Source organism: Lycorma delicatula, chromosome 1 (genome assembly GCF_047948215.1).
Source record: "Lycorma delicatula isolate Av1 chromosome 1, ASM4794821v1, whole genome shotgun sequence".
Lineage (NCBI taxonomy): Eukaryota > Metazoa > Arthropoda > Insecta > Hemiptera > Fulgoridae > Lycorma > Lycorma delicatula.
The window spans coordinates 8,814,529-8,958,707 of NC_134455.1; the positions used below are offsets into that span (position 1 = coordinate 8,814,529).

At 30.9% G+C, this 144,179-nt stretch overlaps 1 protein-coding gene and 1 non-coding gene across 9 annotated transcripts; one reads left to right on the top strand and one right to left on the bottom strand.

The window, feature by feature from the left end:
* Positions 1-10,279: 10,279 nt before the first annotated feature.
* Hacd2 (3-hydroxyacyl-CoA dehydratase 2) lies at positions 10,280-86,532 on the bottom strand. 8 transcript variants are annotated; one of them, XM_075365699.1, is made up of 12 exons: positions 86,383-86,532; positions 85,004-85,123; positions 75,734-75,850; positions 65,990-66,106; positions 58,478-58,616; positions 52,285-52,389; positions 46,548-46,675; positions 38,047-38,159; positions 36,124-36,249; positions 18,753-18,871; positions 16,278-16,385; positions 10,280-12,763 (listed from the first exon to the last, which is right to left on the bottom strand). In XM_075365699.1, the coding sequence occupies exons 2-11, from the start codon at positions 85,085-85,087 to the stop codon at positions 16,303-16,305; spliced, it is 1,131 nt and encodes a 376-aa protein (XP_075221814.1). In that variant the 5' UTR covers positions 85,088-85,123; positions 86,383-86,532; the 3' UTR covers positions 10,280-12,763; positions 16,278-16,302. The 8 variants fall into 8 exon arrangements, with proteins under 8 accessions (XP_075221814.1, XP_075222210.1, XP_075222129.1 ...); XM_075366095.1 differs by lacking the exon at positions 10,280-12,763 and having other exon boundaries at positions 15,826-16,385; positions 52,285-52,386; XM_075366014.1 differs by lacking the exons at positions 10,280-12,763; positions 86,383-86,532 and adding an exon at positions 86,206-86,224 and having other exon boundaries at positions 15,826-16,385.
* Positions 86,533-103,825: 17,293 nt separating this feature from the next.
* LOC142318572 (U2 spliceosomal RNA) lies at positions 103,826-104,018 on the top strand. The gene has a single exon (XR_012754961.1). It is a non-coding gene; the product is annotated as a U2 spliceosomal RNA (small nuclear RNA).
* Positions 104,019-144,179: the final 40,161 nt, after the last annotated feature.

The following is a 144,179-nucleotide window of genomic DNA, read 5'->3' on the forward strand; positions in this document are numbered from 1 at the left end:
TTTACAGATTACTTTGACTCCTACACCATATAAACTACTGCAAATACGATTAGTTCATATCGACAGTGCTTTTTTGAAAAACAAATATTTGTGTCAATCGTAGATAGTATTTTTATTTATCGAAGTAGCCGATAAATAATTAAATTAGTTTACATATCGCAGAATCCTTGAAACAATTATTTCTAATAACGGTACCGAATTTAATAATAGTATAATTAAAGAGCCGATGCAGATATACAAAATTAAAATACAGTTTACTAGCATACAACATCCACCGACTAATGGAATATGTGAAAGATTTCATTCTACACAAATAGAACATATTACACTTTTTAATAACCAACCAGAATTTATAAAGAAGATTATTAAGTTACCAGTTACATATCAAAAATTAATTCATTCCATTATCAAAAATTAACACGGTTTGTTTTTTTTTATGAGCATACTAACCCAAATTCATTATAGAAGCAGATTAGTAGTAGGTAATAAACGATTATGTTAATAATAAAGAAAAAGATGAAAAATTAAATGAACGTGTAAAGGAAACTAATGAAAAATCAAAATTAAAAATTCAAAAAATAAAGAAGATTTACTGGAAATATCATCAGATGTTTATATTAAGACTGTCCATAAACAAAGTAAAACTAAAAATAAATACGATAAAGTCAGTTCAGTAAATAAACAATGAAAAACAACAGAAATAGAAGCCAGTTATAATACAAAAGTAAAATACATTTATCAAAAATTAATTGACGTCGAAAGATTAAACAGATATAAAAGAAAACACTTTCTACTACAGAAACTAATCCTTATTTAAATTTTACTGCAAACCTACCTGTTCATAAAAGGAATTCATCCTGGAGCAACTAAAATGAAAAACTATTAATTTGGAAATAGTCCCGATAGAATTAGGTTCTGGCAAATTGGAAGCCTCTTACCATACATTTATTCATTATTATAGTTTAGATAAAGTATTTATTCGAATCGTTTTAATAATCATACGATCGTATAATGTAAGTAAAAATGAAGATTTTGTGACTGATTATAGTCATAATTCTAGAGATGATAGTAATTATTTTAAATTTATTAATCAAACGAAAATATTAACAAATGAAAAGTTAGAAGAAATAGTCTTGTTAAGTAATAAAGTAAAAAATAAAAGAGGAATTATTAAGGGCCTCGGTTCTGGTGTTATATTCTTTACTAGTAATTTGGATGCACATGGAGAGAAATAGGAAAAATTCTTAGAACAAAATAAAATTAAAAGGTATTGTAAATCAGATTAATGAACAAATATTATAAACGGGTTTCATAAAACAGTTAATATAAATGAAGATAATTTTAAGAAATTACGCACTAAGATATTAATATGAATAAAAATAATAAAGATTTTTTTTTTTAAATTAGAAAAATTAAGAGATTTCTTTAACGTGATAAATATTTTTTATAATATTATTTTAAGTTTAATTCAAGTTATTGGGAATTCTATGACATTGTTTAAATTAGGAATGCTGCAGCACAGCGATATTATAAAGTTATTTAACAAAATAGAAAAGGTTTCCGCATTACGTTAATCGACTGTCATTGGAACCAAGATTAGAAACTATAAGAGAATTCGAAAGTTTATTCAAAGTTAGTTGTAAGATTAATTCTGAGGATGTAGCGTATTTTCTTAAGATGCCAATTGTAGAACAATTAGATTGTATTTTGTATAAAATGATTTCTGTTCCGACTAGAAAACAATCACAATATATGACAATTATACCGAAAGTAGAAATTTATTACGACAAAAATTAAAAATGCGGCAATAAAACACTTCAAGGAATACACCTTATTAGTCTTACAAAACATTTTTGGATAATAATGAATTAAATTCTGATGATGCTCAACACAGAATTTTCTGTAAAAATAAAAACATTATATTTAGATAAATGAAATTTAATATTGGAAGGACAGGTAGAAGGGAAAAATTGTGTAGGCAGGCCACGTTTGGAGTATGTAAAACAAATTGTTGGGGATGTAGGATGTAGAGGGTATACTGAAATGAAACGACTAGCACTAGATAGGGAATCTTGGAGAACTGCATCAAACCAGTCAAATGACTGAAGACAAAAAAAAAAAAAAATGAAATTTAAATAATTTGTCATCTGTTAGAAAACAAACGATTGTTAAAATCAAGTATCTTTCTGAATTTTATTATCGTATTTAATTTTAGTAATTATTATTGGTTGTGTTATGTATCGTAAAATATTTAAACAAAGACAATCTAAGCCGGCTAATCAGCAGCCCCCGGAAGTTTTATTTGAGGAAGGAGGAGTTAGAATTAGTAGTTAGTGTACCTAACCATTATTACTAGGAAGTATTCCATGAATAGCAGTTATTCAAAGAAATATTTCGTTGAAGCCTTTGTTTTTTTATATAATTTTTCTTTAGTCATAGACTCGCTTCGTTAGAATGAAAATCTAACATTGCATTAAAGTTTTTAACTCGCTCTGTTAGCATGTACATCTAACATTACTTACAACAAAGTGTTGAACTTGGTTGGTTGGAGGGTTTCAATTAACCACACACCTCAGGAATGGTCGGTCTGAGGTTGTTCAAGACTACACATTTAATGGAACAGTTATACTGATAAGTTTCTGACTGCTAATTGTTGATGAGACTATAAATAAAAGTATTAAAATAAATCTATTTATCATGAAAATATTATCTGAAAAAACAACTTAAAATAGCTAAAGAAAACTTTATAAACTAAAATTAAGGGAATTCTAATAAAATTTTAATATATATATATTATATTTAATAAATTTAAATAAAGACAATCCTGTCAAAGATAGAATTCTTTTGTAAATTTATAAAGACAATTATATTTTCAAATTTACCTTATTTTATGTCCAGTATCCAAAATATAAAATAATTATTAACCTCTATCCACTGTTAACTAATTGTGTTTATTTTCAATATTTCTCCAAATTATGTTCTCATGTATTCTACTTTCAAAATTGTATAATGAATATGAATGTTTATTTTTTAATTTTACTTTTTGAATGGTTGCTATGAAACAGAAATTGTTGTAAATAGTTTTAATTTTTAACTTTATATACTTTTTTAATTTAACGGCGGCGGGGGACCAGGAAGTGGCCTCCATTGTCTGTCGTTCGGATCCCCGAGTTATGAAGGATGGTCACAGTAAGGCGGTGTGCTTCTCAGGACTTTCGGAATAGTCGACCGACCTTTACGTCCTTCAGTCGAGTACTTCGGTCGACGGGTTAGGGAGAGTTATCTTGTGCACCTGTCGGGGTCAACGCCAAATGATATCGTCAGGGAACGACCGGTAGGCCCGCCGACGACTACAGTGGTGGTTAAAGTAGAGGGGAAAACCTACGCCGATCTCCACCGCTCAGTGAAAGGAGCTGTGTCGCCAGGTGAAATTGTGGTCCTCTCCGCACGTAAGGGGCAGGAAGAGGACCTTCATATGCGGTTGCGGGCCGATAGCGGTGCGGCTGAACGAATTAGTAAGGATATTTTCGCAGAGATCGAGGCCACCATTACGGTCCTAATTTAACGGACAGGGAGGGTCGGCAGGAGGGTTCACGTCCTTGTCAAGGACATGGATATTTTAATTACTCAGGATGAGTTCGTGACGGAACTTTGAAAGTTCGGAAACTTAGAAACTTCGATAGGGGGAGTCGGTGTCGACCTTTCTTTCCGCTGCTGAAAGGCGAGCCGTAGAATCAATTCTTGTACTGGGCCAGACCGTAGTGGCCATTGTCTTACCTGCGGTGAGGCCGGTCACCTGCGGAAGAACTACCGGCGGGGGGCTCGATGTCTTTCCTGCAGTTTGCATGAGCATGTACCCGGGGTCCGGGATGTACGACTTCACCTGGACCATAATGTGCGGCGTCTGCTTAGCGCTGTTGGGTGTCTGTGGGGCACAACCCCATCTATGAGGAGTTTGAAGCTCCGGGGCTCCACCATCAATGATTGGCCGGGGACTCCTTCGCAGCACCTTCGGCGAGAGAATGTAAGACCGTAGTCCCGGTAGGGGATCCTTATTAGAGGCAGAGCGTAAAGACCGGAATCTCGGTGAGCGATCCCATTGAGGTAGCTTGGGGCGATGGCATCCCCCGAAGCTGAGTTTATGCTTGGCTGTGGACCCTGCTCCGGGAGGAGGGGAAAATACAGAAAAAAATAATAAAAATGCATGCTATTAACAAATATACACGAACCTTTTGCAACGTTTTGGTAGAAAAATCGAGCTGGATGAATTCATAACTTATTTTACCTAAAAAAAGGTAGATGATTAGGTGATACCCAATTTCACAATTTATTTGTTTTTTTCTAATATCATTAACAGATTTTATATTAAAGCAGGAAATTTAATTGAGATGTTTTCTTATGGGAGAATCACGCAACATGATGTTAATTTTAAGGTTTCTGAGGCTCAAACAGGCAAAATGGATAAAAATATTCAAACAATAACTTTTGTTTTACTTATTACCATTACATTTTAGAAAAACGTTTACACAAGCGAATTTCTTTGAGAAGTCAAAATTAAAAAAAAATTTGAGATACTTGAATCTCAGAAGTTTTTTTTGCAAAATTCACTAATTCAATATTTTGCAATTTGTAAAATTATGAAATTATTTTTATATAATTAGTTATCATCCTTAAGTAGACATCAAATAACTATGTAGTTTTATTTTATAGTTTTTGCTGAAGGCTCCACAAACATATCCTCAATAAAAACAACATGCTCAATGTCATAGATCAAAACGTCCCTAAAAAACAGTTGTATTTTTTTTAATGTGACAGCAAAAAAAAATTTCATTCTGTTCATTTAATCATTCCACAGATATCAATATTTACATATTTTTTCAAAAAAACCTTTTGAACTCCCACATTCATTTGATACATAATACCTGGAGCAATTTCAGTTCCTCTATGTACTTTTTTCCGATCAGTTGTTATAACTTGTACTAATAACATTATCAATTAGAATTTTGATTTAAAGATGGTACCTACAAATATTACTCGCCAAAACATAACCTACAGGAATTATGTGCTAATGGGTATTCAAACAACCAAAATGAGCTGAGAATATTGACTTTCACTAACATACGCACTGAATATGACAAGGATTCTTCCTAAATAACAGGAGTAAAACCCAAAAATTAATAAGAATGAGCTGAACATGACACTTCCCAGTAACAGGAGATAGCAAATACAATGGTAATGTTCTGTGGGTACATTCAGCAAATTGATTAACACTGGAAAAGGAAAGAAACTGTAGACCGAAGCATCAAATGAAGAGGATAATATAGAATAATGTAAAATTAATCATAGGATAAAGATAATGCTGCTGAACAAAAGGACATCACACCAATACATGGAAGATATGACTGATGTATTAGAGCAGCTCTAGTTGATGAGGATGTTGCAGAAGTGAGATCAGATGAGAAAAGAGGATAATGATAATGTTGGTATAACATTATGAAAGTTGTATTTTTGTGATATTCAATTAGATTCAATGAATATTCAAAAATGTTTAATTACGTGATAAAAACAGATAATATTTTATTTAACATCCCTAAACGGTTTCCAATTTAAACGTTAAAAGTAAACTTTTACTTACTAGTTAAATCTTTAACGCTTCCAGCATAATTTAATATATTAAAGGGATTTTAATGTAATGATTAAAAAGAACTATTTCCCCAATGAATGACTGTAACTGAAAAATTTTTTCAATAAAGGCTTAGTTCCTTGTAGTTGTTTTTCATATCTTTTTTTTTTGGAAGTTATTAGTAAAAGGGTAAAATAACTCCAAAATAGTAAACCATACAAGGTGTAAACGTAATATTAATCATATAATAAAAATTTATTAAAACAAGCCAAGAAGGCAAAATAAAACCCAAAACCCAAAATACCACAGACGAAGTTGATAAAATATAAAAGTTAAAGTAATAGAATAAAGAAAGTATAAAAACTTACCTAACTCCGGTTTGTGCAAAAATCCCCTCGCCGGATAGTAAAATTAAACACATAGAACCAAAAAATCAAATCGAAAACAAAGGTTAAAATTATTAAAAAAAACTCTCCTTTCAGAAAAACATATATGAGTATATATACACACTTATAGTAAACAACCAATTACAGGAAATGACAGTTTGTAAATAATTCCAAATTATTTTGAGAGTTTAGTTGTTAAAGCAATAGGTTATATAATATCCAGAATAGAAATAATTTAAAAAAAAAATTGCAAGCCATACTGATGAAACTGTAACATTAAATATTTAATTTATTTTAAAACTAAATTACAACTTTAGGAATTTTATATGACTGAAATATGTAGGTTTATGTTTTTCCTGTTTCATTTTTCCATAGATAAAAACTTAGAATGAAGCCATGAGTGCAAATTAAGAAATAGGAACAACGCTTTTTATTATTAGCTTACCTAATAGAATAAAAAACAGATTCAGGTACCACCTAACACTTTGCCATGGAGGTCAGAGATGTGTGGTAGAGCATTTTTTTGACCTTTCATCTGAAAGGTTCTGGGTTTGAGTGGTCAAGCACGGCATTTTTCATATGCTTCAAAATTCATCTTCCATTAGTTAACTATAATTGGTTTGCTTAGTAAAAATAAAGAAACATGGATAACTTAAATTTTAAATCAAGTTCTGAGACACATTTCTGATTGGTTTTAAATTAATAGTCAATTTTTCACTCAAAAGTTGTTTACTTTATTGAATTAAAATGTAATTAAAAGTTAAGTAAATATAACAAAATTATTACAATTAGGAATCTGGAATGTAAAATATTTTATATGTAAAAGATATTTTTGCTAAATAATGAGGTGTATTTTAATAGTATTAATTGTAAATATAATGAAAAAATTTAAAAACACAGATTCAACTTTTTTACCTTAATAATAATCATCTATAGTCATGAAAGACATTAACGGATGAATTTATAAAACAAGTCTTATCAATTTAAATATGAGTAATTATAATTTATAATTATCAGAAATAATCTAATAAAATTTATATTTATAAACATAAATTTATTGTAATCCAGATTGTCAATACATTCACAAACTTTTGAAATAAAAATTTCTCTTCATTCTACTTCTCGACTATTATTCTTCTACTTGATAGTATATTTTGTCAAAGTACATCAGTAAAGACAAAAAAAAAAAAAAAAAAAAAACACATCAAACTGTGTTACTGCTGACTAATATAATAATATTTAATATAATATATATTAAATATAATATTTAAATTTCTAACCTGATAAGTAGTATGAGTAATTTACAAAATTTTCAAGGAAAACTTGGAATAGAAATTCTTGATACACTGTCATAAAGTAGTGTCATTCAACTGGTAGCTTGTCAGCCAATATCTCATGTATACTAAGGTATCTCTCTATCTTATAAGCAAAGTAATTAAGATTATAAAATATAATATGTAAAATAAATTTTTTTTGCAATGTAACTGCAAGAAAAATGTACACTGTTTATTTCACAAGTTGAAATAGCAGATGATTCAAAAGTCATGCATCCTAGAATTTTAAGATGTATTTCTCAATAACAGGAATATGTGAAAAAATTGTTATGCTACGGGTAGCTATGAACCTTTTTAAACGTTCTTTGGTTTCAAAAGTTCTTTCAGTTAAATTGTCAGCTGTACATATTTTGTGAAGCATTGGATGTGTAAAAATGTAAAGCAAGTTTTTCACAAAAACAATTGGTTTATAATTTCAGAAAAGTATTCAGAATGAATACTTATATAGACTTAGTCGTTATTTCGGAATACGTTTCTGTATACTTTATGCTGAATAAATTGAGTATAAAACTCAACTGAGTTCATCATACGCTTGATTGCTATTGAATTAGTAATAGGGTAATGTGCAGTCAGGTTATCCTTCAGTGCTAAGTTCAAGTGTTTGATAACATTAAAACCCAACTGCCAGTCTCCTAAAAAACTTTGTAAATTATCTTCTCAATAGTCAGAATTCCTAAAACAACAGTTTCAAGAACTAAATAAAATTCTAAACATTTGTACAATTACTCCAAGAGGTCTTAAACATTTATCAAATGTGTATAAGATATTACATAATGTTCCTTTCATTGACAAAGCAAGGTTCCACATAAACATCTTCACTAAGAAACAAGAATAACCAAATTTTGAGTAGAGAAAATCCATTCAAAAGGGTACTTTAAGAATTACCTTTACATAATGAAAGGATCTGATGTTTGGAGTGTCAATTTGCAGAAAAAATTAGACACTAAATTATTGTTTTAGCATCTTGTTATCAAGATAAGACAAAAATTTAACATGGTTTCACAAGTTCTTTTAGTTAAATAGTCAGCCATACATATTTTGTGAAGGATTAGTTGTGTAAAACTGTAAAGCAAGTTTTCCATATCGCTTTCTCCATACCCCCCAACTCTTTTTTACTGTATGCTATGGAAAAATACTGTTTGTACTAACACTCCTCATACCAACAAAAATATTTAATTCAAAAATTTACACGAGTTACATTATACAAGATAATATAAATATGATTATAAGAGTGAAAGCTTATGTGTAGATTTGTGATGTACATTTCCACCAATGTAAAACTCTGTTCTAAAAATAAAAAATTAAAATGCTAAATTACATATAAGATTTTGTTAGTTTTGGGTTGCATAATTTTTGGACCATGGATTATTTTTAAAGATATGCAAGTAAAGTTCAACTCTGTCATTTAATGGATATATGTATGAAGTGTGGCTAAAATAAACTGGACTGATCGATCTACAGACAAACAGTGCAGGTGAGAAGGTTAAATGACACATGGACGAGTCACTTGACATCCCCTTTCTCCATTCCTGCCGCTGAGTCGATTATGAACCCCATACTCAGGCCAGTGCCTTCGTTCATATTGGACCTTGCATCTGCAGCCCATTGGAAAAATGTTAAGAATTTCAAAAGAGTAACGTATTAATGTGAAATTTCTTGTGGAACTTGGAAAATCCACCACAGAAACTCATTCTTTGTTAAAAAGTTTATGGTGATGGATGTTTATCACAAACTCAGGTATTTCGTGGTTTACCCAAAGAGGGACGAGAAGAGATTGAAGATGACCAATGTCCAGGTCAACCATGTCTTTTGATATCCATGGGTTATGTATGTAAATTGGGTACCTAAAATACTGTTAATCAGCAATACTAGATTGAGGTCCTAACTGCTCTCCATGAACAAGTAAGAAGAAAGCAACCTCCATTGCATTATCTGTCGAAGAGGTTTTAGGCCAAGCATGGGATCCCTGTGTTGGAACATCCACTCTATTTACTGAACCTTGCCATGTGTGACTTTTTTCTATTCCCAAAGGTGAAATTAGCACTGAAAGGAACAAGATTTGTGACAGTTGAAGCTAAGCGAGACAAAGCGATGGAAACCATGAAAATGCTTTGCTGCACTGCTTCAACTAATGGAAAATTTGCATGGAGTGGTGTAGGAATTGTGGAAGAGGGAATTATTAAAGGAGATAATGTTAAAATTGTGAAGAATAAAAAATAAAGGTTTTTATAATATTAATCTATTTTTTTAAGTCACCTCATATATCTTTATGCAAAAATTCACTGGAATTTAAAAATTAATCAACATTAGTCAGACAGCAACTAAAATTTTTTACTAATAATTAACTTGTATTTGACTTCATTCATCAATATATAACAGAGTTTTGGTTAGTAAACTGGAAAATTTGCATTACAGAACGTATGGAAATTCATAAAGTCTACATTATATTGTAATTGTAATCTGGTACAATTCTGTTATCAAACTGTAGTATATAACTTAAGATTTAATCTAATAATGAAATATAAAATTATTAAATAAATAAATAATGATAGATACAAAAAAAACTTTGGTATTTTGTATATATTAATAACATTATTTTAATATAAAAATAAATGTGGTAAACAAACCAGGAACTGTATAAACTGAAATTCATAATTAAAAATAAACACACGATGAGGTGATGATTAGTATAAATAATGACAATATTAATTAATATGCAAGACATTTTTAAGCTCTGGTTACTGAAAAAAGTCAACAAATATCTTTAAGCTATGATGAAAGAAAATCTCTAAAACAAAAAGACGAGACAAAACTGATTTCTTTTCTTCTTACTTTTTAAAATTTTATTTTTGTGAAAAAATAATAAATATTGTAATTGGTAATAATATATATTTTTTTTTTTTTAGATGTTAAAAGTGATTAGATGAATTAAATATTTAAGAAATTGTATATATTATGATAAAACAGTATATATAAAAGACTGAAAGAAGACTTACTCAGGTAAGCAGTTTTAGATTTCTAACACTTACACATTTATTGTTTTAAAAAATGAATTAGTAATAAATACATTTAAAAACAACAAATTTCTACAAAAATACGATAGCAAAAGCTGGACAATGTAAAAGAGCCTAGAAGAGAGGAGAGACTCTTGAAATATTACAGAAGCATGTTTAGTTATAGTTGACAAACCTTAAAAAGAAACTTTGAGAAAAAACAAATTCCTGGAAAAGAGGGGCAAGTTTGGTAGCCATATTTTTAGGCACTCAAAATTAAAAGGAACGGCAAAGATCAGTTTCAATGAAGCAGATACTGAGAATGTTGGACGTAGATTATCATATAATGACATATAAAAATTAATCATTTAAATTCAGTAATAATAATGTAGAAAATCATAAAAGTGAAATAAATTATCATATAATGTAGGTTTATAAATTAATTAGAACTATTCCTTAGAGATGACAAATTATTTACACACCAAAAATAGAAAAATTATTAGTAAACTTTACATTTTTTAAAAATTCAATTTCTTAATTACTTTAATGATTTATCTTAAATATGAAATTGTTTGTTGCTTCCAATTATCATAATAATATCTTAAGTTTTGGTATAATGTGATAAACAATCATACAAACATGTAGAAAATTATTACAATGATATACAAGTAAATTTATATATAACTTTTGTTTGCTACTGTAAAAGTAAACAAATAGAGATGCATTGAGATTAAACAAAAATTTATTAAAAATAATTTTATAGACATTTAAAAAATTATATTCTTATTTATATTCAGAATGACCCAGAAATTTGTGGCTGTGGGATGAAAAAATGGAAAAGAGGTTTGTATGCAAGGCAGGGAGTCAAGACAAGGTATCCACTTACAAACAGAATTTAATAAGAGAAAATAATTTTAAAATTCAACTGTTTCAAACAACTGCAGCTGTCAATATTTTTGTCCAGTTAAACAGTAATTATTAAGTTAAGTTTGTGGCTGAAATTTGCAAACAGCAATTAGAACATCTGATTTATGATCTGCATAAATCAGAAACAAACTGACTTTTTATGGATACTTCTGGGATAATTACTACTGGACTGCAAGAAATCAAATAGGGCTTTGCTGTTCTTTGTAATATTGATATTTGATTCTGCAGTACCGATGAAGATCAAATGAAGGTATGACTTGTTTTTATGTGGTGTGATTTCAATGAAATGAAGGCAAAATAAGACACTGAAATAAGAAGCATTACTTAGGTACAAAATACAACGAAAGTGACATTTACTGTACACAACATGGTTTTTTTTTATAGAAACGTCATGACATAAGCAAGCAAATATTTCTTATAGTAAAGAAATGTACTAGTACCAAATATAATTTTATGAATCATATATTTTTATGTTTGAATTAAGTAAATACTACATGATAGCAAAAAATAATAGTAAAAGCCTTGAAATTAGAAAATACTGTTTTTAAATTTGTAATTCACAGCCTGTAATTAACACGTAGGAAAATCTAAAAACAGTTATTGGCTAAAATTGTACTTGGAATTATAGGCTGGCTAAAATTGTATTTGGAATTATAGGCCTAGTACATTTATTTATACATAAAAAGGTAAAAACTGATGCTCATTTCATACAATTTTTGTTTGGGAGACAAAAAATTGTATGGTGTGCATCAGAGACCAGCATTACATACATATATAATGAAAGGTAACTAATGAAAGACATTGTTTTTAATGAAAGACATATACTTTTATTTATTTGTAATGTTGGTTATCTAAATTATAATTAATTTCTAATCTTCCTTTATTCCACCAAAAACTGATGATGGTGATGGTGATGGTGATGGTGATGATGATGATGATGATGGTGATGGTGATGGTGATGGTGGTGGTTGTGGTGGTGGTGGTGGTGATGATGATGATGATGATATGATGATGATATAATAATAATAATAATAATAATAATAATAATAATAATAATAATTTACTTCAACTATAATTACTAATAATCACAATAAACTCATAAATCTGTAAATATAATTTAACATAAAAATTATTCTTTGGTTCCTTAAGTATGTTTTAATTTTATAAATAAATACCAGTGGAATTTTTGAAGCAATAAACACAATGAATCTGCAATTTTTTTTACATTTCACATTTTTGTGAATTCAGATATTTTCTTTTTTAAATTATTACTTTTTTATTTTATTTTTTAAATTATTACTTTTTTATAATTCATTGTTACTGCAACTGTGTTCCAGCTCAATTGTTCACATCTTTTACGTTTTACAATACAATCATAACATTTTGTTCATAAAATAAAGGAATACCACCATAGCTTTAGATCAGCTTCAATAAAAATAGTTTTGCTATACTATTTCATTCAGTTCTGCAGTATCAGTTTATAATTACATTCATCAGAGTCTAAAAAAAAAAAAAAAATCAGTAATACTTTCATTTCATATTGAGTTGTTTAACCGCATGATTCTACAATTTCCTTAACTTTACAGCTAGAAATAGGAGCAATCTGCACGGCCATAAAAGAAATTTTTCTCCCTTGGAGTATATGAATCTTCAACCTTTGAGAACTTCCACCGTTGTATTTTGTACAACAGGTTTGATTTTTTTTGTTTGTTTTAAACACAAAAGTGAATTTTTTTAATCTTTTTTTTTTTATTCTTAAGTTGTTCTTTGTGCATGATATGTTGATACCAGATTTAATAAAAAAAATAATATTTTCTGAGAAACTGGAATTTAATTAGAGACAAGTCAGAATGTTGTAAAAATACAACATGCGAGTACCAATGTTAAACTAGTATGTATAAGCACAACCAATGATGTCATACGTGTCACTAACTTCAGCTATATGTTTACAACTTGCACATTTATTTATTAGTCTGTAATCTTGCATGCATTTATATTTTTTGTTAACATTTGATCAAGACTCAAGAGTTTTTAAACATTGTGAAGTACATGTATTCGTATAATATCAACTGTTGAATGGTATCTCTGAGGAAAGACTTTTCAAGAAAAAGTCATTAAGTAAAATAGTACTTTGAGAGATTATTTGCATAATCAAAACTTGTTTTTTTATTTTCTAATATCTTAATGTACAATTATACCTGTTATTTTTTAAATGATTACAGATCTATCATAAAGGATGAGGACATTTACTGTATACTGCAGGAATAATCAGTCAAAGAAAATACTGAACAAGATATTTCTGGACCTGGAATGTTACAGGAACTTGGCAAACCTGAAAGTGATGACAATTTGAGTGAAAAGAAATTGAGCAAAGTGATCATGATTACAAAAAGGTGAAAAGAATGATGAAATTTATATAAGTGATACTGATTTAGTTTATATTTGGTAAAGATGAAATGACTTTTTGGAAAATTATTCTACTGATGAAGCCGTTTAAAATTAAATAAAAGAATATCATAAAGATTCTTCTGGGTCTGAGGAAAAAAGCTAAAACTGTAAATACTCTGCTTGAATCTTTCACTAAATTTATTAATTATACGATAGAACTAACATGTATATTCAAAAAATTCGAGAAAGATACTCTAATGAAAGGGGATGTACAACTACAAGATGTGCTATACTTGAAATCTTATTTCACACAGCGTAAAAAAAAGGGATATTTTGTTAATGTAAGGGAACTACAGGGTTAGTGATCGGTATGGCATCCTATTACTAAGAGCTACCATGAGCTATTCATGATTTTTATTTCTTTTAATATTTGTTAGATTTGAAGTTCATCCTGCTTGTGATCAGATGACAAACTGATAAGTTTGTGACAGTTAGGAAAATATCTGAATTTTTTGTGGCAAATATTAAAAATTATTATAATATCAGTGAATTCGTTACTATAGATGAATTGTAACATGGCTTTTGTGGGCATTACTTATGAATTCAATACGTGCCAAGCTATACCCAGTGCTGAACAGTGCCAGCCCGTACCCACTGGCAACTAAGCTCCTCATTTTTCGGCTGTACGTACTGCCGATTCTAACATATGCTTACCCGGCATGGGGGCAGTGTTGAGCTCCTCGCTTCAAAAGAAGATCGAGGCCGTCCAAAACATCGCGTTGCGGACGATCTTTGGAGCTCCGTGGTTCGTCAGGAACGCCACTCTCCGATCTGATGCGAGATTTCAATCCGTGTCCGAGGTGGGGGTGGCGCAGGCGCGCAGACTGTTCGGGAGAGCGGCTGTGTCCGAACACAGTCATCTTCGGGACATCTGCCGAGAGGACCCAACTCCGACAGTTGTAAGGAAGCGGCCTCACGCCGTACTGGACGAACCACCGTGATGGTGCGGTGCGGTAGCCGAAAATCGACAAACCAGGCTTAGGGGCCTCCATATCGCATGAGCCATAAACGGAATAGTGCGTCAGACGCGTTTCCGGGGTCGCGAGTGAAAAGTTTTCGCGAGTTATATAGTTTGAAGACGTCAAACACGGTAAGTCGCGCATAAAACAAAAACGCGGTCTAAATTAAAAAAAAAAAAACTTACAGTAAGACAAAATATCCCAGCAATTGCGACTCCTCCGGAAAAGGGGACGCATTGCTCCCTCCTTATAGCTAGTGCCCCGTTGTGGCGTATTCCTGCTAGCCTATTAAAGAGTTAGCACCGAAAGGACTTCAGTGGACGGTCTGAAGGGGAATTACGTCGGGAGGACAGGCTTTATAAGCCTAGCCTTCCGCGGTCGGCCCATGAAATGGGTTCGATAACGCTGGTTTAACAACGGATTGGAATGCAATTAAATCCGTCTTAAATTCACTAAAATAATAATAGACAAAACTTGAAAAATTAGATCCGAGATTAAAAAATAACCCTTTTAAAAACAAGCCCGATTAGAATGATCCAGCAGCAAGGGACTCTGTCCAGGTTCTGCGATAAAGTAGGGAGTAATAGACTCCTGCCAACTTTGCATTCCATTCCATTCCATATAATGCGCAAGTAGTTGTGTTAAATCTTCTGTATGAGTTCCGAAAGGTTAACTGTATAACCTACAAAAATTGAACATAAGATGGTGTTCACAGAATTGCACAGACAACTGATTAAAAGTAGACAACTTGTAAAAATGTAGATATTATAAAAGAAAAGCATGAAAACAGATGTAAACGGTTTAATGTCTGATTTAATGATATCAAAATATATGGCTTCAAACCAAAATACGAGTATCACAAAAATATCTTATTTCATCCCATAAGAAGAAAAAAAATAACTTGTAGACGAAAAAGTTACTGTGATCCATAATCATTTGTTTGACTACTACAGAATAATATTACTTTAAAGTAGAAAATAACAATAGAAAGCTTTATTTTAATGTTAAAATGAGTACTAGATTTGACACTAAAAGATACTTATTTTTATTTACAGAAAAATATTGTCAACTTCATTAAGAAATTATAATTTACAATATATATAAATTAAGAAATTATAATTAACTATATATATATATATATATATATATATATATATATATAAAAATTGCTGCAGTCACAATTCTAGCCAAAACTATGGTTCAATAAGCATTGTAACCGTAAAATAATATAATCATCATATGAATTTATTCAGAATATTCCAGGAGGATTTTAATTAAAATATTTTATTTCAGTTTTAAAAAATCAAAATATCATCTATTTAGTTTTCTATTGTTAAATATATTATTTAACGAATAAAAATCTACTAAATTAAAAAAAAAATTAATAATGCAGAAAAAATAAATGTCAAAAGATAATGTACAAACAAATTGTCATGATATACACATTTAAACAAAATTTGTATATGATAGAATAATGTATATAAAAAGAATTAACATCTTCAATTCATATACTATGTAAATACATTTTGAATAATAAACATTCTCAAGTCACTTTTTAATTCAATTACAATGTTATGACTACTGTTTGGAAAATGTTCTTTTGTTACCTATCCTCAAATTAACCACAAACTTTCAGTCAAATTTATTTCTCCAGGAAGATGGACCTAATTTCTTGATTCTTGCACGATACATATGTTTCATCATTGTATACATACCTATTAAAACAAGCAAAACAATTTTATAAAAATAATATACAGAAAAATATTTCATAACGATAAACAAAATTGACATATTTTTAAGAAACGTATTAAAGTGTTTTGGAATAAAGTTTAAAATCTTTTTAACTAGTCAAAAAATTATTAAAACTCCAAAGACTATTTGAAGTAAGAAATTTTTCAAGATTATGATAACTCTTTTGCTTCATTATTCAATTCTATATGTTCAGCTACCAAACATGCTCGCTTTTAAGAGAAGAGTAGTAATGGCATTTTGTAACTTTCAAGAGTGTTATAAGCAGCATGCTAGTATCATAATGCTTGTAATTACAAATTAAATTTCAAAAATTTTTTAATTTATCACGAATGAGAAGTTAGTATAAACAGCATAGCTGTAACAATTAAAATATTACTATTGGATTTTCTTCCATTATTCTTCATGTATGAAATTCCAGATCTCTCACTAAAATTCTTCTACCAGGTACTGGATTCCTTAATTATGTTCTGTTTGACATATATTTATCAACTAATCAATATATTTGCCTTCCAATTTTGTGAGGATGGAATGCTGAGCTGTGGACTTATGTTACAATTACAAAAAAGTAGGCAGAAAATCATTTATACCCAGAGACATCTCTGGCACAATCAGAACCTATTTAGGGTAACAGAAATATGTATTCATACATCTACTTGGCTAAAAAATTATTTATATAATGTAGCTATGAAAATATTCAACGTCAATCTCATTAATTTGAATTACATAATAATAACTGGGGAAAAAAAAACCAGGAAAGTTATATAAAGACAACAAAAAATCTTATTTTATATTTGTTTTTCAACAAATAAATTTTCTGAGCACCATATCATGGAATAATTTAAAACTTCAAGATTTATCTTCCTTTACAGTTCACAAGAAACAGTTTGTTTCTTCACAAGATTCTGTCACAAATTTCTCTCTTTTTCCTATTTATCTTAACGATTTCTTCATTTTCATTTTTTGTATTGATAAAATACACTTGATTTTTAACATTTTTTCGCATCATCATGTTTTAATGCTATTTTTTCTTTTTGTTTAACCGATTCAATGTTTTTCAACTCTAAATACTTTCAAGAATTCTTTCTATTTCTTAAATCTATATTTAACATTAGCACACTTCTTTAATAAAACCTCCTTGCTTATGCCAGTCTGTTTAAATTGTTTACTTCATTTCATTCATACTTTATGATTTTACTACCTAAATTAGAAAATTTAGCAGCAATAGGTACCTTGTGAACTACTTTCTTAATATTTAATTCCTAATTATCTATTGTAACATTACACACTTGGTTTAGTCAATAGATATTTATTTTCAAACTCCTAGCGATAAATCAATGACTTTTAATATTTCTTCTAACTCATTTTTATTTTTTCCCTGGTTAGTTTCAAACTTTCAAAATTACTCTTCACCTTGTATTATTACTATATATAAGTTCAGTTTTCTAAAAGTTTTTAACATTTCAGTCTATTCTATGTTATCAAATGTTATAGAATTTTTAGAATTATAAATGCCGACTATGTAATTCTATTCTTCTTAAGCCTGTCTTTTAAAATTACTCTGACGGCCAAAGTGGCCTCTCTTGCGCCACTTTCTTTTTGAAACCAAATTAATCTTTATATAACATACCTTCCACCAAATTAGGAAGGAGGAAGTTATTAGGTGCTGCTGCAGGATTATATTACAAATAATAACACATTTAACAGCATTAATTTGTTTTGCTCTAGGTTTTGTTTGACTTTTGATGCAAGCAAAATGTTTAACCGCGTATGAGCTAACAAATAATAGAATTGTAAACTACAAACATTAGCCTTACCAAGTGCTTCAAATTTCTGTATGATCTTATAATTAAACAGAATACAAAATAAGCAACGCAATCAAAACATTAAAATTTATTAGTATATTAACATTCATATAATTACCGACCTGTTTCATACAGATTAAAAAAAATAGAAGTAAATGACTGGAAGAATTATAACTATGGGGCTGCCTCAACCAACATGTTGGCTATCCATACTGCAATTCACATAAAGCAATATAGTGAATGCACTACTCTGTCAATCCATCTAATTTTTAATGTATCTCTTTCTTAAAGAACAGAAAAGGCTGTATTAGTTCACTTAAATTACAGAAACAAATAAAAAATATTCATAGATTTTAAGCACCAGAAATATTTTTACTTGAGAAATGCTTTACTAGAACACACTATATCCTTGACTCTGGAACAAATCTACAAATCTTAAGACTATTAATCTAATTTCAGCTGTTATGTTTTAATAATAATACTTCAATAACAACTGGATTTTAAAAAGTTAAAAAAAAAATTACATACCTGGAAAAAATAACAACAACAGATACAATTTCATCACAGTTGGGCAGTGAAAAGAAACGTTCCACGAATTCGGCAATGAAACTGAGAACTTATTTGTCTCTTCAAAATATGGAATATTTCTATAAATGAAAGATGATAAAAGTTATTGTAAATGTGATACATATGAAAAAAGGAAAACCAACAATACTAATTAGCAAAGGCTATGGATAACTAAATTCAATGTCTTGGAAAAATAGAAAGATTAAAATCACTCAAATTTTTATTATTATACTGTCCATAAAAATATTTTTATAATGTTCATAAAAATGTTTAATACGAAAGAGATTTTATTTTTTATAAATTATAAAATGTTAAAACAATAAAAGTAATAATTAACCGTTTATCCACTATCAGTACTTTGTTAATAGATAGCCATAAGAACTACAATAAAAGTTAGAATTTTGGAAATTCTTCCACTTAAAAAGCACTTATCTTATTTTTTTGTTGTATTACTGTAATAATAAAGTATATATACACATGTAGAACAAATGTGAAAAAATGACTTTAATTTGAACAAAAAGTAATATTAAACAATTCCAAAATAACTCAAAGAATGACTGTTAAAAAAATCCACGACACTTTTTTTATGAAAAACCTATACCATAATTAACCACAAATCCAAACTGTATTATATATTTATGCAAAACACTCTAGAGCACAGTATAATAAAATAATACAATAAGTGTAGTTTCTCTTTGGATAAAACATTAAATGTAAACTACCAATGAATTACTACATCATATGGTGTAAAAAACGTTTATTTTTGTTTTGTTTTTAAACAAGCAAAGAAACTGATACAAAATATCAATGTTTGGTGAATAATTTAACAACCACTCATACAAACTGATATTTTAATGCAAATAAAATTAGATAAGTAGAGGTGTACAAATAAAAGAATCCTTTTTGCATTAAATGAAATTATCTGTTTATAACCATCATAAATAACAAAATATCAAATGCATCTTAACAAAATAAAATTAAAAATATTATAAGATAGTGAATGTCTTACAGGATGTTGACTGAAATTATTACAATTAAAAATTTAAAAAATCAACAACAGATTACATAAAAGTAATTACAAAATTTTAATCTTCTACCATTCAATACAAAAATCCCTATTACTTTAAATTCTACACTAATATCTTCAATTCCGCAGAACCCAATATACTAAAATAATTACATGATTCTTGAGAATATAACATTTAAAAAAATTATAATTACAATTATCTTATTTGTATAATAATTACCAATACTAATAATGGGCTGTGATAAATAATCAAAGCTGGAGTAAATTATATTACTGATCATTCTTAGCAGATATGGATTCTGTGAGGAATCCTTACTTCGACTTACACATACTACCTGTGTTAATTTCAAAAAATCCTGAAAAAGAGTACATATAAAATTAACTAAATGTAATATTTTTCAGTTTGAAATGTGTAATTTTACACCTTGAATTATTTTAAGTATGAACTTTAAACTCATGCAAGCAGGTCTCTCTTCCTAAAAACTAACATATAACATCAATAAATTGACCTGTTCTTGGTATTACATCTATGTGCCTTCCTAAGCATCCCATGTAAACCTGGTAACTGGTCTACAGCAATGAAGCAATGGTCTTGTGAGTTTAAGGAAGGCCATTCAAATTTTCACAATGAACAGAGAAGTGGTAGGCTTAATGTCTGAACTGAAGATCTTACTGAACATGTGTATGCAAAACTAGAGAAAATTGTCGCTTACAATTAGCAATCCTTTTCTAAAATTTCCAGAAGTTTCAAAGACAAGATTGTTGAGAATTGTAACTAACACTCTAGACTATCATAAACTGTGTGCATGATGAGTGCCGAAAATGTTGAAAAGTACTCACAAAGATCACAGAATGGCATTTGTACATGCTTTTCTTAACCGTTTTAACCACAAGAGACAAATTTTTTTTTCCCATATTGTCACTAGTGATGAAACATGGATTTTTTACATCAATGCTGAGATGAAACAACACTCCATGCAGTGGCATCATTCCAATTCACTTAAACTGAAAAAAATTCAAACAAGCCCAGTATCGAAGAAAAATCATGGCAACTTATATTCTGGAACCAAAAGGGTATGCTTTTGACTGATTTCATGGAACCTGGAACATCTATCACACCACAAGTCTATTGTGAAACACTTTCTAAACTGTATCATGCTGTTCAAAAATTCCTGGGATCACGAATTTTCTTCACGATAATGTACACACAAGTCTGCATGCATAACAGAAACAATTCAATTCAGATTTCTGATCATCCCCTTACAGTACTGATTTTGCAACCGGTGACTATCATCTCTTCCAACACCTCAAAAACTGGCTTGTGTCTCATTGATTTGAGGAAAGTGAAAAGTTGAAAGTTTTGGTGTAAAAGTAGCTACAATCCAGGCAAGCAGGATTTTATGCAGTGGGTTTGAAGAAGCTTGTTTCACGATATAGAAAGTGTTTGGAAAGAAAACGTGATTATTAAAAAATTAAGTAAATATTTAAAATTGTTTTATAAGTATTTAAATTTTTCATTTTTTCAACCGTTCTCAGTTTTTTATCAAACAGCCCTTACTTTTGAACTATACCTTGTATAATGTGGTATCCTATGCAATTAATAAATAACAGTGGTTCCTAGATGTTCATTACAGAACCCCACATACATCTCACTGTTTTCAATGTAATATGTTTTTTTTTAGTCTAATACTTGTACTGATTTCAACATACTGACTTGTTACCACACGACATAATGAATATTTAATTTAGGGATAAAATCAAGGTTCTACATGGAGGCATTAGTCATGCTTTACCTTCAATTCATCATGAACTTCAGGCTATACAGTGGAGAATTCCTTAAAATATTCTCTGCAATGGCTTTCTTTAAAACTTTGACTCCAAAAAACATGGGAGATCAAGTCAAATTTTTTGAACTGTTATTAAAAATTGGACTACTATTTTTAATATGGATGATTCCACTGTGGAACTGCTGCAGTCCCTAATATCTAATGATCTCATTATGGATATTTTTGGTGATGTTTCAACATTAGATTAGAATGAGAGCATAACACAAATGTATGATTCTGAACCCAAAAATGAAGCTTTTGATTATTAACAAGCAAACCATCAATCTCATTCCAGGTGAACCAAAAAATTTCCTTGATATGACCACACAGAAAATAATGTTGATTACTAATAGTTTCTACCAGAGTTTCTGCATAATTTAAACATCAGAGGCCTGTCATCTCACACCCTAACATTAACACCTAGATAATAATTATAATATTTAGGAACACAGAAGAATGTTTGTTGAAAGGTTTTACTGGTATGGCAAGTTGCCAAAGGGTTTTTCTGTCTTGTTATTCTCATGCCCTTAGATAGTGTTAAAAATTCTTCTCGTTAAACCTCATTAAACCATACTCATTCATTAAACCTACTTTAAATCGCCTTTAAGTTTCCTAGTAAACTTGCCTTTTGCATGACCATTAACAAGGCACAAGGCCAAACTTAAAAAAAAATTGGCCTGTATTTGAAACAGCCTGTTTCCAGTCATAATACTTTGATATGTCCCGAGTCAAAACCTGCTCAAAATTTTAAAACATATATACACTATAATTAAATAGTTTACAGAGGTGTTGGAATCTTAATGCAAAAATAAATTTTAAAACACCAAAAAATTAACCAGTTTTGAAATTTTTACAATGGGTACCATAGTCTAAACGAAAACAAAACAATATCTTCATTCAACTACTGTAAAACCAGATTCTGCAGCTTCACATAAAGCATCGATTAAAATATATAAATTACACTCATCCAGTGATCTTGAAATGAAACTAGATTATTACAGAAATCATAATTATATAAAGCTTTATCTTCAATAATGAGAATTGACTTCATCCCGAAAAGGACAACATAATTCATAATTATATTCATGTACATGTACTCTATTTTAGTAGTAAAGAATATATATAGTATTAATTTTTCAAACTTTAAATATATTTGTTTTACAAACAAAACACAATTGTGTTAGTTAGTTAGTTTATTGTTAGTTAAATTGTAAACCCTAACCCTTTAGTTAGTTTTATTGTAAACCCTTTAATAAAAAACAACTTATGACTACAATGAATTCACCACATTATAATTTAAAATAATCTAGTAATATCCCTAAGTACTATATTTATATTGCCATAGACCAAACATAATTGTCAAATTTCTTAGATAAAGTTGGAAATGAAATGACCGATGTACTATTGAAAAGATTGTAATATCTAAAAATTTTAAATATTATCTTTTTAACTTCACTATTAATGTACATGTGGGCACACAACAAATGCATCACAGTTCAAAAGTGAATTAGGAATGCAGGTAAGTAAAGGAAACACACTTCATTTCTTCTAAAGAAGTAAAGAAAACTTTAGACCAGAATTATAAATGGAATATGATATTCTGCAGCAACTTCTAGGCACTGGTTGATACTTAAACAGAAAAATCATCGATGAATAGGGAACCAAACAAGCTATACCAAACATTTATCAGTACTATATATCACCACTAAAGGGTAATATTCAGAACCTGTCCTGGGAAATGTTCCATTTGGTACAATAATTTTAGAAAATTAGAAAACTGTAATTAGAATTTAGAAGTAACATAATTTTACAAACATGATACAATCAATTACTAGTTCTATAATAGTTTGAGAAATCTTTAATGATTAGTCAGCTTTTTATTTTTATACCTTCTTTTCTTCAGTGGATTCAAGGCAGGTTAAGTCAACTTTATTTCTTTATGCTGTAACAACAAGGTGCTAGTGCAGTACAACTGGGATTTTATGTAGAATCTTTGTGACTAGTAAATGTTTAAGTGAAAGTTCCAGTGATAAAGAAGAATTTAAGAATTTTTCCCAAATCCAACTCTTCTAAAGTTTACTACCCTTTCCAACAAATAAAAATGATGCCTTAACTAGCTAAGTGATAACTTGTCTTTCCAGCTTCTATCCTATTTCCTTAAATGGAGAAAAGGTAGTAGCTGGAATATATCAGGTAATCACTTAATATTATTTTCTACTAAAGTTTAATTATAAGTTTGAAAGAATGATAAAGATGGGAGTGTATATTATTATAAAGCTCTCCCTGATTTTATTTAAACTAAGATTTATTAGTAGTAGGAATAACTTAAATTGCAAGGAAAAATGCAAGTTAATTTATTTTGATCTGGTCGTACCAAAATGATATTGTTGCCTTAAAAACAGCTAAGCAAATGTAACCAATCAATTCTTAACTACCATTAAGCAAATTGTTTATTAAAATAATTAAGTAAATTATAGCAACACAGACTTTCTGAAATAAAAATAACTTTAACCTAATTAAATTAAAGGGTGAGGTTTCAAATATTGGTCATTTTTTTATTTTGATGCACAAGTGCCACACTTATATTTGGATTCAGGTTTGAATCATTGACTATCAATCAACTAATCACTGTTGAGTAATGTAATAATGCTGGTATTATTTTATGATATACAGGCTGATATTTAAGTATGCAAACACCTTTATACTGCATGTCTGAGAGCTATTTGGAGGCAGAAAGAAATGGGGTTCAAAATAGTTTTAAAAAATCTGCATTATGGTGGGTGGGTTTTTAGTTTTTGTTTGCCATCTTGGATCAAACTTAATTTTTTTAAATAGGAAGGTGGACATGTGACACATGACTTTGATTTTACAAGAAAAACAATGGTGAAATCCGTTTTTCTGATAAAGCCTTCGTTACTGAGTTTTTAGCATTCAAAGTTGAAATGATGGAAAAATAAATAAAAACAATAAAACAAGGTAAAATGTGCTGTTTGAACAATTTTATTGCAATTTACATTCATAATGCATACAATAACAAACTTTAAACAGTGCTATAATATTGATAATAAACAATAACTAATAATTAATAACACACCAAATTACAGCAGCTTATTCAACTATTATTTTCAAAATAAAAATTAACTTCCAGTGTTAATATCAGCTGATATTTGTTACTTATCAACAAATCAGCTGGAAGTACTTAACTAAATTTGTAATACATTTTTTAAGTAAATCAGCTGTTAATTTACAACAATGCAGTTTGTATTACGTTAAAACAATGCAACTTATTAACTTCTCATTTCACCTTTTTACTTCAATATATTTGTAATGATAAAATTTGATAGTGCTAGTAAAAATTAAGCTGTAGGCCTAGTGGTGCAAATTTGTTTTTTGGTGAAAATTTTATTATTAGTTCTCTCATCCATTTATTTAGTTGAATTAAATATTAAATCCTCAAATAACAATGTAATCTTTAATTAAAACTGAAAGAATAACTCTGTTGATGATGTACGGGTACGGTAACAAGGGTTTAGCCTTTACAAGAGGTATGAAATTTATTTAATAATAAATTTCCAAACAGAGAAGGAATAAGTAAATCTACTGTGATTAAGACAGTACACCGATTTGGTACTGTAAGAAACTGTCCTAGTACTGGTAGACCAACAACTGTCACAACTGATGCAAAGTCATTAGAGGTATGGCCTTATTAGAAGACCCTCATTCATCGATTCAGAAAGCTGTTGTCCAAAATGACATCAGTTATTTTCAATCCAAAAAATTCTTAAAACAAATAAATTTCACCCATATAAGCTACACCTGGTGCAAGAACGTTTGGAAGATGATTTTGATCGCAGAGTTGAGTATTGTAATATTATAATGCAAAAATTAAACATAGACAAAAATTTTTCCAATTCATAATATTTACTGATGAAGCAACTTTTATGTTAAATGACCATGAGAATAAACAAAACTGTCAATAATGGAGCGATAATAATCCCAGATGGATGTTGGAAGATCATACACAGCAACCTCAGAAAGTGAATGTTTGGATGGGAATCGTTGATCATTATATTGTAGGGCCTTTTATTTCAGAAGAAAATCATACAGGAGATGCTTACTGCAACTTGTTAGCCCATAGGATTTTACCAAATATCTGCGAAAATGTTGGACAAGAATTAAATAATAACGAATGGCTTCAGCAAGATGGGACAACAACTCATTGTTTAAAATGAACTAATTTTAAACCCTCAATTTTAAATGAACCATTTCCAGTTGCTGGATAGGTTATAGAGGAATCATAGAATGGCCTGCCAGGTCTGCAGGCCTTTCTCCTCTTGATTGCTTTTTTTGGGAGTACCTTCATCATAATGTTTACAAAACAAAACCTGCAAACATTGATGAATTGACAACAAGAACAATTGATGAATCTGCTTGTCTACCACCAGGCATGATACAGTATTAAGTTATAAATGGATATTACTTGAGGTTAGCACACTGCCAAGCTGTAGAGGGGAAGCAATTTGAACATTTATTGTAGAATGGTAAGCTTCTAAAATTTTTTCATTAGTAATCTAATTTACGATAGAATAGATTTATTTAACATTTTTAAATAAATATTGTTAATATCTAAAGTAAATAATATCAGTTGATAAATGTTTAATTTGTTGTATTGTTAATTATTATCGATATTATGGCACTGTTTAAAGTCCGTTTTATGCATTTTGAATGTAAAATGCAATAAAATTGTTCAAGCAATTTATACAATTTACCTTGTTTTTATTTTTAATACGATTTTTCTGCCGTTTGAATGCTTTGAATGCTTATAATTTGATAATGAAGGCATTAACTGAAAAACAGGTTTCACTGTTGTTTTTCTTGTAAAATCGAAATCATGTGTCATTTGTCCAGCTTCCATTTACAGAAATTAAGTTTGATTCAATATGGTGCATCCAAGATGGCAGACAAAAATTAAAAACCCAACATAATGCAAATTTTTTTAACTGTATAGAGCCGCATTTCTTTTTCTGCCTCCAAATACCTCTCAGATATGTAGTATAAATAAAGCTGTTTCCATATTAAATAACACCCGTTTTATGTATATATATATATATATATTCATTAACATATTGACCACTGTATTAATAGAATTTAAATTTTATGAATGTATTATGAAGTATAAACCACCAAACAACACAGTAATTACTTAAGTTAAACTTATCATATTAATTTCCAAGAATCAGTTTTCACAGGATCCTGCATCTTCAGTCGGCTATTAAATTCTATTATATACAATTCTTTTAAACATTTATTATTTAAAATCGTTTTCTGTTTTAAAAATCTTGAATATGAGAACATATGCAAATTTTGCTGTCCAGTACTTGAATGACAATCTTTAAAATGTAGTATTTTCCTTTGTTCTATTGTCGACTATTAGATTGTAATTTTATTATGTTCTTAATTAAATCATCATCATCTTTGAATGTGATCTGGTGGTTCATCATTTTATATTTTTGTTTATATTTATAAATTTAATATTTTTTGAGTATATTAATTTTTTTATCATTATTACACATTTCTAAAATCTCTATAAATTATTTTTGCAATCAGTAAATACTATGTTTATATTCTAACAAATGGCCAGCTACATTATACGTACTTTTTTATGTTTTTGTGTACTGTGTAATGTTCTGTAATTTCTTTTAAATGATCTATTGGTTTTCAATATAAATATTATTACATTTGTTGCACTTAAATTTGTATATTCTTCTTAATTCCACTAATATTTTTATTATTGTTATTTTTAAATATTTATTATGTGATTGTTTGGTTTATAGGCTTTTTTATATTTATTTTTATCTATAAAAATAACAAAATAATTTTTTCTATTATTTTATTTGTATTTTTGGTATAAACTATTATTAATCTTTGTGCTATTTTTTGTTGTTGCATTTAAGTATAATTAACTTAGTAATTTTATTCTGCTTTTTAAAAATTCTTCTATAATTTCACCATCAAAACCATTAATTATTATTACTGTTTGTTTTCTTTAATATATTTCTTTTTTGAGTTCATTTTTATTGGTTTTTGTAAAATGAATAGTTCTAAATATATTTTTATATAAAATAATATTTTCTGACCATGGTGATTAGAATTAAAAAGCACTGTAATATTATTTGTTGCGGGTGTTCTATAAATTGAAGTTTCTATTATATTGTTTATTTCGATTTCGATATCTAGAAAATATATTTTCCTGTTATTTTCTATTTAATATGTAAATTTTAAATTCTTATTATAATTAAGTTTATTTAAAATGATCAAGTGTTCATTATTTATAGTTGAGTTATATATGACTAAAATATTATCTACATATCTTATCCACAATAATATTTGATATTTGGTGTATATTTATTTTATATGACATCAACTATATTATTTTCAAATTCTTTAGATAAATATTTCATCGTACAGTCAATTTGTATTTTTATTTGAAAATCCTTACCTACCGATTGATGTTTTTTCCATATGTTAGGGGTGATGAAGGAAGCCTAACTCCAGATTTTTAACATCCCCTACCATAGATTTTTGAAAAACTCAAAACGTTTTTGAAATGCGTTTTTCTCTGAATCTATGCATTTTAGAGAAAAGTTTTTCAAACAAAAAAAAATGTAGAGGACATTCTCCTCTACAATTAATGTCTTTAAAGTTATGCCTTATAATTTGAAATTGAAATACTAGGTGGTGTTAAATTTGTAAAAAACGTGTTTTTTTTGTTTTTTCACCGGAAAAAATTGTTTATCGTCTGTATTGCATTTGGAAAAGTTGTTAATCTCAAAAAACAGACAACTTTTATTTAAACAATTTTCTTGTACGACTTACCGTTTTGGAGCTGTAGCTTGTGAAAGTGTGAAAATGTTGCGAATTAAGCACGTGTTCAAAACCGGTCTATTTGCTGAACAATGCCGATCTCCCCGGCTACAGTAACAGTAGGATCGTTGCGTTGCCATTGTACCGCTATAACTCTGGAATGCTAAGTCGTACAAGAAAATAGTTTGAATAAAAGTTGTCTGTTTTTTTTGTTGAGATTAACAGATGCAATACAGACGAAAAACAATTTTTTCTGGAGAAAAAACAAAAAAAAACACGTTTTTTACAAATTCAGCGCCACCTAGTATTTCAATTTCAAATTATACGGCATAACTTCAAAGACATTAATTGTAGAGGAGAATGTCCTCTACATTTTTTGTTTGAAAACTTTTCTCTAAAATGCATTTCAAAAACGTTTTGAGTTTTTCAAAAATCTATGGGAGGGGATGTTAAAAATCTGGAGTTAAGCTTCCCTCATCACCCCTAACATATGGAAAAAACATCAATCGGAAGGTAAGGATTTTCAAATACAGCCTATTTTGATTTCAATATCAAGAAAATATATTTTCCTGTTATTTTCTATTTAATATGTAAATTTTAAATTCTTATTATAATTAAGTTTATTTAAAATGATCAAGTGTTCATTATTTATAGTTGGGTTATGTATGACTAAAATATTATCTACATATCTTATCCACAATAATATTTGGTGTATATTTATTTAATATGACATCAACTATATTATTTTCAAATTCTTTTTCTTTAGATAAATATTTCAGACATAATAGCAGATACAGGTGATCCCATTGGTAAGCATTCTGTTTGTAAATAATAATTATTCTCACACTCAAAGTAATTTTGAAAACAAATATTTCTTAAAACAGAGATTAATGCATTGGTGTATTCTGGGTTTCATTTAATCTGGTTTTTATTATTTCTATTGTCTAGTCAAATGCAGTATTACAGTATGGAAAAAACATTAGCTTAACATAAATATGTTTAGGAATATAATTGTATGTATTAAAAAATGTCTTATATTGAAATATAAAAGAAACTTCATATAGTAGGAAAATGATCGAATAAAAGCTAAGCTTTACAAAATGTGTTTTGATTTAATTTTCTGCATAGAGTTGAAGATGGAACTGTCCATAGCGTTCCATGTATACTTGCTCCTAAATAATCTTTTTTGTAAAAAAAGAGTATGATCACTAATTTTACAAATAAATTCAGGAAAAATTTCTGTTTTGAAAAAGCATAGTTGTATGTGTGAACAATGTTCAATACAAATATTAAATAAATCATGAAAAATACTTGATGGGATGTGTTTTATATATATATATCTATGTATAACAAATGAAGCACAAAAATCTCCAAACTACTACATCAGTTTCACTGAAATTTATATATGCATGTTATAATTTGATGAGAATTGGTTGAGCTTGATGATCAGTCAAGAACACTTGACTGATCAGGATTAGCTGTTGGACCACTTCTGAAGTCTGAAAATTTTTAGAGTAGTTACTGTGAAACTTTGAAGCGCTCCAATAAAAAAAACAAGAGTGCTAATTGAAAAACTGTTTTGGGCATATGGTTACATTTTTCTTTAGGATTCTTAAACACAATTCGTACATCCAAAATCATTCTTGCTTTATAAAATGTCTTCAAAGGTGTGGAATATGTTGAAAAATCCTATTTTAAAAATTAGAGGTAGCGTCACCACCTATTTGTCAAGTTAACATACTTGCCTAAGGGGATGTTAGCGATGCTCCTCAATTATTATAATTTCTCAATCTGTTTATTTTTTTATCAAAACTTTTAAATTAAATCTCTTATACATATGTAAACTGCAGATCCTAATTCTTTAAGTATTTCTAAATGTAGTGTATATAATTTATTATTAATAACCTTTTCTTTACAGACTTGTTTAATCTCTTGTTTTATTTTGAATTTTTCACATAATTCTTTTCTTTTTCATTACGTGCGTAATTGTTTTTGCTTTTTATACTTATAATCACATACTTAGTGGTTATTTTGTATTCCAAACATGTTTTATTAAATCTAATGTTGTATATTAAGTTTAATAGTTTTAAATGTAATTTATAGAATCTGAATAGTTTTTTTTTTGGTTAGCATTTGTAATAATTTTTTGAAATTCAGTAATTCATTAATATATTGACCACTGAGTTAATAAAACTTAATATTACATATAAACAAAAAAGTAACACAAAGATTAATAAAAGTTTATACCAAAAATACAATTATACAAAAAAAATAATAGAAAAAGTTATTAATATATATGATAAAAATAAATAAAAAAAGGATACAATCCAAATAAACACATTTAAAAAAAAAACAAAAACATTAGAGAGGATTAAGAGGAATGTATAAAATTAAGTGCAACAAATGTTATATATCTATATTGGTAAAACCATTAGATCATTTAAAAAAGATTACAGAATATTACACAGCACGTAAAAACAAAAAAGGTACATCTAATATAGCTGACCATTTGTTAGAATACAAAAATAGTATTACTGATTGCAAAAATAATTTGAGATTTTATTATTTCATAATAATGACAAAAGAAAAATATTATATTTATAAATATAAACAAAAATATAAAATGATTCACCAGATCGCATCTGAAGATAATTTAATTAAAAACATAATAAAATTACAATCTAGTAGTTGGCAATAATGACAATATCCTGATGGGGAGTCTTACTCCCTTAAGACTTCGGATGTTGGTGTTCCCATGGCCCTAGCCTATGCAGCTTTTCTTCCCACTACACACCTAGCTGCAGAACCTTCTACACCACACACATACACTATACCACAAACACTTCACAAATTACAACATATACCCTTACACAGAGCAATACAACATCTTACACTTACTCTCATTGCCTCCTGTGGATTCGAGGATCCACTCAAATGGGTGGTATGGAGAATCTAGGTCCATACTGTCCCCTGCTGGCCCTTTACACTCCTCTCTACATTCTTTAAATTTTTTACGTTTATTTAAATTAAATTTTTTTATGGTTTAGCTGTGATATTAGTTTACGTTTTTGATTTTTTAATATCTTAGTTTTTTTTGTTATATATTTGTTGGGGATGATAACATGAAAGCATTTTTCACCCTCCAAAAAAACGAAGACAATAGAACAAAGGAAAATACATTTTAAAGATTAAATTATTCTAGTACTAGATAGCAAAATTTGCAAATATGTTCATAATACTATTAAAATTTAAAAAACAGAGAATATCTAAAATAACAAATCTTTAAAATATATAAAGTAATTATAGAATTCAATACCTACTAAAGATATGGGATCCCGCGAAAAACAATTTTTAGAAATGATGCAACTTATCTAATTACACTGTTTTGATAGTTTATATTTCATATAATATTAAATAAATACATATATTTATAATTTTATATAATTAATATATTTATATACAAAAGAAAACATTTCCTAATTTTTAGTTTTTATAAAACACACTGAACAGCAACAGATAGCTGCACTGTTGGCTAATTTTTTTGGGGTAACCTGTAAATTTACCAAAGGTAATAATGAAGTCAATTTTTTATAGGTTGGTTGAAATATATACATGATGTGTATGTATGTTTGACAATTCTCAACTAATCGAACATTTTGTTTAAAAAATAAAATTTATCTATGAAATTGAGAGTAATCGGATGCTAAATATTTGGACTCAAAATTACTTTAATGGGTAATCACTTTTTACATAAAAAGCATGTAAACAGAACAAAATAATAATTTTTTCTGAATTATCATAAAGTGACAGCCTTACAGAAAGGAATCAATAAAAAATTAAAAACAGCAAAAGAATCTTATTTCAAAGACAAGAAAGAACAGATGAAAGATGGATCATCTAAAATTTTTAAGAATAAACTAAATCTATTCAGAGAAGTCAAACATATACTAATAAAAAAATAATAGTAATTTAGGTAATGCAAGGGAGGCACAAGAAAAATAAACACTGGAATAAAGGAGCAGCAACTCATTAATAGTACAGAACCACAGAAACTGGTAGAGCCCAAAATTGGATGGAAACTTGTAGTAGCAAACATTTGTTAGAAATCAAAGTTTTAAAAGACATTCATAATATCAGGAATTAGATATCTGCAAAACTTATTTTATTAAAAATTATACAGAGAATTTATTATTAAATAATGATAGGGGATAAGTCTTTTAGAATTAAAAAACTTTATAAAAGTTTCATTAAATATTTAAATGTTACAAATTGTTAAAAGTAGAAGCCATATTCAATTCATCCCTATACAAAATTTAATATAAGTAGGCTACAATGGACAAAAAAAGAATGTTGCTGAAGAGATTAGAAGTTTATTAATGCTGAAAGAAATGACAAAATATAATATTTCAAATGTTTTGTTACACTATTACAAAACTAGTGTGTCATCTGGTCAGAGCAATGAGTTAAGATCTAGGATTATTCCTAACTCAACAATAAATACAAATTTTCAACCAATTCACCCTCTAACTGCTTTCCGTTGACACATCACCATTCTTTGGTACTAACATCATAAGCTGACATCAAGATAACAACAGGTTTACACTGCCTATAGAAAATTTTTTTTGAACATTTTTTTTTTTTTTTTTTTTTTTACCAGTATTCTACTGGTAATTTATTGTGAAAATACAATTCATATATCACTATGTAATAAAAATAATTATATAATGTCAAAAGAAATATAAAAGTATAGTCAGTATTTTCTTAATATTTTTGGCTTGTTTATATAGTGTAATGGGTAATCTGTACAAAAAAATCAATCCCATTTTACTTCGATTTTTATAATGAATGTTAATATTTCTAGATGGTAAAGATTCTAATTGATCTTGTTTTGATGTGATGACGACTGCAATGAATGAGAGCAAACATGTAAGATCATACATGTCAAACATGTCATAATACATACAAACATACATACATGTCAAACATTGACATCATTAATTGTACCTGCATTTATTTTTTTTTTACTTAACTTCCTTATAAAAATTACCATACAAATTTAATAATAAATAATAATACAAGGTGTCTATTTAATAAAACTGAATGATAGTACTTATGGTTTGTCAATCAAAAGAAGACATGCAGGTTTGACTCATGTCAACAGACTCATGACTTACAGACTTTAAGACTATCAATATATTTTAATTTAGTACCTATTCTTAAGGGCTTATGTTTGCTAATTGTGTTTAATAGTTTTTAGATTCTAAAATAATGTTTCATAAATGACTGTTGAAGAAATACATTACATCAAATAACTAAAACATAAATTCTAAATAAATAAAACATAAATCATCATGCAAATTATTAGAGTTTATTGATATATTTTTAAATGCTTAATCAGGAAACAATTTAAAAATTGGAAATTACAAGTGCCAAGAAATAACACAAAAACTGTTTTGCAGAAAACCATTGTTCTCTGTAAATCTACTTGACTTGTTACTAACTGTTTAAATGAGTTTTTAATAAAAATAATGTAAAACAGAAAAACAGGCTTCAATTACATATATTATCTTTTATCTGTTATATTAGTTTGTTTCTGTTTTTAACTTATTTTTATGTGAATACAAGTCACTAGTTTTTATGTACACTTATTTGATTTTATGTGAATAAAATTAAAAAGAAATATTCAGACTTAATTTTTACTAAAAGTTTTTGAGATCTAGTTCTTGCTTTAAAATTTACATACGTAAAACGCAGGAACTTAGTAAACCTAGCAACAGCGTAGGTGATGGTTATGCTCATTTACAAGTGGAGCTCAAAGAATGAATGGAAGAAAATAAGCCTAAATGTAAACAAAAATCTTTGATTTGAGAATGAGTGTCGACTTTCTAGCAACAAAACTTTTTGAGGAAATCTATTAGGTAATAAGAATATAACATTGAAGCGGGACCTTTCTTCAAGAAAAGCAAACAGTAATCTTTCGGTGTTTTGTAATGAGTACTGGTAATTGTATGTACGTATGCAAGTAGCTGTGTGTATATATATATATATATAAAATGATACATAGTATGCGTGATTTTTGATTTTATTATTAATGTAAGTACTGACATATTACAGTGTTCCTGGTTTTCAGACCAGAATAACTCTTGATGACATCCTCCACAAATTACAATCTTCAAAATCATCAACTTTGTAATTGATAACACAGTTATCCAACTCAATTTATTTCCCTTCCATGGCAATGAAAATGAATTAAGTAAAATATTTGTGGCAACACATTTCTGGATAAAAATGATAATTTGTGCATTAGATTGCACATACATCAAAATCAAAAAGTAGTAAAAGCACATGGAGATGAATACTTAAATCAAAAGGGATACTCCAGCATTAATGTGCAAGGTACTTATTACACTCAAAAAAAGTTTACCAGCATCAGTGCTTTGTGGTCTGAAAGTATACACAAGACCCCAAAAAAAGAGGCAAAACACAATGAAAGGCATAATCTCACAGTAATATGGTGCAGAAGTTTTGGTGGTGACTCAGGTTACATAATATTACTTTAGTTAATAACCCCATTTAACCTTACTGCAGTGAAAAACTTAAATTTAACACCGTGAAGAGAAACAATAGTTATACACTTTACATACTTTAGGCCAATTTGCAAAATGTGGTATTATCTTTCATTGTAAGGAGTGGGGAAAGCTTCCTTTTCCACTTGTTTTCACAGGTTTGTTATTGGTTTTCTTCAAATCAACCTTGATGTTATAGAACCTCATCAGTTGTACTTTACTGCTAACAGCTACAAGATATTCTTCCGTCAATTTATCCCAGGCTTCTTTTTTTGCCTTCAAAATAAATTCCTTGTAATACAAACAGTTTTTCATCATTAAACCAAATAGCACTTGGACAAGCTTCTCATTTGCAATATCGTTTTCACTTGACATTGTCAATAAATAAAGTATAAGACGTCATAAAACAAAAATTTAACCTATACAATAATGAACATAATATAAGTTAAGGCCTGTAAAATTAAACTGAAAAGGTGAACACGTCACAATTTGAGTGTGGTGATCCTCTCTATTAAGTACTGAAAATACTGCAAAATTACAGAAAGCATCAACTAGAGTTTCGCTAATACTACTAGACCTAATTAGATTTTTCAACATTTTAAAACTAATTAGTAAATGACTAGCCTAACAGAACCAATTTTTTATTTACTTGACTTAATGGTGACCTCCTTTTTTAGTTATAAAAAAACATTGACTTCACCAAATGGCCATTACAAAAGAATAAATAAATAAATAGTTATTACAAAGAGGCCTTTTTTAAGTTTTTCAAATTTCAATATATGGTTACTTCTTAATGGAAGGCCATAATCCAAACTGTGTTTTACCACTGGATTTCTTATTAAATTGTACTAGAAAATGAGGATCAATGAACTCCTTGTCATTTAAAAAAAAATGTGTTTATTATGGTAGGGTATAAATTTAAATATTTTTTAATAGAATTTATTTATTATGATTGAATTTAAAATTTTTACGTTACACCTCAAAATATTTAGGCCATTTCAAACTTTTTAAGATATTTTGTATTATTCTATACAGTATAAATTACACACCTCAGTATGATGATACCTTCACATAATATTCCGAGCGGATACAACGGTATCCAGATAGAATATCTTAACCACGTAAGAACATAACTACCTTTCACTTTGAAATGTTGAGCAATATAATATGGATATCTGAAAAAATTTACAAATAGATAAAATGAATCAACATAAAATATTGAACTTATTAATCCTCAAACCATCAACATAGCAATTAATTAATTAATATTATATTAATCCTCCATTTTAATAATATTCTAACAAAAATATAATTTTTGTTAGAAATGGGATGTGTTTTTAAGTAAAATCCATCTTGAAGTTACTGCTGACTACGAAAACAAAAAAGGATCATTTATGTATTATGTTTTGGTATGAAAATATTCAGCTATAGAGCATTTACTTGGCATCAGCTATGCCAGGAACTTACAATAACTACAAGAGATGATCCTGCTAACTGCAAGGTTTGTGCTGGATACATATTTATTAACAAAAATGGACAGTGCTGTTGAATTTCACAAGCAACTTTGTGAAATTTAGGGGCCAAATGTTATCAGTGATAGTAATATTAAGACAATGGTATAACTTGTTAACAGAAGGATGAACAAAGCAGTCACTCAGCAGTTGATGACACATGAGTTAGTGTGAAAGAAGTGAAAGCAAAGGTTTGTGACATTAGGCAATTCACAGTTTCAAAACTGTCAATTCAATCTCCTAATATTTCATACTAAGTATTTATCATTATTGTAACAGAGAAACTTCATTACAAAAAACCAGGTGTGATGTAGGTGATGAAAGTGTTAAAGAAAGCAGAAATGTCTGCTTTAATTTAATTTTAGATTTGTATAATGACTTAGGAATAACCAAGGAAGTTCATGTAAAGCTGTAATTAATCCATTTTTAGACAAGACTTGATGCTGTATTCATGCTCTTTCACAGTGTGTGATTATCATTTATGACATTGTATCAGTGTTATTTTAAAAATTTTAGTTCATCATTATTCCTGTTTTTTATAATATGTCAAAAATAATATTTTTCTAATGTAAAACTTAATTCCCACCAGTTATAATAATATACTTTAACAGATGGTAAAATGAACTGTAATTGAATTATGTGTCTTATCATAATTGATGTAATGATATCGCTTTTTTCTTAAGTCTACCTACATTTAATATAGCATTTAATTGAAAAAAAAATGTATTGATTGCACTGTCTGATAACAGTTTTTATAATCCCTTGTGAAAGAAAAATGTAATCTACACAAATAACATTTTTTTAATTCAAATCCATTCAATTTCAGTAAAACAAACATGCTGGAACATAATTTTCTTTTATACAGAAATGTTTTTATAAACACAATTATACCTTTATATGTGTTTTCTAAAAAGCTAATGTTAGGGTTAAAAACAAAGTAATTGAAAATACTTATCGGTAAAACGTAGTTTGAAATAAAAGTAGTTAAAAATAAATAAAGTAATTAATAAAAAAGAAATGAATATGCAATTAGGACATATAAAAACATTCATAATTTAAATAATTATATTTTTTAACATTTTTAAGAGATTGTGAAATTATAGGTTTGGTGAAATATATTTGTGTAAGTGAAATCCAAAACTTGGAAATTAAATAAATATGTTTAAAGGAAATTGTGATTTTATTAACCAAGAAATAACTGTGTACGTTTCTACATAAAATATTTCAGAAATCTGAATTTATTTTCAGTCAGGAATTAACAGAATTAAAAATAACTATAAATTGCTAGGATTTATTTTCCAGTATTAATACTGAAAATTTTAAGTAGTTAACAAGCTATCTAAGCAAATTCTATTGCTTAAAGATTAAAATGTTTTTTAGGGTTATAAAGAATTCTACATAAGTTATTTATAAAAGTGCAACAGAATCTAGTATAATAAATAATATAAAAGAGATAATTACCTGACAATTTCAATAATTGACCACGTCAGGAATAAATAAAATACAACTGGTTTTGTTTGCATACGTGGTTCGGCATCAATCATAGCAAATAATATAATTGCACGTCCTCCAACCTGAATCAAGAGAAATTCTACAATCAATTAATAATAATATATTATGTACATAATATTTTACTGAAAATGAATTTAAAATACAGTGTTCCATGAAGAAACAGAGAAACTTTCAGGACATATTATAAACATAGGTCTGGAAACATTTTGTTTTAGAGTTGTGCCTAATGAAAGCTTTCGCCTGGATTGCAGGTCTTCTGATAAAAAGAAGCCCTATTGTAATTTTTGGGACACAAATTAAAGAGGTACGTTAGTGGTTTATTAACTAATTTGAGCTGGGAAATAGGATAAAACAGATCCCAGAACAATTTATTTCATTTTTGGTCCTTTTTTTTATTAAAATTTGATCTTTGTTTTTAAATAACTCCAGCGGTTTTTATAACAAAAACTTTGTTTTTTGTAACAAAGCTATTTTATTACAAATCTAAAAAAACTGTTGGAGTACATGATTGCATCCACAGAAAACCCCGACTAAAAATTCTAAGGCACCTCAGACTACATCCCAAATTAATAAAGATGATAAAATTGACCATCATAATCACTAAGTCAAAACTGAAATTCAGCGGTGAACTCTCGGAGCCATTTGAGATCTAAACCGGACTACGCCATGGTAATGGACTCTCATTGTTACTATTAAACTGTGCTCTGGAAATGGTAATGAGGGAATGGTTCAAAAAATGCTCCCTAAAAATAAAAATAGGCCAAAAAACAAAACAAACTTCCTTGGTTTTGCCGAAGACTTGACACTGCTTGCAAGTGACAAACGTATATGTTTGAATGACAAACAAATGTTTGATGAAGTTAAAACACAGGTATTAGAACTTCAAAACATTAAAAATAAAATTGGCTACAAAATATCATTTGAAAAGACAGAAATTATGCCCCAAAAACCAATACAATTAAAAGAAGTAAACATAAACGGTAATAAAGTCAAAATACCACATATGCAGCAGAAATGCTCTTCCACCTGAACAAACAATCAAAGACTGACAGACTCCAGAAAATCGAAAGAATTGGAAGAAACTGCAACAACAAAAAGTACCAGAAAGATGGGCAGTGGTGGATCGTGCCCAACAAATCACGTACAAAGAAGAAGCCATCACTGACAGATACAATGTGTAAGGTAAGACTACCATTCTTTGGACACATCATGAGGATGTAAGATTTGAGACTTCTGAAACAGTTGGTACAGTACAATCTTGACTTTAAAAACACAAAGACAGGATACAAAAGAACCAGAGACATAAGGGAGAATTTAAAGGAAGTTGGCCACAGAAGACACCACAGATAAGATAAAATTGAACAAAAAAATCAAGAATAAAAACACTAACTTCACACTCACAAAATTAATATTTTCAACAACAGAAAGGACATGGAGATTGGAATGTGCGAAAAAGTACTGGGAGGATACAAAGGCCTGAATAGTCCCTTCGAAGCAACTTGGATAATGGACTGACTAAACTGATCCTACAAGATCATAAAAGATGAAAAAAAAAAGAAATATAAATTTTATATAAATATAATATACAGCTATCCCTCAATTATAAAGTAATGTGATAGAAATGTTCAAAAGAGAACCAACGAACAATTAAATATTTACACAGACCTTTCACAAAATGTTTATTCTTTATTATAGTAATTTTGTCTCAAAGTTGTACTTTTGATTTGTAAAATAAAATGTTAAACAGATCTTATTTTTCTTTTTGGATCAATCTTTCTACTTGATATAATTATGTAAGTAAGTAACAATTTTTTGAGGTTAAACCTAATTAATATTATAATGATTAAAATTTTATCACTTGCATTGTGAATTGTTAATATAACACTAAAATAAATAAAAAAAATTATAATATTAAACTGATAGTAGAGATATATAGTGTAATCAAGTTAAAAATTGTATAAATCAACTTTTAATAACACTGTGCAATGTATATGTTGAAAGTGTCAGTGTTATTCATTTATTTTTTCTGTTTTTATAATATACAAGCTCAACCCGCCATGCTTCGCTGTGGCACATTGTGGTTGCATGGATGAGAAATGAGAAACAAAACAAAGCATAGGTTTCATAGAAGTTTAATTTTGCAATACTTGTGGATATACAATATTTTTTGTTTTTCCACTGTCTGCGTAGATATAAAGGCTATCTGGTTTGCCGACTCGGGAGCACGCAACATACACAGTTGCCCATGTGAGAAGCAATCCGCATCTAAATCTAAACCACACAATTCTAAAGATTGACCTTGAGCTTTATTGATTGCGATTGCAAATGCCAATCGAATTGAGAATTGCAATCTTTTAAATTAAAATGGTGTATCGGTCGGGATTATGGGTATTCGAGGAATGAGGACATCTTCACCTTTGAAAGGCCCTGTTAAAATCGTTGCTTCCACTGCGTTATTCATCAATTTCTTAACTGCAAGTCGCATGCCGTTGCAGAGTTTTGGCTGATTAATATTCCGCAACAGGATAATTGTCATTTTTTGATCGAACCGTTGCTAGAATCAATCTAATGAGGAATGTTTTCCCCGTTCCTCCTGGCGCATCCAAGAAGAAGGTCCCCCCAACTCCGTCATTTATCATTTGCATTATGCGATCATAAATGGCTTTCTGTTCACGCGTTAATTTGGGAATGTTTGATTGGACATATGACTGAAGATCACTGATGTTGTAACTCTGTTCACGGCGTAAAACCACATCAAATGAAGCAATCGCAGCTCGGGTGGGTGCTGGCATTCCCAATTGACTAAGAACTTTATTTGCAATAGCTAAGCACTTGTCTTCAATATTTATCAATGCTTCTTTGTAAATGCCTTCTGTAAATTCCATGGTCATAGTGGTATTTTCTAGGCATACTCTATGCAAAATATCCTCAGCCATATGCGATCGATATCTTTCCCATAACTCTGTGGGAGATGAAGGGAAGCAAGCGGTCAATATAATTGTGAATAATGCGCGAATTTGGTTTGGATGTGTAGTGTTGCACGCGTCATTAATACATATATCCCACTGTTGGTCGTTTTCTAATAAATTCAGAGCTTGGTGAAAGGCGCAGCTCAATCACGACACGATCACACAAAAGTACCTCGATTTAAGTGAATATTTAGTTCAGATTGTATAATAATCTGAATCAGATGCAAGTGGATACGTTTTTTTTTTTTTTTTTTGTTAATAAACAATGTAATTGGGAACAGGTATTTTGTTTCACATGTGACTGCAGTTGTCGTTAGCTAGTATGGTGAGTGTTCCCCTCGCTTCCGGCAGATGGCGCGGTCATTGGTACCGTGCCATCTGCCGGAAGAAAAACTCTATCATATATTTAAAATACCGGTATATACTTGATTTTTTTTTAGATAATTGAGGTGCAGGGCTTATTTGGGAGCAGGGGGTACTCAAATAAATATGGTAACTATTAACTACTTAAAAAAAAAAATCATCTCTATGATAACTGGAGGCAAGGATATCATTTTTTAAGGCCTATTATCATAAAAATATCCTAAAACTAGTTGCAATTTTATGAGAATAAAAATGAAGCTGAAGTAACCTGTTAACTGTGTATTTTATATAATTGTCTGTTAAAGTTACAGAGCTCAGAATTACAAAATACCAAAGAAATTATAGATCATGTTTTCCTTTAAATATAAACACCATTCATGCCATTAAAATGAGTTCTCAACAAAATAAGTAAATGAAATATGTTTCTATATAATTCAAGGTTAAAAAAATTATAACATCTGGAACTCAGGTGCCTATTTTCATAAACCAAACTAACTTACTAACTTTGGATTAAAGAAAAATTATTTGAGAGACGATCTGATTCTTCTGCATTATCTGATTATCTGCTACAGTAATTTTGGTTTCAGATAAATTAGATGCATTATCAATTATTGTTCTAGAACAGCATTTCTCAACCTGGAGGTTGCAAAATTAGCCTACAACTTTACACATAAACAATAATCAAATCATTTATTATAAACATTTTACTTATATTTATAAATACACGTGTAAAGAGAAATAAATTAATGAAGTGTTTGCGTTTATTTTCATTTAAAGGTTTCTCCTTACATGGATCTATGTTAAAAAAACATAAAAGCAAATTGTTTTCCAGTGATAAAATACAATTCCTATATTTAGTTTTTACTGCAACCATAGATAAAAAACCCTTTTCACAGAGGTAAGACGTTATGAAAGGGATTAAATATTTTCAAAGCTTCTGTGACTAAATTTCCATATTCACTTTGATGAGCAAGCCAAAACATATCTAAATCTTCAGATGTGAATTAGTTTTAATATTTTATTGGCAGAGAATTTTGATGAATTGATCATAAATCACTGCTAACTTACCAGCTGCAACAAGGTTTTCACTAAATGGTTTTAGTACCCAACTCTTTGAGAAATCATTTTTATCTTCCAGGTTACTCCGCCAACTGATTTTGTAGATCACACAAATGTATCTTCATACTATCCAAATTGTGGTAAATAATAATGTCTTCTTCATCCAAATCTTTCTCAATACAATTGGAAGTGAGTGGAAACATCAAAATTTTTGCTTTGAAGGTGAATAATCCAGATATCAAGCTTCTTAATGAAAGCATGAACTTTGTCTGTCATTAATAAAATGTTTTTATTACGCCCTTGTAAATTCACATTCAAAGTCGTTTAAATGCAAAAATACGTGAGTTAAGTAAACCAACAGCAAAATATATTCATTATTTTGTAAAAAAATTGAGAATGGCATTTGATTATTTTGGAATAATATTATTGCTTCATCTTGCAATTCCAAAGACCAGGTTAACACTTTCCCCTGTGATAACCATCTGACTTCTACATGGAAAAAAGATTTTTATCGCAAAGTTTAGCAAACAATTATTACAGCTTTACAAAAACTTTGTTAAAAATTTCTGGCATATTTTTTGTGGCAAGAGCATGTTTGTGAAGGAAGTGGTGCATTCATTCTGCCTTTGGTATAAGACCGACTTGGATGAGGCAACATTCAAGTCTGAGTGCAGGGTTTTATTCAAAACTGATAGATAGAGGTCTGAATATTTCTATTTGGTCAGTATATCAAAAAGGGAATTCTTAGTGTTCTTTTAATTTCTATTTTGATTTTTTTTTTTTTTTTTGAAGGTGGTGACAAGGACCCCACTATGAGCTCCTCTAATAGGCCTTTAACTCTCCTGCTAGCTACTGGAAAGGATTTTGAGAAGATATTGTATCTTCGTAGTACTGATACACTGAATTCTAGAAAGTTGTTGATGGATGATTAGTAATGGGTTTTATCCAGGGAGGGACATGGAAAATGCTATTCTTAAGGTTATGAAGATTATTTCTTCTAGTGAGTCTGATTATGTCTTAGGTATTTTTTTGAAACATCAGGGGCTTTTAATAATTTCAAGTGGCCCTCTGCCCTGTTTCAGCTGCAAGAGTGAGATTGTATGCAGAATGAGTTGAACGTGTTATATAGTTATTTCAGCAATTGAGACGTAGTTCTTTGAGACTGCAAAAAAATGCTTTCTACAGGTAGTAATATTTTAGGACGACTGCTCTGGGTTATTGAATTCAATTCTTTGATGTGGAAGAGGATATCCAGTGGATGCCGTGTTATTGGGTATGCAGACTTTTGCTGGTTAAAGGAGATTCGAGGAATGAGATTGAATTCAGAACAGCACAGGCTTGCAAGATACTCCAGAGTTTGCAACATAAGATGGTGTTTAGCCCAGAGAAAACAATGGTGTTGTTGCTCAAGTGCAGACTAGCTGTTTCACAATGACCTCATGCATCAATGGTCATTGAATTAGGTAAGTGTTATCTTTGATGAGAATCTCCAGTCAAGGAACACTTTCAGTATGCTGCCAAAAAGGCTTTTTCTGCTTTCTTCAGTGTTCAGAAAGCAGTTCATCCTAACTGGGGTCTCTGGTGTGAACACACATCAGGACCATGTGTGTTCTATATAAGAGTGCATGCGAAGCTATAATGCTGTTTGCTGCATCTCTCTGGGCACATCGAATGAGGTATAAATGTTATACACATATTTTGTTGACAGCCCAGCATCTCCTATTGTTATCTGTGATTGGAGCCTGTAGGACTATCTCTCGACAAGCGGTCTTTGTTATTTCTGGTATTAAGTCCAGGTAACCTTATGACTGAGTGACAATTACATTCCGAACTTAAGAAGGACTGTCAACCTACTTCTGGGCACATAAAAGAAGTAGATGACCAAAGTTTCCAATTATGGCAGGTCAGTGGCTGAATTGTCCAATGGCTGTTACATGGATGGTATTTTTCCTGATGTGAGAAGTATGCAGGTAGATTTCCCCCAACTGGCATATTACACAGTTTCTTTCTGAATATTGTGCTTTTTTAGACAGGTTGGCCAGATCTGTTTGATTAATTCAGGCTTGTGTCAAGCATGTAGGGCCACTAATGATGTGCACCATATCTTTTATGTCTGTCTGTTCCAGGTACAAAGCTGAACATACCAAAGTAGCTAAAGTTTGTGAGGACCAATTCTGGTTTTGATACGCAAGTTAATTGGAAGACCAAAGAGGAATGGAACATAGTTACTGGCTTCCTTAAATTTTTAACCCTATGGAGGATGGCTGAAGGGGTCTGATGCTGTTATAGATATATAGATACAATAGCAACCCAGGTGACTAGGAGCCCGCCTGGGTGCTTACTTTGCCAGGTGTTTTTGCATAAAGCTCTAGTTAGCTGAGATATTCACTGTTAGGGTGAGATGGATATGCAAAGAACTCCGAGATAGAGCGAGCTGTGGTGTATGAAGGTGTAGGCATTGATATTGCTCCTGAAAGCGAGGACCAGAGCAGATGGAGATATAGTATGTTTTCATTAGAGGCTTATTAAATCTGTGAATCTGTTTCTTGATTTTTAAGTAAATCAAGAGGACTTTTGAGTAAATTGAATTGAAAGACCAAATTGTCATTGTTGTGATAAACACTTGTTTTGTTAGTGTGAGGATAGTATTTTTGCTATCCTCATACAGGATTCAAATCAAGATAAAGATTCAGTCAAGTAATGATCTGAGTCCATAGTCTAACTGAAGTTAGATATAGGGAGGAGAGAGTTTTTGTGTAAAAACTTTGGTGTTAGAGGAAGCTGCACGGATCGTGCTTCCATGAATTGGTTAATTTGATAGTTGAAGGTTGTAAGTTATGGTAGTTGGTCGTGGTTAGAAGGGACCACATGAAGGCAATAGTAGGTTGTATAAATACACTGATAGAAGTGTCTGCTAAGGCATTTACATTGGTGGCATCCTGACAGAGACCAAACTGATGAATATGTCGTGTTGTCAAGTTTAGAGGGTCTAAAAGACCTCTGGTAAAGCTCATTAGGGCTACAAACAGAGGAGGTGGTGGCGACTGGGATCATCACAAGGCAGGTCTTCGCCTATGAGGGTCAGGATTTCATTACACATTGTTGTCCTTTTACCAATATCAATTCACTGGATGTAGACCATTCACTTAGTTTTTTCACAAATTTATGCCCACTTTACATCAGAATCTAATTATAGAAAAAGACCAGTTACACTGTTTGACCACACTAAAAACTGAAACTTCAATTATTTTTATTTTCAATGAAACTATCCTTTTAAAAATTTAAAGGCACCAGATGCATGCTTCGCACTTGAAACTAAACTGATGTTCTGCAATTTGTAATGCCTTTTTTATGCTGCTGAGAGCACGATGTGTTCAAAAGTATCAAATGCATGTTCGAACATGATGCTCTCACAGCAAATATTATGCAAACAGACTAAATTTCGAGGACATGTACACATCAAGTTGGAATCTGTAAATTGTTCATGTTTGTACACTTCATATATATATATATATGTTTATACCCATTGCTATCAATGCAGCTAAATAGTTTTAATTAGGTTTCATTGGGTTGGGGGGTTGCTAAATAATCATTATATATTTTTTTACTTTTTGGGGGTCTAGAACATAGAATCACCATTCATAAAAAATAAATACTGTGCCCTCTTTTTCTGTAATATCTGATTAAAATTTTAATTGCATTCCTAGGTTTTAGGCTGTTTGCTTTTTAGACAATATCATTACATTTGTCCGATAGATAAAAACAGCTTAATTATTAAGACTTGTTAACTGAAAAAACCTGTAATAAAACCAATATCAGAATTCACTAAATAAGAGATGCCACCACTAAAGCTTAGTATTTACAGAATAGCACCATTTTAGAATAAAATGCATACTGTTTACCTTAATACCTTTAAAACAACTAAAATTCCTCTATTTACAAAGTGTACTACTACAATTAGAGTTAATAAGTATTTCTTTTTCTTTTCTATTTTAGAATTACTTTCCCTGATGATACTCATTTACATTATACGCTGTAAACTATTTAATGTTATTTTACCTGGAGAAAAGGTATAAAAACTGAGCCTTTTGTATAGCCGAACATTGGATGCATTACTTCCAAAAACTGAATAAGTTGACAAAATTTCAATGCTGGACCAACAGCCTCATATGTACCTTCCATTGAATCTGAAAAGAAAATTTCTCTTGCATAAGTAATTATATTTGTTTCATTAATGACAGATTACTTTAAAATACACAATTAGTTTTCATATGTGAATATTAACAAATATTTGTAGAATTATGTTGTACAGAAATACAATTTAATATTTTTTTTTTTTAGTTAAATTGCAAATAGGCATTTAATTACCTAACCAAGTTCTGCATGGACTGATTTACACATTTTTAACTTGTAAACATTTATTTGATTTTAAATATGCTAACAAAATGACCACTCATAAAAAAACAACAAAAAGACTTGTAAATAACAAAAAAATATAATATTAACAAAAATAACTGCTACCTCAAAAAAGTATGCCCTATAGCAGCAAAACAGAAGTTCAGGATTCACAAAGAAAACAAGATCTGTCAACTACATGGCAATCTCTGAATGTAACCTTGTAATATAAATTAAAAATATAAGTAACACACTTGAAAACAATTAAAAACACCTAACTGGATTACATTAAGACTGTTAAATACTACATAACTCAACACTTGCAACATGCCGAATGACCATTATATCTTATTATACCCTACGACAACCATTATCTAACCTAACAGCAACAATCAAATATTCTTTTTAGAAAACCATTAAAATATTTATCAATTTATATTAACAAAAATCATAACAAACATCCCAAAATAGCAAGTTTATTATACATAAAAAGCCTTTAAATCTTCTTTAAAGGTTTCACAAAAATATTGTATTTTTAAATATACACATTTATGAATGAATTCATAAATATTAATGATAAATTAAAAATAAAATAATTATTTGTAATTGAACTGATACCACATGCTTTAATAGCTAGATTAATGGTAAACAATGTTTAATTGTTAAAATATGTAAAAACCAATTTTTATATGTAACAAAGATAATGCATTACCTTATAAAATATATTTTAAGCTATGATGAATCCCTGAATCTAAAAAGCTTTTTACATAAATTCTTTTTTCCTAATGTGTACGTTGCAATCTATTCAACTAGTGAACAATAAGCAACTCCCTCCCCAATGGCACAATGAAGTGAGAATGATATATATGACATGTAAACTAGGTGTAATCTTTGTAATTTGTGTATCTTGTAATCTTGCAGGTTGACTACTCCTGAGATGTGTGGTTAATTGAACCCCAACCACCAAAGTACACGATATCCACTATTTAGTAATCAAATCCATATAAAAGCAACTAGCTTTTACTAGGACGTGAACCTCAGAATTTTGCACTTCGAAAAACCAACTGTTAAACAACTGATTTGTGACGACGAGTTAACCATTAGACTAGCCCGGTGAGCTGTTTACATAAACTGGTTTAGTTTATAATTAAGATTGCAATTTTGGTTTGCTCATAAGTGATTTTTGTCAATTACTAATTGCAATATACTGGACGTGTTTAATATATATATATATATTTTTTTTTTTTCAGTAATAACTAAAGGAAAATCTGTTTTTTTTTCATTACTTTAAGAAATAACATAGATTAGAAACTTCAATTCTTAAATAGCAAAACTATAAAATATTATACAGCTTATTTCTGAATCACTGCATTTTGGTTTTGTTTTCAAGTTTACTTTCTGAGTATTTTGTTTTAAATTTCATTATTATCTTTGGTTAATATTTGTGAAAAAATCAAAGTAATAACATTAAGTTTAGAAATGAAATTAATGGATACTGAAAATATTGCCTGTGGTCTGTAAAAAGGAAGTTAGCCATCAAACATAGTGCTGTAAAACTCAGATCCATAACATCTTAAAAGAAAATGAAACAAAATAACAATGGTTAAAAAAATCAAATAAAACAACCAAAAAATTAACAACTTTTCAGAGAAAGAAAGAACCAGTGAAATGCTTAGTTCCAATTTGGTTTGAAAGCAAATATTTATACACAAAAATTATCAGTTAGCAGTAGATTTCTGCAAGAAAAAACTATAAATTATGAGTGGCAACTTGGTTAGACAAATTTTGTCACTGAAACAATATTATTTTTAAAAGTGTATATGGTTAAAGTGCTACCAAAGAGAGAACTGTAAAAGAATGTTTTGAATAAACTGTTGACATATTAAAACTAAAGGTGCGACAGAATGCAAATCCAAAGTCCTGGATAACAGCTGCTATTTTCAGCAATAGGGTTAAAAAATTTAATTCAAAAATAAAAAAGCAAAACAGGAAAGTACTGTTAATTTTGAACAAAGTTCTGTACCATCTAAAGGCATTATTATGCAACAATAATATCTTGTTTTTATCAGTCAATACAATTTGTAAACTACAGTTAATGGATATTGGAATAATCCAATATTTAGGCTTCCATATAAATGTTGACTGATTTAGTAGAAATTGCAGATGGATTATACCTCTAACGTATATAAATGAATATATAAAAGAAGCGCAGACTAGACTGAACAGGAATATGGTTAAAAAAGGTTTTACTAATTGTTAAAATTACCTGAAGATGATGAAAAAAAAGACTACTAGACCTAGATCAACTGATACACAAATACTTTGTCTTTAATGGAAAAGAAAAAGAGTATGAAGATAAAGGTGACTACGAGAAAGAGATTCTTCTAAAGTGCATATGCAAAAATGGCCCATTTCAAAAAAAGCAGAATTGGAGAAGTACCAGCTGTTCAATTCAATGAAACACTAAATTATGTAAACAGATTAAAACAACTAAGTTGCAGTAAAGGAAAAAATGAGGATTTCTCAGAGGAGGAGACTTCAAGTTTGGGGTCCAATGACACTTGATGATATCTGTGGGTAATTCCAAGCAGAATAAAAAACATTGGCCAGATTCATACAGGTTTTCAAATAGATTCATTCAAATAGGTTTTCAGCCTAATTTTTTAAATTTGACTTAAAATGTTAAGCATTAAAAGTTAATATTATAAGACTATTTTGTAACATTTATCCTATTTTAATAAAGATTGAGATTTATTTGTAATATTTATTTTTACGATAAAAAATTTAATTCACAATTCTGCATATCATTTAAAAACATATCTATGAGGTACTCTAAATGTATGTTCTTTAAACATTACATGTATTTTTTAAATGTTTTTAATAATTACTGAGTTACCAGTTGACTTATATAAATAGATTCATTTTTTTACTAATAAACTGAAATTTTGTACTTCTACTTCAGTGTATTCCTTTTGTAGATCTTAACATCTTTTACTAACATACTATATGGATTGATAATCGCTGTCATTTTCTCTAAGGTAACATTCTTTTAGATGACCGTAACTGTCTAGAACATTGATTTGCAAACTTTTATGCCCATCGTCCACATTAAGAATCAAACATTTTTTAGCATCCTCCACTATTTTTAAACTTACCATCTGTTAAAAATAATAATTGCAATTGCCTTTTTAAGATGCACTTTAACAGCAACTGCAATTATTGTTTTTAAACATGGCATATCCTACTTCTGAGTTGAAATTTACATCTTAAATGTGAGCAATAAAGCGCATATTTAATCATATTTGGAAGTATTTTTATTAAAATTGCTTCCATAAAAATTACAATTGTATCACAACCTATTGTTGAGAGACATACAAAAAAATAAATTAAAGCTAAAGTTTTAAGCTTTTAATGCAGTTTACTGACAGAATTTAGTTTCTCCCATGCACTCGATCAAACATGAAGAAAAAGTTTCCAACTTTTTAAACTTTACTTTTCACTCATTTTTTTTTTTAATTTGATGATTTTTGAAATCTGAAGTATACTGTCAAAAAGTAGAATATTAAAGCTTTAATTTTTGTTATTTGTCTCTCTAAGCCTCTTGGTTGCAAAGTTAAAGTAGTTTGAATACAATCATTTTTTTATCATAAAATATAGGTGTCCCTTTAATATTTTGTGCTAGTGCAGTAGGTATTTAATTTTAGTTTGATATATCAGGAAAACATAATTTCTGCATTTTTTTTAATCAGCCATCACCTTCCTAGACTGCCTCCAATTTTCTGCAGGCCTTCTTCCACCTCCACCACCTGAAGGTCTACAGTGCCCACAGAGGGAATTATTGCCCACTTTGAGATCAAATGATCTAGAACTGTGGCTGATTTGTCGAGGAAATTTCACAAATATAAAAGATATCCCATGAGGAAACAAGTTAAGGCTAGTGGTCTCTTGCTGATCTGCAGCATTATTACAAAATAATTTCATATATTTTTTTAAAAAATCAGCAGATATCAAGCATTGACAGACCTAAAAGTGATTTTCCTTTGAGTAATAACCTCGAAAAGTTCCTCAATTAAGGGAAAAATGAGGATATCTCAGAGGAGACTTCAAGTTTGGGGTCCAATGATGCATGATGCATGATGCTTGGAATGACCCAAAGATATCTATCTTTGGGTCGTTCCAAGCAAAATAAAAGAAAAAAAAGAGCCAGATTCATCCAGTAGAATGCCCAGACTGGATAGGATTCAGCCCAATTTTTTTAATATATAACATTTGACTTAAAAATGTTAAAAAAGGGCTCCAAAGCTTTATCTCCATTATTATTTAGTAATCTTTTTTAATAATAGTTAATAAACTGCCTAAAAAACTCTTTTATGTTTTAAGTAAATAAATACATATCATACAATGATTAATAAAAATTACACTTACTGTATTATTTATTTAACAATATAAAAAATAATTAGAATATAAACTGCAATGTTTTACGGTCACCAATAATTTAAACTAAATTATAATAATTTAATTGACAATATCTAGTGTCTAAATTAAATTCATATCAAAAAACACTATTGTTCATGAATTAATTTTATTCATAATAAGTATCCCGTTAATTTTTAAACATTATTTTGTTTTGAGCTCCATAATTTCACAATGCTATTTCAATTATCAAATGAAAAGTTTGCAAATATTATTTTCATTAATGGTTTATATAAGGGAAATTTTTATACTACATCATGTGAATATGAACAGACATGATTCAACACATAAAAAATCACTGTATGAACTCATTAGGTATAATGTAGTTCAAATTATATTACAATTTTAAGAATTGATATACTGAAATAATGTTAGAGCCTGTTTTGCCAACAAAACAATATATTAAATGAATATGAACAATGATTAAGATGTTAAGAAGGGTCTAGTAGTTGATCTAGTTTCAATATTCATTAAATCCAAATAAAAAGTATACATCTTCTAATTATAAAAATGGTATATACTATAACAAGAAAAAAAACAGTTTTCTAAATCACTGAGTTTAAATTCAATTTAAACTGGCAATTTCAAGCCATAGTCAAGTAATGGAACTATGTGTAGTCCAGTAACATATGTGTATTAAATACCCACATTTAACTCATCTTTGAACACAACTAAGATATGAAAGAGATGCAAAGTTGAAAATTTTGTAATTACCAGATGGGCCATTCTGAAATTACTGCACAAGAGGACAAACATACCTATAAATGGTTTAGTGTACAGTCTTTCTGAGTGCACACAAAATATGTAACTGTATTTTTGATCCTGAAAAATGTGATAAAACAGCCTTAGAGGTATGGTAACTAGTAATTTAAGAGTAGTCAGTGATTTTACATAATCTTACAAATCTAAACAACAAAAGGATCCTTACCTACACCATCTTTAGCATATCTGATGGTTAAGACAACAAATATGTACATGAAGAATACAAATTGGCTAAGATTATAAAGCACTAAATAAACTTTCTTCATATCTTCTGGAAATAAAATGAACATAATTATTAGGAAATACTTTTTACTGTAAATTCTTAATTTTAGACAATATATTATACTTAAATCAGTAATCTATAATATATTAGCAAGAAAATATATATGAGTTATACAAATGAAATAGGTCTTTTAAATATATATTTATATTAAATAAACCTACATTAAAATAACAAATTTCTTATAAATAACAAATACAATTCCAGAACATTTACAGTGTAAATTATGCATGTGATGCTAGGGAAAAAGTTTCTTTGTTCAGTAAATTAAGATATCAGTATCTTGAAAAATTAGTTGAGAGATTTGATTAAGTGAAATTTCAGTAGTACGGTCATTCAGTAGTTTAGTAATTGAAGCAGTATAACTCTAGTGAATAAAAAAATCTCTCACTCAACAACCAGTCACTTGAAGCAGCAGTAGAAACACACATAGGTTCTTTTCATCTACAGGCATTTCTTGTTCATAGATATTTTAATGACAATATTAACCTGACATAATTTTTAACATTTTTATAGAGTGAAGTGTAAATTTAACAATTTAGGTGAAAAAGGCACATTCCGAAAAAAAAAATAGTTAATGGTGCAAAACAAAATGATCTGACGAGGCAGCGTAATAAAGAATATCCTACAATATATGATCGTGAAATAAAACAAGCAAAACCTGAAACCATCATGCCAAATATTGCTTGTGGCTCAGATGATTACCCAAAAATAGAAGACACTTTTGTGCATGGTTTCCATGTTTCCAAACAAGAATTGGATGACTTCATTAAGAGATGCTATCGTATTAATTTGCAATACATTGTTTGTAGTAAGCTACTATGCGATTCATTTTGTGCGATTCCTTTCATTCAAGCTTTAAAAAATGTTGACTTCTTTAACACAAATTTAGAATGTTGAGCAACTATTTAATTTTAAACCATTTTTCAACAAAACTGGCAGTAAAACACTTATAAAATTTCAAAAGGCTAACACTTATGCCATGTTCAAATGCTTCTGGCAAGCAAATTATTTGTTGGCCAGTAGTAAACTGTTGATGAAGAAAAATTAGACATTTCAGAAACAATAAAAATAAAATTTCAGTGGTTTACAGAAGCATATAATGTGAGCAAACTAAAATTAAAAGTTCAAAGTAATTTTTCACCTTCTATAAAAAAAAAAAAATAATTAACAAAATTTGATAGTAAAAGTGTTATTGCTTTTAGACAATACTCTATTCAGATTATTCATGAGAAGACAAATTAATATGCCACCTAACAGCAGAAGTAGTATGAAATAATGCTTGTTTTGACTACTGTATATTAATAAAGGTATATTCAATTGCTGTTTTCACTGATTGATTGCAGTTTACATGGAAAAAAAAAATCATACTGAAAAATTTGTACTGTCAAAAAAATGATACCATCTGGATTCCTTGGGTTGGTATTTATTTCAAAAATGTTTATCAATTTTTTATATTTTTATTTTATTACAATAATATTTTAACCTTAATTATTCAAGAAGTATTATGGTCAAAGTTATTTTACTCAATAAAAGTTATGTCAAATAGTTCCTTTTTCTATTAAAATTTTTAAATGCTTATACTCTTGAACCTATGGACCAATATTCAAAATTCAAGTATGCTCTTTCTTATAAGGTTTTATTCCCTATCGGGAGTTGAATTTCCAATTTTGTAATTTTTTACGGTTTCAATATTTTTACTATGAGAAAGAAAAAAGAGTTTTCATTTGCTGATCTCTCCCATGGAATAAATACATTTCTATTATTTTACATTCCCTCTAAGAATCATGAGACCTTGCCGATGGTGAGGGGGCTTGAGTGCTCAGTGAAACAGAGTAGCTGGACCAAAGGTGCAACCATATCAGAGAGGTATCTGTTGAGAGCCAGATTAAGGAATGATTCCTGAAAAAAAGGACAGCAGCTCTTTCAGTAGTTAAGGGCGTAGGTCAGAACGACTTAAACGATGATATCAACATCGTTCAATCTTTTGAGTACTGTGCAGCTGAAAGCATGGAAAACTACAGCTGCTTTTTTCCCAAGAAAATGTAGCTCTCTCACTTTCATATAACAAAGATGGAGACACCTTCCTTGGTAAAATATTCCAGAGGTAAACTAGTCCCCGGTTCAGATCTCTGGGTGAGGACTACTAAGGAGGGGGTCACCAGAAAATTAAAAAATAACGTTGTACAGAAGAATTGAGAGAAGAGTGGAAGTGCTAGGAGAAGACCAATTTGTTTTCAGGAAATGTATAGAGACAAGGGAAGCAATTTTAGCGCTCAGGTTAGTAGCATAAGGAAGATTAAAGAAAAAGAAACCAACATACTTGGCATTTATAGACCTAGAAAAGGCATTCGATAACGTAGACTGAAATAAAATGTTCAGCAGTTTAAAAAACTTATGGTTCAAGTATAGAGATAGAAGATCAATTGCTAACATTTACAGGAACCAAACTGCAACAGTAATAATTGATGAACATAAGAAAGAAGTAGCAATAAAAAAAGGGAGTCTGACAAGGATTTTCCCTATCCCTGTTACTTATTAATCTTTATATAGAACTAGCAGTTAATGATGTTAACAAACAATTTAGATCCAAAGTAACAGTGCAAGGTGAAATTATAAAGACGTTACAATTTGCTGATGATATAGTAATTCTTGCTGAGAGTAGAAAAGATTTAGAAGAAACAGTGAATGGCATGAAGCCCTACGCAAGAACTACCGCATGAAAATTAACAAGAACAAAACAAAAGTAATGAAATTTGGTAGAAATAACAAAGATGGACCACTGAATGTAAAAATAGGAAGAGAAACAATTATGGAGGTAGAAGAATTTTGATATTTGGGAAGTAGAATTACTATAGTTGGACAAAGCAGGAGCAATATAAAATAACAAATAGCATAGGTGAAATGAGGCTTCAGTCAGAAATACAATTTGTTTACAACAAAAATTAATTTAAACATCAGAAAAAGATTTAGAACGTATATGTTCGGAGTGTGGCTTTACACAGAAGTGAACCTTGGACAATCAAGAGTACCTGAGAAGAAAATATTAGAAGCTTTTGAACTGTGGTGCTACAGGAGAATGTTAAAAATCAGATGGGTGGATAAAGTGACAAATGAAGAGGTATTGCGGCAAATAGTTGAAGAAAGAAGCATTTGGAAAATATAGTTAAAAGAAGAGACAGACTTATAGGCCACATATTAAGGCATCCTGGAATAGTTGCTTTAATACTGGAAAGACAGGTAGAAGGAAAGAATTGTGCAGGCAACACATTTGGAATATGTAAAACAAATTGTTAGGGATGTAGGATGTATGGGGTATACTGAAATGAAACGATTAGCACTAAATAGGGGATCTTGGAGAGCTGCATCAAACCAGTCAAATGACTGATGACAAAAAAAAAAATTATTTTACTGCTTATCTTTTCAAAATTAATCAATTATAAAGATTTTATTTAACCTTTCAAATTTTGAAACTTCAATATACGTTCTGGGCCAATTTTCATCATTCAAATTGAATTAATTCAATCTTATTGTCTATAGAATTCTTTCCAGATAAATCTAAATGTTTTCATTTTTTGAACTTCAATTTTAACTCTTCAAATTTTGTATACACAGAATAATAGGAAAAATGTTTTAATTTGATTAAAAATTCATTAATGAATATTTTTATTTTTACATTAATGTCATTAAAATTGGTGACAACCAAATGGACTGGTTTTTTAATAATTATTAAGAATTAAATTTTATACTTTATATTTATTTTTATTATATTTTAACTTGGTTATTTCCATATTGCTTGGTTATACATATTATTTTGCTATTTCCATATTATATCATACAAAAACGGAACTTTTTAAGTTTAATAAATTTATTTCTCCCTTAGTCCTATTTATTTAATACAGGGTATCTGAGCTAAAGATATCCAAAACTAACAGCTTATATTAAGAAAACCAGTTAATAAAATTTAATAATTTTTTTATTAATAAACAAAGTACCTCACCAAGTTTCAATGTAGGTGAATCAAGTTCAATGGCTGCACCTTTTGTAGCTCAGCAGATCTCTAGACGATAATCAGGTGTTTAGGACACCTGGCTCTTGTCAGGTGTTTAGGATCATCTGCGGGGTTATTAGACCAACAAGTTCAACAATTCTCTGTTTTAAATCATCAAAATCTTGAACTTTTCTTTGGTATAAACATTTCATAAATCCCCAGGCAAAAAGTCTAAAGGAGTGACATCTGGAGATCTAGTTGGCCATGCTGTTGGACCTCCTCATCCAATCAAACATTTGGGGAATGTATCGTTCAAGAATATGGTAACATCTTGATGAAAGTGTGGTAGAGTTCTATCTTCTTGGAAACTGACGCCTACAGGAATCTGAGGAACAGCAAAGTTCTCAAACATGTTGAGGTACGTGTGTCCCATCACAGTGACTCCATGAAAAAAATAAACAGATCAATAATGCCATTTTTGTGCAGTCCTAACCCGATACTGAATTTCGGTGTATCCCTTTGATTTTGATTACAGTAGGAGGGGTTTATCAGTAATCCAAATTTACAATTGTGTTCATTAACTTTCCCGCATATATAAAAGGTTGCCTTATCACTAAATAACAACATACCAAGGTAATTAGGATTATTTTCAACACATTGCATTACCTCTACAACAATCTGATATCATAAGCAGCGATCACTTGGTTTAATGTGATGAAGGAGTTGTAAATTATATGCTCGCAAATGAAGCTGCTTATGAACAATGTCATGAACAGTGGAATGAGGAATTAGCAGTTTGTAACTAGCCTGCCTAATTAACTTTACAGACAGAGAATGCATTGTGTACTCGATTCACAGTCTCATTACTAATTGAAACTTTTGAGTGATTTCCAGTTTGTGAAACCAAGCTTACAGTTTTCTTAATGTTGTATTCTGCTGATAAATAGACTTGTGTATATAGGAGGATAAATATTCCATTCAGTTCATACACACCGTTGAACATGCATAACTGACTGAAACTCCACTAATCAAAGCAAGCACTGAACCTTCTGTTATGGGGTTTATATCTCGACTGACTACAATTGCTCTGTTAGTCAGCTTGCCTGCGCATGCTGAGTAGTATTCTGCTGACCTTGAGAGTATACAGAACCAAGCTTGGAGTTATTTCCTGTTGATTGAGCCTATGTTTAGGATATTATGATTTTGATTATGAAATTTTTTTAATAATATTAAAAAATTTAAAGTACACTTTGAAATCTTCATCAGTGACACTGAAACTTCAATGATACTGAAGTTTCAAGCAAATTATTAGTGATGTTTAATTAGAATTGGGAAACCATATTTCTAGCATTTGGACAAAAGTTCATTGAATCTGAACTTTTCAATTAAAATACCACTCTTAATTTTTAATTTATCTTCACAAAAATAGGTCACAGAAGCATTTTCAAAAATACGCTTTCTACTTATCTAAATTCTGGTAGTTCTGTTTTTTTTTGTTTTTTTTTTTTTAATATAAAACCAATTTTAATTATAAATTAGTTATGAGGGATAGCATTTTTAATGAATTTAACATCAACAGCTTATCACATCAAAGTCAGAGAATTATAATTTTTAATCAAATATCACAGTCTGCATCAATTCCAAAAAATAATTGTATGTAACTACAAAATTATATTACATCACTTCTGTTGTAAAAATACAAAGAATTACTTATCAAGAAAAACTTATAAAACAATTTATCACCCAGTGAACACTAAATGTTACAGGTTACAATTGCATCCATAAAATATTTTCAGTACACTACAGATATCACTAACACTGCCATAATATTGACAGCTGACAAAAAAATTTTATAATTAATTATTATAAGAAATTATCAATGTTGAAATCTTATTTAAAATCGCTTGAATTAAGTCACATATAGTTTTTTCTTCATAATAATCTACTCTGCTTGTCATGGATAGATTAAAAGAGAAACAATCTCTTTATACAATAAATTTGGTAGATGAATAGATCAGAAGTTATAAGAAAATTTTACTAAGATAAAATATTCATAACAATTTAGTGTTAATTAATTAACTAACTAACCTTTTCGGTAGCCAAATTCATCTTTTTTTAGTTTTTCATACAATCCTGGGTAATCTCCATGAATATCTTTTCTCTTGTACATATTAGAATCATTCATATCTTCATCATCATCTTCACTCTGCCATCTTTCAAAATCGATCTATAAATTACAAAAAATTGCAGCATTACAAATGAAAGAAGGATAAATCTTTAAAATTAGTGATAACTGAAATTATGATAACATAAATAAAACAAACACAAAATAAGGAAAAACCACCAATTAGATTACATTAAAAGCTAGAAAGAATATTCATGTAGTCACAAAAAACTAAAAAAAGCAAACAGGAAAATATTTTCTGACTTTACCATTCAATCCTCAATCAACATTTCACCAAACAAATAAACAATCATTCATTTCCTTGATTTCCTACAGTAGCATACAGATTAATCCAATCACAAGGAAGATTTTTGTTTATTTCTATGTTATGGCTATACTGCTTGACTACACCCACTCTTTAAAAAACTGTCTATGTAATGTGAGGTTTTTGTTTTTTGCTATTTAGCAATACTCATATTATAAATAGTATTTTAAGTTTATTTAATTTTTTATTACAAAATCATGTTTTCATATTTTTTGTTCTGTGTGTCTTGAATACATAATAATGGATATAACTCCAAAAAAGCGTTTGAAAATTGCCTTTCTTTCTGAGCATATCAGTATGACTCAATGACAAATAGCTTTTGAGTATAGTTGGACTTGGGACAGTGAATGCTACTTTAAAACAATTTAAAGAAACAACTTCCTTTTCATCTGAAAGGAAAGGCAAATGCAGCCTAAAAAAAGAAAAACTACTCCAACACACGATCGGTCATTAGTGAGAAAAAGTAAACTTCAAAATTAATCTGCTATAGACTTAAATCGAGAATTAGCAGCCAGTGGAGCAGATTTACATATGACCACTGTTAGACACAGACTTCTTGCCGCTGGACAGAAAGCTTGTCGGCCAGCTAAAAAGCAGCTTTTAACACCAGAAATGTGCAAAAAAGGGTCTTGTGGACCAAACCACATGCTAATTGGACCAAAGAAAACTGGAAAAAATGATGTGTTTTCTGACAAGTCACAATTTCATTTTAGGGGTTCCATATGTTAGAAAAGTATAAATACATCATGGGTTCATATCCAACAATCGGTTAAATATACCAAAAAAAAAAAAAAAAAGATTTGGGGTTATTTCACAAAAGTCTTACTTACTACTTCCAGTAGATGGTATGTTGAAAAGTGATGGATATATCAAGATTCTGAAAAATAGGATTATAACACAACTTCAAAACAAATTCTTACAAGGCAATGGAGTGTTCAAAAAGATTTGATGCCATGCCATATTCCCAAAAAAGGGGAAAATTTTTTCAAAGAATGAAACATTAAAGTGCTCCCATGGCCAGGCCACTTCCCAGACTTAAACCAACTGAATATCTTTGGGCAACAGTCAAAAAACTATTTTTAAAAATGCAATTTAAATTAAAAAAAAATTAAATGTGTACTAGAGTAAATTGATGCCAAATCATGTACATGAAGTGATCAAGAATAAAGGAGGACATATTAATTACTACATATTTGCAAATTGTACAGGTATGATTTTTCTTCTAAATAAAGTTACTCTATATTAATAATATCAGTGTTCGGATTGATTTGGATGCTACTGTATGTCATCAGGCATCCAACAGGAGATAAGTGTATTCCCATGAAAAGTAGTAGCTGCTAGCTACTACTTTTAAATACTTTTTTATAATTTCAAACAGTGCTTGCATTGAGTAATTGGATTACTGTTTTTTTTTTTTTTTAATTTTGTTAGAATAAAACAAATGATTTTGTGATAAAGCCTTAGAAATAATATACAGATCAACAACCAACATGTTGGCATGGCATCATTAGACATATAAGTTATCAATCACTAACACACAATCTTCAAATCTGACTTATATGTATGTTTTCATGTATATCACTTTACCCAGATCAAGCCTGCAGAGAACTCTGCAAATTCTACATGCAGCTGCAAATAATAGGTTACTGATCTTAAAACTAATCATAACCATTTAGACCTTCCTACGGTAGAAAATACATGGATACTCTAAATTAATACTAGACATCAAAGTCAACCAAAGAAAGAATATGTTGGGCAAGGATACCCAGTGTACATTAAGGATGAGTGTAAAAACAGTCACAAAGCCAATTCTGAAAAACATTATCATATGAAAGACCTAGTGACAACTTAAAATTGTATTTTATTTTTAAATTTATACTATTTAAAATAACTGGCAATATTTCATTAAAAGAATATGTTCATTTTTGTGCAATGTACAATTTTTTAAAACAATAAATTCATTATTACTATAAAAGCATTATAGATTATTATTAACAGGTGCATCAGAAAAAATGACCCGATTTCAAATACAGAATGTATCACAAAGTTCTCCCAGGACTTTCATAACCTATTCTACTTGTGAAAATAATGTAAAACATTCATATAAACATATGTCCTAAAACACTTCATTTGCGACTTGTGGCTAGTGAAACATTTTGCTCAGATATCTGCTACCTGGGTGAAATGAAGTCATAATGAAATTTTTAGGACTCTAATAAATTAAGGGGTAGAATTACTGATTTCTTATAATCTTTAACCTGATAAATTGAATAAAATGGGTCTCAGATCCATATATGCAGTAATTTTTGAAAAATCTGGGTGAAAATCAATAAATTGGGGTAAAAACCCCTGTTTTTTGTTTGGCAAACAATAACTTTATTAAATGGGTAATAAACACAAAATACTTTATAACCAAAACTTGTAGAAAATTTAACTCTGAACAAGACTGTGTAAAATAAGTTGAATAAAACAAAGATAAGTTAGAAAAATTCAAATTTTGTTTAGAAACAGTACACTTACTGTTTAGAAACAGTACCAAAGTGCATTATACGTATCAGTTTATAATAAATGTTAAAAAATGAGGCCGCTATTTTCACCAGATTTCTTAGCATTTTTCTGTACTGCTTTTGTTGGTCTTTTTAGTTCTTCAGGGGTGTCCTTCAGTTGCTTAGTCACATCTGTGATGCGGGCAATTAACTCCTCTTGAGAATATATTTTTGTTTTGTAAACAATATTTTTCAACCATTTCCAGACACAAAAACCCAAAGTTGTTAGATCAGGTGATCTTGGTGGCCAGGAATGCAGATCTCCATGATTGATCTATTTCTCAGGGAAATTATGATTTAAGCAAGAGAAGTCGGGAGGCGCGCCATCGTTCTGTGTACATTGCATCTCAGCGCTAGAGAAACATCTTCAAGCAGCTGCAGCAATTCTTCTTGAAGAAATTGCATGTAGACTTCAGCATTTAAGCAGCCAAGAAATATGAACAGAGCAGACAGCTGACTGTTAAGAAGGCCATACCACACAGTAATGCTAAACCGGTATTGAAAATTGCCTGTTTCATGAGGATTTATTTCTGCCCTGTATGCTCATTGTGTGAGTTGTTGATGTCATCTCGAGTGAAATTTGCAGTTGGCAAACTTGTAGAGTTGTTTTATATTTCACCAATTTTAAATTCCAAGGGAAGTGGACCATCTCCTGGGTTTAGATGTTGGAACTAGCTGTTTACAATAAGGATAAAACTTGTTTTGTTTAAGTGTCCTCCAAACCATTGAATGCAAAACTCTGATCCGCTTAGAAAGACATCATGTACTGACACCAGGACTGTGCTGAACTGCATCGATAATAATTTCATCAGTAACAGCATTGTGTTGGACAGATCATTCATAGCTCATATGAATACTAGCTGGTAGACCTGCTTCCCAAAGATTGAGAATAGTAACAGAAACTGTTTTGGGATCTGGAATTTGGCGATTTGGAAAACATATTTCATATTCTACTGTAGCAGCTGTAACATTACCATTACACATAATCAAAATGAATACTCCTGTTCTAAGTATGGCATTCTTCATGCAAACCAATCACATTCAAACTAACATTCACAGAAAGCCTGCACTAATATCAGCCAAGTTGTACAGTTCACAGTATCTGATATACATAATGTACCTTACAGAATGATTATTTGAACACTAATAAAGCATTGCACATTGTTGATCAGCTGTTACTATTTTACTGCAAACTTTGAAAAAATAATTTTTCAAATAATTTATTGTATTTCTGTCATTAATAAAAAAATTATTATCTAAGTAATCTTTATTTGTTTTCATTTTACAATTGTATAATTTCGGTTTTTTTAAATTTTTTAACAGTAAATTTGTTTTTACACATTTTTCACATCACCAAAAAAAAATTTGTTTTTGTTTACATTAAGTTAAAAATGTCTGTTGCACAAATAACATCAAGACCATAGCTATATTCTTCTGCAACAAACTACAGAAAAACTTCTGTTACAGAAACTACTCCTCCTGTAATCCTGGTTTTCAGCTTATCCAAATCAGCAAGTGCTGGTGAAATATAAATACTTTGTTTAACATATCCTCACCAGAAAAGTCACAAGATGTAATGTCTGGTAACCCTGGAGGCCAAGAGTGTAGTGACAAGTCTTTGATTCCTGTATACCCTTTGATGCTACGCTTCATTTAGAAACTGACAAACTTGGTTGTACCGATGTGACAGGGCCCCAATGTTGCTGAAAAATGTATTCCCTAGTGTCATTTAGTAGTTGAAAATGCCAGTCTTGCAGCATCTCAAGATAAGAAAGTCCTGTCACTACGTTTACTTAAAAAAAGAGAGGGTTCTAAGTTTTTGCAAACAAAATTGCAAAAAAACAAACTTTTGATAAATCTTGCTCCAGCTGTATAAGTAATACTATTAATGCATCCTCTTGTGAGGATTCTCAATCTTCTGTCGTGAAAGTTTATCACTTAGATTAAGAATTGCTTTGTCACTAAAAATTAATTGCAGTAATAACTCATCGTTTTCAAAATCAATTAAGAGTGTTTCTCATTAATATGTAAGTTTTTTTTTTGTCACTAACACAAACAGCTTGTATTAGTTGTAATCAGTTTGGCCTGAAATACACGCATTGTCTAACATATGCTGCAAACCAGTCATATGAGGGATCACAAATTCTCAGCTAGTATGAGTGGACTTTTTCAGGGCTTAACTGAAAAGCCTTTTGAACTCATTTTACATTTTCCACCAAAGTGCATGGTCACCCTTGACTCTTTCCCTTTCATAAACTGCTTGATTTTTCAAATTGTTTATACCAATGACGAATGATCTTAGCTGATGATGGCTCAATCAACATTGAAACACTGCCAAAACGTATGCTGAATGATTATTACAGACTCTGTCTTGCTAAATTGTAGAACTCAAAACACCTTCTTGAGTAGACGCCAGTTGTTTACAAGAGAGGTTGGTGTATGTTCTGGTGCTAGTATTGCATCTGGCAGCTTGTATTTAAAAAAGCTGGCAGCTTTTTTTAAATGGTATAAACTTCACTCACTGACTATGCAAGGTTGCACAGGTGTATGGTTTTGAAAAATGGTCACTTTGTTTATACACACTGTATTATAAAAAAAGGGGGATTTATTATTTATATATAAACTCAAACAACTTAATTTTGATCCATAACTGTACTGCCTCCATCATTTACACCTATAAGGTTATTTAACTCATCAAAATCACCGTTACAGTTATATTACTCATAATTCTTTTTTGATCTTTATGAAATTTCTTTATAGAATTTCTGATTTCTTCTAGTTAAATCAATTTTGACATAGTAATTCACTTCAGCCATTTAATTTTATTTAATTTTATTTTATAGAATCATACAAGAATTAGTTCAAGAAATAGTATTAAAAAATGAGTTGACAATGGTTCAAAAAATTGTTGAAAGCCAGAAGAAAAATTGAAAGCCCTAAAGATGACTTCAGAGATTTATTTGTATATTAAGTTGATCAAAATAATTTATAACGGAGAATATTTTTCAGTAGATAAACATATATCAGAATTTGTATATAAATTTCTTGAAGTTTAAAGCATACTTCAAGTATAAAGTATCATTTTAAATGATACTTTTATAGGTAATTTATTTTTAATTATCTTTGCTTGAAATTAATACGGATCTAAATATAATGATCAATTTAAAATACCAATAAATTATAGAAATTTCATTAAATAATGTTTTGAAATGAAATTATACAACCGCATACATAACACTGTTTTGGTAGGTAAATATTTTTATTATACAATAACCAAAATTAAATTATTATCACATTTCAATATAAAACCTATTTCAACAATCCTATTATACAACTCTATTAAATTGCAGAATATAAGAAATTTAATAAAATATAAAATAAGTTATGTGTAAATCTTTATATCCATACATTCATAAATTATTTTTCATTAATTAGAAGATATGGGAAATCATAAGGTTTAATTAAAAGTGTTTTTTTTTTTACTTTTCATGGTCATTTTAATAAAAATAAAAGTAAATATCCTGTAATGATTAGACTATTATAAACCCAATAACAAACTTTGGAAAAACATGAGGAGGATTAATTTAAAAGTACAGTTTACTTTTATTATACTTCTTATGGGAGGTTTACAGCTATTTAGAAAGGTTCAATGTATGTGTTGAGCATGTAGGAAACTAGGTTTTTGTAGCAGTTTTTACTTTCCCATCTAGTGCTATAGCTCTAGAAGGGAAAATGTGTTGTGATCGATCCAATATGCAGTTTGCACCAGATCTTGATGTTTTTACACCTAAGGAACCCAAAATAACTGGATGGAAATTTTTTGGATGTTCGTATGTAGTATGTGTGTAATTTTGACCATACGTGGTCAGATTACTTCCGTATATGGGGCATTGATGCCATTAAATTTTCAACTTCAAAGATCAAGGAGATGAGGTTGTAGAGCAAGGTCACCCTCAGTATCGAACGATTTCACCTAATTAAGGGCTTATTTTTCTTAGGCATGTTTGCTAACAATTAAAAAACAATATTTGCAAACATTTTTTTTTCAAAACCACACCCCCACCTGAAAAAATTCTCTTAACTAATGGCTAAGTGGGTATACTACAATCACCGCAAGGAGTGCTAATGTAACACTGAGATGTAGAAAAATATTATATTTAAATAAAATGATAAATATTTTTAATTAAGTTGTATAAGCCGTGCATCAGAAAAAAGCCGCATGACAAGCAAGTCCTACAACTGTATTAGCTTTTTTTTATGGCATTCATCTATCGTTCTTTGATACTCTTAGTTAACAATATTAAAAAACAATAGTTTATCTAAGTGATTTGTAGGAAAATATTAATAAATCAGTAAGTCTTCCATTTTCAAATGGAAGTTTCTAAAACCATCTGAAATGTCTAAATATGTCATTATAGTGGTTATGGATGTCTATATCTATCATAATAATAAAAAAAATTATCCTACTTAAGTTAGATTCAAATTGAAATTAGATGGAAAATTGTGGTAAAGTTCATGCTTTCTATATCAGACTTCAACTGATATAACAAATAAAGCAGTTTTACCTTAAGCCAAGCTGGTTTTTCTTTGGTTTTTGTAATTCGTGGCCACCAGTCACAATTCTGTTTTTGTAAAGTAAACTCAATAGCTCTATCAGTCAATTTAATTGTATTCTTTTTTTCCTGTAAAGACAAAGGTAATATTATTACATTTTTTATTTTTTAAATTTCACACAAATTTCTTATAAAACCTTAGACACATTTATATATTTACATTATTTAATCCAGCCTGTGCCATGCACAATATGATTTATTCTAACTTCACCATGTGATTTAACAAACATTTACTCCCAACACCACTGATTCTCCCTCAAATTTAAACACAGTAACAATGTAGAGTGACTTACTCAATCTACTTTACAGCTTAAATATAAGTAAAGCTTAAATAGTAAGTGGCTTACTTGTTATTCAGACCTGTAATGAAAGACTTAAAGATTGTAAGATTTATATTAAAAATTTTATGTAAGAAAATTTATTAATTTCAAAAAAATACTTTTGCTCACCAATTAAAGTTATACATTGCAACCTATTGCAAACTTGCCATGGCTGGAACAAAGCTGTTTAACATATTTTTAAAATAATTAAAACCTAGATATTAAAAATTTCATCAAATTAAAAACTGTTTTATTAAAATATTAATAAACAATGAATACAAATAAAACCTACATTTTAAATAAATTATGTTCTTCCACTTTTTGGCTGATAAAGACCGAGATCGGTCTTAATTTTACTGATAATGAATTCATTAATGGCTTATTTATTACTTTTACAAATGTGTCACTAAAATATTTTACTTCGGTATTTCTTTGTAATATTTTTTTAAAAAAGTGAATGAAAATTAATAGTGTACAACTTATTCAACTTATATATCTGAACACTTATAAGAGGGTATGCTTAAAAACTAATATACACTAAACAGGCAAGGAACTGGTAGGCTTGTCATGATTTTCACAAAATACAAGGGATATCTCTAAAGTAAAGATCGCTGGGAAATTCCTCTCCTTAAGGTTGGTGAACCTGTGTTATTCATTGCTACCTTAGTAATGTATACACTGCATTGTTGTCTGTAAGTTGTCGCGTTGTAGTATTTTTTATTTCGTGCCAGTTATTACGTTATAAAATAAATGAATAGGAAAATCAATGTTGCTGCCGACTGTGAAATACATGTAGTCGTGTTTTTTAAACCATCAAAATGCTAAGCAAGCTGAAATTCATAGGCAGTTAGTTGCTGTGTACGGTGATACTGAATGAAAGAAATGTCTGAAAATGGTGTGAAAGGTTAAGAAATAACAAAATTAATATGCATAATGAGGAACGTTTGGGGAGGCCCTCGATAATCACAGAGGACTTGATGAAACGTGTAGATGTTGAAATCAGAAAATATCGTTGCTCAACAATGTTTAATCTGGCCCTTTTTTTGCTGTTATTAGTCGCATTGTTCATGACCATTTAGGCTTCAGAAAGGTTTATGTATGTTGCGTGCCGCACATCTTAACAGAACGTCACAAAAAAATCCGAATGGAATCTGCTTTATAATTTTTGATGTGCTACACAGAAAAAGGTGATGGGTTCCTTAATTCAATTAATACTGGCGATGAAACATGGATTTCATATTACACGCCAGAGAGAAAACAGCAGTCAAGTGAACGGCGTCATCTCAATCACCAACCAGATCAACACAGATCTAGCCACAGCCATTTGGATGCAAACTGATGGACACAGTCTTTTGGGATCGGTTTGGCATACTGCTGATTGATTTCATACCATGTGGAATGACTATAAATGCAGAAGCCTACTGCGGAATGCTACGTAAGTTACGGCGTGCTATTCAAAATCAGCGATGTGGGTGGCTGACCGACAGTGTCAACCTGCTGCATGATAATGCACATCTATTTGTTGCGGGTCTGACATGTGAGTTACAGAGAACATTTGGAAGGGAAATTTACAATCACCCACCATATAGTCTGGACTTAGCTCCTAATTACAATTTGTTTGGGAAATTGAAAGAATTTTTGAGTACAACAGTATTTTTATTTTTTAAAAGCAAACAACCAGAAAACTTATAGCATGAGAAATGCAAGCAATATATATATTACTGTTGTTCTTCAGACCGTGTAAATCTTCAATAATATTTTATGAAAAGCTACAAAGGACTTTATACAAATTTTATAAATTTGGTCCATAAAATAACACAATTTTTAAATATATAAGAAACAAGATAGAATTCAAATATCTTACTATTATATAATACATGCAATGAATTGTATGCTAATAATTTACAATTGTAAAGGAACCCTCCCCCCTCCAGTTACAAAAAGATATGAGCTAAATGGACTGACTATCTATTTCTCAGAAAATATATTATATATATATAAATAAGAATCATTAAAGAGAGAATGTAAAAGGCTTCCCATTAAAATGGTAAACAATAGAAAATAAATTAGAAATTCATATAAAAGTCTAACTAAGATTTTGAAAGCTTTTCAATTTTGATTACATCACACCATCACCCAAAACAACATCAATACCATGTGGTACTTAAGATCAATGCAGCATGTTCATAATAAAGTGAATGTGTTGTGAAGTTACATGGGAGTTATCCAATGGACACTTTAGAGTACACCAAATGATATAAGGAATCTATGTATTAGCCTAGTATATCCCAGTGACAATATCTACACAGCGACTGTGCGGGAAAAATAACTTCCAAGGCAATACACTAAACTGAATATTCAGTTTACTAATCAAATGGTTTAGAAACCCACATTCCTAAAGAAGATGACAAAGAGGATTTTGAGGCTGTGACTTGATATAACCCAAGTAAATTGGTCACATCAAGTCACAAAATGGCTTGATATGACTGATGTAATTGATCATAAATAAGTGTCACCACTATTTCCTAAAAAACTAAATGGGAGTTAAGAAACTCAAAACACACCTTTAGAGAGTCAAATACAGCTATTATGAGTAGGATCTAATTTTTTTAGAGCTATTTGCTCACTAGAGGAGAACACAACTTAGCTGTAATAGGGAGAGACTTCATAAACTGGATAAATTTGAACATGCATGTTCATCTTCGATCTGCACTCTGACTTGTGTTACCAATCACACATAAAATACCTAAACTTTTCAATCATGGAATTTTGAGTTCTTTTAAATAATTAATCCAAGTCATGTATTTATTATAATGTACACCTAAACGTTTTGTATAAAATGACATTTAAGATTTTAGTTTAATTATCTGTAGAATAACTGAACAAAATTGTATGAAGTTACTCTATTAATAGTTAGTAACATTAAAATACAATGGTTATTAAAATTAGTACTCAGTTTTAGTAATGATGTTGTTTTTATACCTACTGTGTAGTATTGCCAACATAAATACAAATTTATTACATACTCAACTCAGTTAATTTGAAAATAACAGAAGTAGATACTTAGTGTTCTATTAGATAAAAATTTGAATTTCAAATTTCCTGTTTGATAAATCTATTGAATTTATCAATTAAAATTTGCATTTAGAAAAACGATATAAATTACAAAACCAAATCATCACTGTACAGTGAACATTAAAGTCATCACATGTGTTCAAATACTTAATGCTACTTAATGTGTTACAACAAATAATGTAATACTTAAAACATTGCCTTGAGGTATACTGTTCTCTAAGGAAAATGGGCTGGAAATTACTGCTCTGAATTGTGCACAAGAATTTCAGTTTCATAAGAATCCAGCATATTTCTATTGGTCTTGTTCACAATTCAGGGCAGTAATTTCCAGCCCATTCTCCTTAGAGAACAGTATACCTCAAGGCAATGTTTTAAGTATTACATTATTTGTTGTAACACATTAAGCAGCATTAAGTATTTGAACACATGTGATGACTTGTTTAATGTTCACAAATGGTCAAAGGAAGATCGTCCTTGTAGAAACCACACTGGTATATTTCCCTAAATATCATGTAGGCCTGTGGTTCACCATTTTCTCCATCACTTAACACAAAACGCTTGTCAAGGAAATAGGACGGTAATCTGAGGAGCATGCTTTGTCTCTACCAGGTTTAGTAGTAATTTGACAATAGCTTCCACAGGAAGGGTGAGAAGACTTGTACAGAGAACACATTATAAATATGCAATAGGTGATGTAGTGCCAAATTGGGAAGGTTTGAGAGCAAACTGAGATGAATGTTGTCAGTGCAGGTGAAGTGTTATACGAGTTTTTTATACATGACAACTCATTGAATGCAAAGGAAGCATCTAATTTACCAGCTGAATCAGCAACTTTCAACAGTACTATTTTCATCTGTATCTTATATCTCTGAGATTCATTAGCATATGTTGAACTTAGGGGCACCAAATGAAAACAATCTGTCAAAGTAGTTGCAACTGCAGAAGATGACATAAGAAGTTTTCCTTCATGAATAAGTCTGAAAATAGTTTGTTTCTGTGATTAAATTGTGTAAATTGCATAAAGCTTCTTCCACACAGTAGTCAGGTGTACTGCATGAGATAGTGTCTACATAATTCCTACGAATTTCTGTTAGCATCTATGAATACCCGATGACAAACTGCTCTAACCTTATGGTAAAAATTAAAATGTTCATTTCATTTGAAGGTCTGGAGTTACACGCAGTGCCTGCTGTTGTTTCCTGATCGCATTTTGGCAATCATCATTCCACCAGGGAATGGAGGGACTCTTGAATGTTTGATGTTTGTGGAATGTATCCACTAGCATTCTCGAGTACTAGAAGTGGTAAGGTGATCTAGGGAGTCAGCACTATCCTCATACTGTGATGGAAGGCTTTACGGTAACTATTACAATTTGCTCTTCAACAATTTATCTATTTGGTCTTTTGTTCACCACACGGTTGACACCTAAAGCAATAACAATAATAATTGGTTTATGGTCACTGCCGTAAAAGTCATCAGAAACAAAGCATTTAAGACCAGGGAGTACACTCTGTGAGCATAAGGATAGATTGATGTTGGGAAAAGTACCAGACAATGATGACATGAATGTGCATAATCCATCATTCAGCAGACCAGGGTCTACGTCTTGTCTTACTCTGTTTGTATTTCCTCGAGGGGAACAGAATGTTGAGCCCCATGAAATAAATATGGTGGGAATTAAAGTCCCCCTACTATTAATAACGGAGATGGGAATTGGATGAGATTTTTTTATATCTAGTGCATCAAACTCTGAGTTCGGTGAGCGATACAGATGTGCAATTTCAAAGGGATGGAGATCCCCACCATTTTCTCTATCATCTATGAGACAACAGTATCTCAGAGAAATAGCCCCTGAGTATAACTGTATCTTGCCACAGTAAGTGTGTTTCTTGAAAGGACATTACTAAAGATTCTAGTGTGTGCATGAATACTCTAACATCTTCAATGCGGGACTGAAGACCTCGAACGATCCACTCGATAAATGATCATAAAATATTTATCAAATACTATCCGGTTTTTCTTTTTTGATTTCATAATCTTTCGCAAGTGTTTTGCTTCTTCAGGTACTTCATCCGCCACCATATCCTTATAGAGACCTTGGGGGCGGTGATAAGGAAGCCTAGAAGAATGGAGATGTGATACAAGGCGATGATGTTTTAGTAGATTCCTTCACAGGGATCTTGGTAGTTTGCTGCATAATCGTTACACTGCTTTGGTGAAATAAGAGAATTCTTCTCCAAAAACTATTTCTCTCTACATCAGCTTGTACAAATTACTTGTAAAAGATATAGGGCAATAAGTGGAGGAAATAAGATTGTCTTCACTAGGCTTTAACACAGTGACATTGATGACTGTATCATAGCTTTGGAAAAAGACATTGTTCAAAAATGTCTACTTAAATTCTGTTTAACACAGAATTTGAAAGATGGGACAGACTGAATGTGTGAATATTATCAGTTCCAGGGTAATAATATCCAGTAAAGATATTATGGATGGGAATGAGATTCACGGTTGCCATGAAAGCATTTCACAGCACACTAATTCTCTAAAAATAAATGGAACATTTAGGAGGTTTAATGTTTCTTCAAAAAACAGAGGATTTGATTTTATGTATCATTGATACTCTGAACTACAGACGCTAATACAGGAAACTAAACAGAATGTATTTGCTAAAATACTGGCAGTATCATCTGGATTATTATGCACGATGTCCTAAGTTAGGAATTGAAGGGACCAGCCAGCAAATCAATTTGTCTCTATAAACAGTAGATAAAGATGTTCTGCAGATTGTTCAACATAATTCCTCCATGACAAAAATAAAGATTCCTAGAATATTCAATGACAAATTGCTTCAGCATTAATTTAGTGTTCATACTACTGAGCGGTCAATCTGTGATTGCATTTTGTAGAGCTCTCATACAATGTGTTTTTTCTTACATTCATCATTCCACTACAGGTGAATCCTGTGATCCTGACTGGAATTTGAAAATAAATTCACCATATAAGCTTACAAAGAAACTTGTTCAAGGGAACAGAATAAGCAAATTTTTAGCATATGAAAAATGCCATACCTGACTAGAATTCAAACCCTGAATGTTTTAATACACATGTGTAGTTTCATACAAAAGATAGGTAACATTGTCAGATTACACAGAAAAATAACAATTTTTGTCCATATATCAGTTGCTGAAGAACATCACTAAAAGTCATAAATTGAGTTCTCATATTATTCTCTCAAAGACATCTGAGTGAGCAGAACAGGATATTGATCTCAAAATGTCATCAAGGTGGCTCTTGATGCTACTCATGATAAGGCATTGTATGGGAGAACTTGGGATAAATTCTATAAAGAGAATTCACTAATATCTGAACAAAAAAATGTGCATTTTAAATATTGGTCAAGTATCTTAAAAAAAGCATAAAAAAACAATAAACTGTGGAAATATTTTTACTTTATTTAATACAAAAACAAGACTTTATAAAAAATTAAATGATGAGGAGGAATAATGAATATATTTAAATCAAGTCTACGGTGAAGTATAAAGGATTACCTCCCAAACTGAAGAGAAGTAATACTGAAAATATACTCTGATTCTTTCAACCAGGATACATCATCACTGAAAAGGGCTTTGAAATATATTGGAAGTACATAGAAGTATTACACATTAGTGTAAGGAAATTAGGATTGAAATTTTTCAGGGAAAGACACTTTCAAGAAGGCCAGAGAGCTTATAATATAACAAAAATAAAAATGTTTTATATGTAATTATATGGCACAGGTAGGGATTTTATATCTTACAAAAAAAGGAACATAAGTAAACTAATTAATAAACCCCTCACAGTAAAACCTCCTTATTATTATTATTCATCATCCTTCTTAATGAAAATATATATAAAGAAGGAAGGAGAAAATAGTCTAAGTTCATTTGGCTTTAATGTTTACATTTTTTTGACACATTCCTTTCATTCTTTCACTGATAACTAACATTATGAAGCAAAGTAACATTGAAAACAACAAAGTAAGGTTTAAAAAACTACTGTATAGTCACACAGTGTTTCACCAAAATGATGTTGTCTTAAAAGCATGCAAGTTTTTTTTGTTGAGATAACAAAACTACACATCAAAATTAATAAAATTTTGAAATTTAAATAGTTTAAAAATAAGGGTAAAGACTAGAATTAGATGAGAAAAGATGCTATAACTGATGCTGTACACAATTTAAGAGAAAAATAAAGCACTTATATTTAAAGTGCTTTAAATATAAGTGCTTCACACATTTAATGAAGAAACTAAGTGCTTTAAATATAAGTGCTTCACACATTTAATGAAGAAACTCACTACAAAGGGAGAATGTGAATTACACCTGGGAAATGATATAACATTCATGGAAGTAGATGAAATCAATAATTTATATCATATTATGAAAAATAACAACTAGTCTTTCCAAATAAGAGATTCTGAACATACACAATTATAATCTGAAATGTTTGACAGAATGATAAAAAAGATTGAAAAAACACACATTGAGTTGCATAAGATAAATGGAGAAGCTAAACTGATAAAGTTAACAAAATGGCGAATTCACTAACTTTCTCTAGAAAAGGAAATAATTCTTAATGCAAAAGGAAATAAACTTTTCAGCTGATCAAAACAAAAAAGCCAATATATCATTTAAAAAAATGAAAAATAAAGCATTATTAAATTTTTCAGCAGTCATTTTTTGTTCTTCTGTTAATTTAATTTGTTCTCTTTAAGATCTTTGCAAGATAAGTAACATTTTTTCTCCAGTTTCTCACTTTCCTTCTTTTCCCTCAGAGGCAGGATTCTGCTTGAAATATCTAGGCTAGCACATTTTAAAATTCAGTATTTCATCAGCTTTAATTCTCTCTTTAACTTCTTTGACTAATAGCTTAGTGGGATATATTAGAACTGTGCAGAAAAAGTTTTATCTCTCACATAGTAAAGAGTCTATGAAATCTCTAATACTTATTTTTGTCAGACTGAATTCTTGATCACAAATAATGAAGATAAGGACTCAGGTGATAATTTTGTTCATTTTGCCAAAAGTTTTCATTTCAACTAAATATTTGCAACTTTTGGCACACAGCATAGGTCCTACTTGGTTATTTCTCATTCAAAAAAAAAAAAATCAATCTACTAATATATGCTTATGTAGATGATAATATATGCTATTAAGATGGCATCCTAAAGAATGAAATTGTAAAAATACATTTATAAGTACAGAATAAACTGCTATCTCATTTAAGTCCAAATAAGGACTTAGGTTTCTTTCTGTATGAACCTATTTATTTATAAAAAGTAGTGCATGGTAATTTATGTTTCTACAGATATTTTGATTAGATTAATATTTGTATTAAAAATATGTATGTACATTTTACATCCATGAATAATGTAATTTGTCATTTTCCCATTTCATCATTGCTACTGTCATGATGAAATAACAGACAATACAACAAAGATAAAAAATAACAGAGGTTCTACTTTACCTGAAGAGGTGTAGGTGTGGAAAAATAAGAGAGAATCAGAAAAGAGGAAGTGGAATGAAAGATGGGAGAGAAAATAAATGTAGGAGAAACAATTTGGGTGGCACATTCCTTGATAAAGGATTATCTATACAAGGCAATAGTTGAGGGAAGGATCAAGGGAGAAGAGAAAATGTAATAAGATGAAGTGAGGGAACCACAAAATATGACTTAGTGGAGACGCAGTACTGTTTAATAATACCTTTAATGGATAGTTCTAGCATAATATAGAATTTATAACTTATAAAAAAAAAACTGATAACATATAAAAACATTTTCAATACTTATTATCACTCAACTAAAACATTCCAAAAAGACCTTCATGATCAAAAACATTATACATTTAACATGTAAGAATAATATCAAATAAAGTGATTTTCATTCTTACCTATAAACCATTGTTACATATAAACAATAACAATAGAAGTATGAGAAAAAATGTGTAAAACAAGTTTAATCACTATCAATAAAATACTGTATGAAATAAAAGATTAAATTAAAAACTGGATTTTATAAAAATTGACTTATAATAGTATTCTGTGATTTTTATTCATTTCATTCTATTGTTTTTATCATTTAAATTATTTATTTATACAATATATTTTGAATTTACTTCTTTTCATAAATAAATCTTAACAACATGTGTCAGTTTTTACAAGAACTCTTAAAAAACATATAACCCAGTATGCATATAAAACTGAAATGTAAATGAAATGTGTAACAATAATAACGAGAAAGTAAATCAAAATTAACTTACATTTTTTATAACGCCATCGTAGAAATCCAATTTAAAATGGTAATATGAATTACCATGGGCACCGACTCCTTCAGCACCCATCTCTAAACTATATGACTCCAGTGAAATAACTTTATCCTAAAAAAATTCCCGGAGTAAGTTGATATGTTTAAAATGGGCTAACAGTATATAACAAATCTAGATTTTAACCTAATAAATATAAAAATTATCATTTAACAACATTTATGCAGAGAAGACTGTGTCACTAGTACTGATCAGTTCCTTTTTGTACAAACAAGAATTCTCTAAACATATTGCTGAATATTGATAAATGAATAAGTCAGAGAATGAGGTGTATTAAATTTAATACACTTGATTTTCATAAATTTGTTTTCAGATATATGGATGTCAAGTACTTCAATAATAAAACATTACAGATGGGAGATCAGGCACCTCTAGCAAAGCAATGCAAAATCAGGTTAATTAATATTTTTTACTGTTTTAAAATTTTTATCCTCCTGTTTGCAAACTAAAAAAAAATAAAAAAAAATTATGAATGAATGACTGAATATTAATAAAGACATGATTGCAATACAACAAATTAACATTTTTATGCTGTACAGACCTTTGAATAGATATAATGCTGAAATTTTATTTTTATCAAGTATTTTTAAACATATAACACATTTTGTAAATTTTATTTAGCAAATTTTTTAATATTTAAAAATAAAGTAATTTCATAACAAAGTATTTTTGGGAATTTACTTGGGTCAATCCATTTGAAGTGTCCCAAAAAAACTTTTCAATTGGTTGCTTGACCAATTAAAAAAAAAATTGAAACTTAGCCACTTGTTTCCTACATGTTTCAGGACATTAAAACTATTTTTAAATAATTTTTTATTTTAGCAGTTTGTTATGGTGGCCAGTTTTATTACGGTGCGCCTACCTATTTTTGTGATTGTAAGGGTTTGTGGAAAAATATAACTAAAAAACTACTGGTCATGGAAGAATGAAACAAAAAGCAATTCAATCATATTTTCTCAAGGTAAAAGACTGGACCAATATCAATGAAGCTGAATGTGAAAAACTGTGAAATTTCATTTTTGGTAATTTTTTTCAAGATGCAGGAATGGTTTGCACAGTTTGAATTATTTTATGTAGGTATTTGTTAGTAATTTTACCATAAATATTATTAATGGTGATATACTTACCCTGAAATTTTTATAATTTTTTTTTAAATTCAAAATTTTGGCTTCAAATAACTCTGATGGGGCTGGTGCTAAAAATCTCAAATTTGCTCAACTTGCAGTGTTTTCGTAGATATTTATAAGAAATAAAAAAGTTTCTTATGTATTGTATTAATAAAAAAGTTATAATCTCTCAAAAATCATGAAAATCCTGTTAAAAGCGATACAATTTTGACTCACTAAATAAGTGCTCCAAGGGGGTTTGGTTTCTTGTCTTCTTTGCACTTTACATTTTTTTTATATATTTAGCCCCTATGTTGTTGAAGTTGACATTTTCAGTATTTTTAAAATAGTTGTTTTAAATTATTAATGGGTGGTAATTCAATAACTTAACCAATACCAGTAACCTAATACAATTTTGACCCAAAAATGCTTCTAAAACTTACTCAAATTGAGATTTCAATGAGTAGCCAACATATTTTTTCAAGAATTCATTTTAATTTTTATATTGGTTTATTTTTGTAAACACTATCAAAGAAAAAATAAAATTTAGCAAAATTTTAATTATTTTTCAATGAAATAGCCTATTTTTGTAGCAATAAAACTTTATTATTTAATGGTGTTTATCAACAGCTGTGATATATCTCTTCTGATAATTCTCTTGTGAGAACTAACCATCACTGTAATTAGTTCAAGTGGTGTCAACATTCTCAGGACTTTGCAGATCGGTACCCACACTTTGTCTTGTTCAGACTTTTGAAATGATGTATGTGGTTCAACTGAGTGCAAAAAATGAACTTGTACATCATCATTTTCAAGGCTAATATCTACCACTACTCCTATCCACCACTTTAAGCATACACACAAGCAATAGAGTCTTTTTCCTTAAGTGAAAGTGGTACAATACTTGACACAGAATGGTCTTCATAGTCCTTGGGGTCTGAAGTAAGGTAACATCTTATAATGCCTTCTGACACAGGAACATACTTTTGGTAGCTTCTAGTACCTTAATTTTTAATTAATTTTGATGGAGGTGATATACCCAAAATGCTGCATGCAGCATCCAACTGTTCAATATTGTGATGTGGGGCAATGTATTGCTCTTGGTCTTTACATTCATATAGTTCTTGTTATGCCGAAAAAAAATACTTTTGAAACAGTAAAGAGACTTTCCAGAAACTAAATTTAAATATGGAAAAATATGTTCTTTAAAAACTTGGTCTAATGTTATTTGTTTTTTCTTAACTGTTTTTTTACGAGTTCTTAAAGGAACACAACAGAACTGTCCATACAGGCGACTGAATTTTGACAAAAACCTTTTTTCATGATATTTACAAACACTAGTGACACCTGAATTAACATGTAAAAAAATAAGTTGTTGGTTTTCATCACTAAATTCAAAAGTTTTTATGAGTTTTTTGGCACTGTACCAAACACTCTTCATTCACGTAAATTCCTATGAAACATTGTTCTTCCATTGTTTTATGTGAAATTACTTGAAAATAATGTAAAAATTTAACTGATTTTAAAATCTGCAAATTAAATATTATTAAGTGAAAGTTATTTATTTTAATAAACACTTCCAAACTCAGGATGGAATTTGAGACACTTTGTAAAGATGTGAACAGGTCACTGACTAATGTCAGACTGGGCAGTCTGTAACTACAACAAAGCTAAATGATGCAATAAGAATAAATGAGCATGCTAAAAAATTAATTTTCCTGACTGGAAATTACTTCAAATGTCTGTTATAACATGAATACTGCAGTTGAATGGTTCAAAAAAGTCTATTTCAACTATAGTAATAATATTAAAGTGCCAAGAACACAAGAAACCCCCTTGGAGCACGTATTTAGTAAGTCAAAACAGTATTGCTTTTAACAGGTTTTTCATGATTTTTAAGAGGTTATAACTTTTTTATTAATACAATAACAAGAAATATTTTTATTTACCATAAACATCTACAAAAACACTGTAAATTGTGCAAATTTAGAGATTTTTATCACTAACCCCATCAGAGTTAATGAAGCCAAAATTTTAATTTTTGAAAAAATTAGTTTTAAAAAATTCATAAAAATTTAGGGGTAAGTATATCACCATTAATATTATTTATGCTAAAACTACTAACATATATACCTACATATAAAAAATAATTCAAACTGTGCATGCCATCCCTGCCTCTTGAAAAAATATTACCAAAAGTGAAATTTCACCACTTTTCATGTTCAATTTTATTGTTAATTTTCTCATAGAAAAAAGGAATAGATAAATAAACCACTGGACTGATCTTTTACCTTGAGAAAATATGATTAAATTGTTTTTTGTTTCATCCTTCCAGGACCAACAGCTTTTTGGTTATGATTTTTATTGTAAATTCTTACTATCACAAAAATAGGTGTGCGCACGCACCATAACAAAAATGGCCGCCACAGTAAACTGCTTAAATAAAAAATAAATAAATAGTTTTAAGATCCTTAGACATGTAGGAAACAAGTAGGTAAGTTTCATTTTTTTTGAATTGGTCAAGCAATCATCCTTAGGTCACTTCAAATAGATTGACCTAGTTGGTAGTAAGAAATTTTATATGAATGTAAAATTTGATGAAAAATTCATTGCCGTTATTTTCTTTAGATTCTTACACAAGAATTTCAACAGTTGACAATTCTGTATTACTACTTCAATAGTAGTTTATTCCTACTAAGAAATGAAAATATTTAGTTTTATTAGAATGAAATCAGTAATTATTCAATAATTTAATGATAAAAATTCGACTTGTAAAACAAAGTACATCACTAATTTTTAAGTTGTAGATTGCAAATTTACAAACATACAGAATGTATCACAAAGTTCTCCAGGACTTTCATAACTTATCCTACTCATGAAAATATAAGTTCATATTAACTTATGTCCTAAAATGCTTCATTTGCGAGTTACAGCTAATGAAAAATTTTCCTTTGATTTCAGCTACACCCTGCGAAATGAGGTCATACTGAAATTTTTAGGACTTTCATTAAGGAATAGAATACAGATTTCTTATGGTTTTTGACCTGAAAAATTGAATAAAATATGTCCCAGAACCCTAACTGCAGTCGGTTTTCAGAAATCTGAGATGAAAACCAATAAATTAGGGTTAAAAAACCCTGATTTTTATGTAAGTTGCTTAAACCAAAGAAAGGTCAGAAAATTTACAGATTTTATTTAGAAACAGTACATTAGACCAAGGTACAGTTTGTAATAAATGTTAAAAAATGAGCCTACTATTTTCACCAAACTACTTGGCATGTTTCTGTAGCGCTTTTGTTGGTCTTTTTAGTTCTTCAGGGCTGTCCTTCAGTTGCTCAGCCACATCTGTAATGCGAACAATTAATTCTTCACGAGAATATATTTTTGTTTTGTATATAATATTTTTCATCCATCTCCAGACACAAAAATCTGAAGTTGTTAGATCAGGTGATCTTGGTGGCCAGGAATGTGAATCTCCATAACTAATCCATTTTTCAGGGAAATGATAATTTAAGCAAGGGGAAAAGAAACAAGAGAAGTAGGGAGGGGCATACCATTGTACTGAAAGTACATATTGTGTCTCATCGCTAGAGAAACATCTTCAAGCAGCTGCAGCAATTCTTCTTGAAGAAAGTACATGTATACCTCAGCATTTAAGCAGCCAAGTAATATAAACAGTCCAAACAGCTTATTAAGAAGGCCACACCATACTGATGCTAAATCGATCTTAAAAATTGCCTTGCACCATTTCATGAGGATTTACTTCTGTTGATATGCTCATTACATAAGTTGTTGATGTCATCTGAGTGAAAATTGCCTTGCTGGTAAACAAAATATACTTGATGAATTGTCGATTTGTATTCCACCAGTTTCAGAACTTCAAAGGAAGTAAACCATCTCCTGGATTTAGATGTTGAACTAGCTGTTTATAATAAAGAGAAAACTTGTTTTGTTTAAGTATCCTCCAAATCATCGAATGCGAAACTCTGATCTGCTTAGAAAGACATCATATACTGGACTGCTCTGAACTGCATAGATAATAATTTCATCAATAATGTTGGACAGATTGTTCATAGTTGATACGAATACTAGCTAGTAAACGTGTTTTCTGAAGATTGTGAAAAGCCACGCTGACTGTTTTAGAATCTGTTTTCAAATCTGGCGATTTGGAAAACATATTTCATATTCTACTGCAGCAGCTGTAGCATTATTATTACATACACCCAAAATGATTACCATATCAGTGTATTCCTCTTTTATAAATAAGTATGGATTACTTCAATGGCAAACCAATCACATTCAAACTAAAATTCACAGAAAACCTTTGCTAACAGCACATACCTGATTTACTTAATGTTACAGAATGACATAAACACTAATGCAATATTGTGCATTGTTGATCAGCTGTTGTTATTTTATTGCCAACTTTGAAATAATAATTTTTCAAATAATTTATTTCTGTCATGAATAAAAAATTATCTAAATAAATTTTATTTATTTATTTATTTTCATTTTTGAATTGTGTAATTTTTCAGTTTTTTTTTTTACTTTTTAACAGTAAATTTGGTTTTTGTTAACATACCAATAAGTACTTTTCTGACAAATGTAGTAATATACTATTTCTAAGAAAATTTTGAATTTTTCTAACTTTTCATTGTTTTACTCAACTTATCTTGCATCATTTTTTCAGGATTAAATTCTCTACAAGTTTTGTTTAAATATTCTATATGTTTATTATCCCAATTTATTGGGTTTCACCACAGATCTCTCAAAAACTACTGCAGATAGAGTTCTAGAACTAATCTTATTTGATATTTCAGGGCAAAAACTATTAGAAATCACTAATTCTGCTCCTTAATGAACACCCAACAAATTTTAGTATGATCTCCTTTTACCGGTGTAGCTGAAATCCAAGCAAAATCTTTCACTAGATGCAACTTGCAAACGAAGGACTTTACACGTACGTTTATGTGAACTCTTTCATTATTTTCATGAGTAGGTTACAAGAGTCCTGGGAGAACTTCATGATACACTCTGTATAATAAACTTTTTTTCAGTTTCTATAAAACCCAAATAAATATATGATTATTAAATTACACTTTTGATTAATTACAAAGTATCTATATAAAATTTCAGCCTACAACTTACAGCTTTTAAAATAATAATTACATATTTTTAAAGAACATTCTTTTGCTGTCCAGAAAAGCATTTCACAGAATACAACGGTAAATATAAAAAAAATTATGAACACCATATGAAAGCCTTCTTAAAAAAAAAGTACCAATAATTCAGAGCAGAGAGCATGTGTAGAACAGCTCTACCACCGGTTAGAATAGTCAGAAATCTCATTAAAAACCAATAAAGACAAAAAGAAATTCATGTCTATATAAACTGATAAGTCAATTTTAGACTGATCAACAGCAAAACACAAAATACAGACAAAATTTATTATTGATGAATACCTTAATAAAAATCAAGCACAAAAAGGGCAGGCTAGTTTCACTACATGTGACAATTATTTTTGTTGTTCCTTTTGTTTTCTATAAGGTTTGTATTTATTTATAGTTAAATAAATATATATTGTATTATAATTTAATACTGAATTTAATTAGTATGTATTGAGTAATATCTATTCTATTGTGTGTAATAATATGGATTGTAATATACCTTATATTGTTTTGTAACTGATTTACTACATTGTTGGTTGAAATTTGCAATTATTTTTAAATTAATGCAAATGTTTATCATTGTTAATTTGTCAAATTTTTATAATATTGCTGTCATAGTCGAGTGATTTATTACACATAAAAATTATTTTTTTAAATCTGACGTGGACACCAAATGACTTTCTTGTACGCCTACTGAATTACATATATTTTTTAAATATTTAGCAGCATAATTAATAGGGCCTCTACAGATCATTAAATGAATAATTTGCATTATAAAACAAATTTCAGTGTGAGTATATTGAATCTATCTTTCCATTAAAGTTCTTACTTTACAATATAAAATTGGACATTTATATATTTTTTGAGTACTGATAAATTAACTATCATTTGCAAGCTAAAACTATTTAAATCAGTTTATTATACTCATATTTTATAGTTCATTATTAGTAAATTATTTACTTCTAGTTCTCACATTTCATTAACGGCTCATTATCAACATGTAATATTAGTTTCATAAGAAATAATTTTATTTTCTATACAAGAACTTTTTATGTATATTGATATATTTCACACATTGTAAACACAATAGCATTGTTTTCAATGAGGCTACTTAAAATGACCAAGGCTTTATGTAGATGAATGTGTGTAAAATATACACAATGGATTCAAATTATAATTGTGCTCTCTCTTTTTAAAAACAATTATGTAGAGTAATGATCGCAATTATTTAAATTTTAAATTAACTAAGAAAGTCTTAATATTTAATAGTCAATAGGCTAAGGCTTGTTAAAATAAATCTAATTATAAAAGACAAATACAATAAACTCTATACATACAAATTTTATTTATTTTATTTATCTACAGAAAATCTCTTCTTGCAAGGGCCTACCTGCCTTTTCAATAAAATTCCTTCTCATTTCAATTAAAAATAACTATAGCAGATATAAATTATAAAACAAACTAACATCATTGGATTCTTGTTTGTGTAATGCATAGTATATGAATTTTCTATTTCAAAAATTGATCAAAATAAGTTTACTTGAACAAAATGTATCAGCTTAATTCTTAAGAGCAGTTCAAACTTATTTTTGGTGCTAGGAAAATAAATATACTGAATTTAGAGAATATATACGCACATAAATAAAACTTGAATTTGTTCAGGTATTTCATAAATGGCTCATTCATTTTCAGTGAAACTTGCAGGTCAATCTGCTGATAACCTCAATTCAAACTATAATTATATAGCATTCTAAAACCTCATGCAAAATTTAAACACTAGTAGGATCATAATTTATTATTTATAAAATTTCAAACAACATATTTAAAAAAATGTTTTGGTGCATTTTTTCCACTTCAAAAATTTGTTCATTTATTGGAATACTTTTTATGGCAAAGATACAGATAGATTTGTTGATACAAAACTATTACGATAGTAACCAGTGTTATATACCTGATAACAGTGTCCATCATTATAAATATTCCAACAAATCTATTAAAAGAGGAAAAAATAAATATTTATTATGAAACAAAATCTGGCTTTACATGTTTTGGAATAAGTTAATGAAGTCCTCATTAATTACAGTAACAATATGCCAAATGGAGAAAAGTGTCTCCAGTTGTATATTTTTCGAGTCTTTCAAAAAATACAATAATCCATTATTTCAATATGCCCAATTTTAAAAGTTGAAAATGCTAATATCCACGCAAAACCAGCCAAAAAAATTAAAAAAAATTCAGAAAAAGCATAAACATTAAAATATATAAAAAAATAAAAAGACAGACCTTATAAATACGACAAAAAGATTACTGTACCCCTAACTCAACTTTAGCAATATTCAATACAAGAAATCTTATGAAATCAGAAACAATTGTAATTCTTAAAGACAAACTCAAACAAAAAACTGTAGTAACACACTTTAGAAATAATAAATATTTTAAATATTATTACAAAACAAGTTTAAATTATAAAATAGATATTACATACAACATAATAGCTTTCCAATGGACTCATTAAAAACAGAAAAAAAAATTGCAAAACAATAGGAAAAATAATCAATGAAATTCTTACTCAAAGCAAACATACAAAATTTTTGCATAAAAAAATACACTATATACTAAAATATCACAATAAACACAATAACAAAAATAAAATTTATTAACTCACCATCATAAAAATAACAATCACAACTCACTTTCAAAATACAAAGAAATCCTACAAGATCGCCACACTTCAAATCAACCAAACGTACATAGATTTTTAGCTTTTAGAATGGTGATCCACAAACTATTCAACCACCCAAATTACCTAAGATTGCAAATAACTCAACAGTTTTGGAAAATGCACCTCATTTTAGGGGAACAGAGGATAATCCAGTCTACAGCTAGTAGAAAACATTGTCAAATTAAGATAAACTCAGTAACTATTAACTTACAGTGACATCTTTTAAGTCGACTTTTATATATAAATTCTTCGCATCTTGTGCCCAATATACAAAGGGGCTGGGTATCCCTGACATTATATGATTAACTCACCAAGTGAATAATCTTTTTTCCTGAAAGTAAAAAGAAACATCAAAAAACTATATGTTTAACAAATAAAATAATAAATAAAAAAAGATAAAGTAAATTATTCGGGTTTACATATATGTATATGCATTCAAAAAATAGATGGGGGTTATGGCAATTTGTATCAATAGTGAACGTTCAAATTAACACTAAATGAAGAAAATTCTAATTTATTTAATATTATTTAAAAAGAGGGTAACATTGTTTATTAAACTCAATCTGTTGAGTAAACTAATTTAAAATATTTTAAATAAAATAATTTTAATAAGTTCATCTTACCAATGGTAACTAGTTCCTTAGTAGTTTAAACTAGTAAGGAAATGCTTAACTAACATGCTTTGCTGTTTATCTCTATCTCTTTCTCTCTATTTATAATTACTGCCTACCTTAAAACCATTTTTTGGTTACATGTGCAATGCTGTGGAGGCACTGGAAATATTAGTGAGCCTTAAATTAATCTACTTTATTTTTCTAACTATGATAAATACTATCCAATTTTTCACTTTATTTAGGTAATGAGAAAAACAGTGATTAAGGAAAGTAATTGCAGTTGAGCCCCAATCCCAATACTATCTATAACATCAATCAACTTCTTTATGATCAATTGGGCGGGTAAAACCTTTGGATAATTGTGGCAGTAAGCAACAATTTACATAAAATTTTAGGGTAACATGTAGTATGGTCGTTACACAGCTCCCAAGACCATAACAGGGTTTTTTCTTAATTTAATATCACCATTAAATTTATTAAAAAAACATGTAATTTCATGAGATCAAAACTTAAAATAATTAAGTTTAAATTAACAGTAACTGGCTAAAAAATTCACAAAATAAGTGATAAAAGTAGGCCTCTCAAATGTTACTTATTTCTTGAGAAATAATTAAGTCTTTACAAATCTTAATCGAACAAACCACAAAATACCGACTTTAAAATTGAAATCAGACACTTTTTTTTATTCACAATAAAATTAATCCACCCATTTACAAACTACAATTATTTAGCAATTAAAATACATATCGCTTCATCAGCGCATATTTCTACAAGACGCCTATAATAAATTGTTAATTACATAAAGATAACATTTATTATCTATACCAAACAACTATCACACTTAACGTATAATTTCAATCAGTCTAATCTATTTTTAACGATCAGAATATAATAATGTTAATAGTTGCCATAGTAAACTAATAATATAAAACAGTTATCACACAAAATAAACGAGATAGAAACTACTAAATTGTACCTCGTGTCTTTAAAATCAATAAATAACGCAACTATGCCGGCTCTACTTCTGACACAAATTGCGTCAAAAATAAAACAGCTGAACTAAAGCTGGAGTAACTTACAAACGAGCTTTATGAAATTACGGATGCTCCCAAAAGTACAAAGAGTATCGTTATGTGAGGTTTTCATAAATTCATTTTTTAGACAACACTTTGTTTTCAAATATATTTTCTCCTTCGTAAAATAAATAAAATGCACTGTTCCTACCGATTTGATTTAATAGTCTATATTTTACCGTACATAATCGATTTATTCTGGTACTTTAAATCATTTTATTTATGCTTTGGTATGTATATATGTTGTCATGAAAATGGACAGACACTCATTGAACAGCTCTACTACGCTATCTGTTGTCCAACTTAAGAATGTCATTGCAAAAGTGGTATTCGTTACTTTTAGTGAAGATTTAAATAAAGTAATATGATTTGAAAAGTTGATGAAACGTAGTTAACTTGTTTATATTATAATACTACTTTTACAGATTTATTATTAGTACAGTGGTCAAAATGTTACTGAATTATTAAAAAATAAAAAAATAAAGGTGTGTGTGTTAAAACTTAACTACTATTGTGCTTTATAATCCTATAATAGCTCTATTATTTATATACTTATTCTTTCAAAAATGTGTCATTGAAATATTTTCTTATTTTAAATAAGAAAATTTTAGTGCCATTATATTTATGCAGATATGAAAAAAAAATAGTTTCAGGTTTCTGTCATAAAAATATTTATGCTTGTATATGTAGTGTAAACTTATTAATCCAGACTTTGATAATTTGGACTTTTGATTTTCTGGATTGCCCCAAGTCAGTCATGTGAAATTTCTAACAACAATTTTGAAGAAAAAACTGACTTGTGAGTACTATTACATCTAATCTAATTAATAATACAGGTGTTTTGACTTGCGTAACATATTAAATGAATAATTCATTTTTTGAAAGTGATCTCATTTTTCTGTAAACGTTCCAAAACTACTATATATGAAATTAAACTACTATATATGAGGTGAGGTTAATCTAAGTTAAAAAATAGAAAACTTTACTTAAGTTTGTTTGTGTACTCTATAAGAAATAACAGGTTGAAAGTTTGAACATTGCAACTATAAATAAAATCTTGACATTAAATATTATTGTATTTGCACTTTTGCTGATCCCAACCATTGCAAATAAGCTGATTTTAAAGTTGAGAATTGTAAGGTTCAAATCCTACTAAAGGCAGTTATTTTTATAAAGATATGAATACTAGATTGTGGATATTGATGGTTGGGTTTCAATTAATCACACATCTCAGGAATGGTCAACTTGAGACTGTACAAGACTACTCTTCATTCAAACTCATACATTACATATCATCCTCATTCATCCTTTGAAGTTACGGTGGTATTCCAGAGGCTAAACAGAAAAAGAAGGAAAGAAAGACCAAGTGTGGTGTTCTGTAATGAAATATTACCAGGTTTCTGCTGTCCTGATTGAAAGATTTTCTGTTGAAGCAGATCTTGTCATGCCATTCTAGGAAAGTGTTAGTTGAATTTCCAATAACATGTTGAATAGTTATTCTCTCAAAAGAGAATCAACACTTGTTAATTTGCATGATTTTTTTATGCTAACAATTAATTTATTATTAAAAAAAATTAGAATTTATCTTAAATTGTGTTACATTTCTAGAAAAATTTACAGATTTATTCACACAGATTTTTGATTTCATTTTTGAACTTAATAACTGCATAATTAAACGTTTTAAGAATATCTTAAATTAAATTAACTAAAAAAAAGAAACCACACAAAAGCACATATTTTGTTTACTTTGAACATTTTATTTGCCTTGATTTGATATTTCTAAGAAATATCACAATTTTTCAGCAATAAAACAGGTGAGCTGCAAAACCTAGTTATGTGATTAATGAAATCCTTTTTATAAGGGATTCCATATTATTTCTTAACATGATTTGTAAAATAGTGTTAGAATTTTCAGCTACCAGTGTATCCATACATCTTTAATAAGATTGTACTAATTTTGTTATTTTATGTTTAGTATTTTCAGAGAATGATTTCCAAACTTTTTCTAACCAATATCAGCTTTAAAGCAACTATTTTCTCAGTATATGGTGGTTCCCTGTGCATGTAGGGATTGCCTGGGTGCAATGAGGCTGGGGACACTCTGCTCATGCATCTTATGGCGGCCACTGGTAAGTAGTGTGACTATTTGAGATTTCTGTCTTGACTGCTGTATGGGTGTGTATCACGTGGGTGTTGTGTATGTTAGAAGCTTTGTCCTGTTTTCTCTAGGGTTCTTGTGTGATGCTGTCAGTGTTTGTGTTTGACGTGCTGTATGTGTTGCTTCCAGTAGTGTTGTTTGTTTCCAGTGGATTGTTTAACTCTCAAAACCTTGTTAAACCGGATGTCTCCTTTGGTACTGCGACATCAATTAAAGCTCCTATAAATGCAGGCAACCAACAGTGCAGATCTTGCAGTGAACTGAAAAAGCTTGTTCAGGTGTTATCTGATCAGGTTACTTCATGTACTGCAACTATCTCTGAGTTAACGACGATGAATAAGAAGTTGGTAGTTGCATCTAGTAAAGCTAACACTAGTGGGATCCCCCAGAAAGTTCCTGTCCTTGAATTTCTACCTTTGCAGACAGGAATAAATACAACTGGTGGCAAGCCACCCAATAAGCTCCCTGTTAAGGGAGCCTACACAATCACCTCCTCTGGGATGTCTACAACATCCCATTTTTCTAAATCTTCCCTCCAACACCACATCTACTGGAGGATATGGTAGAGGAACCGCCCAACCCCAAGGCATTGAAGTTTTTTAAACCAAAAAACTTGAAAAAGAAAAACCAAATCACAATTAAATTTTTCATATATATTATCTGTATTTTTGAATCTAACTATTTTTATGAGCATTATTCAGTGGAATGTTAGAGGTCTTTAGTGCCGCATTGAAGATGTTAGAGTGTTGATGGGTGTACATGAACCATTAATAATGTGCGTTCAAGAAACGCATCTATTACAGCAAGATGTGGTAACAATCAGAGGCTATACATGTGACAGATATGATTTTCTTATAGATAGTAGAGAGAGTGGTGGTGTTGCTATTTTCATGTGGAATGAGGTGTCGGCTACAAGGCTACCACTAGCTACCCTCTGGGTTCAATGCTCTAGAAATATCAAATCTCCTCACGCAAATTCCATTGACGTCATTAATAGTAGTAGACTTCAATGCCTTCCATATTTCCTGGGGTTCATTTTTCTTCTCTGCTCTAGGAAATATGATAAACAGAATGATACAAGACTTAAACCTATGACTTCTGAATGATGGGTCATACACATTTATGTCTTCAACTTCTGGTACACTGTCAAACTTTCTTTATGTTCACTGAATTTATTGCCTCATCTTAACTCGTCTGCTTGTGACGACCTTCACGGCAGTGACCACAAGCCAATTATTATATTCACTGGTGTCGACTACAAGACGATTAAAAGGCCACGGAGATGGATTGTTGAAAAGGCAGATTGAAACGATTACCATAAATCCTTCCCAGTTGTAATATTGAATTGTTTTTTGTTATTCAAGATTTTTGAAAAATTGTTACGTTTCTACCAAGAGTTTCCTTTCCTGCTTATATTGTAGTAATTCTAGGCTTCTTATAATGATGATTTGAATTTTAAATTTATCCTATTTTAAGTAACAATGGCATTAAAATCCCTGAACAAAGACTCCCCGAAGGGTATAGGGTTTTTTAGTTTTTTCTTTATTTATCCTCTTAGTTCACAGTTTTTTTTTTATAGCCAATAAAACATTAATCTACATTAAATAATTTGAGGTCACACTCTTCTCATTATTGGTAATTATTCTTACTTTTGGATTTCTGTATGATTTTGCATTAAAAATCCTGTTCCCTTTCTATTTTACTCTATTAATTCATATTACATCTAACCTTAGGCTGATGCCATCATGTAAACCAAAAGCTGAAAAAGGTACAAATAATTACTGTGCCCAAAAATAATAAATAGAACTAATATTAACTGTTGACAAGTTCCTTTTATTTAAAAAAAGTTATTAAATTTAAAAATATACATTTTAATTTATCAAAAACAACATTTATTGAAAAACAGTTTGGAAATGATATAAATAATAATAATAAGGAAACAAAAACTATTAGAAATATTACATATTTATAAATTAAAAAAAAAAATTGTGAATAATGGATTGCTACTAATGCTGGTTGAATGTTATTTAACAGAGTTGTAAAGTTAAAATCATTCCATTCTTTTTCTCTGTTAATGATAGTATATTATTAATAATGTTAATCCATTTTAATTGATTTAAAAAATCTGATGTGGACTCCACAGACACTACAAGACTTCCTTGTACGCCTATTAAATTACATATTCAGATTTTTTGCTGCACTTCATTTAAATTTATTTCATTTGAAAGTGAGATACGATCCTCTAATTCTTTATTAAAGTGGACAGTTACACAGTTGCTGTGTGGTGGACACCACATTGCATCACATTTTTTTGTAGTGTCCATATCAGCATTTTATAAGTTTATATATTAATTTTGTTTCACGTCATTCAAGTAGTTATGTGGTGTAAATGAGAACATGTCAGATCTGTATCCATGCACACATCAGTTTGAATCTGTCTTCATCTACATATAATTTTTTAATTTAAATATATTGATTTATTAATAATTATTAACTTCTGTAAAAATTTTTGAATTAAAATGAAAAGTACATAAAATTTTATTCACTAATCACTTCTGATCTTTTTTCATATTTTTTTTCAATCGGTGGTTAATAATTATTAATAAATCAATATATCTAAATTAAAAAAAAGGAAATGGAGTCAGATTCAAACCGATTTGTCTTCCTCTAGTAAGATCCAAATATTTCATTAATTAAAATTTTATTTGACTATAACTCTGGAACCAATGAAATTAAGTACCACTTATGATGTACTGTTGAAAATCTGTCAGTGAGGGCTTATTACTGCAGTTAAGAAAAAAGTCCAAATCCAAATTTTTTGGATTTTGGGATTTTCTGGACATTTTTGGTCCAGTTGATTGCAGTCAAAATGGGAGGTGTACAACTAGATGTTACAGCAGTTCTAAATCCAAAATTTCAACATTCTATGGCTAATTTTTTTTGAGTTATGCATACATATTTATGTACAATATCTTGTTCAAAATTCATTCAAACAAAAAAATTCTGGGAGAATTAAAGTGTAACTTAATATGTATTTGCTGTGATACACACAAAATACCTGTTCAAATATGGAGGTCTATAACAATAGGATAGTTCTTGCGTCCTACGCAAGAATTATCGCATGAAAATAAACCAGAACAAAACAAAAGTAATGAAATGTATTAGAAATAACAAAGATGGATCACTGAATGTGAAAATAGGAGGAGAAAAGATTACGGAGGTAGAAGAATTTTGTTATTTGGGAAGTAGAATTACTAAAGATGGATGAAGCAGGAGCGATATAAAATGCTGAATAGCACAAGCGAAACGAGCCTTCAGTAAGAAATATAATTTGTTTACATCAAAAATTAATTTAAATGTCAGGAAAAGATTTTTGAAAGTATATGTTTGGAGTGTTGCTTTATATGGAAGTGAAACTTGGACGATCGGAGTATCTGAGAAGAAAAGATTAGAAGCTTTTGAAATGCGGTGCTATAGGAGAATGTAAAAATCAGATGGGTGGATAAAGTGACAAATGAAGAGGTATTGCGGCAAATAGATGAAGAAAGAAACATTTGGAAAAATATAGTTAAAAGAAGAGACAGACTTATAGGCCACATAATAAGGCATCCTGGAATAGACGCTTTAATATTGGAAGGACAGGTAGAAGGAAAAAATTGTGTAGGCAGGCCACGTTTGGAATATTTAAAACAAATTGTTAGGGATGTAGGATGTAGAGGGTATACTGAAATGAAACGACTAGTACTAGATAGGGAATCTTGGAGAGCTGCATCAAACCAGGCAAATGACTGAAGACAAAAAAAAAAAAAAAAAAAAAATATATATATATATATATATAAGTAATTAAGTTAACTCATTTTTAAAAAGATTCACAAAAGTGATCACAGCTGTGTTGAAGAAGTTAAAGAAAAAAAAAATAATTTCACTTATCTTTAATTGCCACATGAAGCAAAACTCAGTAAAAAACAATAAATTTTACGATTCAAAAATTATTTTTTTGTTTGCATCTAATGTAATTAAAATTTTTGTAATTTTAACAGTGTGTATTGCTACTAATGAAGTAATCAAGTTAAAGTGTGAAAATTAGAAATAAAAAAATAAAGCTTTCCCATGAAGTGATGTGTTTGAATAAATAGGGTGGTAGAAAAGTTTCCACTGTGGAAAATTGTCAAACTTAAAAGAAACAAGATTAGAGATCTCTTGCATCAGCATTCACTTATCCACTGTCTTTGAACTGTTAATAAGCTATATTGGGTTTCATTTAAACATTTTTAGATTATCACTATTTATGTGATATTCCACAGTCTTTTCCTGTTTAGCTTCCGGTAACTACCGTTTAGATAATACTTCAGAGGATGAATGAGGATGATATGTATGAGTGTGAATGAAGTGTATGTAGTCTTGTACATTCTCAGTTCGACCATATCTGAGATATGTGGTTAACTGAAACCCAACCACCAAAGAACACCGGTATCCACGATCTAGTATTCAAGTCCGTGTAAAAATAGCTGACTTTACTAGGACTTGAACGCAGGAACTCTCGACTTCCAAATCAGCTGATTTGGGAAGACGCGTTCACCACTAGACCAACCCGGTGGGTTAGATATTCCACAGTCTGCTCAGAAAGAACATCACGGGAAAAAATCCTCTAATAACTTACTTTCTTGTACACAACATTCTTTGTATAGCTGTCTGCTTCTCAAAGGAATTTGTGTGAGAGCATGTGAACATTATTAGAAATTTATCAAAGTTCATCCTATTAGCAGAATAAATAAATAGAGATTTAAGGTTCAATATTTACTACTTTATTTGCTGTTGTTTTTTTTTACATGTTTTGAGTGTTTTTAATGAACTTCTACAACAACAGACCATTCAATATGTTTAAAAAAATTTCTAAGAATATAAAATTTGTTTTGTAAACTTAAATAGAAGAAACAGATTTTCTTAGTTGCAATTGATTTTAAAAAATGTATTTGTAGTATTGTTTACGAAGTAGTAATGGAGGGGAAAAAGTCAGTAACAAGCCTAAATAATAATTTATAGTAATTCTTTAAAATCTTAAAAAACCCCAGAAATGTTTATGAAAAGGAAAGAAAAAGAATAATTAGTTGGTATGTCTTTTTATTGAATTGTTCTCATATTTTTGCATGCTTCATATGCAAATTGTATGTCTTGTTGTACAAGTATTGGTTTTTTCTAACTCGCACAGCAGTACTAATTCAACTGAATTCACATAGTTTTATTTATTTATTGCCATTATTTTTAATAATAACCATATTGAAGTGCATTTCTGATTTATAAGATTAGTCTTCACTTTTGCAATGTATTCTTCATCTTCAATAATTTCAATTTCTGATTACTCTTCCTGTATTTCAAGAGAATGACAAGCTCCAAACACTCCTTCTCCCCTATAAAAAAATAAATTTTTGTTCTGGATCAGAAGATGTAAAATAAAATTAATTCTTATGCAAACATGTAATGTAAAAAAAATTAAACTGAAAATAAAAGATAAAAAAGGGTAAAAGCTACAAAATATAAACCACAAAAGCTTTGAATTTAAAAAATAAAATAAAGAACACTTAAAAAACTGAATCACTTAAAAGTATGGCACATGAATCAGAGAAAAATAATGCAGTACTTATTGATAGTAATTGTTTATTATTAGAACAGGAATTTGAATATAAGAATTTTATATGAACAACTTTTCACAAACAACTAAAAATTTATAATCTTCACCACTAAATACAAAAATGATGAAACATAAACTTTGTAGACCTTAGTATCCAAAACATGAATGTTGATATCTATTCAAAATCTATGGAAAACTTACCTCACCTGACAGTTATACTCTTCCAATCATCCCACACAACATAAATTTTCAGTTTTTAGAATCATGTTACCCAGACTTCAGTACATTCCACTGTTACAGAAAGACTATAAGAATGAGCAATACACAATAAAACTTTTAGCTGAATGGATACAATCGAGCATTGATAGACAAACCTCTACATTAACTTTTGAAAAAAAAAGAAATTTATTTTACCTGCATAGTGTATCTGTCAAATCTTGATTACTTGCATTCCAGTCCTCTAAGATATTCATTTCTCCATAAAATGAGACCAAAATTGTACATATTTCTTCTAAGCTGTAAAAGATTATTAGAAAAAATATAAATATAAATTTAAAGTAATAAAAATTTAAAGTAATATAAAAATAAACAAAAAATACAATAAAATCTGTTTATGAATATATATATATATATATATATATATATATCAGTTGTAATATTTCATCTAGTGCAACATAATTTATGTCTCAAATACCAAGTAATATACAATAGTAATAAACATATAAATCTTTATTCATTTATGAAATAATTAGCTTTATGAAATTATTATAATCGGAATGACTTTCTTCTTTTCTTATTTTATAAAGTGGTATATTATGTGATCACACAGGATCACTGCCAATAAGTTTTTAAGATATGGCTATAGATGTGTCAAAAGGAGAAGCAACTGTCACTTCAAAGTGGAGGTCAAATAATCACTTCAATAATTAATCCAAATTGAAAGGAATTTCCAAAACTTGAAAAAAAAAAAGAAAGTTGGTCTAGTTGCATGAACCGAACAGGAATACTCAAGAAAGAAATGATGAAGCAATCATGGTAATTTCAAAAAATGTTTACTATCACCCGTATGTCAATACTGATGAAAAGGATTATGAGGTGCTTAACTTTTCTAATTTTTTCTATTCCTTATGTAGTGGTGATTTATGATAATATTAAATAAAAGTTCAAAACTGTTGTAATATGAGGAAATTTGTGTTAATGAGCTTATATTAATTCATAAAATTTATTTAGTGATTAGTCATTGTGCTCTGTATTTCCCAGTACCTGGCAATAAATATAAAGGCCTACTACAAGGATCTCCTGATATTGGATTATTATGGAACGTTGTGTGATAATCGAAGGAGCATCTGAAAATGTTATAATGTAAGTTTTTAAATACTATGTTTGTTATTGATGCTTAAAGAATGCTATATTTATTAAAAGTTTCAATTTTAATATCCATGCTGGACAATTTTAAACTTGAAAAAATGTAGAAACGGTGTTTACAATACATTTTTAAAGGAAAAGCTATAAAAAACTTTACAAGCTGGTTAAGAAATTTGAGATTTTTCTGAATTCTTATATAAAATGAAAATTAGCTGAGACACAGCTAAAGTTTTTTTTTGTAACTTTTACATTTAAAATGTGTGCTGCAATAATTTTCAATATTTATTAAGTCTAATTTGATTTGTCATTTAAGAAGTTTAAGTTGCAGACAATTTTTGTCACCAACTTTCACCAGCAGAAACATAGTAAACCTATTTTTCATACTAATTTAATCAATATAAACTTGCCACTTTAACTTATATATAGTTTAATCAAACCCAAATTATTTTTCTAAACTTCAATTAAGCCTCAATTTTAACTTTATGAATAGAATCTTACCTATTCCTAATTGTAACCCTCCCAAAATACATCATTAAATAATTATATTTATTAAATAAATAAAACTTAAAAATAATTTTATTGAAAATATGTACAACATGAAGGAATTGTAAAAAAACAACCATAAATTAATACATAAAAAAATAAAGTAATTCATTTGGAGATGTAGAAGTTCCTCTTTAAAAAAGCTATTAAAACCAAAATTGTAAACAAGTAGAAATAAGATTTTATTTATTTCCTTTAGCAACTGCAGTCTAATATCCAATTACATTCATTTATGTGAGATAAATTTTACAGTATGACAAATTCTAATGCAGATTGGGATTTAAACAGAACCTAATGAAAGGCAGAGATCCTAACACTCTATCATAGAAATTGGTCGAGTTAGATGTTAATCTTACAAATGAGTAATTAGTAATTAACAGTTTTGAACAGTTCAAATTGATCTATTTTGGTCTTGTTGAATTCTGAAAGGTACTTCAATAAATTGTTCTTACATTAGCAAAATACATATCAGAACAGATTGTAAGAAAGAGTTAGAGAATACTTATTTTGAATAAAAACAGTGGAATCCATGTTTTAACCTGATGTGCACAATTAAACATAATGTATGACTGACCATTAGTCAAAGCCACAGGTGAAATTAATTTTTTAATTAATTCTTGGAAAAGGGTAATAATATTAAAAATTCATGCAAAACAACATTCATTAAGGAATATCTATTAGTTGTACCTTTAAAAATTAACATTTTAAAAGAATTACAGTTTTAGAAATGAGTTCTCTACATAAGAAGGGAAAATTGATAAAAATAAGCAATTACAGGATAGTCTTTCTTTTAAATGCAACTTTCAAAATATTCATTACACCTGCACATTAAATCTGCATTTACAAAAAACCGTTGATCATTTGTCTGAGGAGCAAGTGGGATTCAGGAAAGGGAGATCATGTGTAGATGCAGTATTTACTCTGAGATTATTAATGTATAGCAAGTAGAATTTAATGGAGAACTGCTCATTGCATTAAATGATTTTGAAAAGGCATTTTATAATGAGCACATCTTTGTTGTGGCAAATTACAGGAAGAAGATCTCACCTTTGATTGCAGCGATTTGTATTTTGCATGTTAAATGACAGTTAATTAGGATTTGAGAGGTATATGATGTATTGAGGAAACTCTTTTACGACAAGGAAATATAGCAGAAACTAGATGATAATCTATGCTCATAATTTTTTATATTGATGATATAATAGCCTTTAAGTGTTTTGAAAATTCATAACAGAAGGCGATACATAATTTTTCTGTTATCATCAGTATCTACAATCTTCAAATATCAACAGTAAAGAAAAAAGTTAAGGCTTTTAGGGACACAGATCCAATTAGATCAAAGATTGTGATAAAAAAAAGCATGGTCTAATCAAATTTCTTATTTCAATTATAGTGTGTTATATTAGCATGATAAAGATAGAGAAGTTTGCCTTAAATCTGATAAAACTCTGGCTGTACCCATTTTTTTTATATAGAAGCAAGACAAGAAAAATGTGTGTATGACTGGAATAAATTGCAGTTCTATGAAATCAGGCTTTATGTTCTGTTAAGGGTTTTTAAAAATTGGTTATGTTAAGAAATGGAATAATATGATAAGAGTTTGGTATTTGAAACTTGTTAAAAAAAGAGATTTATTTACCAGTCAATAAACTTGCATTTATTCAGAAAGAATATTGTTAGTATAAGGTGCAGCTTTTGATATATTATCATAAAAAAAACTTAAAATAGTTTTTTATCATTTTACAAGAGATTGAGATTCTACACAGTAAGCTTGTTTGAAAGACTTAGATGATTTAAGCAAGGGCTAATATGTACTAAATGCATCTTCTCATTAAATCATTTATCCTTCTCATAAATGGTTACATTCTCTTTCTGTGTTACATTGAAAGCTACAATCACATTATTGAATATTACTCTTTAGTAATAGCATGACGAGAACGATTCCCAGTTTTCTGTATTAAAATGAAAAATTCTCTAAAAAAAATGTTATAATGTTTAGATTAATTTTCATAATAATTTTTGTTACATTAAAAATCATAAAATTTTTTTTATGTTTTTTTTCCTAACAGATCTATGCAAGCCAATATTTTATAACACAAAGGAGGCTGAAATATAAAAGGAATTTTTAGGCTCTGCTATTGTAATGAGTGCAAGATAGACGTAACTCATTGGACAAACACTTGCAAATCTGAACTTCACATCAGTAATGTTAGCTGCTTTTTCATTCCTCTTTGTCAGCAGTAGAGTATATATTTAAGCTGGAGGTATATAATAATATACAATGTTGTGTAGCAAGTTACTATTAATTTTTTTCCAAATAAAAGATTTGTTCAATATCAGATTTAAAAGCAGTTTGAGGCTTTTCTGCGAGTCATTCTGTGAGGGATGAAAAAATATTGAAAATGAACTATACGCTCAACTGACATGATCTGAATCAGAAAAGACAAACAGAATGATATTTATGTACTTATTTAAGAAAAATGATAAGTTACTATTATTATCTCTAAAAAACAAACTAAAAAAATAAGTACTGAAGTGAAGAAACAATAATAAGAAATTATTTAAAATTTAGCTCTAATCTCCAACAGCCTGAACACAAAGAAAGAAGATTAGTTGTTTTCCCAATTTCTGCAGGGATATGAAATTAAGAGGCAAGGTTTTGGACATATATTAATCTGGGTGATATGGGGCTTGCCTGAATAGCCAATAAATGATTATATTTTCTGGTATATATGTAGAATAGAATTGGTTTTGAGTAATGCACTCAAAACTATTACTCCACTTCTATTTCATTACAGACTTCTGTGGCAACATTCAGCTTCAACTCCACCACTGAAAGGAATAACCATGTTTTCATTTGGAAAAGTAATGGCAACTCCCATTTGCATTTACAGGCTATTATTATTCTACCCAAAGTTTGTTACAGAAGAAAGAAATATCACTGCCTAATACTATACCAGATTTAAAATGTTGTGTGAAACCTATAAATTGTCTAGTCTTCTATTTTATTTTCTTCAGGACAGAGCTTACTCCCAGAATGTCGCTTCTAACTGTAAAACTGTTATTCATGTAGGTTGTGCAAGTCTATTTTGTACATAACTGTGATTTCTTGGAATTAAGATATCAACTGTTTGGCTTACTTTTAGTAAGGAATTTTTAAAAGCAAAGCAAATTTTGGCTTGAGTGAGAAGATCATTGACTCTGTGCGAGAATGTCTACCAAAAGACTTCTCTTTTGAGATAAAGGTGCTTCCCAACTACTGGAACAAGTGTGTTGCAGTTCCAGGAGACTACATCAAGAAATAATATGTAAATTACATATTATATTCAATTAGTAAATTATAGCTATGAAACTCCTGTTTATGTTTGACTCCTCCTTCGTAAATTAATTATTTTTATTACTGAACTGAAAGTTGAACTTCTACTTACATATAAGACCAGCGACCATCTTCATTTGTTGAGATAAACTTTGATTGGGGCAGTAAAGGCCTAATAACTACCTTTCCTTTAATGTTTTGTAGAGCATAACTGCAATAAGCGTTAACTATCAATTATTATAACTTTATTTAGTATTAATTTTCTATCACTAATCTTGTCACCTAAAATAAACAGGTGCTGAAGATAGTTGAAAGTAAAAACTAATGTAGTCTAACACAACAAACTATCAGTGAAATGATTATTTAGAATTTACATTTTTTGTTTACATTCATAAAGATAGTACATATCTGCAAATGAAATGCTTCCATGTGTCTGCATTGTGATAGAATATTAATCTAGTAATAAACAGCAAAAATTTCCTTACTAGATATTAAAATATTCTTTTTTTAGACTATTCTTAGGTGAGATAATGAACGAGTATTCTGTGACAACATTCAGGCTCAACTCCACCTCTGAAAGGAATAACCATATTTTCATTTGGAAAAATAACAGCAACTCTCTTTTGGATTTATCCATTATCATTATTCAATTTGAATTTATTTTCTTACATATAAAATCAATATAATAAATTTTGATTATTTTTTATTATTACGCAATAATTTTCCATCAGTTATTTAATTATTAAAAATGTAATGATTTAAAAATTTAGTAATACTAATAATTTCCTGTATGTGCTACTCGCTTCAACAAAATATATAAATGCATTTTTGAACAAAATGTAAACTTAGCATACAATTACAAAATATTAATCAGAAATTCAATATTATTTTATAACATTTTTCCTTCCACCAAAAAGAAATACTTAAACTATAATTCCTTATAGTTGTATTACTTCTTCCTGATACTATTCTGTATCTTTCGGAAAAGATAAATTTAGTCATCTCATTACTATGAAAAGTTAACTTACTTATAGAAACCATCTGAACAGACTGCTGCTCTTAAATCTAGATGGTCATCATTACTAAAATCTGATTTTTTTTTTTTCACTTTCTGGTATGATTTTAATTCTTCATTTAGCTGAAAAACAATAAAAGGTTAAAAAACGAAATTTTAAAATGAATTGTAAAATAAAAGTCATGTACATTTCAACATATCCATACGTAGTCATGTGTTGAGAAAATTCATGTTGACATGATTTAAATACACATTAAATCAATTCGACCTATTCTTGATTTCTTATAGAATTCAACCTAATAGTTTAATAAATATGCAATCTTGTTTAATATGTAAGTTTAAACTAACAATATAAACTAATAATTAAGACATAGTTTGTCACAGCTTTTTTTAAGGAAAACATGTTTAATTAAATTTTTTTCTATATTGGTTTTATTTTTATACTTCCGCCAGTATTATTTCAAGTATTATTCTTGTGTATAGTAAGAAATATAACCGCATTCCTTTTAATTTTTCTTATTTTAGGCCATCTATAGAGTATGTGAACAGTAATTCAGTAATTTTTAATTTTTTGTGAATGGAGCTGTTTTATCTTAGTCTCAACAAATTATTGTTGACTTGATTTGTTAGTTCTTGAAACCCACTGAAATTCTTGATTTTGTTTTGAAATATGTTCAGTCTTGTGTTTCTTCATCAGTGATGTTTATTTTTTACATACCTTTACAGGTATCGTTGATATATTTGTTATTCTTTTGGGTTTGATGTATGTGAGGATATGTTTTGTAAGTCTTATGTCATCTTTATTTATTTTTTTTTTTTTATGATTAAATCATCATATAAGCTTGAGGTTTGTGGATGGGAATGTGGAACAGAAATTTTGTAGTGTATGAAAAATGCTATGCTTTTCAGACCTGGGATTCTGAATAAGAAGCTATGTTACAACTTCACTAAGAAGACTGGTGCAATGCTATGTGGTGCTGATCTGCTACTTCTCCTTATTCATTCCAGGAAATTCTTTATTATTTTGTTGATTACTGTGGAGAAGTACATCATCCATTATTGATTTGATTTATACATTATAAGTCTGAATGAAATATTTATAATCTTTAGTTTTAATGAAATATTTATCTTTAGTTTTAATGAAAAAACAGTTATAGAGTATTATTATTTATTTACTACTTTGAAAGTGAATAAATCATATTTTAATCAAGAAACAATTTAGAAAGCCTAAATAAAATTAAGATTAGTCCAAGAAGATACTTGAGGTTAGTGATGAATATAATTTTAAAACTTAATATTGCTATGTTTACAAGCTATACAGCAACAGAGATGGTTTGAAAAAATAAAAGGATATACTGTAAATAAAAAAACTAATAGTGACAAGTGACAATAATCTGAAAAAATAATCTAATGCAAAATAATGTCAAGCTTAATGAATATGCATGGAACAAAAACAGTAAATCACAAGTAAACAAACAAAGTAAATAAATGTCCCTTAGATTTGTTAGCATTGCCTGATTAGTTCAGAAGTTGAACTGTAATATATAAAAGAATTGGCTGTATGATTAAAGTAATAAGGCCTTTCGAGAGATTGAAAATGAATTTTAAGGTGTTCTTTCAGTCATGAAACAGGAACAATTATACTCATATGTTGGTGCTTGCAAATAAGTATTCTATATTACTGTTTGTTTTTTGTTGTCTAATGTGACAATTAATATACTAGTAAAAAATCTAAATAAATATTTATCACTGCCAGTTGATTATAAATTCAGATAGAGGGATGTATTTCTTTACTGATCTTAAGAAATTTCTGATTTAAAAAAGGATTGTAAGAGCAGATCTTGCAATCAGTATGGTTGGGTAAATGCTTTAATGGATTCATTAGGATACCCATCAATTTAATCTTAAAAATTTGAGGTCTGAGTCTTAACTAACTGGAGGAATATTTAACAGTTGAGAGGTTCTCTGCATTTAATTACTGCTCAGCACAATGTCTTACATTCTCTGTGGAGAGCATATAAACAAGAATTGGTTATAAATAAAGAGGAACTGCTTGAAACTTAATACATAGAATTCATCACAGAGGTGTTAAAAGTACACAACCTCTCCACATTCATAACCTTACACTGTATCTGGTCTGTAATGGAAAATATATTCTGCCTCAAAAAGAGATGTAGTGATAATAATAATCAGCTATTGTTGATTGGTTCTCATTGTAACTTTGTGTATATGATCCTAATAAACATAATCTGTGTGGAGTTTAGTTTGGGATGTATGTTTGATTATTAATTAATTGAAATTCAGTTTAAAAATCAATTCTATTTCAGAGTTCTCACAAAGCGAAAAATCTGCATCTTAATAAGAATAAAGAAACAACAAAGACAGAGGTACAGAGAAACAACGTGACTGCTACCTAGAGAGAGTTAAGATTATGAATGTGGCAGTGTATTTTTTACCCTGATCTTTACTATTTTTTTGAATTTTTGTGTAAATTTACTTTTTTGTATTTTTATTTATAATCGCATCAACAATTGAAGTCATTATCAACTTACCAGTGTAATGTAACTAACTGTACTAGTAAACATGTAGTCTTGAACAGATTCAGGCTGACCATTCCTGCGATGTGTGGTTAATTGAAACCCAACCACTAATGATCACCGATATCCTTCATCTATTCGTAGAATTCAAATCATAATAAGGGTAAAAGTAGTAACTTTTATTAGGATTTAAACCTGAAAACTTTCAACTCAAATTTGAACCTGAGAATTCAAATTCAAAATATAGTTTGAATATAAAGGTGATATCAGATTTTAAATCATTATATTACAAAAACCCAAATGAAAATTTTAGTATAATTTTTCATTGAAATTAGTGTCCACTTACGAGGTCTGTAAATAAAGTAATGAGACTGTTTCAGAAAAACTTTTGTATTTATAATCCAATCATACATGGAGTCTATCACCTTGAAATAGTTCCCTTGGAAAGCCACGCAATGCTTCAAACGGTTTTTCCACTCTTCGTAGCAGTGCTGGAACTTAGAAACCGGATTGTCCTTCAGATGGTTGATTACATTTTTTTAAATGTTTTCTACTGTTCCAAAATGGTGTTCTTTGAGTTGTTTTATTAAAGTTGGGAACAGGAAAAAGTTGCAGGGACTCAAGTCAGGTGAATAAAGTGGTTGAGGAACTACAGGATGTTTTTCTTTGCCAAAAACTCTCAGCTTAGAGTTCACTGCACTCTCAGTTAACGAGCAGTAACTAAGAATGCAGTGTGACAAGGTGCATTGTCATAAACATATTAACTTACAGTGTCCTGTAGGCATCGCTTCTCAGCCTCTTGGCTAAGATCAAAGTGTAGTGTCCAGTAGGCAAAACTTCTTATGGATAATGCCATTACTACCGAAGAAACAAATTTGCATGGTTTTCGTTTTTATTTGCTTTTTTGGGACGTGATGAGTTTGAAATGTGCCACTCCTTGCTCTGGTGTTTTATTTCTGGGTGTAGGGTACTCATAGGGTACTCAAATACTAGTATCCAATATTCATCACCAGTAATAACATTTTTTTAGAAAATAGGATCAGTTTCAATTCGCCATGGAAGATCGCGACACACTTCAATTTTGCACAAACATTTTATGTCCAATTCGTTTGTCGAAATTTGATGGACTGTGGTATCGTTCAAATTCAATTGTTATTCAATCATTCTGACAGTTAATCGCCGGTCGTACCGTATCAAGTCTTAACATTGTCGTCACTTTTTGATGTTAACGGTTTTCCCGAGCGTGCATCGTCCGCAACTGATTCCCGGCCACCTGAAAATGCTTTAAACCACCTAAAAACTTGGGATCGTGACATAGCGTCATCTACACATGCCCTTTTTAATTTTGAAAAGTTTCAGTAGGATTCTCACCGAGTTTAAAACAAAACTTGATTGCATGCCCCATCTTTCCTAGCCAGGCTACAAATTACTTGACGGACTTTCGTCTCAGTAATTTCTGAAGACATAATCTGTGAGCGAAAACCTACAACTTCCCTTCGGACACGTCGATGATACGAGGTCTCACCAATCTCGGTACTAGATCGTCCATCAGATGAGTGAGGACACGATCTTTATTTATAACAACACCATCCTGGGTGGAGAGAGCCGACAGAAGAATGTCTTTTCCGCTTATGACAAAGAAATCGATAAACAACAGCCCACGGGTCTTTATTCCCCTCCTCTTGCACAAAAGAGCGCCAGGAATCACGTTTAGAAGACCTAAACTTATGAAAATACTCGGATCTCTTCCGGCGATAATCCGCAATCAAGACTGCACGCCGATCACAATCATCCGCACGCTGTGCGGCTCTCCTGAGCCGGCCTGCACTCCGCTTTATCGCTGTCAATTCCGGAGTCCAACATCCGGCCACTCTCTCTCGAACTGTACTTCTTAGAATGGATTGTTCAGCGGCTTCAACTACTGCAGAAGAGAAATTCTCTACCAGGTCATCTAATGGGACCTCGTCCAGACTTCGAGCGAAAACTCGTAGCCTGGCTGCAAGAATGTTAGAAAACTTAGGCCAATCCGCCTGCCTGTGCAGGAAACGTCTCTGCTGAACAGGAACGTCACCCCTAAAGACATCGCGCAGCCCACCTTCACAATCAAAAACTATTAGCCGGTGATCGCTTTCGCAATCATCGACTACCGACCAGTTATGAATCCTACCGGGAATATCCTGACCAATGGTAACATCAATGTTGATACCATGGAAGGCCCTCCGCAAACCAACTGCATCGACGGAATTGAAAACATCAAACTGATGCTGCGCGATGAAACCTTCGATTAATTCGCCGCCACCGTCCGTGATCCCACTGTGCCAAAGAAGCGATTTAGCATTCGCATCAACTCCTATTAGAATAGGACGACCCGCTACCAACCTAACAATTCTACCCCATCTTTCCATGTGCTGTTCAGTGGGATCCCTGTACTAAAAGTACGAACTAACAACGACCAGGTACAAACCATTCACGGCAAGCTCAACAACGACATGATGCGTGTCAGAGGCCTCCCGTATGAAGACACTATCTATCGACTACCTGCACAGAACAACGGATTTGCTGTTACCAACGAAAGACTTACTCCAGCTTGAAAAACCTGGCTGATCACCCTTGACCACATACGGGTGCTGTAGAAGAAGAACATCGAGGCTCCGATTCTCAACAACCTCACGTAACTCAACTTGGACTGAATAGGCTCTCTGGGCATTGAATTGACCGAACCTAACCATCGAGAGAGTTAAAGTACATCTCAACTGCTCTCAAGTAACAAACACATTCCTTACTATTCACCGAGTGCCTATAACTTTTGCGCAACCTTTTACAGTAAACGCAAGACGGAGCCTCTTTCTTTTGCGGACAGTCGTCACGCTTATGGCCCTCCTTGCGACAATGCGCGCAGACCGACGCATACTTACAGAGAGCTTGGTCCTGTGGCCAAACCCACAACACTTAAAGCATCGCTGCACATCAAGTTATTCCTTGACGTGACAGGATGCGAAGTCAACGAAGATTCGTCTTTCCGACACGAACTTCTGATGGAGACCAGCCCGTAACTCGAACACACCGTGATACCGTGGGGAATCACGCTTGCCAGTTTTAAAGATGAGCCTATACTGATCCTTAAACGTTTAAACGTAGCCTCGTCCAAGTCAGTGTTCTGCTCTAGGATGAGAGGCAGAACCTTGTCATCGGAGAGGCTCCGTTCTGTTATAAACTATGACACGGAGCCTTTTCAAACGCTTGGGGATTACCTTGACCTCAAGCTTCATGACTGACGGAGACTCCTTGATGATTTGGACTGTCTCCTGGTTTTCAGTGACAACTACCAGCCCTTTGCTGGTTTCCTTGATGTCCCTGATCTGAAGCTGTTCCGGTCATCACGAAGGTCTGCCTGGAAATCACGCTTCAGGTCTTGGCTCGTGGTCTTCGAGCCCTCTCCCTTGACGAATAGGACCTCTGGCTTCTTAGCCGCCTTGCTGGCCTCGCGCTTGGTCTTAAGCACATCAGCGTAGCTCCTGGGCTGCGCTGGGGCTTGGACTACATTTGGAACCGCTTTCACCTCCTTAGAAGCCAAAGCTTCGAAACCCTCACACACCGCCGTAAAAGCCTCCCTGAACTTATCTAGGCGGGAAAGAATCGTCTTCCTCGTCCCTACGCTAACGCCGCCGGGAAGCGACAAGTAGTCTAACAAGTAGTCCAGATCCTCCTGGACTACTTTAGCCAGCGGGGCAGAACTGCCAGTTCTGCCCTTCGCCTTTTTGAACGCGTCAACTACGGGGATGGATTGCACCTGGGTGGGTGCCCCCGTTTCCATCGCCTCGCTTTCCTCATTCTCTGAGGTGCTTGCTGACGGTACGGTCTCAGGCTTCCTCTTCCGCCTGGATTTCCTCACCTCCTGGAACTCGGACATGGCCGAAGATTCCCTAACGTTTAACACACTAACACCTAGCAGACTAACAGACTCTTGCTGTCTTCCTCCTATCGCCCTAAATTGGGCAAGCCCACAAATGTGAAAACTGCTCGCAGCGAGCACGGGCAGACGGAGACCTTAGATATTCTCCTGTCACGCTGTGAATCTCTTCGCCACTACTGGATTGATTAAGTGCAATACGTACGGAAAGAAACTACGGATTACTGCTCTCGTTTTTGAAAGAACGCGAGTAGGACTAAAGGGCGTTACCCTTTACTCGTTACGGGGATTTACGACCAGGAGTCGTTGCCACCTTATCGCCAGGCTGAGGGGGGTGCCCGAACAAATTTTCGCTTTGCATTGCGTGCACAAGTAATAATTGACGAGTCTCAGAGTAAATGATCATACCGTTGCTAAAGCACTCAAAATCGGATTCACAGAGAACTGTCGAAGGTACACACACGACGGACAGCTCAAAACACAATGGAGAGAGACTCAGACACAATGTAACTTAGTCCGCATCAAAGGGCCAAAGTCCTGTTTCGTAACATCTCGATTCCCCCCCCCGAGGGGAGAAGATCCCGCCTCTTAGCGTGTCCGGTCGCTACACCACCCCCTCCATTCCTAGCCAGTGGTGGCTTTAACGGAGGACATCTTCTCGCCCTCAAACTGATCACATACCACAGCGTTCAGTTCAGGCCTCGCTGAGATGCCACCGATGCAGATGCCCCGAGGGACATCTACATTGGTAAATTCACCCCGAGATAGATTTAGATTTATGCCTTCCGAAGAAGACAACTGACACCTATGGCTACCACGCCCTCAGGAACTAAGCTAGATACCTAACCGCGGAAGAAGACCCCGCGCCTAGTTCTAACAATTAATGAGCCAATTTTGTGAATGTCTCAAATTCGAGGTAATATAACAACTTCCACACTAAAAGTGTTGATCGCAACGAAATTTAGACCTATTTCCATTAATGTACCCAGCTACATTATAACTCATTCATGAGCGCAAAATTACAGACTCCGGTCTGGTCTACCGGGGAGAGGAGAATGAACGCCTACTCCCACTCAGCTCCATCGCGGAGTCCCGCGTGACATTCACCTTCTTCCATTAACCGCCGCTGCATGCCACCTAAGGGCATGCAGCCACGTCCCGCCGACAGTATCGTATGCTCATAAGCACGTTCCCGTCAAAGCGCGACTGCAGCCCCCGGTACAAGGAATTCCATGCTCGTTGGCAGCGGCTGCAAATCCGCCGACGGCTTATCAAATCAATTTGACACCTCTTAGAACTAACTGTGGCTCGTTGCCGAAGCGCTTACCTTCGGTCAATCAAACTGCCCAGGCGGAACCTAGCCACCCGGGTTCCTGCTCTACTAAATCCCTTCGGCCGCCCTGCCCTGGGCGAGGAATTTTAGGAAGCCAGCCACTATTGTCCACTCACTGCGAGTCCTCCAGTTGACTCGCAGATCCATAAAGGAAGATCCATAAAGTTTACTCTCTCAAGTTCCCTACCAACTCTGGTACGCTCAGCTTCGTACCGCGGACAGATGTATAGGACATGGTCCACCGTATCATCGACCCTACACTCCGGACACAAGCCGGAATCAACCAACCTAAACCTCGTTAGACTGTCCCTAAAGGCACTATGTCCCAACAGAAATTGAGTAGTATACCGATTGGGGAAAACCCAACTAATAGCACGCAATTCCCTAATATTTATATATATATATCGACCGGTAGAAAATTCAGCACACCTAGCTTGCCAAGAGTCAAAACCTTGGTCCTGTTTCGTAACTTTCAATTCCCTGCTCCACCATGGAGCGAGCCTCTCTCGACCGGAACTACGAGGAACTGAACACTCTGCGGCGTCAATGAAAGCCGCCGACAAACCTTTTGTCAGTCCTTCCAAGTCCAGAACATACAGACTCCGATCCAAAACACGAACTCTGGCCGAAAGAAAATCAACAAACTTTTTCCAGTCCGCATGCCTGTGCAGGAAACGACCTTGCTGAACCGGAACGTTACATCGGTAGCGCTTGCTCAAACCATCAGCAATCTCATAGACAATCAATCGATGATCGCTTGAGCTATCGTTAACCACCTTCCAGTTACAAATTGGCAGGAATAAACCTATCAATGGTAACGTCGATGTTCGTTCCACCAAAAAGCCGACGCCCGTCTACATTACCTGCGTAGGTGGGCAACTCACCAGGTACATTATATTCTTGCAGACCATTTTGAGCTAAAGACCGCTCAATTAATTGAGGGGCCATTAAATGACCGCCATCATCGGCGAAGCCGCTATACCACAAAAGTGATTTAGCGTTCACATCCGCACCAATAAGGATTGGACTGGTACCAGAGAATCGTAGAATTTTATCCCAGACCTCAAACGATCAGCAGGATCTCTATATTGAAAATACGGACTTGCAACATACAGATGCAAGCTCTGAACATCCAAACGGACAACAACATGATGATCGTTAGAGTACTATCGAATGAAGACACAGTCAAGTTTCCTTCTGCACAGTACAGCAGATATGTTATCAGAACCAAAATAAAATCTTTTCCAACGAGAAAAACCTGGTAGTTCACCGGACACAACATACGGATTCTGCAACAAGACAGTGTCCAACCTCCTACGTATGGCGATTTCGCCAAGTTCAATCTGTACAATATGAGCACCCTGTGCATGTAATTGACCAATTTTAACCGTCTAACGATTGAATTGTAATACATTGTGACTCCCTTGACTGCTTCTGATAATAAGCACAATCCTTACTACTCAGAGAGAACTTATGGTCCTTCCGAAGACGTCTGCAGTTTACACATGTCGGGCCCCCGACCTTTTAGGATACTCCTTTCGTTTGTGTCCCTCATCCCCACAGTGAGAGCATACTACTACAGATATTTACACAGTTTAACTGTGTGTCCATATTGGCAGCACTTGAAACAACTTTGAACATTTCCTTATGCTTTGACCTTACACGAAGTCAATAAACAACCTGACCTCAGATACGAAGCATTTAAATAATTCCGGACTCACCACGAAGACGCCATAGTAACGCTCTGCCTCGCTCCTATCCGTTTTGAATAACAGTCGACGATCAGCCTTGAAGGCCGCCTCAGCTAACTGAATATTCTGCTCCCGTATGAGAGTCATTAACTCCTCCTCAGATACATGTCGATCAATGTCATACACGATGATCTTACGTCGCCTCTTCCTTTTAGGACGACTTTCACGTCGGTTTTACCGACCTCGAGGGATTCAGAAATAACTTTGTTTCTTTGTCGTCGGCAACGACAACTAGCCCATTCTTCGTCTCACGTATATTTTGAATTTTTATGTTGGACCTCTTCCGTCGAAGGACTACCTGAAATTCGTCCTTCGTTTCCTTGTTAGATTTCGCCGATACCCGTTCCTTTAAATTAACAAAACAACCTCAGGCTGATTTCGAGAAAGATTGGCTTCCCGTTTCTCCTTCAATAGCTGAGAATAAGGATTATGGTGAAGCACCACAACTACAACAGAATCCTTTTCCTTTACAATCACCTCACGCACCTCCGGAGGCCTCTCGACCGGCTTTATTTCATAATTTGTTTTTCATCGACTGGTATTTTAAATAAAAAATAAAAACTATAACGTTAAAAATATTAAAAATTCAAACCGCGTTAATAAATAGCACTGGAAAGTAAGAAATGAAACTTTATTAATTTTTTAATTTTCACTTTTTTGAAGTCTGCGGTGATTAAGAATTACTAAGTTTTTCTTTTTAATTTTTCTTGGAATAGAACTATTTATTACTTTATTGTGGGTTTTTGTATGTCGATTTTGTCGTTTTTAAACTTTAGTAACTCTTGAACTTCCTCGACTAGAAGGGTGAAAAGTTTCTGGTGTACTAAAATAGAATACGAAAATGTGCACTCGAAAGAATAAAATTTTTAACGAAAATTTTACGACTTATGATCTCTTTACAAGATTATTTACTTGTACAAATTGATTAAACCTTTGATTAAACAAAGAAACACCATTACATATTAGTATTATAAAAGGTAATGTTCTGATAACTCAAATATTATTAGCATGTACAGATCTTACTATTTGTAATAGTCATGGTAATACCCCTATACATCGTATGATTGAGATCAACAGTCAGCATAAGTATATACTAATGGCTTTACCCTATCTATCGGATGTTATCTTAAACAATGATAGTGGCAATAGTCTGTTATATCATGCTGTTAAGTATACTCGTCCTAGTATTGTATAGTTGCTACTAGAGAAAGGAGCTGATATTAATACAGCTAATAAGTATGGTAATACTGCATTATTGGCTGCAGCACAGGGCGGACATGCTGAAATTACTTCATGAAGAGTATTTTAAGTATATTATTTCAGAACATGTTTATAAATAACATTTTTGTAAGTTTTCAGCGATGAGTTAGTTACTGGTTTGAAACATAGGACTCTGCTTTCAAATCTGTGTCTTTTGAATCAAGTTTATATAATTTGCTACTTGAAAAATTTCTCTGGCTAATTTCCATGGATATTCAGTAAAATAATAATACATTTTTCATGAAAAATACAAACTTTTTCAGTTTTTAATTTTTTTTTTGTTGTCATGACAAATATTGTTATGGCGTAATTTTTTACGATGATTAGATCTGATAAATAATTATGATAAAATAATTAAAATTTTCTACATCTATTGATTGCAGGAATGATCGTTCAGTAACTAAACTGTAAAATTTAATGTTTTTTTCTCTCAACAAAGTTAATATATGTAACGGTTATGGTTTAACTTAAAAAAAGCTTAAAAGTTTTACATTTAGAAATTAAAAATTACTAAATGTGTCGTTGACTTGATGAAACTCGGTTTTTATTCTAATTTATCAACCGGTTACAAAGAAAATAATTTAGGTGTAAATAAATTTTGCCGCTTATTTTATAAGTTCACAATGCTATCTACTCTTTACACGCAAAAACATTACGAAAACTTTCATCTATTATTCTAAGTATCAATATCTGTTCACAATCTATTCAAATAGAAAAATACACGTAAGGTTGTATGTTGTGTTAAAAATACGAAGTGAACAATTTAAAAACTACTTTGAATATCTAAATTTTATAAACATACCTTATGAGTTACAGCCTTACAAGCGGCGCATTTTACGCAAGCAAAATTTAATACAGATTTTTTTCCTGGTAAATAGGTTGCATCAGCTGATGAAAAAATGTCATTTCCATCGAAAGACGGTATGCAGTCTGTCTCTTCAGAAATTAGTTCGTATTTTGGATTTTCTGCTGGACATGATCGTGGTTTTTCTGCTACTCTGTTAGTTGTTGTTTTCCTCAATATTTTCTGTTTTGCATACGTACTATTTAATGTCAGTAGCAGAAAAAGTAGTAAATAATGGAAATTAGACATTTTTTTTGTGTTTTTTTAATATTTTTAAATAAACTTTCTTACCGCGAACTTACTAAACAATATTTTTTTACATCATCAGATTATAATTAACCGGTTAAAGAGGAAATTTTAATTTTGTTTATCTACGGTTTTATTTTTTGTGTAAGTAATCTGTCGGTATTGTGTGTTAGGATGTTCAAAATAAAATAAGTTATGAAAAAAGATTTTGTTTGAATAATCTAGGCAACGTAATTAATTATATTATTAAGAAAAAAAAAGTAGAAGAAATATTATAGATTCTTCTTTGTACTTAACAAGGCAATATATAAAAAAAGTAGTATAAATAAACTATTTGTAGCTATGTTAGTTTATTATGACGTTGCAGAGATTAAACTCTGGTGTTTGTTGTTCAAGGTCGACATATCAAAGTCTTGTAGTTGAACTTAAACTCTTATCGATTTTTTAGTTCTACATATAGATTCCTATTACTTGTTATTTGGGAAGTAGAATTACTAAAGACGGACGAAGCAGGAGCGATATAAAATGCCGAATAGCACAAGCGAAACGAGCCTTCAGTAAGAAATATAATTTGTTTACATCAAAAATTAATTTAAATATCAGGAAAAGATTTTTGAAAGTATATGTTTGGAGTGTCGCTTTATATGGAAGTGAAACTTGGACGATCAGAGTACGTGAGAAGAAAAGATTAGAAGCTTTTGAAATATGGTGCTATAGGAGAATGTTAAAAATCAGATGGATGGATAAAGTGACAAATGAAGAGGTGTTGTGGCAAATCGATGAAGAAAGAAACATTTGGAAAAATATATTTTTAAAAGAAGAGACAGACTTATAGGCCACATATTAAGGCATCCTGGAATAGTTGCTTTAATATTAGAGGGTCAGGTAGAAGAAAAAAATTGAGTAGGCAGGCTACGTTTGGAATATGTAAAACAAATTGTTAGGGATGTAGGATGTAGGGGGTATACCGAAATGAAACGTCTAGCACTAGGTAGGGAATCTTGGAGAGCTGCATCAAACCAGTTAAATGGGTCAAGACAAAAAAAAATTATACATTTAATTTAGTACATAAGTGTTATAATTCTACTGTTATTAATTATAAATTTACAAAAGTAAATTACAAACAAATAGAAAAAAATCAAGTTACAATGGGAAAGTAATTAAACACAATCAGCTTCTTCAAGAAAGCTCGTTTGTTTAATTAGAAATTTTATTTAATTTATATTTCATTAGTTAAACAATTATTAAATATGATCCGTGAATTCTCCAGTTGAATAAAATGAGTTGCCCACTAAGAATTATTTACAGTTTTCCTTCTACCTCTATAAAAGGCTTTTTTTTAAATCGACAGCGTTCTCTTTAGAACTACACTTATAGTTTCACTTATTAGCATCTCTTTTCATTTTTTTTCCAGTGCCTCTTCATTTTGTCATTTTGCATGAATGTTCTTTTCACCTTTGCTGGATCGATTATGTTCCTGTTCTTTTCTTCTGAAATCCTTCACACATTTGAGGTTTAGTCCGGAAGTGTCTCTGTGATTACATGTAAAAGAAGCAAGATTCCATCTTGCTTCTTTTAGATCTTGACTTGTTTGAACCGCTTGGTAGTTGTCTTATTGTTGTTTCCTCAGGCAAAAGGTTTCTTGGTTAGTACTGTTTTCGTCCATTCTCATCAAGCGTTCGTGGAATACAAATTTGCGTTTCCTAATCGCGTCTGATATTTTGTCTACCTTCTGGTAAATTTAATCGTTGTCTTTGTAGTTTCCACCCAACTTCTGCTTTTCTGGGTTCTATATTTTTAAGTTTGTTTATTCTCACTGTTCTAAGGTTATGCAGTCGCTTTCTAGTTTTACCGCTGTTGAGTAATGCCTCAGTTTCTTCATTCTTAAGATTCTTTTCTTTATATATATATATATATACATTCCATAAGCTTTTGAGTTTTGTGATTCTGATTTTATTGGCTTCTTTGAGTAGCCCATGTGTAGAAGTACTTCTGAAAGGTATTTGAGCCTGTCAGCTTTCATAATGCCACTGTATTTGTACTAAGGTGTTTGGATGAATTTTTTATATTTGTTATGAGTTCTCTTTTAACAAAAGATATTTGTAGACCCTTTTGTAAGCCATTTTCTTCACTTGTTGATATATTCTTCGGCTTTTATGTATTCCTAAATAAAAGGCTTTTATTTAATATCGTTTGATAATTATACAGTATTAGACTATTGTAATAAGAGGTTAACAAAAAAAAAGAAAGTTTTATTTTGAATGGAATAATTCAATATTTAAGTTTTATTTTTTGTTGATTACGCATTCTGTAATAGTAGTAGTAGTAGTAGTAGTGGAAAATTAATTTTATGAAAAGTTTATTTGTAAATATATAAATACAAGGGAGTGACAAAAATTTCCAACATTGTTAATCTAGAATTTTCCAGAATTTTTAAATATTGTTCTATAAAATTCACCTCAGGATCCGTTGGTGTAATTGCCGGTATAAAGAACCCGAATATAAGTTTAAAAAAAAAATATTTTTATAAAATTCTATCATGAAATATAATTTTAATATTTGTAGAAGTTTTCCAAAATATAATTCCGTAGCGAAAACATAATTTGGGCGATGATAACGCCCAGACGTTTTTCGTCCACAAACAACCAAAAAAAAAAAAAAAAATTCCGTAGCTAGCACGAGAGGACACCTAAGCATAACAATATCTTTTATACTATCGCAAAGCGATCATCTTTGAAAAAGTTAATATGATAATATAATACTCATACGTCAGATGTCTGGAGTTCTATAAAAGCCTAAATCATATCTATCAACAACCCACGGAAATTTAGCAGTTGTGTAGATTTTAAGATATATTGCTATGTAAACCTTTATGGCAGAATTTGTTTGAAAATTAATTATTTCCTTTTTCAAACAAATTTTGTCATAAAGGTTAACCCGAAATTATTGCGGGTTATCATTTCGGTTTAATAGGATTAACCCGAAATGCTACTCGTAAATCGGAAGAAGATTTAAAGAATGCCGAAATTCTCTAGATTCTCTTTCAATTTAGCATTTTGGGAAGCTAAATTTTTACATCATTAAAAAAATAATTATCTTTGAAAAGCGTGTACTTTTTACGAGATCTTCCATAGAGATTAAAAAGAATAAAGGGGCCAAAATGAAAACTTGCTTATTTTTAACTTTCTATGTGGTGAAGAAACAAGAAACAAAAAATATTACACTCCTACTTATCAACAATATCTACTGTTACATTCGTCACAAACTGAAAAATAAATTTGATACTATCAATAGATAGGGCGTTTCATAATGCTCTTCGGAGTTTCGAAAATTCATTAACAAAAAACTATTTCACTCATAAGAATAAAACAAGTACTGTACGAAAGAGTACTTCAAATAGCTTTTTTTTTCACATATACTAGGCAGTAAGTAAATCATTTGCTCGCTAGGCGTCGACAGTAAAGGAAATGGCTGCCACGAGAAGAGAGAGGTCGTTTTGTGTGTTAGAATTTCACTTGTCAAAGTCAGTAATTTCTGTGCAACGTGCGATTCGGTTGAAATTTCATAAGGAGCCACCAAGTGACAATTCAATTCGTGCACGGTATAAACAATTCAGTGAAACCGGTTGCTTGTGCAAGCGAAACTCAACCGGTCGTCCATCAATCTCAGAAGTCAATATCGAACGTGTGCGTGATAGTTTCATTCGCAGCCCGTCAAAATCGACTGCGGTTGCAGGAGAGAATTAGGAATTCCGAAAACAACAGTGTGAAGAGTTCTCGGTAAACGTTTATTATGTAAACTGTACCATCTTCAATTAATCCAGCGTCTTTCTGATGGAGATAAAACACGTAGGCTCGATTTTTGTTTACAGTTACAGGAAAAGATGTTGTTAGATGAAGGTTTTGTAAACAAGATAATTTTCAGCGATGAAGCTACTTTCCATATTAGCGGCAAAGTAAACCGTCATAACGTGCGAGTTTTTTTTTCTTCCCTACTCTCCCCGACCGGATATCCAATTAAGTATACTCAGTCGGGGAGAGTGTCCTTTTACTCTCAAAGGAGGCGTCCCCCACCCGCCGGCTATACGTCCGGCACGGCAGGTTGGCCTCCCCGGTCTCGGATCTTTTGTTTTACATTGCCTGCCTCTAATCCCCCGCTTTAGAGCCAAGGTCCGGCTATGCCGTCCCCCAGCGCCTCAGCAGGGAACCGGGACTCGGTCTTTACGCCTTTGGCCTCTAATCGACAGCGCCGACCCCACAAAGAGCCTAGGCTCCCGCAGGGACGACCCCGCCGACCGGGACTTGGTCTTTTATTTTAACCCAAACTCAAACTCCCCTGGAGTTCACCCCCTTCTCAGGTACCCGCACACCAAGGCGTACAGGCCCTCCATGGAGTGACTGTCCGCCCTACCCTACTGTTTATACTCCCATTCTTCTGTCTTCATCCTCTTTGGCCCGCAGGACCTCCCCGGCGAACCTGCGGAACCATTCCCAGTTCTCATTGTTGTAGCCCAACCGGTTTATGAGATTTTCTGGTGTAAGACCATTAATTACTATTTGACCTCTGTTAACGGCCCATCTTGGACATATGAACAACGTATGTTCGGCATCGTCGTTCTCTGGACAATAGATGCACTGCGGGGTGGCTCTCTTCCCGATCCTATACAGATACTGACCGAAAGAGCCGTGCCCCGTCAGTAATTGTGTCATGTAAAAATTGACATCTCCGAGTCTATTGTTATTCCAGGTTTTAATATTAGGGATTAGGCGTCTGGTCCATTCTCCCACTCTGGACCCTGTCCACTCTTCTTGCCATTCTTGTTCTATAATCCCTTCCATCTCTTCTTTCGACATACCGCTGTGTCTGAGGGTTCTGGCTTTTATCTGAAGGTCTATGGGTAGGACCCCGGTCAGTACGCACAGCGCGTAATACGATACCGTACAGTAACTATCAGCTACACGCAGCAATGCCAGTCTATGGACACTTCTCAACTTCTTTTTATTTCGCTGTATGTTCATTGCCGCCTCCCATATGGGAGCCGCATACAGTACCGTCGAAGTGATAGCCGCGGTTATCAATCTTCGAATAACCATTTTAGGTGTGCCGTGGTTTTGAAATAATCCTCTTAATCCCTTTACAGCAGGAGTAACTCTCCCACAAATCATATCAATATGCTTGCTGAACCTTAAACTTTTGTCCAGAAGTACCCCCAAGTATTTTGTTTCTTTTACTTCATCAATTCTCTGTCCTCTGATATTTAGATTCACACTTCTTAATGGTCTTCTACCCGAGAGGACCAGGCAACAGGATTTATTAGGAGCTATTTCTAATTTGTTATCCTCCATCCATTCATCTATTGTTCTAAGCGCTTGGTTTGCCTTGTTCTCCAGTTCATTAATATCTCTGTCTTCTACTAATATTGCGATATCATCCGCGTATCCTACTATCGATACCCTTCGGGGTAGTTCAGCCTGAAGATTTTATCATAGAAAACATTCCATAAGGTTGGGCCAAGGACAGATCCCTGCGGCACCCCTCCGAATACCTGAAATATGGCTTTCCTTTCTAGGGTTTTGACCTCTATGAACCTATTTTGCAGATATTGATCTATCTAATTTACTAAGTATTTACTTATTTGCATGGCTTGAAGCGCCTCAATGATGGCTGTCCAGGGGACCGTACCAAATGCGTTTCTAACATCAAGCATTATGATCATGGGGATTTTTCTAGTCCTCCATGTACCGCTTCTGCAATTTAATGCCCAGTTTTTTACCTTCTCGACTGCGGGTACCTTCTCGCACCTTCTCGCACTGCGGGTTCCCCAAACGTGCGAGTTTGGGGAACTGAAAACCCACACGCTTATGCGGAATTCTCCGAAAGTAAACTTTTTTGTGCGATCTCTCGCGAGGCAGTGTATCGACCGTTCTTTTTTATGGAAACGACCGTAACCGCCATGGTATACCTGGATATGTTACAATTATGGCTTATGCCTCAGCTACTCAACGACTTCATTTTCCAGTAAGACGGTTGTCCTGCCCATTTTCATAAAGATGTTCGACAGTACCTTAACACAATATTACCTCGTCGTTGGATAGGACGTGGGTCTGAGAAGACCAACACATTATACTGATTACATTGATAAACATAATTTTTGTTTACTAACTTACGGTACGTGATTTTAATCTGTTTTTTGATGCTGAAAACGTATGAACTCAGAAAAACTTTCTATCACCCACCATGTTTGAAAAAAATTAAAATTTTTATTGAAGGATTGTTTTTGCTTTTCAAAGTATAGTTAGCATTTTAAGCTCCTTTATTGCACTTTTTTTAGCTTATTTTTTATAGTTTAACTTTGTTAATATAATTTGTAAGCTATAAATAAACAATACTAGACAAAGAATTAAAATCATATCATACTCGTATATTATGACATATCTAATACTGAAGAGTGAGCCTTCATGGACAATATTAATCATGTCTGTGCAGGTCAAAACATTTAGCTGAAAAGACAGCTGTGTTGTTTATATTAAGCACTGGATTTAGGAATGAATTAATTTTATCCAGTCTTATTACTGTCTTAAATTTGTTAACAGTGCAGCGTCATAATGCCTCGAAATTGTGTAAATGATGTGGATGCCTTTTTTTACGTATGTGGTGAGTTTACCGTAAAATCAAATATAAAAACATTACACCTTTAATTATAAAAGCATATCATTTGTACTTTCAATGTAAAATTGGTGATCAGGATAAGACGTGGGCTCCTCATATAGTATGCACTAATTATCCTGTAAATTTAAGAGGATGGTTGAAAGGTACACGGAAGGCTTTGCCATTTGGTGTACCTGTGGTTTGGCGTGAACTAAAGAACATGTAACCGATTGTTACTTTTGTATAACAAGTGTGTCTGAAATTTCTAAAAAATCTAAACATACTGTAAAATATTCTTCAATGCAATATGAAATTGCACAGTAAAATTATTCCAGTTTTTGAGCCACCTGTGAATGTATGTTTCAAAAACAGCGATGAAGAATCAGGTAGTACTGAAGAAGACAATGATTTTCATTTAGAATTATCTTCCAATAAGCCAAATTTTATATCACAAGGTGAATTAAATGACATGATTAGGGATTTAAATTTATCAAAAAATCCGGCTGAACTGTAAGGATCAAGACTGAAAGGTTGGAATTTACTTTAAAAAAAATTCAAAAATTTTGGGTCTTTCGAAGCCGACAAAAAGAACTCTCTCTGTACTTTATTGATGAAAATCATTTGGTTTATTACACAAATATTGATGAGCTTATGTTGCACTTAGGATAAGTTCATAAACCGAGGACTGGCGCCTTTTCACAGATTCGTCCAAGCGTAATTTAAAAGTGGTTCAACTACACAACGGTAACGAATATCCTTCGATACCAACTGCTTTTGGTATTAATTTGAAAGCGACATACAATGTGATGAAAGACGTTCTTGAAAAAATAAATTATAAAAAACAAAGCAGGAACATATGTAATGATTTGAAAATTATATCTATTTTGTTAGGCATGCAGTTAGGCTATACTATGTATATGTGTTTTCTTTGTGAATGTGACAGCCGAGGTAGAGATAAACATTATGTTACCAAAGAGTGGAAGAAACGAGACAACTTAACTCCAAATGGGAAAAATATTATTCATGAGCCCTTAGTTGAACCCAAAAAAATATTTTTACCCCTTCTACATACCAAGCTACGACTAATGAAAAATTTTGTAAAAGCAATGAAGAAGGATTGTCCCAGATTTTTGTACATCAGGCAGAAATTTTCAAATGTAAGTGAAGGAAAATTTAAAGAAGGAATTTTTGTTGGTCCTCAAATAAGAAAGTTGGTCAAAGATGATGTATTTAACTCAATGTTAAATAATATAGAAATTGCAGCTTGGACTTTATTTAAGGAGGTTTGCAAAACTTTTCTCGGCAAAAAAAAATCTGACAATTACCACGATATTGTTAATCAAATTCTTACTTCATACAGAACTATGGGATGTCATATAGACTATAATACGTCTTTGAAAATACATTTCCTCCACTCACATCTGGATTTTTTCCCGGACAACCTCAAAGACGTAAGTGACGAACACGGTAAATGTTTCCGCCAAGATATTTCGGTGATGGAAAGCCGCTATAAAGGGAAATGGAATACTAACATGCTAGCCGATCACTGTTGGATATTAATTCGGGATGTGCCTGAGGATATTTATAAAAGAAAAGCATCAGCAAAATCATTCTACACAGGTATAACTATATTTTCCTTTTTTTTTTTTGAAGCGTAATTTATTTAAAACTAAGGGTGATAGAAAAATTGTATTTACAGATCTGCAATATACGCAAAAAAGCAATTCAAGAAATGGTATCACACTTAGAAAACATTAAAAAAATTATTTTTGCCTATCAGTGTTATCTTTACAACATAACGTAGAGTCAAACGGGGAATTTCACCCCGACATGTAGAAAACGATGATTTAATATTATTTATTGTTTTCAAAACTTCCGTTCTATAAACGCGATAGAGCTGATTAAAAGTAAAAACGTCATTTATTATTTAAAAGAAGTTGAGTATACACATATATTTCACGAAGAAAAAAGAAATACGTAAGAAATCACACATAGAAAATCGTAATTTTAAATTTTAATTAATTTAACAACTTTATAAAATTAATTTAGAAATTTAATTAAAATAAAAAAAATAGTTGCAATTTTTTTTATATTTTATCAAACGCAGTTTAAAGTAAATTATTAAAACCGGTAATCAGATGTAGGTTAGCAGTCAGTAGTTCTTTCTTAAGTATATTTAACTTCGTATTAAAGTTCTTGTCTTTCATCCGTAAAGATTACGATGTAAGTCTTATTAATGTAGAAAATTACTTTTATTTATATACTCATGCAAGCTTAAAGTACATTGAAAAATATACTACAACGATGAACACGAAATTTTCTATGTAATTATTTGATTAGATTTTATAACTGTTTATATATATCCTGGCTTTTCTTGTTTCTTGTAAATATCTTTATCTTGTATATTTATTTTGGCTAAGTAGAAAGAGTGTTTGTATTAAATGCCTTGTTTCCGACAGAAAGGTGTTGATTTACGGTTTTTTTTTTCAGTTTTTGTTACAGCGGTAATCTATATAAAATATTTGAGGTAAAGTGGAACTAATAAAGCTGTTTTCCCTGACAGTAATGGTGTTTATTATGTAGTCGGTTCTTGATGTGAGCTCACCTACAAATACTTAGCTACGAAATTTGTCTTGTTATAATAAAGATAATTACCAAAACATGTCTGTATTAAATGCCGGTACGTCAGTGAAGCGGGAAAAATTAAATAAGTTGTATTTAATAAGTACTTAAGTTTTTATTTTAACGTGAATGTTTTTACAGTTTTATATAAAGTAAGACGTGTTATTTTATTTTGAAAAAATAAGGTTTGACAAGTAGCCACTATTTATGATTTACGCACTCTTATAGACATAATCTAAAATTTCCATTATACGCCACTGGCCGGAGTAATGTGTGCAACTTCTTAAAATCTAATTCTAGTTCCGCTAACGTTTGCGGTCGCTCGACGTAATCTTCCAATTGAGCAAACTCCAAAGAAAAATGTTGCATCCGGACAAATCAGGAGATCTAGTCTAACCCACCGGGTTGGTCTAGTGGTTAACGCGTCTTCCCAAATCAGCTGATTTGGAAGTCGAGAGTTACAGCGTTCAAGTCCTAGTAAAGCCAGTTATTTTTACACGGATTTGAATACTAGATCGTGGATACCGGTGTTCTTTGGTGGTTGGGTTTTAATTATCCACCCATCTCAGGAATGGTCGAACTAAGAACGTACAAGACTACACTTCATTTACACTCATACATATCATCCTCATTCATCCTCTGAAGAATTATCTAAACGGTAGTTACCGGAGGCTAAACAGGAAAAAGAAAGAAAGGAGATCTAGTCTGCCAAACAATGCCCCCATTTCTGGATATGATGTAGTTCGGAAACAGCTCTCTTAAAAGTGTTCCGTTCCACTTGGGCCGTCGAGTGCTGCTACCTAGCGGGGGCTAGAGGCCCCACGGAAAGCTTGGTCAGGTGATATGAGCACGCCACCTCCTACTTCATAATGCCGCAGAGACTGGTCATTATGAGGTCCTTCTATTATTTTACGTCAGAATCCGATCCAGAGCGGTCGTATGCACTTTCAGTCCGGATGGACATGTTCGGATGAACGCTTAGTTTATTAGTATAAGTTATATGTTATTAAGTTTAATTATATGTGTAAAGTTATGTATTAAATGTTCGATTACACGTTATCAAAATGTCAAGACGACAATTCATTAAAGCATTATTCAACAAGCAACAAGGCATTGTCTTCATTCATCACTTTCTTTTTCCTGTTTAGCCTCCGGTAACTACCGTTTAGATAATTCTTCAGAGGATGAATGAGGATGATATGTATGAGTGTAAATGAAGTGTAGTCTTATACATTCTCAGTTGGACCATTCCTGAGATGTGTGGTTAATTAAAACCCAACCACCGAAGAACATCGGTATCCACGATCTAGTATTCAAATCCGTGTAAAAATAACTGGCTTTCCTAGGACTTGAACGCTGTAACTCTCGACTTCCAAATCAGCTGATTTGGGAAGACGCGTTCACCAGTAGACCAAACCGGTGGGTTAAAGCTTCATTCATCACCTATGAAAATACAGTCCAACCTCGCTCTAAAATCTACCAAACAGTAATAGACAAACAGTTTGTTTTAATCGAAGTAATTCTTAATTCGAAAATGTTGTGATAATGCTTGTGATACGCGCTGCAGTAACATTTATAGCGTTTCCTCTATCGTCTTGAAAAAAAGAATGGCCCAATAATTCCAGATAACGAAAGTGCGCACCACATTGTGATCGGATTACGCAACGGTTTCTCACGTAAGTGAAGTGGGTTTTTAGCCGTCCAATATCGACTCTCTGCTTTTTTACTTAGCGGTTCGGGTAAAATGAGCTTATCTGACATAAACATTCTGCGGATTAAGTTTTCATATTATCCAAACGCCGCAACATTATTTGATAAAACTTCATGCGAGCAACTAAATTAATATCTTTTAATTCCTGAAAAATATGAATTTTGTAGGGGTCAAAATTTAATATTCAGTGCTAATGCATGTTTAATTTCAAAACGTTTTGGATTGTCTGTTACGGCAGTTTGAAGTTTATCTATATTTTCTGGCGTTCTAATTCTCTTTGCTGCTTCTTTACGTTTTAAATTTATTGTGGACCATCACTTCTACAAATTTTTTAACCGATAGGTTAATTGCATGAAAAGAGGTACCTGCCTATGATGCGAAATATTGAACCTTTGTGAAATAACCTTCGTACAGCTAATTGTGGAGTCACTATTTTATAAAAAGATTTTAACACAGAAGGTACGATGTGCTACTGACCACTGTTCCATGTTTATTAAATAGAATTAAATGACTGACAATTTATCAAATTCAGCACCTTCATCCATACGACAAATGAGTAACCAAGCTTTAAAATTTTTCCGTTTCACTGACGTGCTCTGGTCAACCGAAGATCAATTAATTTGACCCTTTTTAATCTATAAGTTTTAGTGTGTCTATCAGATACCGAAACCATAATTCTGGGTAGGTATTCTGTTAGAAAAACTCAAATTGAAAGTCTGCAACAGATTAACGCATCCCTTTCTGTAGTGAAACAATGAATTATAATCGAAAATACATACATTGCATTCATCGGTATCATTCATTATTTAATAAATTCAATTAAAACCGATTATATAATTAAAATATCGGAATGTAATGAATGAAAACTAAAATTTCCAAATTTATTGAAAAATTCAATAAAGTTATAAGCTTTTATAATTCGGTTTCTTTCATTTTCCTGTTTAGCCTCCAATAACTACCGTTTAGATAATTCTTCAGAGGATGAATGAGGATGATATGTATGAGTGTGAATGAAGTGTAGTCTTGTACATTCTCAGTTCGACCATACCTGAGATGTGTGGTTTATTGAAACCCAACCACCACCAAAGAACACCGGTATCCACGATCTAGTATTCAAATCCGTGTATAAATAACTGGCTTTACTAGGACTTGGACGCTGGAACTCTCGACTTCCAAATCTGCTGATTTGGGAAGACGCGTTCACCACTAGACCAACGCGGTGGGTTTTATATTTCTGTTTAAAAATGATTGATCTAACGTGCAGTAGCCCTTTTATAACCATATTGTTAGGAGGACGACGACGAGAAAGAATGAAACCTAATTTCAAATAAAAAACTATTACATTTTTCGCTCGATAAGAGGCTATTTATTTTTAAAAAGTAAATCGTTTTCTATTTAGTGAGATGTATTAATTAGTTATCCGATAAATATTCTGTAATTATTTAATTTAAAGGTATTTGAATCTGTTATTCGATACGGTTTTACAGCATGGGGATCAGCCGCAGATTATCTCATAAATAAAATAAATTTAATAGAAAATAGGGTCCTCAAAGATATTGCTCGTTATGATTCTGATAACAATTATGTGACACCAATTTAAATAATCTTACAAGGTTTCTGTCAGTTAAGAGGTCTATTTAAATTCTTAATTATTTTTAAGAACTTTTACAACAGTGAATACAGGGTAAATGTAGAAAGTGGATACAATTTGAGAGCAATTAACTTTATTACAGATAGATATAATAATACTTATGGTAAACGATTAAAGAAGTATGTTGTTCCTGCATTACTTAATTCTTTACCGAATCACCTCAATAATGTAAAAATAAAAAAAAATGATTTAAAAAACTTCTCATTGAGTGGGCATTAACTATAACGTAATAGGTACTAACAGGATTCATGTTGGATATATACTGGGAGTCCAGACAATTATAACATGATTACAGTTATTATTTTAATGTTAACAATTATTGTAAATCAATAAATAACGTATTGTTGAATGGTCAAAGCTTAGTTATTTATTTTCTTTATGTAATTGTTGCAACAAGATATTAATTGTGTAATAGTTGTTGTAATTAAGTATAGTTTTGTTTCTTAAATATAGTTTTAGTTACTAAATCTAATGCATAAAAAATATTAAACAAATAATTTGTTCATTAGTTTTTAAATATAAATATATAGTTTTAAATATATAGTTTAATTTTGTTAAATTAATTTTTATAATTGTACTGCTATTGTAACTATTATAACTATTAGAAAACCTAATAATATCTTTAGTTGTTACATAAAATTGGTTATTGCATTAACCACTTAATAATGTAATAATAATTCTTTAGTATATCTGTCGACAGACTTAGGTCTGACGGATGATCATGTAAGTTTTAAATTGTAAATAAATAAATTTACATTTCTTAGAAAATACAAATATTCAGTAAAATGCATAATACTTTTACGATAAAGTTTTTTCTCATAATTTTATTTAAATTTATCTAAACTAATAGTCTTATTATTTCTGTAGCTGAAAGTCCTTTACAATATTATTAAAATTCAATAAAATTATTTAAGTTTATGTTAGTGCATTTTAAACACCGATATTATCGGTATAGTTTCTGCTATTTTACGAAAAAAAATTTATAAGACAAAATCTCCTTTATTTATAGATTCGGTTTATTAAATGCACATTATAAATGAGTGTTCTTTCACTAGTTTAGTTTATTATTTAGTATACTTCTTGTTTTTACTTTCAAGGACACCTTTCGATTTTCTCTTATGATTTGTGTTTCCCCTTTATTATATATGAATTCAACTGAAAGAAATATAAAAAACAAATTAACAAGTATATTTATTTTCCCAGACAATTACAGGCAGACACATCCAAAAAAATGTTTTGATGTCCACATCAAAATGTACATATTTAATACGTACCGTATTTAAAGAAAAGATTTAAACAAGTATTTAAAGAAAAACAAACCGACATACTTGGCGTTTATAGACCTAGAAAAGGCATTCGATAACGTAGACTGGAATAAAATGTTCAGCATTTTAAAAAAATTAGGTTTCAAATACAGAGATAGAATAACAATTGCTAACATGTACAGGAACCAAACAGCAACAGTAACAATTGAAGAACATAAGAAAGAAGCCGTAATAAGAAAGGGAGTCCGACAAGGATGTTCCCTATCCCCGTTACTTTTTAATCTTTACATGAAACTAGCAGTTAATGATGTTAAAGAACAATTTAGATTCGGAGTAACAGTACAAGGTGAAAAGATAAAGATGCTACGATTTGCTGATGATATAGTAATTCTAGCCGAGAGTAAAAAGGATTTAGAAGAAACAATGAACGGCATAGATGAAGTCCTACGCAAGAACTATCGCATGAAAATAAACAAGAACAAAACGTTAGTAATGAAATGCAGTAGAAATAACAAAGATGGACCACTGAATGTGAAAATAGGAAGAGAAAAGATTATGGAGGTAGAAAAATTTTGTTATTTGGGAAGTAGAATTACTAAAGATGGACGAAGCAGGAGCTATATAAAATGCCGAATAGCACAAGCGAAACGAGCCTTCAATCAGAAATATAATTTTTTTACATCAAAAATTAATTTAAATGTCAGAAAAAAATTTTTGAAAATATATCTTTGGAGTGTCGCTTTATATGGAGGTGAAGCTTGGACAATCGGAGTATCTGAGAAGAAAAGATTAGAAGCTTTTGAAATGCGGTGCTATAGGAGAATGTTAAAAATCAGACGGGTGGATAAAGTGACAAATGAAGAGGTATTGCGACAAATAAATGAAGAAAGAAGCATTTGGAAAAATATAGTTAAAAGAAGAGACAGACTTATAGGCCACATACTAAGGCATCCTGGAATAGTCGCTTTAATATTGGATGGACAGGTAGAAGGAAAAAATTGTGTAGGCAGGCCACGTTTGGAATATGTAAAACAAATTGTTAGGGATGTAGGATGTAGACGGTATACTGAAATGAAACGACTGGCACTAGGTAGGGAATCTTGGAGAGCTGCATCAAACCAGTCAAATGACTGAAGACAAAAAAAACCGTATTTAATCGATAAATAGATTCAATAACAGGTGACTAAATAATATGATTTGTAAAAGTATTATAAGAAATATTATTATTATTATTATCCTAGCTTTTAAATCAACTATAACAAACATAACAATGTTATTATTTTAGTTCACTGTACCAAGGTAATTGCTGAATTGCTTCATTTTATTTGATTTTTTTAATTAATAAAACAGTCATTCATAAATTTAAAGCGCTGAGTACGCAGTAACAGTAATAAAAATACTGTATATAATAGTAAAATAAGAAAAAAATACAACCTGTACATAACGCAATCACAAATAGAATATGCTTTCTTTAATAACACAAATAATTAAGTTTATAACATTTATTAATTTAATAAATGTAAGAGTAATATAACTTAATCGCAAATGTTCGTTTCATTAACTGATCTCATTTATTTTGTAATGAAAGTTAGTTATCACGCGGTCACTTTGTAAATTTTATTTAAATATTTGAGTGAAAATGCACGGTATTGCATTTTGACCGAGCTAAATGAGATCAGCTTTAACACGATTTTAAAAAAATTATATTTTTCTGTATGTTTTTGAAGTAGTTTTTGAAGTAGTTTTGAAGTAGGTACGGCTAAACACATATTCCAAAAGTATCATATTTATTATAATACTTTACATTAAGAGATATTGCAATTATGTGTAACGATGTTTCAAAAAAACAATTCTTTTTAAAAAACGGTACGGCTGTATATTTATTGTATAATATGTAAATAAAAAGTCTAAAAAAAAAACATCTTTTGGATATTGTGGAAGTTTAATGTCAATAAATAACTGACAATTCCCTGGAAACAGCACATCCGATATTTTTAATCCAGTAAAATTATTTCTTATATTGGCTAAGGCTTCCGCAATTAATTTCATTGACGATTTCGTCACGTACTTAAATTTTTATTTTATAATTCAATTTCTTGTTCGGGTCAATTTATTAAATTAAATTCAAAAGGAACGAGGTCTACTGATTACGGAAGTATTATTTGGCGGAATATCAGTCGCAATGGACTTAAGAAAACAAGGTCGGGATAATAAATAAATTGATGTCTTTACACCAAAATTCTTTAAAAAATTAAAAGTATTAATTTGCACTTTAGAGGTCGATTAAATTTTTAAATCGTCTCTAAAAAGTATAATCTAATGCAGTCTTGAGTATTCAAAATGTACAACTGCATAACAAAGTAAATTCAGCTTTATAATTGAAACCAAACCTTTGAAAAGGATTACCATTAATTGTACTAAAACAAATAAAAGTCGTGATTCTACTTTTAATGGAAAAAAGGAAAAGAAATTCATAGATAAAACCACTACTTGAAAGTGGAACAAGTAAATACTTAACCGAGGTGTTGTATAATATTATTATACAATACCAATTATCATCGCAATCATAATTAAATTAAGAATAACTGTTTATAAAAACATAATTTATGCAATTTCATTATAATAATAGTATACAAATAATTTATTATTAACATTTATAATATAAATGTATAAAATCTGACCTATTTTTGAATCGGTAGGCTATATTTAAATTATTTATTTATTAAAAATATTAATAAAAAAGAACTTAATTTAAAGCAAATTAAAAATAATAAAATAGTTTTGTACTCTATTATTTTGAAGATAAGTAAGGAAATTTTACTCCAATGTTTCTTTTAGTTATCTTTTCTTTTTTTTTAACCTCCGGGACTACTATTAGGTATTGCTTCAGAGGATGAGATGAATGATTTTTTTGTGTCTGAAAATGCCATGCCTGACTGGGATTTGAACCCGGAGACCTACAAATGAAAGGCCAAGATGCTACCACTCACACCACAGAGGCCGGTCAGTTATTTATCTTTAAAAAAAAAAATACTTTTTTACTGCGCGGCAATATCATTGATTTAAGATAAGGCAATAGTCATGAAATAAAAATTCTATAGATTTTCGATTTCTTCAACTGCTTTTAACGACGGTCGTTCAATAAAACTTTTCTATAGCAGTTTCACTGAATAGTAGATGCCTTTTCTTGGTGCTTTTAACCAACATCAATGTGTATTTCATCGGACCTCTTCATTTAGATTCCCTAGCTGATGACCTCTACTGTAAATGCTTAAACATTCAAATCACAATCAATAAATATGCAAAATAATATGAAGAGGCAAATGCCTTCATTTGATAAATAAATAACAGCTTGTTCGATGGTGTAAGAAGTAGAGGACTAGTGTTTGCTTTCCTATGCGGCAAATAGACTGTTCAAGGCCCCGAAGGACAAGATACAGCCTCTTTTATATTGAACAGTTGTTTTGTAACATTAAAAGCTGTTTTATATTATTTCTTAACCACCGCTTTGTTGTAGGGATCTAATTAAAAACATATCTATATGGTATTCTCATTATGAGAATAACAGTGAAGCTGTCAACAGACTTAAAATCGACAAAGCTGCACTTGGTTTTTCAAGATTTCTGGAATATCATATGAATCAATCGATCTATCTTGGTGGCAGACCAGAAATAGTGGCAAATTATATAGTTACTGAAAGGGATGCAATAGGATTTAGTGTATCAGGAAAAGTACAGGAATTAAGAAAAGAGGGTTAAGTTAAGTTAATTCCACTTTTTATAAACAGTAAGTTATTTCTTTTTGTGTTTGAATGCAGTAGTAATAATCATTAATGATTTTATATTCATGTCGGTATATGTTTCATGAAGAAACAAGATAAACTGAGGTAAGTAGCAAATATTCTAGTAGAAACAAATTTTTCTATAGGAGAGAAATATATATATATATATATTTTCATGAATATTTCTCTTTATTTATATGTGTATATTAAGAGGCTGAAAAGTAACTTACACCCCCTGCAAACTTTTTTTATAATTGAGATAACTGGATGCGATTTACGGCATTCTTCCTTCTACCGAGAGAATACTTCAATGAACTCTTTTTTTATTTTTGGTTTAAATAGTCATAATTTAATTTTTTTACCGTTTAGATTGTCTCCAAATACCTTTAAAACAAGATATCACATGACCATATGTTTTTGTAGAATTTTTGAGCTGCCCTTCCCCCATGTCCCTCCTCAAATCCAAATACTCTAAATTTGGACTTACTGAGTTACCCTCTCTTATCAGAGAAGATTTCCAAAGAGAGAATACCGTAGCTCTTTGAAACATTGTAAATTTCATATAAAATTAATAAATATGATGGGGATTTGAGGTAAAAATTGTAATTAAAAAAAGGAATTGTTGTGTGGTTGATATAAATATTATAATTTTATTGAATCATTCATTCTTTCATTCATTGTGTTCTGCCAGTGAGGCAAGTCTTGCCATGGATGCTCTACACTTGTTCCTGTCCTGTGCAAGTGTTTTTGTTTTCATATTTCTTATTTTTTCCACAATCCCATCAATGAACTGAAATCTTGTTCCCCTCCCTCTCTTTCCATTTCCCAATCCTTTATTTTACTGAATCAAAAAAAAAAATAATGAAGTTAAATTTTGAAAAGAAAACGAAATTAAATTATGAAATTTAGTATTGAAACAAGAGAAATAAGATAAATAACAAGAAAAACAAACACAAAAAGAAGACATAAGAGAAACAAAGAAAAATAATAAAAGAAAAAAGAGAAATATTAAAAATTAAAAAAACACGACTCCAAAAAAACGTTGCTGAAAAACAATGATCTTTAATATAGGATAATTAAAGAATGTACAGATGACAGTTTTATATATAGTAAAATTGTTTTCAAATTTTTTAAATTTATTTAAAAATATATATACATATTTATGTAGTCTATGAAACTCCCGGTAATATAAGGATGCGAAGTCATATATTTAAATCGGTTCAGTCCCATTGAGCTGCTATGGTGGAACAAATATACAAACACCCCAAGTACACTACACTCCTTTTTTGGGCAGTCATGTAAAAAAAACAAACTTGTAAAATCTTTAGATAGATTAATAGATGAATAAGAGGTGGATAACCTCTGATGGTTGAGTGGATATAATAGTGATGAAATTATATCTGTGAAATGAACTTTTTTATAATAATTAAAAAAATGTAATTATCTATATCAGCTGAAGTTTTGACAGGCTGGAATCGTCACCCAGACAGCTGTCGGGTGAAATCCATCAGGAACGACGATGGAGTTGTCGTGGATGATGGAGCTGTGATCCTTGGCTGGACTTGGATGTTCTTACTGCTTCCTGTCCCTGGTAACCACAGTTGTCTGATTGACTGACTAACTTGAGTCAGTCAGACTCACTCAGAGTCAAGAGAGAGACAGAGTGAGAGAGAGAGAGAGAGAGAGAGAGAGAGAGAGAGAGAGAGAGAGAGAGAGAGAGAGAGAGAGAGAGAGAGAGAGAGGGATTGCTTTATTTATTAAATGGCAAGATTGAGACCATAAGGTCCCCTCCTCTATCTAACCAGTTTTAAATTACAAACATAACATAATATACTACATCTGCTATCAGTTAATTTACAAATATACAAAATTACTTTGTTTATATCAAACACAAATATTATAAGTAAGAAATAGAAATTGTTCAAAAGCACATCTGTTATCAGTTTACCTTATAATTATCAATTGATGAATAAAGTTATTAAAGTTTAAACCAAACTCAAATATTATAAAATAAAATAAAAATGACTTATTTTGAAAAAATTCTCAATTTTAATTAAGTTTTTATTTCAATGTTAAGTTAAATTTTCAACCTCAAATCTAATCCTAGACCCTTAAAAACAAAAATCCAAAATCATTATACTGTTACCTCATAAATGTATATTTTATATGTAAAACTAATAATTTACAATGTCAAAACCAAACTCAAATATCATAATATATAAAAGTAAAAATTGCTCAAAAATAGACTATATAAAAATAAAAAGGAATCTTTTAATCAATTCATAGAAATACTTAAAACCCCTCTCTATGAGAATATCTCAATATTAAAAAAAGTCCCACAATAATTTCATTTATAAATACTTTAAAAAATTACAATACAACTGCAATTAGTAAAATCAATGACCAGAATGTCTGTTTTTACATTAAAGCTACATCATATCTTTATATTAATAATTCCATGGAAAACTTTAGGTCTTTTAATATCACCAGTGTTCAAGCTATCAATCTGCTTTGTAATTTAATTTATTAGTCTCCAGAATAAACATAAAAAGACTTATACAAATACTCGTTTGATGATAGGGAACTTGCAATAAGTAAACAGGTGCTCATGTCTCCACTTGATACAGATCCCTAATCTTTTTATAATTTACAAATAAGTGCAATGGTTGCTCATTAAGTAAAGTGATTAAAAGCTAAAACAGCAATATAAATCATAATGTTCATTTATCTTAACCATTTTATAGATTTATAATATGGCAGCACATGACAGTCAAAAGGCAAAACATGATGTGAATAATTTGAGTCTCTCAGGATAGGCATCTATGAGCAAACCCAAATTTCTAATTACTCTTACCCTTTTCAAAGGTTTATTATTAATTAATATAGAATAGAGTAAATCCTACTCAATCTTGTTCAATAATTTACTATAATCTAAAAACATATTTATATTTATCAATATTCAGACCTAAACAATGATCAGAGCACCATCTCAAAAGTTTATTTACAGTTATTTACAATTGCTCGGTTGTGCAACTTAAATCTATTTGCAAGTTATCACTTCTAGAATATTAGATTTCTTCCGATCATTTTGAATTTCAACGACACAAAATATTAAATCGTGATGAATCAACTCACGTGCCTCATTCAGACCATAACATGAAAAATTATTTTTTGCTTGCTGATATCACCACATAAGTTTGAAGCTTCAATGTGGTTTATGGAAATGGAAATTTATAACATATGAGAAATGCCATGCCTGACTGAGATTTGAACCTGGGTTCTCTGGATGAAAGGCCAAGATGATACTACTCATGCCATAAAGGCGCGAGTTGTATTTATATCATTTGTAACAATTTAATCCATGAATGTAGCATCTGTTGTAGTAAAATGAGTTGGACCAAGAGGAGCCAGTGTAAAATGTAACTGATCAATCAGTCTTGACAGCTCAGCTCTAGAAGAACTCGTACAAGATCCAGTCATGTATTTGTAATTTACTGTTACATTACTTACAAGCTCAAAGATTACACTGATGAAATCAATTTTTGGTGTCTGTAAACTGCAGAAAGAAAGAGTTTTTAAGAGAGAGACAGACAGAGTCTTGTTCCTGGCAACTGCTGGGGCTTATATACTCTCAGTGTCCTGACATCACATAGAGTGTTCTCAAAACAAATAATTTAATTAAATTTATAACATCTAACCTTTCGGAACAACTTTAAATGTGAACATTTCCTAATAACTGTATTCCACCATATTTTTACATTAAATTTCTCAATTAATTAATGTTAATCTTGTTAGGATTAATATTAGAAAACAAGAAAAATATATATTAGATTTGATTTAATTTAAGACTAATTGGTAATTAGTAATTTAAGACGCTAATTAAATTTTGTAAATTAGCTATTGTAAATTGGCATAATGCCTTAATACATATTGCAAGCATTTAAAAAAAAAATTTTATTGCACTAATGTATGCAAAATAATAAATACGAAAGGTAATTAAGTTTTATAATGCATGTCTTTGGAATAAAAAATTTTATAAAAAATGTCTTTGGAATATTAAGCCTAATCATGCAGCACATTAGCAATCAGAAGAGGATCGAGGAGGACCAGGAAACTCCTTTTAATGGTAATGTTAGACATTAAAAACGCATTCGGATCCGTTCCATGGCCATCAGTAATTGAAGCATTACAAGGAATGAATATTAGTGATTACCTGATTAATCAAATCAATCAATACCTTCATCAAAGATATATTGAAGTGAAAACGCTAGAGGGGAAGTCTAAATTCCAAATTTTTGGAGGTGTCCCTCAGGGGTCCGTACTTGGACCCATCCTCTGGAACATCTTTTATGATAAGGTTTTCAGACTGAACTACCCGGAGGGGGTATTTGTGGTAGGGTATGCTGATGATTTAGCGGTTTTAGTTGAAGATAAAGAAGTCGTGAACATAGAGGAAAAAGCCAATCGGGCTTTAAGCCTAATAGATGAGTGGCTAGAAAGGAACTTGGAGCAGATATCCCCTATGAAATCTAGCTGTATAATTTTCTCTGGAAGAAGACAGATAAGGAATATCAACTTAGACATTAGAGAAGAACGAATTATAGAGGTCAATAATGCAAAATACCTTGGAGTTATACTGGACAAAAGCCTAAAATTCGGGAACCATGTCGATATGATAAGTAAAGGGTAACCCCCACTATCAAGGCTCTGAGGGGTCTCTTTCTTAACGACGGCGCACCAAGGATGGAGATTAGAAGGTTGATAACTGCAGCCACTACGTCTGCGATATTGTATGTGTCCCCGGTATGGGGAAACGCTATGAACAGCCAGAGGAACAAAATGAAACTAAGAAGCGTTCATCGGCTTGCTTTGCTACGGGTTGCTGCAGGGTACAGGACTGTTTCATATGATGTACTGTGTATACTGACTGAGGTCCCCCCTATTGATCTACAAGTCAAAGGGCGTACATTAAGATCTGCAGGACTGTCAAGAGACGAGGTTGAAGTTTTAATAGATCAGGAATGGCAGAATGCATGGGCTCGCTCAAATGTGGGGGATTGGACCAGAAGACTAATCCCTAACATAAGAGATTGGAAAGGTAAAAGAAGGGGTAACGTAGACTTCTATGTTACACAATTATTGACGGGTCATGGCTCTTTTGGTCAGTAATTATATAAAATTGGAAAAAGGGCTACACCGCAGTGTGATTACTGCCAAGAGATAGACAACGCTGAACACACTATTTCAGTTTGTCCCAGATGGGCACGCAACAGAAGTGAGATCTCTGCAAACAGGCTAACACCGGATATTTTAATCAACTGGCTGGTGTTCAGTGATGTAAACTGGAATTGGTTTAGAAGGTTCGCGGGTGCAGTTCTCCGATCAAAGGAAGAAGAAGCTAGAAGACGGGGAATGTAGTAGGGATGGGAGGACAGTCCCTCCGTGGATGGCCCGTATGCCGAGGTATGCGGGTTCCTGAGAAGGGAGGGAACTCCTGGGGAGAAGTTGGGTAAAAGAAAGACCGAGTCCCGGCTGGCGGTGTTGGCCCTGGCACTCGGTGGGGTCTGTGCTGCCGGTTTAAGGCGTGGCATAAAGACCGAGACCCGGTTCCCTGCTGAGGAGGTGGGGGGGCGGCGTAGCCAGACCTCATCTCTGAGGCGGGGAATTTGAGGCAGGCAAACTAAGAAGTAAAGATCCGAGACCGGGGAGGCTAACCTGCCATGCCGGGCGTACTACCGGTGGATGGGTGACGCCTCCTTAGAGTATAAATGGACACTCTTCCCAACTGAGTTATACTTAATTGGATATCCGGTTGGTGGAAAAGGGGGAAAAAAAAACAAAATCATGCTGCACAGTTATCTAATTTAAAAGTAGAAAGACACTAGTAAGATAGGATATTTCTTCATTTATCGGTTGAATTAAAAATTGTTATATTGAAAGTTTAATTTTTGTGCTGGTATTAGTAAATAGAAAAATAAGATGAATTTACTTATGAGACGTAATATTACAATTAAAATAAACAAAGTTAACAAAAATAATAGTAAAGAATTCAATGAGGTTCTCAATGGGAGTCGAAATCCTATTAAAATATATTTATATACATAAACTTCCAAAAATTATGCAAGGAATTAAAATAAATAAAAAGGATCTTATAAAAAACTGTTCTATCTTACTTTCTTATCCGTCTTACTGTCCTGGGTATATTAAAATATAATTTTTTTTAAAAGAATGGATTGAGGGATCTTAATGATAAAAAAAAATGGTAACTCGCATACTTATTTACGCCAATATTCAAGATCAAAAATATAGTATCTTTACAATATGGAGGTCAATTAAAACTTTAAATCATTATTAATATGTTGGTATTTGCAAATCTACAAAATTATTTTTTATTACAAAAGAGAATTATATTATTATTAACATATTAGCACTTAATTTCTTTAAGTAAGATTTCAAACAACTGAGTAAACGTTATTCCAATTTCTACCAATAAATCTTGAAGATATAATATTTTTGAGCCTGTTTTAAATTCCTTTAATAAAACCAATTTAGATATTTATGTGATCTCTAAGCGTACACCAAAATGGCTATTGCTTGCTTTTGCAAACAACCACTTTGATTACAATGATTCACAATTTTTATTTATTTTTTCCATGAAAGAGCAGGCTTCAATAGCTATCGTCATTAGCCCAGTAGAAACTGGTAGCATATAAAAAGATGCTGTACCTGACCGCTATTCCAACCTGCAACCTCCGCATGAAATTTTTATTTTTACGATTTTTATTTCCTAACATGTGAAACATGAACCAATCTGTTTTTAATGCTATTGTTGAATTCAACAATTGAATGAAACAATAACTTAATTTATTACATGAACATTACACATCTTAATATCATATCTCTCTATTGAAGCATACATGAAGAAAATTCATCATGTCTGTACAATTGAAAACAACACAAAGCTTGTTGGCTTTGTTTGGTTACTGTTTTTAATAGTATAATCTCTTCATTCAGTGTGATAACTGTATTAAGTGAGTGAATTGTGAAATCTCATAATGGCTAGTAAATGATTTGGACAGTTTTTGTTATGTGTGTGTGGTGAGTTGACTAGAAAATCAAATAAGAAAAACATTGTACCTTAAATGAAGCTTATAAATTGTACTTTGACTGTAACATTTGTGATCAGGATAAGTTATGGGCTTCTGTAATAATATATATTAATTAATTATGTGGTCAAGGGGCTAAAAGGCACCCGAAAGGCCTTGGTATTTGATGTCCCTATGGTTTGGCATGTACCAAAAGATCATTTAACCGATAGTTATTTCTGTTTAACTAATGTGACTGGAATTTCAAGAAGTCTAAACACTCTATCCTCATACCTATACCTCACCGTGAATTCATTCCAGTTCCAGAAGTTCCTGAAAACATGTTTTATAAAGCAGTGGACGTTATGAAAAAGACAATCTTGATTCATAATGTGGATTACATTTCAGTGAGCCAGATCTTATATTACAAGGTGAGTTAAATGGCTTGGTAAGAGATTTAAACTTATCAAAAAATCAAGCTGCTGTTGCTGCTTGTAGGCTCAAGATTGCACGGTTGCAAAGAAATTAAAAAATCTCGAGCTATCAATGCTGAGAGAAGGAGCTTCTCAGTACTTTGCTGAAGAAATTTACTTAGTTTAGGGTACAAATATTTAAGAGGTTATGTTACAATAAGGGCAAGTTCATTAACCAGAAATGGTGCCTTTTTATTGATTCCTCCAAATACAACTTAAAAGCAGTTCTGCTTCAAAACAGTATTAAATATGCTTCTGTACCAAACTGTAATGGAATTAGTGTAAAAGGTTTCTTTAAAAATAGTCATATAAAACTTTAAAGATGTTATTATAAAACTTTAAAAGCATTTATAGAAAAAGTAAATTTTAAAAAGAAATGTTGGAGCATATATGGGAGATTTAAAATTAACAGTTCTTTTCTTAGGCATGTAGTTAGTGTATACAAAATATTGATATTTTATTTGCAAATGGGGCAGCTGAGCTGGGGATCAGCATTATGTAGTAAAAAACAGTGGAAGAAACACGGAAAACTAACTCCTGGTGAAAGAAACATTGTTCAACCTGTAGTTAAAACTAGAATAAATATTTTTACAGTCCCTTCATATCAAGCTGGGATTTTTTAAAGATTTTGTAAAGGGTATGAAGAAGGTCAGTCAAGGATTCTTGTACATAAGGCAGAAATTCTCAAAAGTGAAGTAAAAATTAAAGAAAGAGTTTTTGTTAACCCACAAATAAGGAAACCGGTCAGAGATGAAAAGTTTAACTGTTTGTTGACTGATGCAGAACTCACTGCTTGTACAGTTTTTAAAGATACTTGAGAAAATTTTCTGGGTGTGAAAAGTTTCTCGGTGGAAACAATTCATGTTTCCATCAAGTATTATTTATCATGTTTCCAATATTTCAGTGTTGGAAAAACCATTACAAAGGTAAGTAGTGTTAATATGCTAGTTGATTACAGTTGGACTTCAATTTGAGATATACCTGAAGTTAACTAAAGAAGGTGAACATCTGATAAGAAGTTTTAATGTAAGTATATGACATTCTATAACATTAGTTATATTAACTTTTATAAACCTATGATGTGCCATTTCTATTAAACTGATTGTGATAGAATGAGTGTATTTATAGATCTGTAATCTACGCCAAAAAAGTAATGCAAAGAAACGCTTATAAAAAATTTTAAAAGGTTTTATTTTTGTATATAAGTGTTATTGTTTTTAATTATTACTCAGATGAGTCTTTAAAATTTTATGAATGTTACAGAAATCTAAGTTTTTATATAGTATTCAAAATCCTTATTTATTCTGTCTTTTTTAAACTGTTTATTTCTTTATTAATTAATTATTATTTTTATTACTGCAGGAAGGTATGCTAAGTTTTAAAATTTTTTTTTTGTCTTCAGTCATTTGACTGGTTTGATGCAGCTCTCCAAGATTCCCTATCTAGTGCTAGCCGTTTCATTTCAGTATACCCTCTACATCCTACATCCCTAACAATTTGTTTTACATATTCCAAACGTGGCCTGCCTACACAATTTTTTCCTTCTACCTGTCCTTCCAATATTAAAGCGACTATTCCAGGATGCCTTAGTATGTGGCCTATAAGTCTGTCTCTTCTTTTAACTATATTTATCCAAATGCTTCTTTCTTCATCTATTTGTCGCAATACCTCTTCATTTGTCACTTTATCCACCCATCTGATTTTTAACATTCTCCTATAGTACCGCATTTCAAAAGCTTCTAATCGTTTCTTCTCAGGTACTCTGATCGTCCAAGCTTCACTTCCATATAAAGCGACACTCCTAAAATATACTTTCAAAAATTTTTTTCTGACATTTAAATTAATTTTTGATGTAAAAAAATATATTTCTGATTGAAGGCTCGTTTCGCTTGTGCTATTCGGCATTTTATATCGCTCCTGCTTCGTCCATCTTTAGTAATTCTACTTCCCAAATAACAAAATTCATCTACCTCTGTAATCTTTTCTCCTCCTATTTTCACATTCAGTGGTCCATCTTTGTTATTTCTACTACATTTCATTACTTTTGTTTTGTTCTTGTTTATTTTCATGCGATAGTTCTTGCGTAGGACTTCATCTATGCCGTTCATTGTTCTAAATCCTTTTTACTCTCGGCTAGAATTACTATATCATCAGCAAATCGTAGCATCTTTATCTTTTCACCTTGTACTGTTACGCCGAATCTAAATTATTCTTTAACATCATTAACTGCTAGTTCCATGTAAAGATTAAAAAGTAACGGAGATAGGGAACATCCTTGTCGGACTCCCTTTCTTATTACGGCTTCTTTCTTATGTTCTTCAATTGTTACTGTTGCTGTTTGGTTCCTGTACATGTTAGCAATTGTACTTCTATCTATGTATTTGAACCCTAATTTTTTTAAAATGCTGAACATTTTATTCCAGTCTACGTTATCGAATGCCTTTTCTAGGTCTATAAACGCCAAGTATGTCGGTTTGTTTTTCTTTAATCTTCCTTCTACTATTAATCTGAGGCCTAAAATTGCTTCCCTTGTTCCTATACTTTCCCTGAAACCAAATTGGTCTTCTCCTAACACTTTTTCCACTCTCCTCTCAATTCTTCTGTATAGAATTCTAGTTAAGATTTTTGATGCGTGACTAGTTAAACTAGGAACTAGGAAGTCAACTTCCTCTATAAAACCATTTTCTAATTCATTTCCTCCGTATAACTCTTCAATATATTCCACCCATCTATCGACTTTATCTTTCTTATTATATATCGGTGTACCATCTTTGTTTAACACATTATTAGATTTTAATTTATGTACCCCAAAATTTTCCTTAACTTTCCTGTATGCTCCGTCTATTTTACCAATGTTCATTTCTCTTTCTACTTCTGAACACTTTTATTTAATCCACTCTTCTTTCGCGAGTTTGCACTTCCTGTTTATAGCATTTCTTAATTGCCGATAGTTCCTTTTACTTTCTTCATCTCTAGCATTCTTATATTTTCTACGTTCATCCATCAGCTGCAATATATCGTCTGAAACCCAAGGTTTACTACCAGTTTTCTTTATTCCGCCTAAGTTTGCTTCTGCTGATTTAAGAATTTCCTTTTTAACATTCTCCCATTCTTCTTCTACATTTTCTACCTTATCTTTTTTACTCAGGCCTCTTGCGATGTCCTGCTCAAAAATCTTCTTTACCTCCTCTTCCTGAAGGCTACACTTCATTAACACTCATCATATCATCCTCTGAAGAATTATCTAAACGGTAGTTACCAGGGCTAAACAGGAAAAAAAGAGGGGGGTACTTGATTACAGTGAAAAATTGATGTATTTAGTTACTCAGACCACTCACTTTTAGAGTTTGTTCTAACATCAAGGTGAAATAAAAAATTATGAGCTGAAAAGAATGAAATTTACCCCTCATATCCTTTTAGCCTCTTCAATTAAAAAATTGGAAAATTGTGTACTAGAAATTTTTTATTTTAATGCATGTTACTTTTTTCAACGAGTAAAATATGAATGAGGATAAAAGAACTTCAGTATTCGTTATCCTTCCAGGTCTTTCAGTCTTATTCAATTAAAATAATTGGATACTGCAATATTTGAATATTTTATCTAATCTTATTTCATGTTTTTGGTTAATTTTTACTTTCTCAGTGAATGTAGCTAGAATATCTATATTAATGGAGTAAATATGGTGATCGAGTCAAAAATGACTTATTTTTAAATCTTAACTGTCTAAGGTCCAATTAGTTCAACTAGACCAAAAAAACATATATATGTTGCACTGCTTTTGGGCTTATATTTCAGGACTGATCAAACTGATTTGTGTAAAGTTTAGCTCAAATATTACTGTATTTGGGGTATTGATGATATTAACTTTTTAGAAATTTGTAAGGGGGTGGGGAATATTACAAAAAAGCTAATTTCGATTTTCTTCAGAGAAGCATTTTAGGAAAAAGTTTACTTTGAAAATTCTGTTACCTACATAGCATGTATAAATAATAAAAAGAAAAAATTGACCCCCACCTTTTAAAATTGAAATATACATCTTTTGTTCTTTTGGTTTATTTCTCTTTGGTTTTAATATAAAAGAATCTGTTTTTGCCTTTGTACATCACATAAACAGATATCAAAAAATGTCTACAATTATTCAAATTTGTAAACCCCAAACTTTAAACACAGAAAAGATTTTTGAAAATTTTTACATTCTTGTTTTAGTATTTATTGAAGGTGATTTAGATTTAGAGAAAACTACTTTCCTGTAAATTAATATTTTTAGAAAATTATAAAGACTTCATTTCTCAATGCAAAAAATAGAATATTCTGTTTTTTGGTTCTAATCTGAATTTTTATTATTTGGTTTTTTTAATTTTTGATTCTTTAAGGAGAACTAAAGTTTATGTAATTTAGACTTCTATAATATTCCCCAGACCCAAAATAAGAATCAGTATTTTTTTTTTTTTTTCATATTATCATAAAAGTTTATTTTTTCAATATTTTTAAACAATTAAAAAAAAAAAAATTTTGTTACCACTTCTTTATAATTGTATTTTAATAAATTGCCCTTGCAGTGTAAGGGAGCTCCCAAAATTAACTTTTTTTTTGAAATTTGGAAATTTAGATTTTACTTAAATTTTTGGTAATCATTATAATCAATAAAAAATCCCCATTGATACGGGGGCCCCAAAATTAACAACATAGGTCTCTTTTTACAAAAGTCTAATCCTAAGGTAATCTTAGAGAATATGTTTTGGAGGATCGTAAAGACTATTAATTATTTATGCTTTAAGGAAATTTACTCTAAAATGTAAGAAAAAACTTCATCAAAGTATATGAAAATATATAGATCCAGGTAAATAGTAGTCCTTGCAATTATTAGCAACAAAAAAAAGAAAGTTTTACAAAAATTCGTAAGTTTCACGTAGTTAATGATTAATCACTATTGATTTCTTCTATTTCAGTCTGTACACAAAAATTTATTTAAATCATGCTTGTAAAAGTATGCAAATATCTTTTTAATTATTTAAATAAGAAAAGAACAGGCATATGTGAATTCTTGGAATTCGATTATCAGATACATCTGATCATATATTGTAATGAGAGAAAAATCATTTTGGTGGTTAGTTCGTGTTCTTCATGTATGGTATTATTAAGAATGGTACGACAGACAGTTCATATGAAATAAAAATAATGTTGCCGTATACTAAAGTCTATTGTATTTCGAAATTAGATCGTTTTAATTTTAAAACGTGTTAAGTAACAATCAGTTAATACAGGGTCATTCACGGGAATCGGATGTTTTTGAAGTGGGTTGTACTCGGGCGTTCGTGGTGGGAGGGGCACGTGGCTGGTGTCTGACGTTTCCTTTGTTCATAGCATTTACATTTTAGTCGTTGAGATGGAGCCGTGGACGCTAGACCAACGCCTGTACGCGTATGACAGTTTTGTGCGAAATGACGAATCCGTAACTGCTGTTCAGCGAGATTTCCGCCGTCAGTTTAATATCCATCGTAATGTAAGTGTCCCTTCTCTTACACAATATCGCGATGGGTAAACAACCTTCGAACAAGCGGTTCAATATTGAAGAAAAAACCACCGGGTCCCCGACAAACTGCTAGCACTCCGGAGAACATCGAACGAGTAAGGTAAGCCGTTGTCAGAAGCCCACGCCGCTCTATTCAGAGGCATTCAGCAGCGCTTCAAATGAGCACAAGTACGGTAAGACGAATTCTGCATACAGACTTGCATTTCCATCCTTATAAGCTAGCCGTCGTGCAGCAGTTAAACGAGAAAGATTTCACGCAGCGATTACAATTTTGTCCACAAACGCTTACCGTTTTTGAAGAAAATGAAAATTTGTTATTGTTAATGAGTGACGAAGCCCATTTTCATTTGAATGGCTTCGTCAACAAACAGAATTGCCGGTATCGGGCAGAAAGAAACCCACATCAGTTTCACGAGAGACCACTTCATAGCCCAAAAGTGACTGACTGTCTGGTGTGCAATAGGAAAGGTCGATGTTATTTGACCGTATTTTTTTGAAGAAAATGACGCTGCCGTAACTGTAACAGCTGATCGTTACATTGCGATGTTGAATACGTTTTTCATCCCTGAGTTACGAAACCGGGGAATCGATTTTCAAAATGTGTTATTCCAGCAGGATGGAGCTACAGCGCACACAGCGAGGGCAACGATGGCTGTTCTCTGTAACTTGTTTCCGGGACGGATCGTTTCCAGATTCGGCGACATTCCTTGGTCTCCTCGGTTCCCCGACTTGAATAGTTGTGATTTTTTTCTGTGGGGTTTCTGAAATCGCGTGTGTACGGCAATAAACCGTGTACGTTGGAGGACCTAAAGATCACAATTCGTCATCACGTCACCCAGATTGATGTAGACATGCTGCAAAGAATTGAGGCCAGTTACCGCGAAAGACTACAAAAATGTATTGCCCAAAATGGATATCACTTGCCGGACATAATTTTTCGTTCATGAGTAAGTAACAAATGCTTTGATTTAACAAGTGTTTCATTACCAATAAACTTTTTTAAAGTAAATATTCAGTTTTTTA

What these genes read in the sequence shown, in the direction of transcription:
- Hacd2 (XM_075365699.1), bottom strand. Translation starts at nt 85,087, where the DNA reads ATGTCAGGGATACCCAGCCCCTTTGTATATTGGGCACAAGATGCGAAG. An exon ending in AAAAACCAGCTTGGCTTAAG is followed by an intron (nt 58,617 to 65,989) that starts GTAAAACTGCTT and finishes TGTAATTTATAG; the next exon opens with ATCGATTTTGAAAGATGGCA. An exon ending in GAAGGTATCATCATACTGAG is followed by an intron (nt 18,872 to 36,123) that starts GTGTGTAATTTA and finishes TTTCATTTATAG; the next exon opens with AAATATTCCATATTTTGAAG.